At 38.8% G+C, this 144,179-nt stretch overlaps 5 protein-coding genes across 10 annotated transcripts in view; 4 read left to right on the plus strand and 1 right to left on the minus strand.

Annotated features, from left to right (window-relative positions):
- The first annotated feature begins 2,160 nt into the window (after positions 1 to 2,160).
- On the plus strand, positions 2,161 to 9,355 carry LOC139749221 (uncharacterized). Of its 2 annotated transcripts, none has more exons than XM_071662918.1 (4): positions 2,161 to 2,388; positions 4,976 to 5,196; positions 6,251 to 6,367; positions 6,519 to 9,355. In XM_071662918.1, the coding sequence occupies exons 1-4, from the start codon at positions 2,343 to 2,345 to the stop codon at positions 6,837 to 6,839; spliced, it is 705 nt and encodes a 234-aa protein (XP_071519019.1). In that variant the 5' UTR covers positions 2,161 to 2,342; the 3' UTR covers positions 6,840 to 9,355. The 2 variants fall into 2 exon arrangements, with proteins under 2 accessions (XP_071519019.1, XP_071519020.1); XM_071662919.1 differs by having other exon boundaries at positions 2,161 to 2,363.
- A 595-nt stretch (positions 9,356 to 9,950) lies between these two features.
- On the plus strand, positions 9,951 to 62,794 carry LOC139749219 (condensin-2 complex subunit G2-like). Of its 4 annotated transcripts, none has more exons than XM_071662914.1 (25): positions 9,951 to 10,558; positions 15,500 to 15,588; positions 15,814 to 16,089; positions 16,293 to 16,413; positions 18,526 to 18,686; positions 20,255 to 20,551; positions 23,383 to 23,565; positions 24,063 to 24,236; positions 24,754 to 24,885; positions 26,350 to 26,501; positions 30,569 to 30,692; positions 31,572 to 31,752; positions 32,675 to 32,824; positions 36,138 to 36,197; positions 39,940 to 40,148; positions 41,247 to 41,363; positions 42,594 to 42,722; positions 44,695 to 44,871; positions 46,562 to 46,797; positions 49,134 to 49,327; positions 53,513 to 53,697; positions 57,555 to 57,689; positions 59,360 to 59,503; positions 59,904 to 60,088; positions 62,182 to 62,794. In XM_071662914.1, exons 2-25 carry the CDS (start codon positions 15,514 to 15,516, stop codon positions 62,243 to 62,245), a joined length of 3,861 nt encoding a protein of 1,286 aa, XP_071519015.1. In that variant the 5' UTR covers positions 9,951 to 10,558; positions 15,500 to 15,513; the 3' UTR covers positions 62,246 to 62,794. The 4 variants fall into 4 exon arrangements, with proteins under 4 accessions (XP_071519015.1, XP_071519016.1, XP_071519017.1 ...); XM_071662915.1 differs by having other exon boundaries at positions 32,675 to 32,818; XM_071662916.1 differs by lacking the exon at positions 36,138 to 36,197 and having other exon boundaries at positions 9,952 to 10,558.
- Positions 62,795 to 68,201: 5,407 nt separating this feature from the next.
- Positions 68,202 to 83,692, plus strand: FeCH (ferrochelatase, mitochondrial). Its single transcript, XM_071662921.1, has 9 exons — positions 68,202 to 68,310; positions 71,335 to 71,551; positions 72,485 to 72,587; positions 73,385 to 73,503; positions 74,750 to 74,851; positions 76,041 to 76,206; positions 78,726 to 78,882; positions 79,421 to 79,536; positions 79,951 to 83,692. Exons 1-9 carry the CDS (start codon positions 68,280 to 68,282, stop codon positions 80,149 to 80,151), a joined length of 1,212 nt encoding a protein of 403 aa, XP_071519022.1. The 5' UTR covers positions 68,202 to 68,279; the 3' UTR covers positions 80,152 to 83,692.
- Positions 83,693 to 84,445: 753 nt separating this feature from the next.
- Prosalpha3 (proteasome alpha3 subunit) lies at positions 84,446 to 98,024 on the plus strand. Its single transcript, XM_071662922.1, has 5 exons — positions 84,446 to 84,549; positions 87,199 to 87,404; positions 89,240 to 89,406; positions 90,694 to 90,824; positions 97,326 to 98,024. Exons 1-5 carry the CDS (start codon positions 84,547 to 84,549, stop codon positions 97,611 to 97,613), a joined length of 795 nt encoding a protein of 264 aa, XP_071519023.1. The 5' UTR covers positions 84,446 to 84,546; the 3' UTR covers positions 97,614 to 98,024.
- A 24,303-nt stretch (positions 98,025 to 122,327) lies between these two features.
- Fs (Follistatin) overlaps positions 122,328 to 144,179 on the minus strand; it is a 267,994-nt gene continuing 246,142 nt past the window's right edge. The window contains exons 7-8 of one of the 2 annotated variants that reach the window (XM_071662923.1): positions 128,025 to 128,324; positions 122,328 to 125,127 (exon numbers count right to left, since the gene is read on the minus strand). In XM_071662923.1, coding sequence (XP_071519024.1) covers positions 125,045 to 125,127; positions 128,025 to 128,324 — 383 coding nt within the window. In that variant the 3' untranslated portion in view covers positions 122,328 to 125,044. Of the gene's footprint in view, positions 125,128 to 127,943; positions 128,325 to 144,179 lie in introns of both variants that reach the window. The other variant, XM_071662924.1, reaches the window with a different exon arrangement.

Consider the following 144,179-nt stretch of genomic DNA (forward strand, 5'->3'; position numbering starts at 1 on the left):
TTTTTACCAGATTTTACGAACTTGGCTGAAATTTGGTCAGTTAATGAACAAGAAAACAAATTTATGTTTCTTGTGACCTTTGATCCTCCCATAGGATTGTAAAAATCGCTTCATCCTAAAAAAAAATTCCGTATAGTGTATGGGGCTTATGGGAAGGTTGTCTGTATACATACAGCGTTTCGACTCATTTGATTGGGATTGTGAGGCATTACATCCCAGAATTTACGTTTTGGGAGTCATTTGACTTCTGACTACATGGAATAATTCAAAATTCCTAAGTAGATAAAATAAGAGCATCTGGGAATATTGAGCCAGGGTATCTATCAACCTGCCAGATACCAAGTCAGTCGGGCCAAAAATTAAAAGAACTGGCCGAAAATTTTGGTGTCTGGGAAGATTAGTGAACAGCAAAAAATAATAAATTCCCTTCCTTAGGGATGGAGAAATGAATATAACAAAGATATGGAAACAACTTGATTCGCTTTGGTATGTGACTGGCGAAGATTTCCTTAGTTACCCCTTCAATTAGTGAATACATTTTCTTAGATTAAAACACGAATTGAATCAAAGAGAATGTGTCTACTCTCGTAAGGGGTAACATAAGTATTTCTTTTTCCAAATTAGGCCCCATCCTCAGCCGGACTGGGTTGACATACATTACCCATCGCAGAACTATTTTTCTCTTCAACCCCAGCATCCTTATATGAGCCTTGTAGAGTTATTGATAATTACTTACGGCGAGGAAAAAAGTAAGTAAAGAGTTTTCTGAATTTGAAGCTCCTGGGTAAACTCGAGATCTCGTCTAGGACGAGGCATGGAAAATTAGACCAGCCTTGCTGAGATAGATCTTCATACCATCATGAAATCTAGATAGAAAAAATCGATGAAATGGACTGTGAAAATCTGGTTATGATAACATAGACTGCTTAGCGGAGATGATACAGTAAATGTTATTCGCGGTGGCGAGTGCAAACGGAAGTTCAGAGGTGTCAAATCAAAATGGTTCGTCGTGTTCAAGGGTCATACCTTCCAGGTCAATTTATACCGTCATGATTAAGGAGTCGTATCACAAGAACCGTAATTAAGATGTAGGACGATTAGAAAATTGGTTACTTTAGTGACGAATGTGACAACTTTAATTTCTGTGCATTAAATTGTTGTCTGGGTTATGGGTTTGTTATTCTAAGAACATGAATTCTCAGACATTTTCAAGTTACCTCATCTGTTACACATAAAAGAATATCTTAACGTAAGAAAGGCATTGGCTTCTTTACCCAGTAAGTTCCTTAGACTCAAAAGAAAGATGACATTGAAGATTACACTGAAAATATACAGCTGATAAATCAGTGAAAATATCAGTAAGCAAGTAAACTTAATTTATTTGTGATGTGTACATTTGTTTCAAGTTTCATAGTTTTTGTGCAGTGTTTCTCACGAAATATACAAGTAGCAGAGAATCCTGGCACGATGGTATGTTTCCTTGTTTAAAAAAAAAAAAAATTATGTTTCGTAGTTACGTCGTTCAAAGAAAAGCAGGAAAACTAGATTTTTTCCCCGCACCAAATAGAAACACGGGTATCGTACGCCTGGCAGTGCAAACGATGGTGAACTGGAAATATACATATCTTATCTATTCCTCGACTTTACCTTTCCCTTGTCCAGTCCATTTCCATGTTTCCTCCCTTGATAACTCAGTTAAAGAAATACATCAATGTGGTGAAAGACATATTGTTTGAAATATCCACCTGAAGAAGCTATGTCAAAACACGCCAAACAGCAGCATCCAACCGAAAAATTATATTCATGAATAATAATGTATAATGGATTTATTTTTTTAGTTTATATTGCCCATATTTGTCAATGCAGATTGAGCATTCATCTCCCATTAGCACAAATCGTCGCACATGGCGCAGCCTCCCTGACAATCAATATTACATAAAAAAGATACGAACGAAGATGTCTTGTGTATGTTAAAGATATCAGTAGAATTCCCAAAAAAATCACGGATTAGATATATTATTACGCCACTGTTAAGTAAATTTGAAAGTGAATGTTAATATTGATGTCATGCATACGACAAAATTATTAAGTAAAGGAGTAAAATGTGGCTTAGGGGGAAACTACGATGTGTGTGGGGAAGACATCTCCACCGACATTGACCGCGCCTTATCTCGGCTGGCAGGCAGGACTGAACTTGACCCGCCAATGGAAACACCATGAGAGAGCCAGTTTAAGATATCTTTTAGCAAATCTGTTGTCACTCAGTGATTGAGAAATGAGCCAGGAGATGACAAAGAAGATTCCTGAGGGAACGTGACGCACGGGTGGAGGACAAAGATACTATGGACCAAAGACGGCTGACGGTGTGTATGGCGGCTCCGCTAACAGGTAGTAGTACTTTATGTGTTGTGGGTTATGGGGAAGGCACGAACCCTAGGGTTCTGGAAATGTCGAGAAATGATATGAATACATACACGGAGTGCAGTAGATTGATAGATAAGGAAGAGAGAGACTGTTGCTGAAAGAAATATAACGAGCCACCCAGTAGACAATAGGAAACAACCATTACGTCTGTTACCAGGGGACCATGAAGACGTGACAACATATGATTCATGATAAAGGACGAAATAAGAAGTAAATAATCTGCTGTATCTATGGTCTTGAACCATAAGGAAGATGATAGATGTCTGTCTAGATTAGAAGTTCGGAAGTTGACCAACAAGTATGATTTTAAGTCATCCCAGTTAAGGGTGATCAAGAAATCGCCAAGATGGTGAGGAGCGAATGATTTTAAAAGAATATTATTACAGTAGTATGATAACCGTGTCGTGCATTTTATAAGCCCTTAGTTAATATAACTTGATACAAAAAAGAACTTGTTTCCCCCAATATGAACTGCCTCATATCGTATGGGTTGAATTTTTGTTCTATATATCTGAAAGTACATTATATACCCGTATTTCTGATGGCTTATTTTATATTCTGATCCTCAGCATGATTACCCCTTGTGGTAGTTGCAGCTAATCAACTGGATGATCTATCTATCTGGCCATTAATGTGGCCAACTGATGCAGAAAGCTTATGTACTACCCCTGGTCTTAGTACTGGTCGTTTGAACGAACCGTAAATTCTTTCCTCTTCCTAGGATCGTGAGATGTCTTAGAAGGTGCTTGCTTGGTATTTAATTTTGGTTTATCCTTGTGAATATCAAAGAAAGGTCATGGAGTCTGACGAACACAAAACAGCTTTTTTTTTCATTTTTTGCATCAGATGGACTTTAGTTTGGGCAAGTCGATACCCCCATAACACGTTCCAACGGTAATAAATAAAAATTTATCCAGAAGTATTTTCAACTATTGTTGTCCTTACATGACCTTTTGTTATTCGTGAAGAAATAGTATGCTAATGGCGGTTTTATGAAATGCAGAGTATAGCCGTTATGCAATTCATGTTGCACATAGCAGTAATAGTATTCTTGTAACTCTTTCTTATTCTTTGTTTAAGGTAATGCATTTAACTCAATTACCATAGCCTAAACCTCTTTTTTAGGAAAACTGCTAAGCACAGGTGTAGCTTACTTCTAAGAACCATTGAAAGGTTTCTTTAATGTTAGCAGGTTTTTGAAGTTTTGTAACTGCTACAAAAGACTGTAAACTTATTTAGTTTGGATGCTTCTCTTCATTAGTAGAAGCTACTGATAGATCTTGTTAAGTTTGAAAACTATTATTTACTGCTTTTAATTTCATGGATCATCTTTTTTTTTTCTTCCCATACATGATGTAGTTAACGTCCATTGTCGATGTAGCGTGTCGTTAATGTAATTAATTAAACGTGTGATGTATCTTTTGAAGATAGGAATCTCTTTGATTTTAATTGCTTGTGATTTTAACAGTGACCAAGACACATCAGTAACTGTGTAAGCCATCAATGCACAGAGAAACATGGCCAGCTTGGCGCATTGCATTATGATTTATGTTGCAACAGTGTTCTTACGTTGATAGAACGTTGCATAGTTTTGTTCATAAAACGTTGTTTCAACAAAGTTTATGACATGGCCAAACTGCAGCGCAGTAGCAACATTATGGAAACGCTGTGTTTGCTATGATAGCTATATACAGTCATAGATTATGATGCTGACGGTTGTAATGATAGTAGTTGGGAACTGTTGAATAATGCTCTGCTGAAAATATGATATAGGACAATTTAAGCGGCACCACAAAAATAATTTATGGATTTGAATGAAAACTATATCCATGGTCTCTATGATTTGTAAAAAAAAACTAATTCAAACCATCGGAGCATGATTTGTTATATGTATATATTTTTTCTCCTATGTAAAGTGCTATAAGGTGATGGTCAGGTAAAATGTGAGACGAGCATAAACCACCAGAACCTTTGAAAAACCTCGCCTGACCTTACGTACTGGGGCGAGATTTATCTTAATATCGTACTTGAAATATGGCCAAATATATCGTCCTCCTCCTCTGTCATGTTAGTTACCTATAGCTGAATGAAGTACACACACACACACACACACACACAACACTAAAGACAATGCAAATATCATCATAACATTTACTTTTTTTTTTTCAATTTACATGGGAAGTATCGTAAATTTAGGTTACTAAGGGAAGCTAGATGATGTATTCATGAGTTTTATTGATTTGTATAAAGTCTTAATGTCTACCCCACATTGTGCCAGATTATCATAGCCTATTCCCACTATCGTTATCAATTAACATAGCTTAAAATCGAGTGCTCCAAATCACGTACCCTAAGTCTTAATGACCTGCTAAGTATAAGAAGTTCATTAGATTCCATTTCCTACATACCTGTACGTTATTTCAGTGGTGTCCTTAAACTGGTACGTACAAGCGATACATGTGTATAATGTTAGGTAAAATCACACAGATGAATGCTGATTGTTAAGTGAGAAAAGAGATATTAGGTTGACTCTCCCTTTGTCCTGCCGCAGGCGCTGCTGTTGGCGGGAGAGGCTGCGGCTGGAGGATGGTGGGCAGTACGCTTGCGACCGCTGCAGCCCTGATCTTGGTGGTGGCCGGGGCCGACCCGCTCACCTGCTGGAGCTGCTCCTCCAAGAGCCACGGCTCCAGCTGCCGCAACCTCGACCCCGAGAACGTCACCTTCGCTGCCAACGCCACCAGGAACTGCAGCATCGGACAGACTTACTGCACGGTGAGTAGACTAGTCTTATTGCACGGTGAGTAGCCTAGTCTTATTGCACGGTGAGTAGCCTAGTCTTGTTGCACGGTGAGTAGCCTAGTCTTATTACAAGGTGAGTAGCTTAGTCTTATTACACGGTGAGTAGCCTAGTCTTATTGCACGGTGAGTAGACTAGTCTTATTGCACGGTGAGTAGCCTAGTCTTATTACAAGGTGAGTAGACTAGTCTTATTACACGGTGAGTAGCCTAGTCTTATTGCACGGTGAGTAGACTAGTCTTATTGCACGGTGAGTAGACTAGTATTATTGCACGGTGAGTAGACTAGTTTTGAGCTCTTATTTCCTATATTCTTCTTTGGCTGCTGCTAGGTTTTCTCGCTTGTATTGAATAAGGCAAAAGGAACTAGCGAAAGCTGGCTAGGTTTTTAATCTTTGTCTTCTGAACATTTCAAAAGGTACTTGAGTAGCGTAAAGATGTCTTCTGAACATTTCAAAAGGTACTTGAGTAGCGTAAAGAGAGAAAGAGAAGAGTAAAGGCTTTGTAATATTAATCTGCGTGCACCAGATAATTATTCTCTTGTAGCGCTTATTTCTAAATTTAACCCTACTGTAGCAGGCAGTTGAAATTACATTACAGTCGTTTGATAGTTGTCCTAATCATAGGTTGGTACATTGTCTTAGCAATATCTAGTATCTCTGACGTGACGCCCGTTCCATCTGGATACTCGCAACAAGTGGGTGGCCACGCCATGTCTCCACTTGTCCTTACATGCACCTCGCTCGCATACTCCGTTCCACGCATTCTTTCACCATTTCTCCCTCCCCCCAGTACTCTTCCACTCTGTTTCCCACTCACACCAACCCCTTCAATCGTACTATCATACGATCTTACAAAGTCCCCTTTTTGCTTTCTTTCCACATGCCCAGAACATTATATCACAGTATTACTTCATTTGTTGAACACCATTACGGAGGTAGCCACTGTATCATATTTACTAGATTAGATTCTATCATATTTACTCGATTGGATTCAATGAAAGATTGTTAACACTTCCGTTTGTCCCCAGGTCAAGAGAATCTGGCATGTGGTAGAGGAGGGAGGCGAAGAATTGGACCTTAGTTTCAACCGTTCCTGCACCTCCTACTGTGACCCTTACTGCAATGTTATCGGTGACAGGACCAAGGTATGATACTACAAATAAACAAAATTGCATCTCCATAAGGCTAAAAATAAAAAAAAAAAGTACCATGATTAGAATTCAAGAGTAAAGTGTTTGTGCTTCTCACTACCGAAGCATGGTTACGCCAAGTCAGTCACCTTTCTTTTTCTTACAGATTCACTCGTGCACGTCTTGTTGCACCGAGTCCCTTTGCAACACGGGCAATTCCGCTTCTTCCAGGCATTCTGGCAGCACGCTACTCCTCCTGGCTGCCTCACTTGCCGCCATAACAGCCACGCTGACCTCCAACCTCATGCCCACGGTGACCCCCGTCACTGTACCCACGTTAAGCTTTACCCCCACACTGGTCGACGGTGGCTTCGTCTCTCGACCAGGTGGCTTCGTCTCTCGACCAGTCGCCCAAGGGCGCCTCGGTTACCAAGTGGTTGGATCTATCCCCTCCATATTGACAGCCTGTTCGAGGCGTAGTAATTAAAAAACTATATTTTTACATCAAAAATTCATATATACTCTTTTTTTTTTTTTTTACAATTATTGAACAACCCTTTATTGAAAGCTTTCGTATTTATCTTTTTTTTCAGTCGAAAATGCGCTTTACAAATTCCATAATCAATTTCATCCATTGAATTCGATCACTGACGATCCAGTTTATCTATTACTAAATAAGAAAGAATATTGTTCAGGTCTTAAAGATATAGAATTAGAAAATATTCTGAATATTCCCATACTGTTAATGATACATGCCATAATGGTGAGAACAAGCAGAGTCAAGGATGTTCATTCTTGCTTTACCTTGTTCCATTCATTGTTCCACGTAAGTATGATATTGTAATTTATTCCTAAATGGTGCCAAATTACTGCAGTAGTCTCCGTGTCTTCGATTTATAAGAATTATATTTCATCCGTACATCTTTCGGGTGTAGTCATTTCGTAAGTTATTTCGTCATTTCGTAATCTGCTGTGAAGTCTAAATAAAACTCGTACATTCTCATCGAATGGGACTGACAATTATGCAACGCTTCGTATACCTTTGTTGTGGATTGGACCGTAAACTGGGAGTTCCCCATTTGAGTGAAGTATTACTATTTTATTTGAGTAAAGGTTTTAAGTACAGGTCAAAGTATGTCGGCTAAGGCTCGCATTTTGTGATTTGTCGTGGAAGCTCATGGTATTGGAAGCATGGAATTATGTGGTTCAGCAGTTTGCATTGACGGGCCAGCCAAAGTCGAGACCACAGTAGGTTCGAATCCTTTCCCCGGCCGCCAGTTCACAGTCAGCCTAGCTGTTCATCCTTTCTTATGGGCTGGTAAATGAATTACGTGCCATACCTTTTCATCTCGCATATAAAAAGAAAAAGTAATACTCCATTTTGGCAGCACAAGGTTGAGGTCTCAGAATACTTTGTGAGGTGTAACATGTATTTATTTGTTTTAACAAATTCCCCCCAAAAAAAATTATTAAGTAATCTTAAGATTTCAGTGACCTATGAAACAAACATATCATTTTCAACGATCTAAATTATATGAATTATTAAACCCCTTAGCATCCAAGTATTTTTTTTTCCTTAAACATATCGATTTAATGTACCTATACAAATGTTTTTCGCCTAGAATGAAAGATTAACCATTAAAGTATTATAGATTCATATCATCGTAAGTACCACTCTGTGTGCTTTAACAGTTATCATTTGCTGTGATATTCGCACATTAATATGTAGATATTCCATTATAAACTATTACTTTTGATATTTGCATATTCTGTTGTAAACCATATTACAAATATTCTTTATGTGTTGTGTATATATATATATATATATATATATATATATATATATATGTGTGTGTGTGTGTTTTAATCACCGTCTCCCGCGTTAGCGAGGTAGCGCAAGGAAACAGACAAAAGAATGGCCCAACCCACCCACTTGCACATGTATATACACAAGCGCCCACACACGCACATATACGTACCTATACATTTCAACGTATACACACACACACACATATATATATATATATATACGATTGTAGCAGCGTAGACAAATTGGGCACTTCTCTGTTGTATCTGTTTTTTGACGAGGCTTATCGGTTGTCAAGGTCTTTGAGGCTATTAAACCTCTTGTTATAAACACCTGTTGAAAGGTTTTAAACAACTTCATGTATTTAAGACAGTTCAAAGACTTCATACAAAGTGTATATAATCCTACCTGGTAGCAGATTAAGGATTACCTTCCTTAAGTTACAAAAAAAAGTATTACGTATTAACGAATGAAAGTCAGAAAGATTACCGACATATTTGATTGACATTAATGTATAACATATCCATTTTTATGAGTTGTTGGGAGCCAAACATTAAAAAAAAAATGAATGCATTTTACTTCCATTAGTTTTAGAGCCGTTTCCCCTTTGCCCACGCATATTCCCATACGCTGAATTTAAAGGTCAGCTTGAGATTTTTACCGATCTTGCAAGACAAGTCATTTTACTTATAATTCATACGTGATGATAATATTATCTGAAAATAGAGGGAATTGTATGTCGCCATGAAAAACAATATGCTTACCGTAGCCCCTGAACCCCATTAAACTGTACCGAGCGTCTCTTGTTAAACTTATTTGGCAGAGCGACTTGTTTAATTGATCACCCTTGTTTCTACTGAGTCCCTTAGGTTGAGGATTCTTTAGACATAGCAACATGACATTAGGGAAGATAGAATTGAATACTTATAGGCTCCTGTGCACACCATTCCCTGAGGCAAGGTTAAGTTTTGAATCTAGGAATTCAAGGTTCCATTTGGGGTTAGGATGTTAGCTTGGTAAACCAGCTTTTGTTATGTTTGTGGTTAAGGCTACGAAATGGTCGTTTGGATTTCGGCTGCCTCACGCCAGATGTCACCATTTTGTGCCTAGGACGAAGTCCTTCCTTGCTACAAGTGTTTACCCTTTACATGTGATTCCTCTACGTATGTTTCCACTTTACCCCTTTGAACACAATGGTGCAACCCTTGAGCACAATGGTACGACCCTTGAGCACGACTATACAACCTGTGAACATGAACTTAGGAACCTTAAGTAAGGCTGTATAGCCTTACGTTACGATGTAATGTTAGCCTTTGACCTGACGCTTAATGAGCACATCAAAGGCCAGGATATCATACGTAAAAGTCGTGCTTAAGTATTGTACAGTCGTACTCAAGAGGTTAATTTCCTGGATTAGTCTTTGCGGTGCTTTTTCATACACACATTTTCCGTGTGTTTGTCTTTAAGCACAGGGGAAGTAAATATGATAATGGGAAAAAGGATAGAATTCGAGACTCAGTGTCTGGTCAGATAGTACTTTACGAAAGGGTTCTTGCATATCGTTGTTAGCTGATAACAATGTACTATGCTCTCCTATTTATACTTTACGTACATACATAAACATTATGGAGCTAAACATCAAGCTGCTATAGTGTTTTGTACCAGTTCTGCTATATCTCTGAGTTCCACTCTGGTTCATTTCTGCCTCCCCTGGTCTACCTCTTTTTTTCCCCTCAACTTCGGTAATCATTCTACCTCTCTACCTCTAGTCGTTCCTCTGTTTTTGTCATCTCTTAACTTCGTCTTCCCTCTACCTCTTGTGGTCCATCTACCTCAAGTATTCCCATTATCTCTACTTATCCCTTTAACTCTTGTAGTTCTTCTACTTTTTACGATCAAGAATACGTATTTAGGAAATAATGTAGCTGCGGGAGAAACCAGTCTTTTTTTGCTACGAGATAAAGAAGGATTTGAATATACTTTTGTTACCCCCTTTAAACTGTAACGGCCAAGGATAATCGTTTTCTATAATTTGGTCAAAACATTTAACTTTAGCTGGCAGAGTTACTGCATATAGTAAATACAACCGGGCACTGAGCACTCAGTATTTATGAACATTGAGCCAATGATCTTATAACTGAAAAATCCATTATATGATGCAGAGAGTCAAGACTAATCACCCTTACGTAATTAATCACAGACTCGCTGGGTTGACCCTGTCAGCTGTCACCCCGAGTTGAATTCGCGCCACAGTATTGGAACCTTGGGTTTGAACCGAGCCAGACGCGCGAAATATTATTTGACGACTGATTCGCTCTTATATGTGGTGCATGTCTCCCTGGCAAAGGATAATAGATTGCCGACAGACTACAGGCCGTCTGGAGACCCCTTTTGAGGAGGTAAGTCCGCCGTCTTTCACTGTAAATAAAGGTTAATGTCCCGAGAGGTTGGGAGGGACGACCTGTCAGACTTCAGGGGGGTTGAGACGTTTTGGTACTCGGAACCGCATTTATAATCGATATATTTTATCTTACTCAGTATCTTTAACGCCTTGGGTCTCTAATTACCCTACTGATGCAAGCTCTCGGTAATACATGGCTTGATATACCCAAGTCATGTAATTGCTGAACTAAGGATCGGTAAAGTTCGGGCAGGCGTTGTACGGAGTTTTGAATTTCCTTTTGGACTTATTAGTTTTGCATGATTTCCTGAGGGCATGATTGTGGCTGGGGCTGGTCCTAAACAATGGTAAAGATGTAATAGACCAACGGGGCAATGATTCACATCGTCGAAAATGACGTCGAATTCTTCTATTTCACGTGGGACTCGGTCGAATGAATTCAGATATACACATTTAAATTTAAAGAGTTAATTCCCATCTCTTTACCTTTCTTGGTTACGCTAGAAGAAGTTAGAAGGAAATCGTCATTTGAATGAACTTAACCCCGGTTAAAAGAGATGTTCAAATCCGAGACGAGAAATGTTCCCTCAGTCTAAAGGAAATAAATTGATCATGATTATATCATTGTCAGTTAACATACAAGCAAAGATACACATTGATTTAAATTGATTTGTAAGAATCTAGTTTATATCTGCCTTGGTGTTAGCTTTTGGGATTTTGTTGTGCATTTTGACTCCTGGTTTTAATGTAGTCAGGAAAATACAGAATAGTTCTAAGCAGGTTTTGAGGATTGTTTTATTGTATAGTATTTAGATAAGTCAGTGATAGTAAGGAGTTTGTGTATCAGGGAAAAGTATTTCGACTAGGATATTAAACATTAAGATAAATCATGTATGATAAGTAGGTTTTTAAAGGTTCTGTTAATTTTTCAAATGATACATTAATTAACTTATTGCATTTTGCCAGATGTACATAACCCTCACTGCTAACACCTTGTCTGATGATTAATGAAATATAACTTTCTAAGTCATACCAGGCATTTTGTATTGTATTTTTCAAGCACTAAAATAACATTTCAGAACAAAATGAGCAAAATAAGACAATAGTCAAAGCTGCTGGTAATGCAGAGCTAAACTGTTAGATTTCTCATATAACAGTAACCAGTACGCATGTTGCTCTCTGTAAGTGCTTCACAAACATCAAAGAACCCCTTATTTTCTCTAATCTTCATGGCCCTCCCCACTATTGACTTATAAGGTAATATTGTATAAATGGTATTGGCCATCGTTTTGATTCACTAGTCATGGTATATTCTCAAGACAGTATAATATCATTTTGAGACAATTTCAAAGATATTCCAAAATTATTTTCAAGAAGGGACAGAGCTGGTGTTCTACTCTCTAAGCTTTGATTCTCGCACAGTGAAGTTCCAAATTTTTTGTAACAAGTTTATGGGATACCACTTCAATATTATTTTTGTGAAAATTTTGCTCAGATGCTGTTAGTTTGCCTCTTTCATCTGTAGGACATTGATGCTGATGAAAATATATATAGGAGAGCTTCAAATCAAAAGTCTGTGTCTTGCATAAAGCTCATACCTGGTTTGTCTTATACAGTTCATTGACATCCAAAATTAGCATATTCATCGTATCAAAGAAATAAGCATTCCCAGCATGTTGAAGAAATTAGCATACCAACTTGTCAGGGAAATCAGCATACCATATCAGAGAACATATTGCATTATACATGACTTCTGTTGGGAAATGGATGAATGTTTTCAACTTTACTCATCATATATCAGTACAAGGGCAGCATCTGAAGTTTTTTAAATTGATAGTACCTTTTAACCCATTCACTGTGGCTGATTTAAAACCTAGGGTTATCCCCAGTTCAGCACTGTTTTGAAAGAATTTATATTTGTGTTACCTGTAACCATTTCACAATAAATTTAACAGCATTGTAAAACCGAACTTAGAAGCATGATGAGCCATCACACTGAAGGTCTTTGTAGTAGTGCAATTAATTTCAATAGTTTTTGCTAAAACACCAGGAACACACTACCATTTTCACTAGTTCCCACTGAAACACTCAGCTGATGGGAGAAATATATCTTAATGTATGTTTGGAAAATGATATAAAGCATGTTCCCAACTTACTCTGAAATGGTTCCTTTTTGGTATAAAAGACATGGAAAGCTCTAAAGCATTAAAATACTTTTAGAATCAGAAGATGCCAGAACTTCAATAAGAGAAAAAAATTATGTGAACATTAAGGGCATATTTTTACATATTTTTACTTCATGCAGTACATTGATCTCAGTCATTAGAAACAATGTGGCTTGTAGGGTGAAGAAATCTGGAAAAGGCACGGACAAGTATCTACAAAGTAGACATGCTTTCAGGATGTAGTTGTTACATATGCCTAAGGGTTGTGGCTTCCAACAGCCAGACTAAGCTGAGGTGCTCAGAAGAATTTATGGCATCTGAACAGGACTTAAAAGTTTCTTTGAGTCAGACTTGGCAGATTGCATAATGTAGGGTGTCCATGATAGAGATGTTATATTGATACTAGATATGTATGATGTGATGAGCGGTTGAGCTATAGAGCCATCAGAGGGAGGCAATGGGAAATTTCAGAGGGGTTTTAGAATAGAGAATGGAATGGGTTTCATGCATTAGATTTAGCTAGGTTGCAGAAGCAAAATTTGTATTACCATACCTAGAGTACTTAGGAATAGAGAGAGCATCATGTTAAAGCATATTTGTTGTATCCCCATTATTGTTCTGTGAGGCCAAGCAAATTTTGAAACTTTAGTATTGTCACTGCAAAATAAGTTTGTCAGTGTATGAGACAAGTGGTAACAAATAAGTCACAAAAGCCCATATATTTTGATTGTGTTATGCTTTAACACTGAATATTAAAGAAAAAATTTTACATTCCTGAATGATATGGCACAACAAACATTATGGTGTGTGAATTATTTATTTTATTCATTTTACTTTGTCGCTGTCTCCCGAGTTAGCAAGGTAGCGCAAGGAAACAGACGAAAGAATGGCCCAACCCACCCACATACACATGTATATACTTACACGTCCACACACGCAAATATACATACCTATACATCTCAACATATACATTTATATACACACACAGACATATACATATATACACATGTACATAATTCATACTGTCTGCCTTTATTCATTCCCATCGCCACCCCGCCACACATGAAATAACAACCCCCTCATGTGCGCAAGGTAGCACTAGGAAAAGACTTGGGTGTGTGTATATATATATATATATATATATATATATATATATATATATATATATATATATATATATAGCACTAGGAAAAGACAACGAAGGCCACATTCGTTCACACTCAGTCTTTAGCTGTCATGTATAATGCACTGAAACCACAGCTCCCTCTCACATCCACGGCCCACAAAACTTTCCATGGTTTACCCCAGACACTTCACATGCCTTGGTTCAATCCACTGACAGCATGTTGACCCCGATATACCACAGCATCCCAATTCACTCTATTCCTTGCACGCCTTTCACCCTCCTGCATGTTCAGGCCCTGATCACTCAAAATCTTTTTCACTCCATCCTTCCACCTCTAATTTGGTCTTCCACTTCTCCTCGTTCCCTCCACCTCTGACACATATAACCTTTTTGTCAATCTTTCCTCACTCATTCTCTCCATGTGACCAAACCATGTCAATACACCCTCTTCTGCTCTCTCAACCACACTCTTTTTATTACCACACATACCTCTTACCCTTTCATTGCTTACTCGATCAAACCACCTCACACCACAGACTGTCCTCAAACATCTCATTTCCAACACATCCACCCTCCTCCACACAACTCTAACTATAGCCCATGCCTCGCAACCATATAACATTGTTGGAACCCCTATTCCTTCAAACATGCCCATTTTTGCTTTCTGAGATAATGTTCTCAACTTCCACACATTTTTCAACGCTCCCAGAACTTTCGCCCCCTCCCCCATCCTGTGACTCACTTCTGCTTCCATGGTTCCATATATATATGTACATTGGGATTTTGAATTCTGCCTACTTTCAAGGCAAGTCAAATTTTTGGTGACCTTTTCCTTGATGAGTAAAGATCAAGTTTGGAGTTTCACTGGTGAGTGTTTCTTATATCTACAAAAGTGCATGCCAAATTTCATCAAAATTTGTGAGGGTTCTGTAAGATAATGTCTACATTTGATTGGTTTCACATGGAATGACTCAAAGTTATAATATTATGATAAAAATTTTACACCAGAAAACTTGGTGTGGCCAACATATGAAGGTGGTTGGGCAACTGGACATAAACGAAGACTTTGTATGTCACAATAGGTTTACATTTGCACTTATTTTATGGACAGCTAAGAGCATAGTTCTTTAACCCATAAAAGCTAAAAGTTTCCCTTGAACCCTCTCATAGATTGAGTTCATGACAAAAATGATTAAATGAAAGATATTTTAAAAAGAAATCTGAACATTGCCTTTTTTTCACCTGAAATGATACATCAATTGGAAAAAAGGTAAATATAAACATCATCGCATGTGATGTTAAACTCAACAGATCATGGGAATTGTGAGATTCCATGGTGTGATGAGGTTTGCCAGCTATTGCCTTGTGTTTGCTAAGATTCATTTTTTCAACAATAATTTATGATAGATTTCTTTTTGAAGATACATTTTGTGATGTCTGGCAATCATTCATGGTAACTACACAGCTGTTTTCTTCAACAAGAGGTGCTTCACTTGAAATATGAATTTACGTTTATAGCCAGACCCAAATGAATTTAGAGATTTACATGTCTGACCTTTTGAATTATATTTTAGTGCTGTATATTCAGGTTTGGTACTACAGTACTTTATGTTCGTTTGTTTATAGTTGCATCAATATCTGCTCACAGGCTGTGCTTCTGAGATGGCGAAACAAGAATTGATAGCATCAGTTAAGGATGGTCAGCATGCCTCCTTCCTCACACTGCTCCAGAACCATGTAAGTTTCTTAGCATTTTTTGGTCTTTCATTACATATTGTAAGAGTCTCCACTTATCCCTATCCTTAAATTCCTCCCCACTGCAGTATACATGGAGAATATCACTTGGAGATATTGTCCAGAGTACCGTTTGTTTCTAAATGTGTTTATGCTGTGTCTCCCACCCATCCAGCTTATGTTGTAGATATTGGAGATGATATGATGGAATTACCTTGTTCTTTTCAGAGAAGTAAACGTAGCACTCTTAATTTAAAAGAAGTCATCTTAGAATTAAGTCGTGTGCAGAAAGAGGAGCTGTGGATGCATCTTCATTCTTGGGGCAATGAGCAACTTACAAAATTGATTCCTGAAGAGCCATCAGAGGGAGACATACAGAATGACCAGCATTCAGCACAATCTGAGGATAAACCAGGGGGTAAAGTGCAACAAAGTAACCAAAATGAAAAACCAACACAAATTGATGGATCTGGAGGACAAGGTGTGCCAGATCCTTGGAATCAGGTATGATTACTGATGAAAAATTCAACAGTAGTTTTGTTTGTAGTTTCTGAATCATCTTCTTTTAAGGACAATGATTTTTGTGGTAGGTTTGAATATCAGGACTTGAAAATTATAATGCTAAAGGTACTTTTTCTTGTGGAATTCTCAGGTATAAGTTGCAATAACAGTTTGAAAATGATAAGAGTCTTTTATGATCTTGGTAGGAACCATTGGAACCTTACAATGAGAAGCTGATGGAAGGAATAATTGAATTTGCATGCATCTACTTGAATGCTTTTCAAGATGGTGAGATATATATTCCAGACAAGTTACTGGAGTTAACTGGTGAGTGGAACATGGGTTTATTGTAATTAAAGTATTATTTATATTTATTATATTTTGTCACTGTCTCCCATGTTAGCGAGGTAGCGCAGGGAAACAGACAAAAGAATGGCCTAACCCACCCACATACACATGTATATACATACACGTCCACACACGCACATATACATACTTATACATTTCAACGTATACATATATATACATACACAGACATATACATATATACGCATGTACATAATTCATATTTGCTGCCTTTATTCATTCCCGTTGCTACCCCACCACACATGAAATGAAAACCCCCTCCCCCCACATGTGCGCGAGGTAGTGTTAGGAAAAGACAGCAAAGGCCACATTCAAGTCACCCGTCACTAATACCCAGTCTCGTGCACCAAAATTGCTTACACACTCACTCAGCTGCTCCCAAAACATTTGCCTCTCAAGATCTTTGCTCTCATGACCAGGTGCATAAGCACCAATAATCACACTTCCACAACTCCTGCCTCAGGAGTAATATTACTCCTTCCTTAGCTCTTGTCTCACCAACTCCTGACTTTACTCCCAAGACATTTCCAAACCATTCTTCCCCTTTACCCTTGAGCTTTGTTTCAATCAGAGCCAGAACATCCAGACACATTCAGACACCCCAGTCTGAGCATCCTAGGAGGATGAGCACTCCCCACTTGAATCCTTATGTTTCCTGTTTTAGAAATTGAAAAACAAGAAGGGGGGTGGGTTCCAGCAGCCGGCTCCCACCCCCTTTGGTCCCCTTCTATGACACAGGGAATACTTGGGAAGTATTCTTTCTTCCCTATCCCCAGATATAGATATATATATAAAGGTTGATAGAGATGCTTTGTGGAAGGTCATGGTAAAAACTTTTCACTGCTTCTAGCAACTTATCTCCTGCACCATGTACTCTCAAGACCTTCCACAAAGCATCTCTGTCAACCCTATCATATATATATCCATGGGGATAGGGGAGAAAGAATACTGCCCATATATTCCTTGTGTTATCAGTAGGGTATGGATGTGTGCATAAGAAACCATTGTTTGTTCCTGATGTGTTCTTCCTTAAGGTAGGAGGAGCAGCTAAGTGGTAGAAAGATTAACTCCTCTACTATTACACTCATGTTACTTAATCATGCAGAATAGTAAAAAAGAAATATCACTCTTAGCAGTGCATGTCATCCCTGATAGTTCACTTTTTACTGCAGATGGTTAATAATTGCCGGTCTTTCATTGTGATATTTGTTTCTGTTGTTTTTACTGAAAAACTAACATGATATTTAAAGTATATTATTGTCTTCATCTTTTGGCAATTTAACCACATAATGCTTTTAAATTTTTTGTCTTGGCCAAGTTGAAAAACTTGTCTCCTTAGTATGACATTAGCAATATTTGAAATATTTGAAAAAAATTAAGCCATTTAAGCAGTCAAAACACTTTAAACTAAATGCATTGTTTACAATTCAGTCTAGATGCAGTGCTGCCATTGAAAGTCACTGTTTGTTCGTTGACCCTCTGCACCATCCTACACATTTATTTTTCCTTGTACCTAGAGATCCAGTCTTCTTTTATGACTTAGAATCACTCATGGTTTCTTATGTCCTGATATGATGGCTGTGATTTTCATGTGAGCCCTACGAAATATTGCTTACTTAGGCTGTGGCAAGCAGGAGCCTGGTTAGGGTGTTTGCATGCATCCTTCCACCTTGGTTTTCCTTTTCAGATATTTCTGCGTACGAGTTTGAGTTGCATGTTGCATCTGTACATTCTTCCAATCAGTAATGGAACCATTTGTTTCTTAAAATGTGGGTGGGAAAATTCAGAAGAATTAGTTGTAATTTTGATGTGGTTAAGACTGAAAGGTTCATTTTCTTACATGCAGCTACTTTATTATTTTTTTTTTTTTTTTTTTTTTTTTTTTTTTTTTTTTTTTTTTTTACATTGTAAGCTCTCCATTTGCTTGAAATCTGCTAAGGAAAGTAGATAGAGATAGTACAGTATTACCAGCATGTTTAAGTAAATGAAGAAACATTTTATGTATAAGCTTAATGTAGAACTATATATGACAATGAAAATATGATTTGTTGATAACTTTTTACAATTTTCTAGTGTTGTTGCATGGAATAGTGAAAGTGCTCGAGGGTTCAGTACAGAGAGGAGTATTGTCTTTGTGTGAGCTTTGGTGGCTGAAACGGCTTGAGGAGCGGGACCATACTATTGGCAACGCCTTACCCCTCCTCATTGGTGCTGCCACCACCAAGAGTGCACAGGTTAGTTAATTGCACTGAAAGTGAGATTATATTCAAATTGGTTGTCATAGGACTCCTGGCTTTAATTTATTTGTTTCACATGTTTTTGTAATTATTGTTGTGGTTATTAGTTTATAGATTAGTGTGTATTGATTTTTACTCTTACCATATGTTGAAGGCTTATTGGCTTTTTTTTTTTCGTGTCCATCTAATAATGTAAGATATATCTTGGATTGCTACCAGACTTATCATAATCATGCCTCATATGTCTGGCTGTGAAGAAAAAGTCTATTAAAGGTATGTAGCTTTCACTTTTTACCAGTATGGTGTAAAGGAGCTTCCTGCACACATTCATACAATCTCCACTTTTGTTTCCTGTATATGATAGCCAGAGACAATATCATGCTCTGTCTCATCACTATTTCGTAGTTTCATGAAGGGGTTTTCATCGACTTGTATGATGCATGTTTATTAATGATGATAGTTAAAAGTGTATTAGCTTAACTGCAACCAAAAGCTAGTTTACAGTAAACATATGCTATTAAAGGATATGATTCACAAACATTCTTTATAAAAAATAATAATACAGTGGAAAGGAGGAAAACTAGAGGAGGATATGCAGTTGATGATATTCACAGTGGTTGGGATGGTGTTGTTGTTGCAGTGGACTGTACAAGCTTCTATGTGTGTGGTGTGGTTTTGGTGCGAAAAGCAATATGTGGGTAAGGAACCTGTGATGGAAGGAGGTGACATTGGTAAGGATGGTCATTGTGTTGAGTGCCCCTTGAAAAGTGGTGTACAGTGGATCAAGGATGATCTTGCATACCATTCTTTAACTCTGATATTGTTATGTATGGGATAGAGATTTAAACATGATGAAGAGGAGGTTTAGGTAAGTTTAAGGTGAATGTAAGTTTTTTTAGATCTTTTTGAATTTGTGTGCATGGAGTCAGGGTGTAGGATGTTTGAAGAATGTAGAGACGATATCTGAAAGATTTGATGGTCATGTTTTATTCAATCAACCTCCCTTACACAACTTGATATCCTCAGACATTTCATTACCAACACTTTCACCCTATCTATCCTTTACATTTTTGTTTTAGGCCTATGTCTTGCATCCATCCTCACCACTGGGGCTCCTATATTACAAATATTCTTACATTTGCCCTTAAAGGCAGTAACCTCTCTTTCTGTGTATTCTACAGTGTTAGAAAGATGCCCCTGAAAATCCTATCTGACCATTCAACAACACAGTGACTTCCTTCCATATGAGACAGGATAGTAGTACTGTCCACTCCAGCTGCCTTGCCATATTTTCTTGTATGCAAGTCTTTCACCACTTCTTCATTTTTCATACCTCCCTGACACAAATGCCCTACATCTGCCATCTTATTGTCGAATACGTTCAGATATCTCTCTAAGTACTTACTCCATCTGCTCTTCTCATTTCTGTCTGCTACCACTTATCATTTGTCCCTTTACCGATGTTCCAGCGTATTTGTAGAAAAGATAATTTAGATTGTTAAGAATGATATTCACTTTTTCCATTTTTAGCAATGCCTGATTTTTTTTTTTTTTTCCCCAAACAGAAGAAAGATGTCATACGGCTTTGGGCAATACATGATGCCCTACAAGTAGTGAATCTCAGTAATCCAGAAAATAAGCCTTTAGTGGAAAAGTTGGTTGTTTGTGCTGCATCTGCCATCTTCCTTAGCTGTGATGAGGGTATCAAATGGCTTGCATTACTGTTTTCTTGGGATTTTCTTGTACCTCATCTCCACCAAGCAATCAAGTCATTACTGCCAGAGTGCACCAGACTCCAAAGTGAAAAAATTGCAGGAGTCTATTTGCGAGCATGGAAAAATAGTCAGGGAAATGTCAGGCAGGTAAGACAACAGTTTTGCTCAAGTAAATTCTTCTCACCTGCATCTTAAATTCATGTTGCTAAACGTGTGAAAATTACTTTTAAAACAATGGTTAAATTAAGATTGTCCATACAACCTTTATTCCTAAGACTAAAGTTGAAGTGTGAGTTAGTTTTATTCTCACCAGTTGTTGATACTTTTATTTGATAGTCTTGACATGTAGGTACTGTAGTTTTATTGAGCGTGTTTGCTTTGTAGGTGATAGTCAGGCCCAGTGAAGGATGGTACTACTGCCTGGCTGTCAAGAGTGGCGACATTAACATAGTGTGCCAGCACCGCATTGGATGTCACTTTTTCTTATATGCCCCAGGTCGCTTTCTGTCAGTGTCTGCCTTATATATACGTTGATTCCTGGAGCTAACACAGCAAACAGGCTTTCTCCATTTCTTGCCGAACACTTGACTACACAGTATTCAAATGGTTCTTAATCCTAAATCTCAAATGCTCTGTACCTCAGAGATAGGAGTTAAAAAAAAAAATATTTCCTGCTTGTCTTAAAGAAGTGACTGACTGGTATGAGCATAGGGCCAGAAACCTTCCTCTCCTCGTGTTGCCACTGTCCAATAAGAGGAACAAGAAAAAGAAAGGAAAGCATCTCCCTTGAAAGCTCAAAATGGAATATCTGAATGTTTGTGTAACCAGAATGAGAAGATTCTATACTTGATGAGACAATTATAAAAGTCCATGTTTTGAATTAAATTAACTTGAAAGGAAATGGGGTAGATTGGTTTAGGAATGTTTGGGGAGTAAAGTCTGGGGATGATGTGAGAGTAAGAGCAAAGGAGGGATGGTACTTTTGATGGAGGAGCTTTGAGGCTTTGCTAAAGAATGCAAAAAAATGAGTTCAAGATTGAGGTAAGTTAGAATGAAAGTAGGCTACTAGAGGTGAGTGACAGAATGCATGTGCACACACACACACACACCCTTTTTTTTTTTTTTTTTTTTTTTTTTTTTTTTTTTTTTTTTTTAGCTGAGTACATGCTTCTGCAAGTTTGATGGAAGGGATGAAGTCTTAGTGCTAAGGGATCTAGAGAATAGATTGGGTGATGTGTCCTTTGAGGATATTATGTTGAAGCTATCATAGATAAAGATTTGCATCTTTGTATCATTCATAAAATGTTACATTATATCGGTACATCGCTATATATATCCATTTTCTTTAATCCTATTGCTATATTTTATCTTTTTATCCCCAGGGATAGGGGAAAAAAAAATAGAAGGGAACTAAGTGTGGCAGGAGCAGGAGGTTGGAAATCTTCCCATGTATTGTTTCCCAAAAGAAAACAGGAAAGAGCCAAATGAGGATAGTTTTCCTGTAAGGCTCAGTCATCTTTTCTCTATGCAACCTAGCTTGCATACATTCAAGAAAGGGAAAAGAAAGATTTTATTGTTATATAGGCTTGGATTCTTTATAGAAAATATGTATATATACATCTGTATGTATAATATACAAATGTATATTTTTGCCATTGCACTTGTATTCTACCATATATTCATACCCAGATTTCACATGAAGATTTTTGTATTTTTTCAATGTATAGTATACCTTAACTTTCCCATCAGGAAAACTTGATGTAACTATCTATTTATCTATATCTGTGACACCTGTTCCCTTTGGAAACTCTCGGGGGGTTGGCCATGGCAAAAGTCTCATAGCTGGTGACCTCCCATGCTTCTTCTTAACCTTTAGTGCCTCACCCTTAACAGGCCAGTAGCAGAGGGCAACTCTAGCATAGTATTTTCAGAGGATCTTACCTAATGTTCCCACCAATATTAGTACTTAATTTTTTTTTTTTTTCAAACTATTCGCCATTTCCCACGATTAGCGAGGTAGCATTAAGAACAGGGGACTGGGCCTCTGAGGGAATATCCTCAGCTAGCCCCCTTCTCTGTTCCTTCTTTTGGAAAATTAAAAAAAAAAGTAATGAGAGGGGAGGATTTCCAGCCCCCCGCTCCCTCCCCTTTTAGTCGCCTTCTACGACACGCAGGGAATATGTGGGAAGTACTTAATATGTCCACTAATATTCCAGCCTTCTGCTTCTACCTACAACTTTCTCCTTCTACCTAATATCCCAGCTAAAGTTCCTACCTGCTACTTCTACGTTATATTTCTACATAATTTTCCTGTCTGATGTTCCTACGTATTACTTATATCTATTGCTCCTACCATTTTGCCAAAAGGCGGACTACTGCATAGCACTCCCCACAAAAAATTAGAGTTAGGAAGAATAAGTTGTGTGAGTTAAGTGTTATGTGTGAGGAGAGATTGTATGTTTGTGGACAGAATGCCAGCAGTCCATGTGTGGGTATGGTAGGAATAAGAAGCAGCTATCTATGTTAAAGGAGTGCAGCTTGACAACCATTGGGGTGCTGGCTCACTATGCAGCTGTCACTGACTCTCCCAATCCCCAGGTTGGTAGTACCGGTTCTATACCTCCCTGGTCTGGAGGGATGTATAGAACCACAGCAGGCTTTATTGTAAAATATGTTACAGATATTCTACATGAGGAAGTGTCTTAAAGAAACCCATGATATCTTTTTTCATATACTTCCTGTTATTGTAAACCAGTTCCTATTTAAAAGGAATGGGTCAAGCACATACCTGCACCTTTTGTTTAAATCATTTGCAGAAAGCCCCTAGTTTGGCAAAACAGCAAGGTCACCCATTTTTCCTGGATAAGATTGCCGTGCACCTACCATTGTTCTCCTAAAAGGAAAATTTTTATCTTTTAGAGAAAATACTATGATCCTTGCATACAGGTAAAAAAGATTATGAATAATGCAATTTTCAGGCTTTGGAGGAGGATTGTATTCAGGATCTAATGTATGCTGCTATCCATGTGGATCCAATGTCAGGGCGACTTTCAGCCAATCTCCACCACCTTCTCCATCACATTCATCGCCACAAGAGACATCATGTAGTAGCCACCACCATCTTCACCCTTTATGATCCATTTCTTTGGCGATCCCTAAAGGTGAGAAAGTTATTATTTTTTTTAATATGCATTGCATCTAGATTGATGAATTTATTATATTAGGTATTAGATTGTTTTGGTTTAACTCCACATGTATGCACTGTTGGAGGAGATAAAAAGGATTGTTAATTTTTTCTGATGAAGCTCTTCTGGACAGAGTATAGTTTGTAGACTTAAGTCTTGCAGTTCATAGGAATGACAGGATAAACAGCCATGAAACAGAAGACTATACCAAAACAAGCTGATTGCAACCTTTTCAGATGACTGGTAAGTGAATTTATGATCCTTAGAAAGAATCAAGCTGATGGAGAAGCTCCAGTCAGAAGTTACATAGTAAAGCAGCCCTTCTTTCTCTTGGTTGTTGTATGGCTTCCAATTTAGATCTTTGACTTTGTAGTTTCATGTTTTGCCTCAAAAGTCTTCTAGCTTTCCCAGGAAGCATAGGAGGTTAACCGATCATTTCTTCTCGTCTTTATTTTTCTCAATATTTTCTGCAGGCTGCCAATGGTCTGGTACGCATGAATGCCACTGGGCTTCTGTCCGATGCTTTTCCATTGACAGACAGCAGCCTTAATCAGGAGGAGCGAAACAACCTACTTGAAAGACAGTATCAGGAAATTATCACTTTGCTCTTGGATCCTTGCCATCTTGTTCGCATCGCCGCTATTAAAGTAAGTAACACCTTTGATGAAGGAGTTTTACATTAACCCATATCATTCATAACTTTTTGTGAATTTCTCTCTTCTTTGAATGCAATACTGTGTTTGCATATATGTTTTTTTATATATATGATGCCTTGTTTATCTGAGAATTCCCTTAAGATGTGTTAGCATTGGCAGAAAAGTCTTGGAGTTTCCTAATATGTTGCATGCTTCATCTTCCTTACACCTTCTTAGGTCTATGCTTCAGTATCCTTCACTTTCTTTATCAGTCTAATCATCATGCATCCTTTCCAAGTAACCAAATCCACACCATGGTATTTCGTTGAACTCCCTTTGTTGCACCACACCTTACATCTTTTTCTCTCTACAACATGCCACATATGTACACTAAATCTCCTCTTGATGATACCTCACAAATGCAGGAAACTGTGGATAAATTTGAAAAACCAAAATTACTAAGATCACGAGGACTTTCCTGTACATTATTGAAGATCATTAATATCTTGTATTTAAATCTCATTTGCAGGGTGTATTTACGATTCTGTCAGAATTCTGGCTTATGATTCCATCAAGGATCATAAAAATAATTTTTCAAAAACTGCTGTCAGATCTGCTCTATGATGCTTCATCAGCTGAAGTTCGTACCCAAGTCATTAAGGTTAGTGCTTTTCATAGCATTATTTTTATTATTATTATTATTATTATTATTATATATTGTTATTTCTCCTTGAGAGAGCAGAAGAGGGTGTTTTGAAATGGTTTGGTCACATGGAGAGAATGAGTGAGGAAAGATTGACCAAGAGGATATATGTGTCGGAGGTGGAGGGAACGAGGAGAAGAGGGAGACCAAATTGGAGGTGGAAAGATGGAGTGAAAAAGATTTTGTGTGATCGGGGCCTGAACATGCAGGAGGGTGAAAGGAGGGCAAGGAATAGAGTGAATTGGAGTGATGTGGTATACCGGGGTTGACGTGCTGTCAGTGGATTGAATCAAGGCATGTGAAGCGTCTGGGGTAAACCATGGAAAGCTGTGTAGGTATGTATATTTGCGTGTGTGGACGTATGTATATACATGTGTATGGGGGTGGGTTGGGCCATTTCTTTCGTCTGTTTCCTTGCACTACCTCGCAAACGCGGGAGACAGCGACAAAGCAAAAAAAAAAGAAAAAAAAAATTTCTCCTGGGAGTTAGGGGAGAAAGAATTCTTCCTACTTATTTCCTGCATGTTGTAGAAGACGAGTAAAAGTGGTGGGAGCTTTTACTTTTCCAAAAGAAGGAACAGAGATGGGAACCAATTGAGGATTTTTCCTTCTAATGCTCATTCATCTGCTCTTGAAGCTACCTCGCTAATACAGGAAAGGGTGAATATTCATGGAAAATGATTATCATATTTTTTTTTTTTTTTTTTTTTTATACTAATCGCCATTTCCCGCATTAGCGAGGTAGCGTTAAGAACAGAGGATGAGGACTGGGCCTTTGAGGGAATATCCTCACCTGGCCTCCTTCCCTGTTTCTTCTTTTGGAAAAAAAAAGAGAGGGGAGGATTTCCAGCCTCCCGCTCCCTCCCCTTTTAGTCGCCTTCTACGACACGCAGGGAATACGTGGGAAGTATTCTTTCTCCCCTATCCCATATTTGTTATCATTATTATCCCTGAGAATTGGGAAGAAAGAATACTGCCCATGTTCTACTTGTGTTGTAGAAGGTGAATAAGAGGGATGGGAGCAGTGGACTGGAAATGCTCCCCTCCTGTTTCACTTTACCTGAGAAGGAACAGGGATTGGTTACAGTGCTTTATATGATAGCTACAGAGTGGATTTGAGTGAATGAGGCCATTTCTTCATCTGATCTTGGTGCTCCCTTGCAAATGTAGAAAGTGGTGAATATTTATGGAAAAAAGAATTCATAACTGCAACAAAACAGGTTCAGTGGAGTGTAAGAATGAATGAGAACTTGGAGTAAGTGGAGTGTTTTTTACTCCTGACTGTATTACACTTGACAGCTAGAGAATGAATGAAAGCAAATGAGGCCTTTTCTTATCTGTTCCTGGTGCTACCTTGCTCATGCAGGAAATGGAGAACAACTATGAGAGAAAGAAAAAATATAATTTTTCTCTTTCCATCAGGGTTTAACAGTGTTAGTGGACTGCAGAGATGCTATACCATTCCTCACGGAAGTGTTGCCACGTCAAGGAGATGCTTTTGATGACATGAGTGTTAATGTTCGAATTGCTTTTGTGAAATTGTTGTTGAAGGTGAAATCATCAAAAGTTAGCAGGTAGGTTTTGACCTGATTACACACAGCTTTTTATTCTCTCATTTAGACTGTCTTGACTTGAGAACCGTTATTTTACTGTATGTGGAGTTCATTGTAGGTGACTATGAAGTTTGTATGTTTATGATAGCAACATGTGTTGTTGATTTTGATATGCCTATGTCTGATATGCTGGTGAATTTATAGTTTTTAGTGCTGTGCCAGCTTTTTGGCTTAGATAGGCCTTTTTTTTTTTTTTTAAGGCTCCATTGACGGATTAAAGTCCACATCAAGGCCAGCCCTTAATTTAGATATGTAGAGAACCATGAAAAAGAAAAGAGAAAACAAGGGAAAGTACTTACAAATTTTTGAAAAAATGAAAAACCTGTCTTGAAATTTGCTAGATCATAGTTATTGGGAAAGACCTGAGAAAGTAGAGTTCCAGAGCTTCGACGTGTAGGGAAAGAAGCAGGTATCAAAATGGCCCAACCTTTAGTTGCTGATGGTCTCACAACAATCATGATGCAGCAGCTTGCCGAGTATTGCATGGTCTAGCTAGTGGTATGGATACACAAGCAACCAGCTCTCAGGAGCAAAAACCAAAGAAATGCCTACAGAAGAGGGAAAGTGAACCAACATTGCGGGTCAAGTTTGGAGGGTAACTTGGGGCAGTTTATAAGGCAGATTGCTTTCTACTCTGCCAAAGTAAGGATGCAGAGCTACAACCAACTGAAATGTGTGAGCATTACACCGTACAGGGATGAATCAGTCCTTAGTACAAACGGAGCAACTGTTCGGAAGAGTAGTTTTGACATCTAAATAGGATACCCAGTTTCTTAGAGGCAGATTTAGCTATTCCTGTAATGTGGGATATATAAGAAAAAGTGGATGTAACAGTAATGCCAAGTATGTTCATTGAGTTAAGAGGTGGAATTACAGAACTGTCAAAGGAAAGATGGGAGTTGAGGAGTTTTTGTTAGAGATGGGTAGAAACTGGGTCTTCAGGCATTAACTTAACAAGATTTTGCATACCCCACTGAGATATCCTGTCCAAGTTTAAGGTTTATATGAGATGTAGAAAGAACTTGACTGTTGAGCTACTGATTCCTTCATGAAGATTATGTACACATACCATATGTACATTATCCCATGGGATAAGGGAGAAAGAATACTTCCCATGTATTCCCTGCATATTGGAGAAGGTGACTAAAAGGGCCATGAGTGGTGAACTGGAAATCCTCCCCTCCAGTTTTACTTTTCTTAAAGAAAGAGCAAAGTAGGGGGCCAAGTGAGGAGTTTTCCTCTAAGGCTCAGGTATCTGTTTTGGAACACTACCTTGCTAATGCAGGAAGTGCTGAAATGTTTATGGGGGAAAAAATATGTACTTGTCATGCTAATGAAGTATTATCATTTCTAGTGAATAAGGACTGTTTAGAGGAGGAAGCTTCTTAATCAAGTATAAACCAGTAATTTTTTTTCTATACCCAGATGCTTCTGCCCTAACGTGGAAATATCAGGAACAAATGAATAATGCCCTCACATGCATCCACACTCTGGTTTTCATGCATAAGTACTGAAACCAGAACTTACCCTCCACAGCCTAGTCCTGTGGACTATTCATTGGTTTACCTTGACATGTGATATGGTTCAGCTGAGAGAGAGATTTTCATATACCAAATGAGTTTAGGTCATTCTATCTCATGCATGTCTTACCCTCCCAGATGTTTAGGCCTTGATGCCCCAAAGTTCCCTTCATTCTTGATGTCTCCCTCTCCCATCCTCGTACCCCTGATCTATAGATCCTCTTAAGTCTTTCTTTGCTCATCCTCTCAATGAGTCCGAATAATTTTAACATCCTCTGGCTAATTGTCTCTGTCAAACTTTACTTACTATCACACTTTTCTTTAACACTTATTCCTTACACAGCAAGCTCACTTCACTTAAAATTTTCTCTTCTGGTATTTTATTTCCAAAACATCATCTATTTCATTTCTTAAGAGCTTAGGGCCTGAGATTAGCAAAGCCATACAACCCTTTTGGGACTACTTTACCTTTAAACATACTCATTTTTGCCATACCAGATGTTTATCTCATCTTACATACTCCTTAATGCATCCAGAACTGTAACCCCCCTCTTGCAACTTATGACATACTTAAGCCACCATGGTTCCATCTGCTTCTAGGTACCTAAAGCTGTCAACTCCTTCCAGGTCCTCCTTCTCTCATCTTATCTGTGCTATAACTCATTATATTGTATTCATGTTAACTCTCAACTTCCTCGTTTCACACACACATTTGAATTATATCCTCGGCTTCAAGAGTTTTCTCGTGCAAGTATGCAACTAGAATTGTTTCATCTCCAAACATCATCTTATTCACCTTTTATGCCCCCTCCACCTTTAGATTAAGCCTTTTTACTGCACCAGGTTTGTTTTAAGAAAATATGATTTTCATATATTAACTGACAGTAAGTACAGCATGTAATCATGATTATGTAAATGTATAACTTGTCTGAGAAGTTACACATATATCTGCTGTGTAGTTAAGAGGAGGCATGTTGGTAGGGAAGCTCTTGCCATGATTGTCTCACTGCATGCCTCCATCCCCAGAACACCCCATAACTGCCACATTATCATTTAACAAATTCAACACCCCCTCAAAATACTCCATCTTTTCACCTCATCTTTACTTGGTGTCACATCCCCATTTGTTCTCATGTTTTTCTAGTTTACCTCCTTCCATAACATTTTTCCCCTAAAGTTTACTGATGCTCACTTGCCTCAACTCTCATTTACGCAGTATCTCTGCTAGCCTTCTCCTTCCTCTTGATCTGTTGCTGCTTTCTCTTGAACATCTCTCCTCTTGCACTCTTCTGAAAATAATGCCCATGCACCTCTTTTGTTTCTTTGACTAGCAACTTCATCTCACTACCCTTTCTCATGTGCACACCTCCACCATCCACATATCATACACTTCTCTTGCACATGTAAGCAGTGCTTCCTTTGATACCTTCCATTCCAAATCCACTTTCCTAACATCATTTACTCCTACCTTTTGTTCATTTAATCTCTTGTGAAATCTTAACACAATTCTCTTTTCCTAACTCACTCACCTTCACTACCCTCTTCCCACCCATGTCATTTCCTCTTTTTCTAAAGACTCTATATATAGATTCACCCTTGCCACCACCAAGTAATGATTGGTTATCCCACTAGCTTGCCTTCTCAGCACATTCACTTCCTAAGATAATTCTCCTTCATTCATCATCCATTCACCTCTCCATTTCCTTCAACTCTTATTAACCTTCCTCTTCCCCATCTGTAACCCTCAACCTCCCCATTTCCATCACTGGGAAAAACATCAACACATCTTCATCACCTGAGACTCATATTTCACTCACTTCTCTCTTCTCCCCTTTGGTCATCATTCTCATCAGACATCTACTTCTCAGGTAAAATCAGGGCAGAAATCATGTTAGGCAGTTTCAGAACATGGATAATGATTATGTGTTTGAGGTATATGTTTGTATTTTGCTGTTTGTTCCTGTCAAAAAAAAATTATACTCTTGCCATAGGAGACATTCCTTACTCGCACCAAAACTTTGGATTTGATATGCATTGTTTGGCATTAGAATATATTTAAGGAAGTCAGTGGATTGAACTAAGGCAAGTGAAATGCCTGGGCTAAACCATGGAAAGGTCTGTGGGGCCTGGATGTGGATAGGGAGCTGTGGTTTTGATGCATTACACATGACAGCTAGAGACGTGTGATTTTTTTTTTCCACTACTTTTATAACACAGGAGGTGGCAGTGCTGTTTCCTGTGGTAAAGGGATTCGCTGGGAATGGATGAAGGCAAGCAAGTATGAATATGTACATGTGTATAAATGTATATGTATGTAGATATGTATGGGTATGTGCATATATGTATGTATATGAGTGAATGGGTCTTCATCTGTTTCCTGATGCTACCATGCTGACACAGGAAACAGCAATCAAGTATGATGATAATAATATGGAATAATGTGTATTGATATACCAAAAAGAGGTATGCCTAATGGGAAAGCTTACTTAATATCTATTGGTACTACAGATACTGGGAAATAGTACCAGTGCATCATCTCTTGCACCGCCTGGAAGATGACAAACCAGTGGTGTGCAAATTGCTCACTCAGCTCTTGCTTAACTCCTTTCATCCTGTCCACCATGAGGACCAGGTTTGTATACAGACTGATTCTTCTGTTTTGAGATTATGCTTTGGAATAGAACTGGCTTTATCTTGAAATTGACATAGTATTCCTAGTATTTTCTTCCAATTATGCTAGGGTGAAGTGCAGAGATATAAATGCAATGATTTATGATTCATTTCAGTGGTAAACATATATCTAAGAAAAAGCATACAGAAGCAGATCAGTAAAAGGAGAATAGCATAATTTTTCAGGAGATGTATAGTTTGTAGAGCTGTAGATATAGGAAAGATTGGTTGGAGAAAGGAAAAACATTCCATTTCATCTTGTGGAACTTTATCCATTGTGTTTGGCTGATATGAAAGTAATTTGGAAATATATCTTACTGTCAGTAAGCATGCTTCTTATTGGTACTACAATGTATATAGTTTGTAGTTATAGGAAAGATTTGTTAGAGAGAGGAAAAAGACATTTCATTTCATCTTGAGGAACTCTAACCATGCATGAATTTGGCCAGCCTGAGTATTTACTGAATTCTTGTGCTAGATAATCGTGTTTGGCTGATATGAAAGTAATTTAGAAATATATTTTGCTGTCAGTCAGCATATGGCCTTGACTTTGTTCTCTGACAGCCTTTAGTTTCACCCACTCTTATTGATTAAGCTAACTGGACTTATGCCATGGTCATGTGTCTGTTTTTGGGTTTTCAAACTCATTACTTGAACTGACCCAAAACATGAATTTGAAAATCTTATGATGGCATAATGAATAGATAACTGGTATAAGGTATTTCAAAATGATGTGAAAGTGCTGTGTTTATGTATATCAGTTATAATTTTGTAACAAAATTGTGCTTTGTTTAGATGCATCTTCACTTTGTTTAAAGTATGCTTTTACGTGTTATTGCAGGACCTTTTACATCGATCACTGACTTTGTTGGAAGAAAATCGTGCAGCTGCACGTCGGTTTTACCAGTATGCTAGTCGAAAGTTGGATCTCCCAAGCACTGTCCACTTTATGTTACTGATATGGCGTTGTCTTCGGAACTATGCTCTAGCTCAAAAGGCTCAGGAGTCTTCTTTTGATGAAGGTGGGAGAATTTCCATTTTGTCAGTAGTTAGTATACAAAAAGGGAGAATTCAATACTTTGAACTCATGTGAAAAAAAGAATTGATTCTAGGAGTAGACTGAAAACCAGATTGGAAGGGCAAAGTAAGGATGTAGGAATGGTTTTGATTAGATGTGTCATGATTTGTCACTGCATGTCATAAACAAAATGTTGATATAACTTGTCATGACAACTAATGCTACATCTGAAGACTTAAGCTATTTCCTTCCAATGTCTGTTATAAGAAATATTTCCAGTTAAACATGGGCAGCAAAGTAGGAATTAGGCATCACTGTCCCATAAGCTTGTGGGACTGGGTTTAAAGACCATAGCTTTACAAAATTAATTCCCACGAAAGGTTCTTGGTACTTTGTTGGGATGCCTCTAATTTAGAAGGTGATTTTTATTTTTCATGGTAATGCCACATCTGATTAATCACATGTTGATTTGCAGCTGATGGCCTGAATGGATAGTTCCCCCTTCTGCATTATTTATGGTTTTATCATTTTTGACATTCTGGCTAAAAATACATTCATTGCTTTCACTCTTTTCAACTTTAGTTTTACTAGAGTCTTTATGTTTTATTTCTTATTCTGTGTCATTTACTTTTACATAATTGTGCCTAATGAAAGATGATGTTCTCATGAAATGCTTCAGGCTTCTCCATGAATACATTGATCAAACTCTTGAATGTCGTTACTCTAGCCTTCCACCTTTAGCCTTCCTTTGCACATGTTTGTACCCATTGCTTTCACATACTTTATTGTCATTACCTATGTGTTCTCACAGTGCGTTCAGACTACCTTGGTGTTCCATGATTCACTAAGTCACCCATTACATTAGTACAACTTTAGTGCAGCTTTGATGGTAAAGATGTATGTACATTGAGCTGTAATCTTTACAGAGCCTGAGATCAGTGACATTGCCAGCCCAGAAGGTCAACCTGTTATAGATGGCCAAGCTAGCAATAAGGGATCTACCCTGCGCAGGGGCCCATTTAGAGTTGGCCATGGCTCTGGTGTGCCTGTGGATGATAAAGAGAATGCAGGTGTGGGTGAGTTTAGATTCATCGAAAATGTAACCTCAATGGAATGCTGTAGTTTTACTAATGTAGAATTAGATTTTGTTTATACCTTACATTGGATTTAAAGCTTTGCTTTGATAAGGGAAATGCTGTTTTTTACTGGCATGTATTTTCAGTCTGCTTACAAAGGCTTCAGTGCTATTGTAGTGAAAAAATATATAAAGAATCCTATCAGTCATATTCTTTTTACACTCAAGTATCACAAATCCAAAAATTGATTATTAAGAAATTATTGACATTCCAAAACATTTTGTGCATTCAAAACTTCCATCACTCATCAAAGATATACATTTCAAACTGTCGAAGATAGCTGGCCACCAAATGGTACTATTGTTTGTTTTGATCTTGCTGTCACTCATCAATCCAGCACATTGATTGCCTCCAGTCTTGCCTTTGGATTATCTCTGGGGAAATTAGATCACCCCTTTCATAACGACAGTCAAGAAAAATAAATTAGCCACCTATTGCTTTCCCATCAAACACATTCAACAGTCCCTCAAAGTACTCCATCTTCTCCTCACTTCATCATTACCTGTTGCTGCTTCCCCTTTTCCCCCTTTACCAATGTTTCCATTATTTTATTCTCTTGCTCATTATTAATCTCCTTCCAAAACATTGTATTATACCTAAAGTTTACTGATATTCGCTCACCCCGACTCTCTTGTACCCTCTTTTTCAACCCCTGCCCCTGCCTCTTGACCTGTTTTCTCTTGTACATCCACCATGCTTTTGCAGTTCTTCCATGTAAGTACTGCTGAAATGCCTCTCTCCTCTTTCATTAGCAACTCTTCATTCCACCATTCCCTAGTCTTTCTAATCTGCCCACCTTACACCTTTTGCATGCCACAATAATGCTGAAAAATTGATTTGTGAACATAAGTCTTAAGTTTAGGAGAATGTTGAAATAAACTTGATTGCAAACAATTGTGAGTTTATCACATTAAGTTCTGGAATAGATACGTACATATTCTCAAGATAAATTTCTGAAACTATTGATTTTCCAAAGACCTTTTGGTACCAAGCATTTTGGATCAGGGATTCTTGAGTGTGTCTTTGTTGGTGTCCTCATTGGTGGTCTGTTGTAAACCAGATAATTTTAATTGCCTTGGCTGTAAGTTGCTTTCTTGCCCTAATCATTTAGAGAGTATTACAATGATGTGATGAATTCATTTGCCTTCTGCCGCTGATAAACGTAACCCCTTTTAAGTTCATACATACTTTGGCTCCTTTACAATCTTTGCTGGAGGTGAATTCTAGGTGTTTTTATCCCCCACATATTTTTTCTTAATTTGTTGCAATTATTCTACATTTATTCACATAGCATTTCCTGTAATTTCATGTTCCATCAAACACATGCTTTAGTTTCTGAAACTATCTATTTCTGAGCCAGAAGGTAAGGCAGGATCTCAGCCCCGTCAGGGTGTATTAGATATCACATAATGTAGAAATGGAAATATACCACAAGTTAAAGTGGTTCAGTTCCTCCTGTGAATTGATTGTTAGCTCACATTGTTTATTGTGTCACTTGCAGAGCATGGCAAGATACTTCAGAATCACTCGTGTCAGTTGTTGATGTCTGTGTGTCTGTCTTTGGTACTCACAACACTGTAGCCTTCAGCTTAACTTTTGTCAAAAACTTGATGGCTCTAAACCAGATACGCAATATATTTTATAGCATTTGTTTTCTAGCTCATGATGAATTGACCATTGTAAAATAGAGCTATGCCATTTATGAAGAGTTTTAATGTAGAACCTCATTTCCTAGCATTTAAAAAATTTACTGGCATAAGACCTAGCATGGCATGGCAGACACTTAGAGGTCATATTATCTACCATCATTGGTCCTTTGTCGTCAGAAGTTGAACTTCAACCTTCAGCTCAACCTTGGTCACAGAAATGTCCCCCATAAGTGTAGAAATCTCTCTCCGTTATGTACTAGTAGGTAATTAGACAGTTCCATTGCCAATGAATGTAGATAGCAGGTCAAACTCTCAATTACTTTGTTTTATGTTTTCCAGTAATTTTTTTCTTCACTTGTAAATATCCTAATTGGTTGTTTGGTTATCTTTAGTGCTCTGGGTATGGATGATAGTTTTTATTGCTTCATCAGATCATCTACGGTACCTTATTCAATCTTTTGGTTGTACTCCTTGAGCTAAGCTTTTGTAGGTGGTCACATGGGCATTAACCAAACATATGATTTTTTCTGTTGCCCTCAATGAGAGCCCTTTACTGGTGTGTCCAGTGTTCCTTATATTGCAGAAAGCAAAAGCGTAATTTGTTCCTTTACTGTCCACCAAGGCAATCACACTTCAGCATGTGTTGTACTATTGTCTTTGATCATCCATAAGCTCTGTTTTTTGAATAAGTATGTACTAAGTAATTCAAATAGACTGAATATGTAATAAAACCTAAGTATAATGTATTTGTTATTTGCACTGTAAAACATATTAACAAGTGAAACTTTAGTGTATTAAGTGTGAACACCTTAGTAGTTGCTCAATCATTGTTATTGCCCCTGCCCAACGAACACTTTTGTCTTTCTACTAGAGTTTGTTTTTGTAATGTGGTGTGATTTATCATTTCATTGGTAAAATCAAGAATTTTTGACAATTTACTTAGTAATATAATGATATGATGAATCTGTATTTGTCATATAAGTTTTGAGTAATGGAATTTACTTGTATTGTCAGGAATCCCCTTCTCCAAGAAAGATCTTCCCTTTGTGTGATACTGCTTAGCTTTAAATGGATGTACTTTATAAATATAGCATAAAGGTGATTAAGTAATAATTCCTCTTTTTAATTTGATTTGAGGTCAGATTGCTTCACCCACTGATAACAAATCTTTCCCTAACATAGACGAATTTGACTTTGCTTCTTGCACCAACATTTTTCCTTGTCTTGTACTCTACAGTGATAAAAGTTATTAATAATAGGATTGCATGGATTGAAATCATCTTGACTTACAATGCTAAATAATAGGGATTTGAAACGCACATTTTCCACTGGATATTGTCTCATTTTTTTCAGGCATTAGAATTCACAGCCAGCATTCTTTTGAAATAAGCTCTTTACTCTTAACAGTGAAGCTGCTTGATTAGAATTGCCCATCATAGTAAAGTTCTACCATTTTAGCATATACCAGCTGAGAGCACCTTTAACATATTGCCTTCTGGTTGCATTAGATCAGCTCAGGGAAGCAAATGCATTGGCTTGAAAGTTGATATTTTGAAGATGAAGTTGGGTGTACAGTTCTGGTTACTAACATGCATGTGTTGCAGCCCCAGGGACACAGAGGAGCCAGGCAGCCACAAATGTTAAGGACAGTGAGCCAGGGAAAGGTAAGGATGATGTAGGTGAACAGAAGAGAAATGAGCAAAATTTTGACTGGTAAGGTAAGAATTAAATGTACTTTATTGAAGGTAAATTAGATTAGAAGTGAAAAAATTTATTTGCCAAAGGAAAAGTAATATTAATGATGACATCTGGGAGTGGATCTGGCAGCGGATGGAACCATGGAAGCGGAAGTGGATCATAGGGTGGGGGAGGGGGCGAAAATTCTGGGGGCCTTGAAGAATGTGTGGAAGTCGAGAACATTATCTCGGAAAGCAAAAATGGGTATGTTTGAAGGAATAGTGGTTCCAACAATGTTGTATGGTTGCGAGGCGTGGGCTATGGATAGAGTTGTGCGCAGGAGGATGGATGTGCTGGAAATGAGATGTTTGAGGACAATGTGTGGTGTGAGGTGGTTTGATCGAGTGAGTAACATAAGGGTAAGAGAGATGTGTGGAAATAAAAAGAGCGTGGTTGAGAGAGCAGAAGAGGGTGTTTTGAAGTGGTTTGGGCACATGGAGAGGATGAGTGAGGAAAGATTGACCAAGAGGATATATGTGTCAGAGGTGGAGGGAACAAGGAGAAGAGGGAGACCAAATTGGAGGTGGAAAGATGCAGTGAAAAAGATTTTGTGTGATCGGGGCCTGAACATGCAGGAGGGTGAAAGGAGGGCAAAGAATAGAGTGAATTGGAGCGATGTGGTATACCGGGGTTGACGTGCTGTCAGTGGATTGAATCAAGGCATGTGAAGCGTCTGGGGTAAGCCATGGAAAGCTGTGTAGGTATGTATATTTGCGTGTGTGGACGTATGTATATACATGTGTATGGGGGGGTTGGGCCATTTCTTTCGTCTGTTTCCTTGCGCTACCTCGCAAACGCGGGAGACAGTGACAAAGTATAATAAAATAAAATATTGTTTTCTTGAACCATCGGTATGAAATGTATATCTACATATATATCATCAGATTTTAAAGATATTGTGAATGTGAAATAATAATTATGAAGTAACTGAACCACTGTATACCAAACAGTAAAAAGAATTATTTTTAGAGATTTAGTAGTTTGTGATGAAAATTTGTATTACCAAGATTAAGAGCGTAAACATGATACTGTTGTGATAGTTCCCTCCCTCTAATAACAAAGCTTTGGAATTTTGTTTTCCTTTCATCTTTCCCTCTTCCTAAGACATTTGAGAGAAAAGTCTGCTAACACTTGCAGAGACCAGATTAAGTTTTACTTACTTTTCCTTCTCTTTATTCCTGTCATCCAATATGTCTTTTGATGAGGGATGTTTTACCCATGCCTTGTAGGTCACTATTAAAAAGAGATTTGAAAGGCCTTATACTGACAAATCTTACTGTTCCTTAACCAAAAGCAAAGTGAGTAACTTTTATAGTTCATGCTTTACACCTCCCTTCCAACCTGATCAATTGATAGCTTACTTTCCAGATAAAATTTCCCCTTTTGGTACCATATTGTCCTCTGATTCATATCCTGATTATTTTGTATGTAATTCCCCACTCCCATCTCCTTCCAATGAACCTTTGCCATATCCTAGATTTTCCTTATGCAATATCTTTCAAAAATTTCTCTAGCTTCAAGTGGACAAGTTAGGAGACCCAGGAGGCATACCCCTCAAGATCCTGCTCACCTGTTTTTCCTCTGTCTAAAATTCCAGACTTTTCTGCTTTGGAATCATGCCATGATGCTGCCCATCCCTAAGGAGGGAGACTGCTCTAACCCTACCAGCTATTGCTCCGCTGCTAAGACTTTTGCTATCTCCATAGTTTTTGCAAAGCTGCAGAACTCACTTTTCCAAACACTTAGATTTGAAGTAGACTGTGATGTGATAGGTGGGTGATTGCTAGTGCTGATGTGCCAGGTAGTGAGAAAAGTGAATAATAAAGGCATAATTTTGGTGGAGGAGAAGAGTGAGAATTTTGACAGTTTTGATGCAAAGAATTAGATTTTGGTGCCAGAGGATTTGAGTGTAAGAGTGGGTGATTTGGCAAGGTTTAATTAGATCATGGGATACCTGGTGCGTATGAAAATAGAAGCTTGTCAAGTTGTGAGATGAAAAAGAATTGATTCACAATGCTTGGTTTGGAAAAAAATGATATATATTTATACGTGTGTATGTGTGTGGGTTGGGCCATTCCTCATCTGTTTCCTTGACTAAGTATGATAGAAAAATTTATATATATAAACAAGTGTATATAGTTGAGTGGGGATGGGGGTCAAGGGCATTATTAGATTCCATGCTGATTGACAGGTGCACAAAAGAGAGGTTTTTTAATATGAACATGCTGAGGGCATTAGAAGGGTGGATGCCTGATCACCTCTTGATGGAGGTTTGTGAAACTCTGTTGTGGTTAGGAAAATGACATGTGTGAAAGTGAAGGAGCTTAGAAGAGATACCTGTGTGCAAAGATATCAAGAGAGATAGAATGATAAATGGCTGCAGTTGAGGAGTAAATGAAACAAATATAGTTGGAGAGAAGTAAAAGGTATTTAGGGTAGCTCAACATACATATGTGAATGAAGTGTGTCGCAAGTATAGGATGTGACCATATGAGAAGGGAAGTGAGTGGTGGGTTGAGGAAGTTAAATTAGTACTAAGATATGATCCCTTGCAACAAAATTGCTTAAGACTTATTCATCACCTCTCAAAAAACACTCCTTTTTTCTTCACTCCTGTTAATACTTTGTGCATAAACACTAGGCACCCATCATTTATAGTCAACTTTTTCTAATTGGCATCATTCTTGAAATCACTTCCTTTTCTCTTTGATATGGTCCCAAAGCTCCTTCATCATAAGTGCCACTCCTGCTCTTCTCTTGTACCTTGACATTAACCTCAGACTTTTCTCCCTGAGCACTTTTGGAGTAATATACCCTTTCCCATTCAATTTATCTCTCAAACCAGAACATCTAGGTTCTTATTGAGCATCACACCTGTTTCTCCTTACTGTTACATTAATGGTCACCAATGTCTAAGATTTTTAGAAAAAGGTCCTCTTTTGGTTCTTCTGTTCCAGTTTTGGAAGAATACAAGTTTCAGAGTGTTTCAGCCCCTCTGTTCCTGCTCCTCTTAGTGTCCTATTATGACGTGCATGATATACATGGGTTGTAATCTTCTTCCCTTCTTCCTAAGGATATTATTATTATTATTATTGTCATAATCACATATATCTGTATCTCTGACTCCTGTTCCAATTGTAACTCCCTCAGCAGGGTGGCCACAGCAGTAGTTTCCATAATTAGTGAATTCCAGTGCCGCTTCTTAGCCTTTATGCCTCACCCTTAATGGGCCGTTGGCAGAGGGTAACTCGAGCACAGTGTTCCTACTTACTACTATCTAATGCTCCTTCCAGCTACTTCTACCCAATGTTCCTGCCAAAATATTCCTACTTACTATTTCTATCTTACTGCTTCTACCATAAGGCAGGGCTAGCTCATAGTGTTCACCACAGGAAAATCTAGAGTTAAGAAGAATGTGCTGTGATAGTTAAGTATTGTCAGTTGTTATGTGTGACAAGGAGAAATTGTATGTTTGTGGACAGAATGCCAGTAGTCCACATGTCAGTGAGGCAGAAAGAAAAGACAGCTACCTGGGTCATAGGAGTGCAACTTGATAGCCACTGAAGTGCTGGCTCACGAAGCATATACATTATGAAAATTTTCTCCGTTTGCTTATGGTAGTACACTGTTATTTCCTTTTGCATTCTGAGTTATGATTGTTTCATGCAGATAGTGGCACTGATGGGCAAGCTGAAGATGATGATGATGGCAGCTCTCCTTTAGACAACCCAGCTCTTGTTGGTGGACTTTTGGACACCATTGTTATCCTTTGGACTTCCAATGCCCACAGGCTTGCACTACCACAAAACATGAAGTATCTGGAAGCTTTAAGAACAAGAATATCAAAAAGTATGCCTCTCTTCTTCAAAATATTTAAGGTATGAAAATGGAATAAGGCTGCTGATTGTAAGTTTACATTTACGATAAATACCTGAACATGTCAGCAGGATAATGAAAGTTTTCATAATGATTGTTCTAATTTTAGTTGGACAAACTAATGTACATGAGATATTCCACTTTCAGTAATTAGCGGCTGGAGTCTTGATTTAGAAGGGCATCCAGGATGTACAGAAATGGCTTGGGCATATGGAGTGGATGAATGAAGAAAGAGTAACCAAGAGAATCTGTATCAGAAGTTGTGAGAGGAAGGCTGACTAAGAGAGTCTATGTATCAGAAGTTGTTAGAGAAAGGGGCATGATGAGAAAGAGGAGACTGAGTAAAAGAAGATTTTGGGTATTGAGGTCTGAACATTCAGTAAAGAGCAATAGATGTGCACTGGTTAGAATGAATGGGAATTGATCTGGTATATTAATTGTGAGGGGAGGGAACATGCTGACTGTGGGCTGAATCATATATGAAGTACAGGAAACCATGGTGTTGTCTGTGGAGCTTATTTATGTAGGGTAGATTCTGTTTTTATTGAATTATACATAGCATTTAAAGAATGGATATGTGAAATTGAGGGTATTATTATTTTGTTCCCAAATCTGCCCTTCTAAAGTGGAAAAGACAGGTATGAAAAGGGAAAAGTAAGCTTTTACAGTGAGTGATAGACATGCAAGGTAAGCAAAACCCTTACTTAAGGAAGACTGACAGTCAGTGGTAGTACCTCAACCTAAAGTGACTGAAACCATTCAGTTTATACCTTAATTTCATCCTTTTTCAAGTTTTGTCTCAGACCTAAGCTTATCAACTATAGTGTTTGTATCATTTTTTTTTTAGATAAATAAGTAAATCATTGATTATTAAAGTTAAGTGTGGATGGTTGATAGGAGGTTTCCCTGTTGTATTGTTAGTGTGTAACATGTATGCTGGTGCCAAAATTGCCCAGAATTAGCTGAACTGCATGGCATAGGAAGTTATTACCCAGCTGGCAGTTAGCTTGGCTAGAAATTAGGCTGTATGATATTTAGAGAACAGGATTGTAGGTCATGACCTGTCTCATTTTTGCTAATTTTTCTGTTTATGTTCTCAGGATAATAATGAAGTATCACAGACTCTCCTGTACCTCTCTAGTTTTCTGCCACGTACTCTGGTGCCCACACTGGTTGGTCATTGCCTGTCACGACTCAGAGCACTGCATTCAGACCAGGTGTGGAATGTTGAAATTGGTTGATTAATAATTTAATGAAATTAAAAAAAAACTCTAAGCTGCCTTTCATCCAAGGTGCCCTTTCAGGCTCAGTTCAAGTTGACTCATTTTCTCAAATGATTGTAAATTTGGAATCACCTTTGCTAGACCTCCAAGGGACCCAAAATACCTGAAAACATGCCAACCATTCAGTCAAAGCATACTGTAATAAATTTTGAGTTGCTCCTAGAGTTGTACATATGATACTATTGATGAGTGATACGAATTACAGGCAAAGGTTACATGCCCTCTTGCTCTAATATTATGTAAATCAGTGGCATATTTCATCTGAATTTGGTTTAAAGAAGATTCACATGTAATTTTTGGGAATTAGTATCTGGAAATGGATTCCCGAGCCTCACCCCTGTAAGCTGGCAAAGGGCAAGGATTACTAGTTCTCCAGAACATGTTTCCATGCTACAGTACATATCTGGAATCAATGCTGTTGTCCTTGCCAGTGACTCAGCATTCCTAGAAATGTGCTATACACACGTTCACAGGATTTTTTTTTTTTTTTTTACCAATCAGCGAGGAGGCACCAGGAAACAGATGAAGAACAAACATCCACTCATACACTCATATATATACATAAACACCTATACACAACATATACATACACAGACGTATCTTTCTTTCATACTATTTGCCATTTCCCGCATTAGCAAGGTAGTGTTAAGAACAGAGGACTAAGCCTTTGAGGGAATATCCTCACTTGGCCCCCCCTCCCCTGTTCCTTCTTTAGGAAAACTAAAAATGAGAGGGGAAGATTTCCAGCCCCCCGCTCCCTTCCCTTTTAGTCACCTACGACACACAGGGAATACATGGGAAGTATTCTTTCTCCCCTATCCCCAAGGATAACACAGATATATATATATATATACATGTACATATTCAAACTTGCTTGCCTTCAAAAAAAAAAAAAAAAATCCAGGAAACAGCATTGTTGCCCCCAGTTTCAGTAAGGTAGCGCCGGACAAAAAAGGCCACATTCATTCATGCTCAGTCTCTAGATGTCACGTGCAATGCACTGAAATCATAGCTTCCTATCCACGTGATAATTAGATTCTTTAATTTTCTCAGATGTGTTGATGTGATAAGATGTAAATACTAATTTTAAGGCAGGACTTAGGGGGTCATAGTCATTCATTTTTGTGTGCTTTGAGTGATAAGCATATTTCACTTGCATTTCAGGACAGTGAAGACTCACATGCAACATACATCAATGCCCTTTGTAATTGGAATCGTGCAGATGATGTCCTCGAATTAGCTTCTGAGTGGCTTGAGAGAGGATTTAAGTCTGGCTTGGATGCCAGTATCAAGGTATGATTGGAAAAAGCAGAAATTAATGTCACCATTGTTTCATCATTGACTTGGAGTTTATTTTGCACATTATGTTCACTCTTCTTGAAAATGAAAATCATAGTATTTTCTGCTGAGGAAAAACTTATTTTGACCTTGTCATGTGATGGTATACTTAATTTTTCTTGTGCTGCTCATGCCTCCAGAGGTGTTATATTATCACAGAAAATCTTCATTGAATCTTTGATTTTCTAGAGACCCCTTTAGTAAGAGATAACGAATGTTTGTTCCCCTTGATGACTATGGGAAAAAATGTGTGCATATTGTTATACTTTGTTCAGTTGTAATGAATATAATGATAGACTCTAGGGTTGTCCTTAAGAGTTGGTAAGTTTTACAGTTAAGAATTTTGAAGCTCCTGCCCTTCTGAGTTTTTTCCAGTATAAAATAAAAGACACCCTGTTTGATTTCATCCTTGTTGACCTTCATGTAGAGATTGTTTGTGAAAAGGACAGAGAGCGTATGAGACAATACAAAGCCTTGAAGGACATTGCTCTTGATAGGGAAAAGGGAAGAGGTTGATCCCTTAGCAACTACAAAGATGGATCATCCAGAAAGGTGGCTAGATTTGAAGTAACAAAAAGTGAGAAAAGTCAAAAAGAGAAGCTTGGAGATGAGACCTTAATGCCATACCTTGTCATAAGATTGTGATATGTTAAGGGCAACTACATCCAATTTTCCAAGATCTTTCAGATAACTAGACATCAGTCATTGAGGAAGGTGGACATACCTCAGCATGTGTTAATATGTAAGAAACTAGCTTATTTTGTGGAAGAATGCAAACTAGGACATGCATTAGCAAAGAAAAAGACTTCCAGAATTGGAGCTCTCCTGTCAGAAAATTCTATTTTGTTGATTATGCACATTCTCTTCCCAGAAACTATGTTCCTGCTCATTTAGAAAGTGTCTCCTTTTCAGTGTCTCACTGATTGAAGGAATAACAAGCAGTACAACTTGTTGTTCATCAAGCAATAGGAAATGAAATAAGCCCCCAAAATAGACTTTAGAGAACCTCACATCAGCAAAAGCAAGGCTAATTACTATTATTATAATAATTCCTATGGTTGGCTTTTGTGTGCAAATACACATTCCTGTAAAGTATTTGCATATTTTTTTTTTAGGTATGTGGTTAATTAACCATTTGTGCTGTGTGGAAAGGAAGCTTTACTCCTGCGGAGCCCCATTTCTAGAACTTTCTCCTGTCATGAATCCTTTTGAACCTTTGTATGCTGTCTGCATTGATCACACACTCTTTCAGCATTTTCCATTTGTTCACCACTTTTTTTCATGTATATTCACCATTTCCCACATTATCGAGGTAGTGTTGGAGAAATTTCATCTTTTAAAGAACTTTACACTGCGTCATCATTCTGGTATAAAATCTTAAAGATGTGATTAGATCACTTCCCACACTTCTTTCCTGATGGTGACCAGTATGAGAAGCATATTTTAGTTTTGGTCTTATGATGTGAATAGCTTACAAAATATTTCCTTATCCATGTACAGAACGTAATGCTAACCTGATATATACCAAGTGACAGTATGTCTCTTTTACAATTTTCCCAATGTGGGATTCGAGCAACAGGTTATGGGCGATGTCAGCCCCCAAGTTCCTTTCATACACTGATCCCTGCTGCTTATATCCTGCTCAATGATATTCATATTGAAGCCTTTTCTCTTCATTCCATCCATATACTTCACATTTACGCAGGTTGAATTTCATCAACCATGTACCAGGCTAACTTTGGACTTTGTGTAGGTCCCAATGTAAGTTTTGTGTGTGCAAAAGTGAACTTAAAATGCATATCACTGAAAGTTTGACCAAAGGACCTTTGCATTTTAACCAGTGTTATGGCAACTGTCCTTAGATAGTTTTATGTTTTTAGCTGAATGTCTTTTGCTGTTTAGTTGAACTAAAACACTGCCTTTCTAGGAACGTCGTCGTAGTCGTGGTCGTGGTGTGAGATTCTGTGAGACAAATGCACCCCAACCTCTAATTGCCCTTCGTCTGATAAGACAAATCCTGAAGCATCCTCTGAATAAACTTTCAGCATTGGACCGCAACAGGCACCTATTTCTGGAAATAACTGAAAATATGAGCAAAGTGAAAGTGAGTAATCATACATCTTTTTAAGTACAAATATGAATATACTGTCCAGACAATCATCTTGTCAACTTTAAACTTTGCTTCATTTACCTAGTGACCCATTGCTTCAGAAACAGTCATATCCAAGCAACAGACCATGTATAAACAGAGCAGTCACCAATTGTAAACAAATAACACTCAATACTGAGCACTAAAACAAAGATAATTAAGTTACGTCCCACCTTCACATGAATGGCACTCATTTCTTAGCAAAAGATCTAGTCTCATCCCACCCATACTACTGCTGATACATAATCACTCACTAACCCATTCAGAAATTAAAAAACTCACCCTGGCATACACTTCAAAATATATTTCACAGACTCACTCTCTCTCTCTCTCTCTCTCTCTCTCTCTCTCTCTCTCTCTCTCTCTCTCTCTCTCATATTTATATGAAAACCAGTCCCCAATCTACAACCAGGCCCCACAAACCTTTACTTGGTATCCCCTGACTGCTTCATATATTCTGGTTCAGCCCTTTAACAATACATAACCATTATATATATTTTTTTTTTTTTTCATACTATTCGCTATTTCCCGCGATAGCGAGGTAGCGTTAAGAACAGAGGACTGGGCCTTTGAGGGAATATCCTCACCTGGACCTCTTCTCTGTTCCTTCTTTTGGAAAATTAAAAAAAAAAAAAGAAAAAAAACATTATATATACCACATCATAATTTCCTCTATCCCATGTGCACCTCACAACCTCCTGCTTATTCAGGCCTCTTTTACTCAAAACATCAGTCACTCCATCCTTCCACCTCATCATTGGTCGCCCTTTTCTATGTTCCTTCTGCTTCTAACATGTATACCCTTTTGCTTATCCTATCCATTTTTGAAAACCATTTCAGCACACTGTTTTCAGCTGCCTCATATGTACTCTTCTTGTAACCACACTTTTCTCTTACCCTGTCATTTTTTATTCAATCAACCTTCCACACATCACATATTGTCCTCATGCATTTAATTTCCAACACATTGACCCATTTCCGTACCTTTATTTGCAATTCATGCCTTGCATCCACACAACACCATCAGAATCCCACTATACCATCAGATGTAAAAATCTTTGCTTTCAGTTAGTGACCTCTTTCACCACCCAGGACCTTTGTCCTCACACCCAGTGTGGCTTAGATCAGCCACCATGGTTCTATTCACTGCCAGTCCTCTCAAACTTTTCTAAAATACTCCACTTCCTCAAAGTGAGGAAAGGATGAGTAAGATGGTATACATGTCAGAAGTGAAAGGAACAAGTTAAAGGGGGAATTAAGGAGTTGGTGGAAGGATGAAGTGAAATGCTATGAAGGCTTGAGGCCACATTGTTCCTACCCCAGTTAGATGTTCTGTGTATGCTACCAGTCTGTCAGTCATTTCTGTTTGCATTTTACCCCATTCACTAAACATATGTACCTTTGTGATATTGAACCTCCATTATTGTCCCTCTTGCCTTTAAACAAATGGTGTTTTCAGTCTGCCATTGCTCAGAAACTTCATTTTGGATTAATCAAAAACAGCACCATCAACCCCCATTCTTATTGAACTCTTATGCAATTTTGTTTTCAAAATATAAGCAATAGCCAGTTATTTTCTGGGAGTATTATTCCTTGATTCTGGCATTAATTAAGATCTGTTGAACTCGTTCATAATCTTTTTCAGGATATGATTGGTGAACGTTTGAGGCAAACTGAAGAATTGTCACCACTGTGTTCAGATGTCTTCCTGTGTGAGTGTTGGGCCCAGTATCTGAGCTTGATTGCTGTCCTCCACAACCCTTCTCTTGAGGGTCAAGAACCCCATAATCTCCAAGATAAGGATGATGATGGTGAAAACCCAGATGACCTTTTGTTCAATAGTTCAGCAATTTTGTCTCTCTGCCTGGATTGGGCCGACAGGTATATCCAGTTTCCTTGTCTTTAGTATATATTTATTTTTCTTTCAAACATATTTACTGTTTCCTACATGAGTTAGGTAGCATCATGAATAAGTGAATGAGCCATAGAGGAAAGAAATTCATACTTGGCAGCTTCCTCTGTTCCTTCTTTCTTAATGTTATACAGGAGTGGAGGATGTCCAGCCATCCTGGCTTCTGACCCTTTTAGTCACCTACGACATGCAGGAAATATGTAATCAGTATTCGTTTTCCCCAGTCCCCAGGCACCATTTTTTTTTAATCTATCTCTTATATTTTAAATACTGTTCTCATGAACTCTGCATTTGTCCCTGCCCTAAGGTTTAGACCCAAGGCCCACATTTGGGTGATGCTTACCATAGTTTCTTTGGTTGAATTTTCTTATACCTCCTTCCTTTGAATGGCTAACCTGTGGATTCTCTTCCTCCTCCCATCTTTCCCTCTTTGTATAACCTTTGTACCCCTAAGAGTTAGGTCTTCAAATGCCTGCAAAGTCCTAAATAACTTCTAATTTTGTTTCCCACCACCCCTCCACATCTTTCACATGAGGTAGCCTTTTCATTGGACATGTTTTACCTTTGCCAAGTTGATCACTTTAAAAGGAAAACTTTTTGTAGGAAAGTAGTGCTTAACTCTGTACATCAGTGAACAGATGGTTCCATACTAATTTGACTGCTTATTGTTTTCATAATTGTTACTAATTTCTAATTCATCAAGTGGGGCTGATGCCTCCTTTCATGCCTGCACCTTCACAAACAAAAAGATATCTGATGCCTCCTTTCATGCCTGCACCCTCTCAAACAAAAAGATATCATTGCATGTAGTTGAAATAATTCCTCAGGCATCCTCATATGATATATCTGTTCCTTGAGTAAAAGGGTAGGAGGATTGTACATAAGGGTACATTAACAGACTCCAAAGTCGGTTTGATACATGGGTGATGAAATTCACCCTGACCATATTTCAAGGTAATGAGAAGAGAATAGAATGAAAGACCTCATTGTGATTGTTATTTAGCAGGTAATAAGCCTCATGATTGTGTATGGGAGGGACTTCGGAGTTGACATTATCCATAACCAATCACACTCGGAGAATACTGAAGGAGATGAACTGTTTTCTGGCAAATATCAGAATAGCTTTCAAGTATATGGATATATTCATATCCTGCTTAGGCCAAAACTGGAATATACATCTCACGTTTGGTTGCCAAACCTAAAGAAGCAAAAAAAGAGCCTAAAGAGAAAGGCCATAAGTCAACAAAGGTGGTGCCAGAATTAAGAGAGCTAAGTTACAGGGAAAGCTAAAGGCTTTAAATTTGCCCATTTGGAAGGGAAGAGTGAGAGGTGACTTGATTATAACCTTTAAGCTTTTAAAACAGATGTATGACTTGGGCAGTGAACAGTTCTTCAAGAGATGTAGGGATAGAGCAACCACAAAATGCAACATGAAAGTGTAAGAGTGATGTATGAATGGAATAGAGTGACAGAATATGGTTAATGCAGAAAGCATGCATTGGAAGTTATATGATAGCAGAGAACATTCAAGAGATGGGGTCCTATGAATGTAATACTCCCCTCTTTATTGTACGAAAGAGTAGTAATTACACCACTTGTCTTCCTTAGGCATTTCATTTTTAACACATCCATCCTTTCTCTTTCGCTTTCAAGGCCCAAGACACATCCATGCAACACTGGTAGGTACTATGCCATCATGAATCTTTCCACTAAAAGCCCTGAAGTCCTCTTCCACACTCTCCTAAATGGATCCAGGACTGAAGTAGCTTCCCTCTTCCACTGCATGACTCACTTCAGTCCCCATGGTTCCATCAGCTTCCATGTCCATTCTCAGGGACCTAAAGCACTCCACCTCCTCCAGGTCCTCCCATTCTGACACACTCAAAACATCTTGTATCATTCATCTGCTGTGTTTCATTTTCTTACTATTTTTACCCATTTACTCTCCACTTCTTTCTTTCACATAGTCTCAAACTCTGTCACCAACCTATGGAGCTTCTCTCTGAAGTATGCCAGCATAGCCTTGTCATCTGCAAACAGCAGTTGATTTACCTTATGTTCCCCCTAACCCCCAGTTCACCAAAAACCTGCCCATTCCTCTAAGATTCTTGTATTTACCACCCCATACTGACCTGTCCATAGATAGATTAAACAGATATTGTGACATCAGACACCTATTACTTAAACCTTTATTCACTGGGAACCACTCACTCTCCTTTCTTCCTTTCTTTTTACATGCATATCATACTGTTTTCTAAAATCTGCTGGGTTTTTTTTAGATTGACCATTAAATTTGCTCTTTCAGTGTTGTGGTGCCAGCATTGGTAGAAGAAATTCCTGGAAAAAGGAAGCTAAGAGCTGCAGATGATGCCATAGCTATAGTTGTATCAGTGCTCAACAACCTCTTAGTAACCAGTACACATTTGCTAATGATTGGAGCAGCTGATGGTACATTTGCATACAGAATCTGTGGTTTTGTGGATAGCCTCCTTAAAAAAGGTAAGACTATTTTGCTTTTTGTATAGGTTTGCACATTTATGAAATATCTCTGTAGTGAGTTCTAATCATTTAAAAAAAGGTTTGTTTTGTTAGTGTTCTTTTGACCCTTAAAGGACTGAGTCCTTAAAATTTAGGGTGGTTCACTGAGGACAAGGTTTAACAACAAATATGGAAATAAATATTTTTGCCCAATGAGTTAACAGGAAACATCACAGAAAGTTAAAGAAAGAGGAAGATCTGGTAAATCAACTATATTTAATGCTCTACAAACATAATTTTGGTATTAATGCCAAGTTCATATATTCCCCCAACATGGTATACAGGTAATTAACGTGGATTCCTTTGCAGTGCTAAATGTATTTTCTCATGTGACTTGAGGAATATCTTCATACTGATAAAGTTTGGTATTCAGGTTAAGTGATTGTGGGAAAAAGCAACTGGTACGAGTATAGATAGGATTCCCACAGGTTCAGATATATTATCCCATTGAGTTATAAGGGTAACTGAAACCAGGATTTCTTTCCGAGGCTGATTATAGTTTCATGCACCAGTCAGTACTGATAAAGCACACCTGATTTAATGAGGGTGGGAAGAGACAACCTGTACGGCTATCACCCCCACAGGAAACCCATGCCTTGGATGTGGACCTTTAATGGTTACTCTTTTAGGGTAACCATTAAGAATTGGAAAAATATGTATGTAATAATAATGTAATAAAATTATGGTAATAAAGGTAGGGAGTGGTGGGATTAGGGAGTTATATTGTTAGTGAAAAAAAAAAGGTTTACGGACATGGTATGTGTAGGGGAGTCCAAATGATTGGAGGTTAAGAGAAAGATACATGATCAGAAATAGAATGCAAATGAAGAAAAAATTTGGAAGTGAATAGAGTGAGAGCAAGAGAAGAGAGAGTAGTAGTTAGAGATGTGGAAATTGGTAACAAGCAAACATGACAAAAGAGATGGAATGCATATACTGAAGAACTGTTAAATGATAGGGTGGTGGATGTAGTGTGTCTGGGTTGAGCAGGTTGGTATGCAGAGCAAGGATAGGATGGTGAATGTAGTGTCTTAGGGATGAGTAGCCTAGTGTGCAGAACAAGGGAGGGCTGGCAAACGGTTAGGTGGAAAGAGCATGTCAACATACCCATTTGACCAATTTATAAGATTTGCCTTATGTGATACTAATTTATAATCTTTCATTAAACCTTGCATATCATTAAAATCATTATATTGAGCACACATCTGTCACACTTCCTAACACGCAGCAACAAACATTTCCATGCTCTAGATATTGCTGAAAGGTAACAAAGATCACAATTTATATTTTTACACGAGACATTGGACAGGGTGCAATAACATGGTATTTCTTTATCCAAACCAAACCACCAGCACAATATAATGACTGCATTCCCAAAACAGATTGCTTACTCATCACAACATATCATTGTACCTGTGTGGTACTTACCTCATCTCTTCCCCTGACATCACAAAATCCTACTGTGCACACCATACTTTTGTTACAGTTTGCAAATGGGAAACATTACATGAAACAGTTGATGTGCTGCAGAATGATACTCCTTTTTCATATTCTTTATACGTATGAAAGTTTGACAGCTTCCTGGGTAATTATATTAAGAGCAGAATAATTTCATAATTATTCAAATGCATCCTTTATGTACTACACTGGTTGTAATGATAAACCCAGCATGTGTAAAGGTCACCCTCGAGTTGTTGACATTTACTTCTGTGGATGGAAGGAATGACATAGCCTATGAGTGTGTGTGTGTGTGTGCCTGTATGGGTATTTGTGTTAATATGGAGTGATTCAGACCTTTAGCACAGGCTGCAAATAATGTCCTAATTTGCAATTAAAATCACTCAACATTTTTGCTTTGTCCTACTTATTTCTTAATTTGCTTCCTAGAAATTGCGTTGCATGTCCATGTCACCTATCAGCATACTCCACCTGCACCACTCTCCATTTTTCCCTCCTTACCTTGTATCCATTTCTCCCCCCTCACACGCTGGCCCCAGTCATCCCCAGGTCACTAACAACAGCTTCAAATAGCGAGTCAATACCTCCTGGGTTCACACCTCACGAAGAGAGAGGATTGACACTGCTGACTGTCCTTGTTAGAAGTGGAGGCAGCTGTACATGAAGAAAGGGACTTATATGTGGTATATATATGGACCTGGAGAAAGCATATGACAGGGTCAACACCTGGTTGAAGAAGTTAAGAATATATGGTGTGGTGAAGAAAGCTGCTAAATTCACTGAGGAGTACTAGGCAAATAAGACTTTTGCAGGTAGAAAGAGAGGAGAATGACTGGTTACAGATGAAGATGGATCAGCTTTAAGGATGTGAGATGTTGCCATGGTTGTATAATCTATTCTTGGACAAGGTGGGAAGTAGGTAAATGTGAGGGGCATAGGGTGAAAGGTAGGTATACAATGGAGGTTGCTTGGAAGTTGAGTCATTTGCTGTTTTGTTTATGAGTTGCAGTAAGGAGGTGAAACACAATGGTTTAACTGTGGATTTGAAAGGGGGAAAACTTGGAGGGATTGGAGTGCTAGGTACCTTAAAATGAACATGACAGCAGATGGAGCCATAGTGGCAAAGGTTAATCATGGAGCAGGAGAGGGGATTGAGGTCATAGGTACATTCATTCTTAAACAGCAAGAGCAGGTATGGTTCAGAAATTCCACTATTGGGTGAGAAAATAATCTGAAATGCTAGATTTATGTTCTGAAGAACAAGAAACGCAGAAAGTTATATAGTTATCTTAGTGTTGTTCTGATCCAGTGAAAAGTGAGTGGGCAGAGGGGCTTTTGAGTTATGACAGCTTCTGAGCAAAGAGGAAGACTTTCAGATGACTTTTCTTTTCATTGTGCATATTTTCAGACTGTGCTCTTATTCCATACTTTCATACAATTTCTGATGACTTTTCATTACACATATTTTCAGACTGTGCTCTTATGCCATACTTTCATACACAGACATGGCACTTGTGGTAGGTAAATATCATGAAAACTTTTGGGAATGTTGCACCATTCACATGAACATTTAGTGAGGGATATTGGCTAGCAAGTGTAGGGAAGATATTGAAGGATTTGTATCTTTATACTGAAGACTGTAACTTCATAAACACTCTTGTTTCATGCATAATCTTATATAATAAGAAAGGCACAGCATTTGGTGAAAGACATGAATATAGAACTATCTCTTATGTTACATGTAAGTGACAAGATCAAGTGACTGGTTCATGTAGGGATGATGATGATTTTGTTCCTTTGGAAATATTCTAGCTCTTTAACTATCATATGTAATCAAAGTTTTCTTTTTGCCAGATTTTTATTCATTCATACTTGATCACTTTTTTCTGTGTTAGTGATGTAGTTCCAGGAGCAGACAAAGAAAGGCCACATACACTCACATCCATTCTCTGGCTGTCATGTCTAATGCACCATAACTATAGCTCCCTATTCACAACCAGGTCCTGTAGAACTTTCCATGGCTTACTCTGGACACTTCACGTTCTTGGTTCAGTCCATTGACAGTACATCAACCCCAGAATGCCACATCGTTCCAATTCACCCTATTCTGTGCATTCCAGAATTATATAATTAGATGCAGTCATGAAATTTCCATAAGCATGAGTTCAGTTGGATTGCTTCCAATGAAAACATCCCTCCCATTCTCTGTCACTTATTTCTTCACATTTTTCATTTCGTTCTTTTTCCTTACTAACGGATACATATCATGTCACTCTCCTTATAACTTTGGTATTCCAGCAATCTACTAATTTTTCACAGGGTCATTGTGTACACATTACCTTTTGGTCGATCCAGTGCTCTTATGATAGTGGTTATAGAGCTAAGGAGGCCTTATTACAGTATTTGTAATCTTTTCAAGTCACTGATCTTTAGTCAAAATTTCCAAACTTCTTATAACTTTCTGTATCATTTAGTATAATTTACTTCTCAATATGTTCCTTTCAAACTCCTATTTTGTCACACAGAAATCTAGCATATCTGAATTACCCCACTTAAAAGCAATAGCAACTTATAAATTTAATCATTTCCTTCCACATTCATTTCACTTTTACAGACCTTCATCACTTGTAGAAAGACACCCCTCATTTGTTTTCTTTCTTGGATAAAACAAAACTCCAAAATTTTTAGATGTTAGTGGAAGTTTCTGGCAGAAGAGTCTCTTGCTGGCATTGGAGGCACACAGGTTTTTGGAGGCATATGACCTTTATCATGAAGAAAATGAAGCTGCTGAAGATGGAACTCCTGTTGATGTGATGAATTCATGCATGACATCCACCTTAGCGTATTTTAGACTCCATGAAGATTTACCAAAGGTCAGTATTTTAGATTCTAATTAGGATGCATTGCCTATAAATGGAGTCTGCTTGAGATTTAAATATGGACACAGCAAAACCTGTGTACCTTTTCTTGTGATATATAACTACAACTTTAACACTGGGTCTTAATTGCAGCATTATTGTGGGGTCATTACTACAACATTAGTGTGTGGTCATAACTTCACCATCAGTATGGGTTCCTAACTACAGTAGTGTGGGGTCTTGATTACATGTAAAAGGTTTTGTTTTAATGAGATTTGTTGAAACTAATTAATGGGTGAATGAGTGGATTTCTTTTCGAAAACTGAAATTGGCCATTTTTCGTGAGTTCTAAAGGAACACAAAAAAAAAAAATATGCAGCATATAATGTCATTTCCAAGTATTACTTCTATGAAACCATTAAGTTAAATCTCTATATCTTTTCCTGTAAATAGAGTACTCTGATATTCCATAAGTGGTGTTTGTGCCGAAACCTAACCACAATTTGTTTCACCATAATTCCGTTGCATATGCAGTTTTACGAGGACAGTCAATTAGTTCATCATTGGCACACTAATAAAGCCTTGTCACAATACCTGACCGAGAGAATTAATGGATATGTGTCATGTCTGTGTATGTCTTTTTGTGAATGCAATCTCTATATACGAGAGAAGCATAGTTGTGATGTAGTTATTTCATAAATAGATTCCAAAGCTGTACTGCTTTGTGCAACCAGGAATCATTGTGGTGAGTGTTTCTGTGAAATTTAAAATGAAGGGATACCTCTAGCCTCAATTACACATGGAAAATTAGGAAAGAGGTATGAATGGTGTAAAAAGATGCCATAAAGCCAAGGATAGTAGATATAAGCAGTGAAAGTGATGTGATCATGACTCCAGCCAGCCAGCATTTTTGAGGTATGAGAGAGTAGGGAATGAGTTACAACAGGATAAGGAAGTAGGAATAAAAAAAACTTGAAAAGAATAGTCTGCACAAAGCTGGAGAAAATCCGGAATGTTCCATACATTCTTTAGGAATACATTATTTAAAAAGCTTTTAATCAAGTTAAGGCACTTTCGAGTGAAAAACTGTTGGGTGATGTAAGGATTTATGAGGAACTGAATAACAAGTTCAGAATTATCTTCATTGTGGAAGATACATTAACTTCAATAGTTGTGAGGTGGGTTAGGAAGGAAGTTTTAGAAAACACTGAAATATCTAGAAAAGACATCCACAGGATACAATAAGGTTTTAACTCGTACAAGGCTCATGCTCCAGATGAATATCACCATTTAAGCTGAAGGTGTCTCTAGATGCAATAGACAAACCTGTAGAAATACTGTTCAAGATATCACTGGAGAGGCAAAGTGCCATGGGAGTGGAAAAGGGGAAAAATTGTGCCTGTGAAAGAAAGGGGACTAGGAAGAGGCACTGAACTACATGCTGGTATCATTGATGGGTGTGGTCTGTGAGGTTCTGGAAAAGATAATTGGAAAACAAATGGATATCTTTTTTTCTATGGAGAAGAAATTACCTATATGAGGGATAACCTGTTTACAGCCTTGCAGTTTTTAAATGTCAAATGTTAAGAAGCTGATAGAGGAAAGCAAAGAGACTAGAGAAGATTTTGGAATTAAGTGGAAAGTTTCAGGATAATAAGAAACTAAACTGGAAGGGGATGAGAAAGGAAAGAAGTAGATGTAAGAGTGAGAAGTATGGAAGAGGAGTTGCTGAATCAAAGGAGGAAGTAAAAGGAAGATGGAAAGAGTATTTTGAAGAACTGATGAATGTGGGAGAAGGGGAGGCAGCAGTTGTTAAATGCATGGATATGGAGGATGGAAGGAAGAGGATACAAGTGCAAAGGCCTCTAGGAAGGAGCAAGGTAAAATGAGCAATAATGAGGCTGAAGGTAGGAAAGGCACCTGGAGTGAATGAAATTACAGCTGAAATGCTGATGTATGGAGGAGAATGTGTGACAGAAAGGATGCATCTTATATGTAATTTAGCATGGAAACAGAATTTTGTGCCTGAGGATTGTGTGAAAGCTGTTATCATTCCTTTATTCAAAGGAAAAGGTGCTAAGGATGTATGATAACAGTTATGGGGAAATGAGTCTAAATATACCAGGAAAAGTGGGTGCAAGAATATTAATTGACAGAGTGATGTAAGTGATTGAATGCAGAATAAGTGAAGAGCAAGTGGGTTTTAGGAAAGGTAGATGTGTAGATCAAATTTTTGTAGCAAAGATGACCCTGGAAAATTATTTAGTGAAAGGTAATAAGTTGTATGCAGCTTTATGAATTTTGAGAAAGCTTATGACAGAGTCGAGTGGAATGCTTTTTGGGAAGTGTTAAGAATATATGGTATATGGGGGACAACTGTTGGATGGTGTGAAAGCATTCTGTAGAGGAGCATGTGTAAGAGTAGATGGAGAGCTGTGCAAAAGTTTTTGGATACATGTAAGTGTGAGGCAGGGCTGTGTGATGTCACCTTGACTTTTTAATATTTGTATTGATGGAGTGATAAGACAGATGAAAGCAAAACTAGGGAAAAGGGGTGCAAAGATGGAGTGTGGCAGTGAGATATGTTGGCTAGTGGCAAGCCTGTTTGCAGATGATAGTGTGTTGTTTGCTGAGAGTGAAGGCAGAAGGTTGTAAGTGTGTTTTTTGATGTGTGTAAGGGTAGGCAATTGAAGGTAAATGCATGTGAAAGTAAAGTAATGATGCTTGAAAGGAAACAGAGTGAAAGTATAGATTTTGTAAAACAGTATAGAGTGAAAGAAGAAAGTGAACTAAATTGTGGTGTGGATATGGGGGAAAAGTTTGAAATAAGTGAGAGAATTTAAGTATGTAGGAGTTGTCTTGGGTAAGTGTGATAGAAGTGAGAGAATTTAAGTATCTAAAGCTGTCTTGGGTAAGTGTGGTGATATGGAAGAAGAGATAAGAGAGAGATAGCAGTTCAGGGTAGAAGAGTCATTGGGTCCCATAATAGAATAATGAAAGGTAGAAATGTAAAGATGGAAATGAGAGGATTAAGGGACAGCATAGTCCTCCCAACCCTGACCTATGCAGCCTAAACATGGACTTGAAATGAACCACAGAGGTCAAGACTCCAGGCTGTGGAAGTGAGGTATTTGAGAAGAGCATGTGATGTGACAACTTAGAATGAAGAAAGAAATGAAAGGGTGTATGAGAGATGTGGTATGGCAGGGAATGCAAAGGGAGTGAACTTGGAGTGGTAGAACGGGTAAAACTTAATACTTTGAGGAGTTTTGGGCATGTGCAAAGAATGCAAGACTGGGAGTTTACAAGGAGAGTGTATGATAGTACAATTAAAGGGGTTGATGTGAGTGGCAGACCACATCTGACATGGGCAAATAGGGTGGAGGAATACTGGAAGGAGAGAAATAGTGGAAGAATGCATAGAAAGGTGTATGTGAGGGAGGCATATAAGGACAGAGAGAACAGGCTTCAGAGATGTGGATGGATAGATAGATAGATAGAACACTTTTTGAGAGATACTGGGACACAACAACCAGAGTATGTGACATGAAATGAAGCTAGAAAATTGTCAAGAAATATGGGAAGTCTGTTTATAGTATGAAAAGTGGCAGATGAATGGAAGAAAGTGAATTAAGACAAGTTTAATGTAGATGTCATACAGGAATTTAAGAATTTGCATGAAAGTAAGAAATGTAAGACTCCCTTCTTGTACAGTACAAATGGTTTATTACATAGATATACGATATACGTTAGCAAAAAATAGTGAAATAAATGATTACACAGGGGTTCATATGTAAGAATTGGATATTCAGATAATTTGTTGAGAGATTTGTGGACTAAAGAGTATTCATATGGACTTATTTTGCTGACAGAATGCAGTTGACTTAAAGGACACTTTGGTTATGGTGCTATCCAGCCTAGGCCAGAATTTCCGAAGGTACCAAAATGAGGTAATGGTCCATGTGGCAGCTACTGTTGTAGAACATGTCTGTTGGATTGTGGATAAGGTAAGAATACTCTTTTGCTGTCAACAGCTCACTGTTGCAAGAGTCTTGATCATAACAGTCATACTAAATAGTGGCAGCAGGCTTTAAAAATTATGGAATTCTGTCTACTCCTCCCTCTTTTTTATAAAAAGACTTGAAGGATTCCAAAAGTTGAAGCCAAAGATAATTCAATTTACATTTGACATTGTCAATAATGAAATGAATCAAGGTAGGAATTTCAGATAATCCTGGAGATGCCTTAAGCAACTTTTTCTTTTACCAATTTTCCACAACATATGAATGTTCCCTAATTGCTGAAATACATTCAACCATGTTATTTTGAATGACTAGTTATAAACTATATTTACTAACTGTACCATAAAATAGGGAACTTTTTCTTTCATAATTACAGGTTGATTATCCCTTATCCAAAATGCCTGGGATCAGAAGCGTTTTGGATTTTGGGATATTTGCATATATGTAATGAGAATAGGGGATGGGGACAAAATACTTTCCACGTATTCCTTTTTTTTTTTTTTTTTTTTTCCAAAAAAAAAAAAGGAACAGAGAAGGGGGCCAAGTGAGGATATGCCTTCTAAGGTTCAGTACTGTTCTTGGCACAGCCTCACTAATGTGGGAAATGGCGAATGTATGAAAAAAAATGAGATCTTGGGGATGGGACCCAAGTCTAAACGCAAAATCCATTTATGTTTCACATACACATAGCCTGAAGGTAATTTACACAATATTTTTAATACTTTTGCACATGAAACAAAGTTTGTGTAACAGTGAACCATCAGAAAGCTAAGGTGTCACAACCTCAGCCACCAAATGTGGACAATCTGTGGTTGTTTGGCTTCACCTTCATTCCTGACTTTGAATTTATAGGTTCTGATAAGCAATGATTTTCTTACACATATTTACACATAAGTACCTCACAGTAAAACATCGAATACCATTAATACAATTGAAAAAATAATGTGTTTAGGTGTGAAATTTTCCACTTGTAACATCATGTCACCACTCAAAAAGTTTTGGATTTTGGATCATTTTGGATTACATATGCTCAGCTTGTACCAAAAATATTTTGACAAGATTGTGCATAGATTGACACAAACATGATAGTTTGACATGCTGATTTGTATTCCCTATATTGCACTAATGATATAGGTGAACATAGCATACAAGAGAAGCATACCACTTGCTGATCTCAAATGGTTCCCCAGTGAAAAACTGTCACAATAATATCAAATGCATTCATGGCCTTTTAGTTTGTGGGTGATAGTGCTTTCAGGTCCTGATCTGAACTGTAGTGAATAGACATACTTATGCTCAGGTTAAATAGATCTTCATTGATGTATATTTATTATGCTTTGTCGCTGTCTCCTGTCTTACCAAGGTAGCACAAGGAAACAGACGAAATTTTATGTATTTTATGGTCTGGTTTCTTGCAAGAGCTAGTTTTTCCTAAGCTTTAATCATGTTATGCTATAGTTAGCCTTTTCTGTGTCTTATGCAGACATCTGATATTCTCTTTTACCAAGAACAGAAGAATGATGTTCTTTCCAGTTCATATTTTCTCCATATCCATACCATATATAGTTGTGTACCTCCCTGTATTGGTAATTGGTATTAGCAACACTTGAATTCCATGCACCCTTTCTCTAACCTTTGTTTTACTCTTCTGCCAGAGCAAGGGTGTTGACACAGAGGTGACCAAGATTATAGAACTTGGTGGTTGCACATCTCTAATGGTTGGTGCATGTCAAAGTAATGCAAAACTCGCCACAGCACTCATGAATTCTCTTGCCCATTTCGTAACAACTGCAGTCCATGTAAGTACTGTTGAGCTTTTCATTAGTCATGATTGGTTTCCAAGTAGCTTGCTGGATATGGTGAGCTAGCAATATCCAGTTTTCCCCTGAAAAAAAAAAATCTCCATGTCAGAAGTATACTGTATGAACTTTAAGATAAATGTTGCACTGATATGATAGCCAGACCAACACCCAGAAATCTTCAGGTGTAGTTTTATCACTATTGTTAGGTCTTCAGCTTAGGAATATATGCATAAACTGGTAGTAACCAGAATGTTTAGGCAATTTTGTACATGCACCGTTGTTCTTTAGTTGAAAAGAAAAGAATTGCAGGTCTAGGAAAAGATTTAATGTATAATTGTTGGCAGATGCTTATGAATTATCAACTAGCAGTTTTCGGTTAACCATATCTTTTTCACAGGATATCACATCTCTGCTTGCTGTGTCATACTTGCTAACTATCCTTGTAAATGACAGTGAAAAGATTTCGCGATACAGTTTAAAGCAAGTAGTGGTAGCTGCTGACAGCATTTTGTCCTCAATCATCATTCCTGTGAGCTCAGATACAGAAGAGGGTGAAAGCAGTTTTGTCTTTGGATTTTATGAGTAAGTAATTGTATCATTTTGCTAAACTAGATATGTAGTGTAATCAAATCTTCATTTAGATATACAGTATTTAAGTTTTTTGTTTACCAAAAATAAGGGACATTGTGGGGCCTAGTTATGGATAGGGAGCTGTGGTTTTGGTGCATTATACATGAGAACTAGAGTGGATGTGGCCTTTCTTTGTCTGTTCCTGGCATTACTTTGCCAATGCAGGAAACAGTGATCAAGTACGAAAGAGTGAATAATTTGGAATGTATGTGAGAAATACTTAGAAAAGCAAATGGATTTGTATGTAGCATTTATGGATCTGGAGAAGGCATATGATAGAGTTGATAGAGATGCTCTGTGGAAGGTATTAAGAATATATGGTGTGGGAGGAAAGTTGTTAGAAGCAGTGAAAAGTTTTTATCGAGGATGTAAGGCATGTGTACGTGTAGGAAGAGAGGAAAGTGATTGGTTCTCAGTGAATGTAGGTTTGCGGCAGGGGTGTGTGATGTCTCCATTGTTGTTTAATTTGTTTATGGATGGGGTTGTTAGGGAGGTAAATGCAAGAGTTTTGGAAAGAGGGGCAAGTATGAAGTCTGTTGGGGATGAGAGAGCTTGGGAAGTGAGTCAGTTGTTGTTCGCTGATGATACAGCGCTGGTGGCTGATTCATGTGAGAAACTGCAGAAGCTGGTGACTGAGTTTGGTAAAGTGTGTGGAAGAAGAAAGTTAAGAGTAAATGTGAATAAGAGCAAGGTTATTAGGTACAGTAGGGTTGAGGGTCAAGTCAATTGGGAGGTGAGTTTGAATGGAGAAAAACTGGAGGAAGTGAAATGTTTTAGATATCTGGGAGTGGATCTGGCAGCGGATGGAACCATGGAAGCGGAAGTGGATCATAGGGTGGGGGAGGGGGCGAAAATTCTGGGGGCCTTGAAGAATGTGTGGAAGTCGAGAACATTGTCTCGGAAAGCAAAAATGGGTATGTTTGAAGGAATAGTGGTTCCAACAATGTTGTATGGTTGCGAGGCGTGGGCTATGGATAGAGTTGTGTGCAGGAGGATGGATGTGCTGGAAATGAGATGTTTGAGGACAGTGTGTGGTGTGAGGTGGTTTGATCGAGTGAGTAACGTAAGGGTAAGAGAGATGTGTGGAAATAAAAAGAGCGTGGTTGAGAGAGCAGAAGAGGGTGTTTTGAAGTGGTTTGGGCACATGGAGAGGATGAGTGAGGAAAGATTGACCAAGAGGATATATGTGTCGGAGGTGGAGGGAACAAGGAGAAGAGGGAGACCAAATTGGAGGTGGAAAGATGGAGTAAAAAAGATTTTGTGTGATCGGGGCCTGAACATGCAGGAGGGTGAAAGGAAGGCAAGGAATAGAGTGAATTGGAGCGAGGTGGTATACCGGGGTTGACGTGCTGTCAGTGGATTGAATCAAGGCATGTGAGTAATAACTTGTATGGGAGAGTGGTGATTTAGAGGGTGAAGACATGTATAGATCATCAGGTTAGGGAGGAATAGTGTGGTTTCAGGAGTGGTAGAGGATCAGGTGCTTGCTTTAAAGAATGTGTGAGAAATACATAGGGAAACAAGATTTGTATGTGGCATTTACAAAGTTGGGACCTTGCACACACTACATTTTAATCCTCCCTATTCTCTTAAGCTCTCAATGCATCTTTAAGTACTGTTTCTTCCTCGTACAATTTCTGACACTTTCAGCTTTCCTGCAACCATCCATTCTGGTAAATTACATCTGCCTGAATGTAATAATCTGTATTATATCCTCATTTAGTACAAATACAGCATTCTCTCTCTCTCAAAACATGCTGTTTCTAGCATTTATTTTCATCTTCCTCCAACATACACCAAGGTGTCACCTACCATTCTACCAGTCTCATCTAATTCAGTTAACATAAAAATATGATCTACTTAACTAACATGGGAAATGGTGAATAGTATGAAAGAAAAGAAAGATAAGTGGTGTTTCATCATAACTGTCATTATTTTTTCCATCATTTTGATGGCGTAGGAATTTTTCCTACCTCTTATTTGTTTTGCTTCATTCGGAGTATTATTTTTTCAGTGAAATATGACATATTTTTGTGTACTTTCAGAGAGTATGCCAAGACGACAAAGGTTCTCATTGAAGACTTGAAGAGCTCACTAGGTGTATTGTGAGATTTCATTGTTATTTAGGATTCTCTTTTTTCCTATTTTTTAAGGGAAAATACTGTTTATTTATCTTTATCTCTCAGTATCTTTAATACATCATTCCCCTCAGTGAGTAGCAACAGCAGAAAGATAACATTTGTAAATATACATATTAGTCATCCTCTACAATGTGCAAAGAAGACATGGACAGTACAGGGACCTCTCCATTTACGCGATAATTATATTCTTGAGAATGGTCACAAAAAATCGAAAAGCTTGTAAAACAAATAATGTGACAGACAGAGATTATGTATTTTTGTTCCTTGGGGGAAGTACTACTCCTTAGCAGGAAGCGAGGGTGCATACCACTCCACCAACTGAGATTGTGAGATTGATTTGCGAGTTTAACATGTATGTTAACATTGTTTATCCATTTTCTAAGACTTCTTCAGAAGGAATAACAAAAGTTCATTACATGAAGATATACAAAAAAAAAATATAAAAGGAACAGGTTTTCGAGCCTGACCCACTGGTACCTGAGGAACATGGTACTGAACCTGACATGCAAATTATTCAGTCCAGGCTATGGTGAGTTATGACACAGAATGTACCATAATGTATGAACAATGTGGCAAATGAAGTGGTTAAAATGGTGTTGACAAAGCATAGCTTACACTTTTTCTTCAAAAGCTTGCCAATAATTTTACTGCGGTGTTGAAACATTACTTATGTGAATTACTAGCAAGAACTGTACTTGAGGAATATAACAGGCCCATAGCCAGGAAAGAAGTGTTCCTTTAAGGGAAACATTGTTCTACCTAAGTACATCTGTATTATAGCTTCGGCGCAATACCTACATTATCTTTAGACTGTAACTACCTAGATTCAGTAAGTTGAAGGGCATGCTTATTATCAGCTGTTCATTCACCTCTCGTAATATTTGAGCATCTCCATCTCAGTTTTACTGATGATGGCCTTGTGCTTCTTTGTACTACCAGTACCTGGAGTACCTAAAAGGTGCTTTGGTGGCATGATGCAAAGGGCAAAACACATGCATATACTCTATACTGTAGCATGCAGTGTCTATAGAATGTATCCATGTCATGTGTTATTCCAAATATAAATAAATAAATTAAAGAGGTGTAAATGGACCATGCATGTTGTTCCAAAAAATGGTCCATCTATGTATATCTCTGACACCTGTTCCAACTGGAACTCCTCAGAGGGGTGACCACAGCAACTGGGCCTCCATAACTAAAGAACTCTAGTGCCACTTCTTAGCCTTTAGTGCCTCACCCTAAACAGGCCACTGGCAGAGGGCAAGTTTAGCGCCATGATTGCTGAGGCTCCTACCTAATGTTCCAAATGACTACTTCTTTCTAATGCTCTAAAAATTATGTAAATTAGGTATGCATAAATTGAGAGGCACTTGTATTCTTTCTTCCCTATCCCCTGGGTATATATATATATATATATATATATATATATATATATATATATATATATATATATCTTTCTTTTCTTTCATACTATTCGCCATTTCCCGCATTAGCGAGGTAGCATTAAGAACAGAGGACTGGGCCTATGAGGGAATATCCTCACCCCCCCCCCCATACACATGTATATACATACGTCCACACACGCAAATATACATACCTACACAGCTTTCCATGGTTTACCCCAGACGCTCCACATGCCTTGATTCAATCCACTGACAGCACGTCAACCCCGGTATACCACATCGCTCCAATTCACTCTATTCCTTGCCCTCCTTTCACCCTCCTGCATGTTCAGGCCCCGATCACACAAAATCTTTTTCACTCCATCTTTCCACCTCCAATTTGGTCTCCCTCTTCTCCTCGTTCCCTCCACCTCCGACACATATATCCTCTTGGTCAATCTTTCCTCACTCATTCTCTCCATGTGCCCAAACCACTTCAAAACACCCTCTTCTGCTCTCTCAACCACGCTCTTTTTATTTCCACACATCTCTCTTACCCTTACGTTACTCACTCGATCAAACCACCTCACACCACACATTGTCCTCAAACATCTCATTTCCAGCACATCCATCCTCCTGCGCACAACTCTATCCATAGCCCACGCCTCGCAACCATACAACATTGTTGGAACCACTATTCCTTCAAACATACCCATTTTTGCTTTCCGAGATAATGTTCTCGACTTCCACACATTCTTCAAGGCCCCCAGAATTTTCGCCCCCTCCCCCACCCTATGATCCACTTCCGCTTCCATGGTTCCATCCGCTGCCAGATCCACTCCCAGATATCTAAAACACTTCACTTCCTCCAGTTTTTCTCCATTCAAACTCACCTCCCAATTGACTTGACCCTCAACCCTACTGTACCTAATAACCTTGCTCTTATTCACATTTACTCTTAACTTTCTTCTTCCACACACTTTACCAAACTCAGTCACCAGCTTCTGCAGTTTCTCACATGAATCAGCCACCAGCGCTGTATCATCAGCGAACAACAACTGACTCACTTCCCAAGCTCTCTCATCCCCAACAGACTTCATACTTGCCCCTCTTTCCAAAACTCTTGCATTTACCTCCCTAACAACCCCATCCATAAACAAATTAAACAACAATGGAGACATCACACACCCCTGCCGCAAACCTACATTCACTGAGAACCAATCACTTTCCTCTCTTCCGACACGTACACATGCCTTACATCCTCGATAAAAACTTTTCACTGCATATTCACCATTTCCCACATTAGCGAGGTAGCGTTTAGAACAGAGAACTAAGACTAAGAGGGAAAATCCTCACATGGCCCCTTCTCTGTTCCTTCCCTTGGAAAAGTAAAAACTGGAGTTTTGTAATATTTCTTTGGAGATGAATTGTACATGACTGAATTCATCATAAGGATAGATTTTACATTTTTGTTCCTACTTTCCCCCTACCACAGACAATTTCTGTACAGATATGTATAATTTTTAGTAAAGTTTTTCATATAGTGTGTTTTTCAATACCAAACCTTATTAACTTCTGGAAATAAGAAACGAAGAAAGGAACAAAATTATTGGTTAAGGATGAACAAAAAGTTAATAGGCAACAGCTTTAATGAATATATAAAACAATATTACTGCTGATTGAAGTAGGGAAATATATTAATTTCTTATTATACTCTGTCACTGTCTCCTGCGTTAGCAAGATAGTGCAAGGAAACAGACGAAAGAATGGTCCAACCCTCCCACGTACACATGTATATACATACATGTCCACACATGCACATATATATACCTATACATTTCAACGTATATTTTATTTTTTTTTTATTTTGCTTTGTCGCTGTCTCCCGCGTTTGCGAGGTAGCGCAAGAAAACAGACGAAAGAAATGGCCCAACCCACCCCAATACACATGTATATACATACACGTCCACACACGCAAATATACATACCTATACATCTCAATGTACACATATATATACACACACAGACACATACATATATACCCATGCACACAATTCACAGTCTGCCTTTATTCATTCCCATCGCCACCTCGCCACACATGGAATACCATCGCCCTCCCCTCTCATGTGTGCGAGGTAGCGCTAGGAAAAGACAACAAAGGCCCCATTCGTTCACACATGTGTATGTATATATATATATATATATATATATATATATATATATTTTTTTTTTTACGGTCTCCCGCGTTTGCGAGGTAGTGCAAGGAAACAGACGAAAGAAATGGCCCAACCCACCCCCATACACATGCCTTGATTCAATCCACTGACAGCACGTCAACCCCGGTATACCACATCGCTCCAATTCACTCTATTCTTTGCCCTCCTTTCACCCTCCTGCATGTTCAGGCCCCGATCACACAAAATCTTTTTCACTCCATCTCTCCACCTCCAATTTGGTCTCCCTCTTCTCCTCGTTCCCTCCACCTCCGACACATATATCCTCTTGGTCAATCTTTCCTCACTCATTCTCTCCATGTGACCAAACCATTTCAAAACACCTTCTTCTGCTCTCTCAACCACGCTCTTTTTATTTCCACACATCTCTCTTACCCTTTCATTACTTACTCGATCAAACCACCTCACACCACATACTGTCTCAAACATCTCATTTCCAACATATCCACCCTCCTCTGCACAATTCTATCTATCAACACCCACCCATCTAATTTCCCAGAAATACTCAACAAACTCATACCTCTGTAATGTGAACACTCACCTTTATCCCGTTTGCCTTTGTACAATGGCACTATGCATGCATTCTGCCAATTCTCAGGCACTTCACCATGAGCCATACATACATTGAATATCCTCACCATCCAGTCAACAACACATCACCCCCTTTTTTTTTAAATTCCACTGCAATACCATCCAAACCTGCCGCCTTGCCGGCTTTCATCTTCCTCAAAGCTTTCACTACCTTTTCTGTTTACCAAACCATTCTCCCTGACCCTCTCCCTTTGCACATCACCTCAACCAAAACACACACACACATATTTACATGTAAAAGCATATATATAGAAGCATACCTTCCTCAACCTGAACATGGGAGCATCAGGAAATTGAGTCATTAAGGAAAACACTGATTTGTTCATCCTCATGTTCTATTAGTCTCAGAAAATGATAATACAAGAGTAAAGTATTTCTAGTCCTCTGCTGCTCCTCCTTGTAGTCACCTACTACATGAAAAATATGCATGGGAAGTCTTTCTCCCTTATCACCAGGGATGATGACTATATATTCACCTTGTACATGTGTGAATGGGTCTGGGGTCAATTGGTGTTGTAAAATTCTAAAGTAATTGGCAGGTATACAAAGAAAAGGTTGTTGGATAAGAGTGCTGAGATGGGATGTCATCCTTTCTTGGAGGCTAACAAATGTGACATGAGGGGGTGGGGGAAGTAGGTGGAAATGAGTGAGATTGGTAAAGAGGCTTGTCTGCAGATATATCATAAGAGATTTGGTGAGGAGTGGCACAACGTGAAAGTAAATGAAACAAAACAGTTGATGAGGAAGTGAAGATATTTAGGGAAGAAGTGTTTACATGTTTATGTGTAGTGTGTCAATGAAACCATTCGGTAACGCTTGTTAACCAATGATGTCGTAGTCATGTCTATTCCTTGTATTTCAACTGATTGTTCTACGCCTTCTCTCTCGTTCTTGTATCTCCCCTGACAATGTAATCATTACACGAAAATGCACTTGGAAACTTGTTTCATTTTTTTTTTTTTTTGCATATTGGGTTCCGGTGTTGCGTCATGGGAACTTTGGTTGTGTAAACATACGTGGCTATTATATCAAAGCTACGCAGTAGATATTAAAATAATCTAAAATAGCCTACTTATTAAAATAAAGCCATATATGATATTTGTTATTTTTTGTAGATGTTAATTGACTTAGTTTTAATCTATTCTTAACGTAAAGGTTCCCATAAAACGATCAAAATATATACATTGAAACACGGAAACAAAGCAGATGTTTCCTAATGTTGGTGTACGAAGTAAATGTATCTAGCCAGCGTTCCACAACATCAGCAGCCATTATTGTAAGGAACGCATTTACCGGAAAGTAGAGATAAATGTGGCGCACAAGACTATTTGCAAATATAAAACTGCAAGTGGGTATAATTCCTAATTCATGTAGTAAATTGTATACCATTTTTTTGTATTTCACCATTAATGGTGAATCCACACCACAATAATCTTCATATTTCAATATTACACGTTCTTTTACACCATATTATTAAAGCAGTTTCAAGCGGCAAAATATTGGGCAGATCATTCAAAGGGGACTGTGAAACATGCTTACTGAATTCTAACCTGTTTTACATACAAAACCACCATTCATTCATACGTTTACAGCTTATCCATAAAAACTGTCACAAAAATGTATGGCATATGTTTAGTACTCCTTGACTTATTTGCTCGTTACCGCGCATGGTCGCTGGCTTTATTATTCGATAGCGTGATTGCTCGGTAACGGGATTGTTCGCCAGGAGAATGAGGTGGCATAACAATAATAACAGGGTCTTCCTTTAACCACTGTTCCGTCGGGAAATCCAAAAATGAGACGAGCTCTATTTTCCAAGTCTTTAAGTAAGTTTCTACCTTATATTGAAGGGTTTATTGTATGTAATGCATGGTTATTAGAATGTTTATGAACATGGATACGTTTGCATTTTAAAACTGTTATCTTTAGAGACATAATATGTTGGGTGAGGGAAACTTGTGTAATGCTCTACAAGGTGGTTAATGACCCGGATAGCACGATTGGGATTTTATTTTCCCAAAATCGTTGAAGTTGGAGTTTGGAAGGGTATTTTGATGGCAGAAGCCATGTAAAACTCACGAGACATTATCTAATGCGGGTAGTTTACGGTAGCTGATGGAGAGTTTATGCCAAGGAACTACAAAAGTGTTTCAGAATCGATGTATTTTGAGGTGTTTGGTAAGAATTCACGTGGATCTGGAAGGTTTTTGCTGAACTTCCATTCATCCTAAGCCAAACTAGGGAATTCCTCCTCTTGGCTCTTATTTTTCGAGAAATACAATGATCACATCTCTTGTCATTGATCCTCTGACTGTAGGCCTCCTGTGGAGTCCTATTCTGTCATCTCCTTTTCTAAAGGTAGATTTTTTAAGTCATGTCCTGTTGTAAGTCGTATCTCGTTGTAGATATATTTCTGTGCTTGGCTTTCCCAGAAACGATCTAGTCTTGGTTCAGAGGCCAGTATTGATGGTGGGGTTATTACTTTCTCTGGTAGGCTGTTCCATGTTTCTACTGTTCTTGGTGTAAACTAATATTTCTTAATATATAATCTCGATCTTGATTAATACAGTTTAAACCGGTGCCCGCGGGTGGTGTGAGCAAGTATCATAAAGTACTACAAAATTTTTTTTGCTAATATGACCTGTATGGGGACCACAGACCTATCGTATGCATGAGGAAGAAAAGTATATCAATGGACGTCTGGCACTAAGTAAAATTGATACAGAAGGTTGTTGATGAAATATGATAACTTAAGTCCTATAATAATGACTACTTTATTACCATAAAACTAATGTCACAACAGGATTGGACCCAAATGTAATGAAAACTGGAGCACTGGAACATTGGTATACAAGGGTCGACGTGCTGGCTGAATCAGGGCATATGATGTGGTTGAGAAAAACCACGGAAAGGTCTCTGACACCTTGTTGTAGATGGGAGACTCTAGTTTCAGTACATGATATATGACAGCTTGCAAGTGGATGTGGGTGAGAAGCCATTTCTTCACCTGTACTTGGCACTACCTTGCTAGTGAGGGAAATGGGGAATATGTACAAAAAACAGTGCATTCCACAGCTGTTATTGTGTCCTTTTAACACTACATTTGCATCACTGAACAAAATAATGTAATGCTTAGGGACACTCATTTTTTTCTTGGTTTTGAGCACAAGGAAAAATTTGGGGTGAATAAGTGTAAAGTTATGTGAAACTCAAAAAGAAACAAAAGAACTCATAAAAGCCATGTCTAACATTTCTAGCGAGATATATCTTAATTTTCAGTACACTAGTTGAAATACAGCAGTCATACCCATAGATGTTGTCCTGACTTTCATTGAATGTCAACAAAAGATGACAGGCCAATCAGCCAATCATGCTACAGTCATTTCCCAAGAATCAACCATTCCATGCAGTCCTTAGAAATGGACCAGTTTAATGTTGCTTCATTTCTGCTACACATCTCACCTGCTGTGGTGGTGGTGGTGGTGGTGAAGTTGGGGAGTAGGTAAAATTTTCATAGTTTCTGTTGATTTTTCTCAAGAGTACCACCTACCTTACACTGATTAATGCCATATTTTAATTCGAATGTAACCATTATTACTATTGCCTTATTTGATATCATGCAGTTAGATATAATGCTCCAAATTAAGCTCCATGGCTGCTATGATATATACTAAACAGTATGCTAGCAATGTAGATCAATATTACTTGGTATCCAACACCAGTTTTGATGCATGAGTACTCTGACAAATTGACATATTCACTTTTTCCCACCACACACGGTCACTTCCAGCAACTCTTACTATGTAGTGGAAGGAAGAGGATAACAGTGTTACTGGTATATTTCGTAGGTACATAGTTGTGTAGCAGAATTTTGGTAGGAAGCTCTTCTTTTGAATCTTCTTTGGTTATAGATATTGGCTTTTAGGTGAGGTTTGATGTGGGTTTCAATGTGTTTCACCACTTATGTTAAGCCAACATTTTCTTGATCATCTTGGCCTTCCTCATCTTTGAAATATTTAATGTCGTAGGTTTACACAATATTATACTGTACAGAGGTCTCTTACCTACCATGATTTTGCCAACCATGTTTTTGAGTATACATGCGTAGAATAATGTAAGCCATTTTACTAACCGTGACATCAAGTTTTTATTATCCATGATTTTCTTTGGCATTAACAAAATCTTATCCACACATTGGGCAAGTGTCACATGGCTATGGGATGTATGTTGCCCCGTCTGGCAGACCACCAGATCGAGGGATTGACAGGGGTGTCATAATCAGGCAGTTTTGCTAGGGTGAGCATCAAGGATGCCTTTTATGGAACATGCTGGCTGGCTGCATTGTGGGAATATTGAGATGTGGCATCAGTGGTCACATACTGCCATAAATAGTATTATTTTACAGTTTTGTACTGTCTTTCTGCTCTTAGGACAATCTTGTTGTTTTTAAGGTAAAACATGCTTATTTTCAACATGAAGTGTTCATTATAGGTTTAATGGATTCTCTCTACATTTTCTTAAAAGTTGTATTCATGTCAAAATATTTTTTTTGAAAGTTTTAGTGTAGAAGTTTCCATTTGTATTCAGAGTTGATCCTTGGGGTAGTCGGGTCTATTATTGCCATGAAATTTAGATTCTTTTTGCATGAATGCATCAGATGCCGATGCAGACACCACATCGTGAATCACACTGACAGATACTCTTCACATGTTAAGAAAAAGTACTTAATGATTTAGAATTTCATTTGAGTATTAGGACCAGTCCAGTTGACTGAAAACTGTATTCAATAGCCATCTGATGGTTGCTTCCTTGTAGTATAACATTTTGTGTAATCCATTTTTGTTTTTCAGTTCGCCCTTTGCAGGGAAGTGTGTGTCACCTTAACACTTCCTCAAATTCTTTGGGACTGGCAGCTGCACAAGTTTCTGAGAAACCTAGTACTGCAGCCTCACCTAAGACTGGTATACTTATGCTCAACATGGGTGGTCCACGCACTCTAGATGAAGTTCATGATTTCTTACTCCGACTGTTTAAAGATCGTGATATAATTCAGCTGCCATTTCAGGAGTAAGAGTAGAAACATGTTTGTTTTAGATATATGAAACAATAAATAGCAGTAAGTAATATGATTATGAAATTAGTCATTCTTTCACAAGCTGTAGTCTTCTTCCTTATTTATATGATCTGTGTTCATTAGCTTTTATACTGTTGTGATCTGTGTAGTGGTCTGTTGGCTATTTTCAATGCAACTCAGTCTTACATCATCATGTCAGCTGTTTTTTTAGCTTATTTGCCTCCAAGTTATATCATTATTTTTACTGTATACTGGGGACATCTTCATTCTTTCCACCTTTTAAAAACTTCAAATACCTGTACAACAATTAAGGAGTGTTCTTTCATTTGTGGGTTAATTGGATGGAATATGTGGTAGATATTTTAGGCATTATTGTTGAAGAAAATTGCTGTGGGACTAACCTTCCAAATGACCCCTGCCTCAGATGAACAAAACTCATACCTGATAGCTGTAATTAAGGAAATTTTGTTTAATGAAATAAGTTATGTTTTTGCAGACAAAAGATTTCATTATTATATAAATGTCTGATTTAGCAAGGTGGTGAAGTGGACATGTTTGTTTCACTGGGTACTGTGTAAAACTGAAACAGTTGACAGACATATACTCTAGTTTTCCTTTTGATGGACAAAAAGGGTAAGAATAACTGAAGTAACATAGTAAATCATCATTACTATTAGGTTTATTGTATGATTTATAGCTCCAAGGGGGGATAGTTGTCATTGCTTTCATCCCTCTGGGTATGCCCTTGGTGCTATTGATTGTAGGATAAATAGCAGACCACCATGGTATTACATTGCTCTGTTACATTACCTGAAATGTACAGAATACACTCTTTGTGTTTTCTTTATATAGTGGAGATAAAGTCACATACCGTATTTGCAGACTTGAGGAAAGGATGTTTGAGTATTTGATTAATCATCCCACAGTTATATGGGGCCATGGATTGCTAAACGAAGAACACCAAATATCCAACAAAAATATGATGAAATTGGTGGTGGATCTCCAATATTTAAATGGACTGATATTCAGGTGAGTAGAGATGAATGACACTCTAAGAGTTTAAATGTATGGATTGTGCATGATCCACCTAGCAGACCATAAAAGAGTATATAGCAGGGGTTGGCAACCCAGTGTATTCTTACCAAAGGTGGCACATGAAGAAACTTTTTGTGTGGTATGTGAAAAGATTCTTTTATGGCTGTGGCAGTGATAATTATTAGAGTTTGAAAATTATGAATTTATGTTATTTACAATTACAACTTTATTTGCATTCATGCACCAGATTTACATATCATTGTTTAGGGTAGCTATTACAAATATACACACTTTATGATTATGATATTGAATGCTATGTTAAAAGCAAGACGTTTTCAACAACTGGTATACAATATTCTCAGCCTCTGTTAACATTAATATCGTCTGACCCTAAGACCTCTCTCTTGAAGGGGTCCTAGGGCTATAACCCTGGAACCCCTTATCCAGAGTCTCCTGCAGCTTCAAGGCTGCTCAACACTTGGTAGTAGGGACAAGATAGGCTATTTTGAAGCAAAAAGTCATTTAAAGAGACCGCACTGTACTCCCTTTCATCAACTGATGATGATACAGCCTTGCCAAAGGTGACTCTTCCCTTGAAGTGTAACCTCAAGCGGGCAGATTATGACGTATTGTATTTAAGAAAATATGTTATGCAGTCATGTTAACACTTCTCCCAAAATACTTGCTGAGCCTTCACAGTCCATTTTAATCCTCAACTTTACAAATGCCATTCTCTATATCCTGTGAAATATTTAATGCTATACATTTAACAATATGTTCAATATTTTCAGGGAAAAATGCTATGTGAACGCTTAGATGATCTCTGTCCTGACTCCTCTCCACATAAACATTATGTTGGTTTTCGGTATGCCCATCCTCTCACTGAAGACACACTTCAACAGATGGAAGAGTATGTACTTTATGCATTATACTATGATTGAACATATTATCTGTAACTAGTGAAGGGATAGATGGATGCAAAAACATTATTAAATGATTAATAAATTGCAATTTAGGTAAATTACAAAATGAAGTGAATTAACTGATAACTTTATTGTGAGTACCTGTGTGATGGTGATAATCATTAAGAACAGCAGTAGGAAAGCGGATAGTATGAAGAGATTAGTGCAAGAAAGAAGAGTTTATGTCTTTTAGAGTGCTTTTGCATGATGCCCCAAAAATTTCAATAGTAACAGATGCACCACAGGCCAAAAGCTACCATAATCATGGCCATTGTGGATGAAAGAAAAATAGAGTGCGAGAAAAAGAATGAGGTTGATATTACCTCTTAATGTGTTTGTAGATCTTTCTCCTAAAGGTAGAGAGGTTTTAGGAAAAGGGAAAGACAAAAGAAAGAAGATAATTTCACAGCTTTACTGTTTGAGAAAAGAATGAGGTATTATAAAGGACTTTCCTCACAAGTGTGTTTTGATAATTGTTCAATATTGACAAGATTTTGCCAAAATGTGGTCAGGTTAATGATCAGTAATGCTGAATGTAAATCATGCCAGGTAGGAAAATATGATAAAGAAGAAAAATTCATGTTTTTTTTTTTCATAAAAGTAATCTGTAGGAATGCATTGCTATGCACCCTAACTCTTTGTATTGACTAAGTTCTAGACATAGGGTATTTATATCAGGATTCTGGTTAGGTAGGTAGGCTTGAAGTAGTGGTGTTGACATTTGTGACTGGTTTTTGATTTACAGGACTACTTTCATGAATTATTCACATGTAGATGAAAATATACATCACCTTGTCTGGTGATTGCTTGGAAGTCACACTATTTCACAGTTGAGACTTCTCAGTGATGGAAAGCTTATTTGTATGATTGATCGTTCTTTAACATTTAATCTCCAAGTCTCAAATAGTTTCTTGTAACTGAAGTCCTAGTTGTATTGCTTTCAGGAGACTATATTTTGTATAGAAAATGTAAGATAAGAGTTTCATGACTTGGTTTATATGTAAATTGTTAAACAAATTGTCCCATGGTCTTGCATGGTTTTCTACCACTTACCATAATTGCTCTAAACCTAAGTACTGAGGTCTCAGTTGAGGCCTGTGAAATAGTATTGACGCTGTTTGTATATTATTTAGATATATGTATACTTTGTCTAAAAGAATAGTAGATTGAAAACCAAGGGCCTCTATTCCACAGAGATGGTGTTGAAAATTGCATCGCTTTTACACAATATCCACAGTACAGTTGTAGCACCACTGGGTCCAGCATGAATGCCATTCACCAATTCTATGCTCGCAGGTGAGAAATTGCTTTCCCATCCAGTTTCTATTTTTATAATGTAATTATTTTAAGCAAACCAGCACATTTATATAAGTGTAGTTGAATAGATGTAATGTGAGATTAGGGGATTAAGTGTTGGTATGTGAATGAGAAAGAAATTTGTATGTGGTATGAAAGAAACTTTTTAGAGTTATGTTCAGTTTTTACTGTTTGTATTATATCCTGTTCCTCTGTTCATGAATTCAGAATGATTAGTTCATTCAGAATCTCTTGTCACTCTGGCAACTGCCCATCTCTACACCTGTAACAGAAACCCCAAAAGTCATAAATCTATTGCCTGAGTTTTGCCTCTCATTTATGTCAGATTACTGAGACACCCCTCACATATTTGTGCTAACTAAGAAGGATTGTAAAAGAAATTTAGGTTTCTTAACAATTATGTTGACATAGAGTTATGGTGGTAGGTTAGGTACAGTTTCGGCTCCCAAGTCCCTTTCAGATGCAGTCATGAATGTTGTAACTCCGAGATCATAGTCATGTTAAGGCCTTCTCTCCCTGTGTCCCATCTTCATTAATTTTCATCTATTAAAGTTGAATATCATCATCCATGTATCAAACTTGTTCTGGAGATTAAGTTCCTTTGTAAGTTAGTGCGATCCTCATCATTTCTTACTTTTCTCACGACCTTAGCATTATCCACAAACATATATAAGTATGACATTCTGTCATTTGGCTGAACAAGGGCATTTGGTTGATGGTACTATACCCATTAATTCCACTCAGATGCATTTTGAAAGTCATTTTATAGGTAGAATTTATGAAAAAGGTACTTAATTAAACCTGGAACCTTTCTGCCATGCTTTCAGAAAGCATGAATGGTGTCCTAGGTAATGGCTGCATATACAGAACAGAATGGTTAACTTTAGAAACATACTCCAAATTGGCTGTGCCATTAAATGTGTTGGGCCATTGGATTTTGGGTTTTAGAGTTAGGCATTTTTGATATTCTTCCTATATGTGCTTGTAACTGTGATTCTTAATGAAGTCGGTATGAAGCAGTAATTCAGGTTTTCTGGTGAACACTATATATTTTTTGTTTTTATATTACTTAAATAGCAAATACTTTTACTGTAGGTATGCTTTATTTCGTGATTTCATTGATATTTCACCACTACCAGGTTTTTTCATTTGGTGACGTATTTTGCAGGAAGTTGGAGACGAAGATGAACTGGACTGTAATTGATCGTTGGTGCACAAATCCTTTCCTTGCTAAATGCTTTGCAGAAAATATAAAGAAGGAGCTCGACCAGTTTCCTAAAGAGAAAAGGAAAGATGTATATATTCTCTTCTCAGCTCATTCCTTACCATTAAGGGTCAGTTTTTACTTATGTATGTCTTAGATCTCTCTTTTTATATGTCTTCTATTGCAGTTCAGTTTTTTGTTTTAAACCAGTAAGAATAGTATTTTCTTTTAAGAAATTTTTTGATGACAGTTGAATGTTATGATGTGTGTGCAGTTGTGGGTGCAAAGGATAGGGATGGCACCATGGATGACTTAGTTGAGTCCTTAGAAAATGTACACAATCACTCACCATGGTCACTGGTGAGTTAGTAAGTTACTATGGCTGCTAAGCAGCTCTAGTTATTCATACTTCAGCCTACCGAGCCTGCAGCATGCACAAAATTCAACTTGTGGCAGGAAATTACATTTAGGTTGATGGTTAAAGCACCCTGCTGTGTAACAATGGATTGACATCCATAACACAAAAAGGGTTAAGAGCTTTAACAATGGAATGGATAGTGATATTAAAGTAAATAGTACTGTGATTGAATGGTTTCAAGTAAAATATTGTAGTGCATTAAGGCTGTGTAATGTTATTGTTGTATTATGTTTTTTATGTATGGGGCACAAGTTGAGGTGATGGGGAGGTTGGTAATAGTGGTATATTGCTAAACTATGGTGGAACAAAATGCAAGTAACCACCTCAGGTATTTTTACAGATGCTGTTCTGTTAACTGTTTGATAAAATGGTATGTCATTTTGATGTTTGTGTGAGGAAGATGGTGAAAGTGTCACAGTATGAATGGTAAAGAAGGATTTGTAAGTTAATGTTGGTATTTGGGATTACAATATAGGATGTGGAGATGAAAGGAATCTTGCTTGGGAGAAGAACCAGAGGTGCACTTAAGATTTGATCACTTAGAAAAATTTATATGCAGAGTGCAATAGTCACATTTTTCATGCATAGATGTGAAACACTAGTTTCTTGTTCAAAGTAGGTGAAACAGTAAAAGTACTTTATACTGATAACAAGGACAGGCAAAATAGATAATGGCAGAACTAGATAACGTAGTTATTGGAATTAGAAACACTAGTTTTTCTAGCACTTGATATTGATACCAAGTATTGGTAGAATAGATAATTGTAGAGATGAGTAACTTGTATTTACAATTAGGAAAATAGAGTAAAGAATGAAAATTGAAGGAGGATACAGCATATGATGCGGAGAAGGCTTTGGAGAGATGCATGAATATGAGGCTTGAGATGGTCTATTCTTGTAGCTTGCATGATAGTGATTGGTTGGTCAAGGAGATGTGATGGTGAAGGTACCAGGAGTAAATGTAAACTGCAGTTATGATTACCTATATGTAATTACCTATAGCTATTGCATTTGTTACATACTGTACTGCAGTGGAGATGAGTAGATCCAGTGAATAGATTAAGGCTAGAGATATTTAAGATGAAACCAGAAGAATTGTTTTTTATCATGTTTGATTATGTCATTTTATATAAGTGTAGTGTAGAGTGAGACTGTATTCTCATTTGAATTACTGTGCAATGTGTGAAATTAAAGGCTTGCTGGTAGCGTGAAAGTCTATATTTTCAATTAGCCTAGAGGGCATGACTTTGGGATGTGTGCCACTTAACTGAGAGGGAATGTGCTGTTGATGTTGTCCTTATGGATATGAATATAGTTAAAGATCATAAATGGGTAGTGAGTGTAATCCTTCTTTATAGATTGTATCATCATTTAAGCTCATTGGATTTAAACTATCATACTACAGTATATCAAACAGATGTTACATAGTCACAGTAATTTTTGAGATGTTCCTTCCACCTCCTTGGCTTGGACTTGACATCCCATTCTAGGTGTTCATCATTTACTAATTGATGGGCACTTATGACAAGTTTGAAAGCATTAACAACTCAGAGTAGTTATTTGGTGTCATGACAGTGTCTTACAGTTCCTAGTTTATTAGAATCTGGAAGTGGGTAACTGATTACAACGAGTTTTAAAGGATTAACAACTCACAGTAGGTATTTGATAAGTTATAGCGTATTCTGTCTTACAGTTACTACTTTATTAGAAACTGAAAGTGGCTAATTGATGAGGTGCTTTGGCTGACTGTTTCTTATTATACATGCATACTCTGACTAGATGGTTCTTGATCAGTGGTCTACACACACACACACACACACACACACACACACACACACACTCTCTCTCTCTCTCTCTCTCTCTCTCTCTCTCTCTCTCTCTCTCTCTCTCTCTCTCTCTCTCTCTCTCTCTCTCTCTCTCTCTCTCTCTCTCTCTCTCTACTTTGTCAGAGATAGAATTTTGTCCTGTGTGTAGCATATAGGTTTCGCAGGATCTAATTACTTGCTGCCAGACTACTTATTTAAGTTTCTCATCCTTTAAGACTATTTAGCTGTACAGTTTATGTGGTCATTGCATTGCATGAAATTTTACTCAATACTTCATATTTTTTGCAGTATCTTTGTAATATAGCCTGAAAGACCATATTACTTATTACAGAGATATATTACATATTATGGTGATATATTATATAATACAGTGATTGTTTAAAGCCAAGTTATGTATTCCCATAGCAAGTTAATCGTGGGGATCCCTACTCAGCTGAGGTGGGAGCAACAGTACAGATGGTGATGCAGGAATTAGGCTTTTCCAATCCATATCGTTTGGTCTGGCAGAGCAAAGTGGGCCCACTTCCTTGGTTGTCCCCTGCCACAGACGATGCTATCAAGGGTGAGTGTTGGAAACTAAGAAAACGGTTGATAAAGATATATATTTTTCAAAAGAGTTGTAGAGTCAACTTGATTCTTCATATATGTTAAGTGGCTGTGCAAATTTACCAGACATACTCTGATTCAACCAAAAATTTTGGGAATTTTTCTCTGTGTGCTGAAGTAGGAAACTGTTAATTTCATTGGTGCTGTAATGCACCTTTTCTCCTTGCAATTCATTCTTCACTAACCTCTTATCTATTAGATATGGCTTTACGTATTTAAATGTTGTATGTACAGATGTCTTTTTAATTATATCTTTATGTCATGTCTTTATCCTGTGCATTCTTTCAATTTCAGTTGGATAAAATCTTATGGATGCTAGTTACTATTTATTTTCTTTTGTTTTGGGAGGCATTGGAAATGCTGGAGACAAGACCTTTTCTGTTCGTTAAATTCCAGATGATAAAGCTTTTCCTCTTTAAGAATTTTTATTTGATTGATGAAAATAGTGACAGACAGATTTGTAGCCAGCCTTTCATAATGCTTATATTTTGCAGGTTTGGTGCAACGTGGAAGAAAAAACATCATCTTAGTTCCCATAGCCTTCACTAGTGACCACATTGAGACACTTCATGAAATGGATATTGAGTATGCACATGATGTTGGAAAAGAGGTATGGTGTACATTTGAACATTATATCAGTAGATAGCAGTGATTAGTGGTATCTTGTGAATGAAACAGAGAAAGTGAGAGAGAGCAAAGGGAAACTCCTGGGCTGAGTTGATTGGAAGGCTATTGTTTTAATTGAGAGGATAAAGGCTAAATGAAATGAGCAACAAGTGCAGCTGTGGATGGATGTGGGTAGATGAAAGAACAGAAAGTATTAAATTTGTTATGTTGGAAGCCTGTGGTACTAAATGAATTAATTGTTCGTGGAAGCATTCCACAGAAGTTTGTGTGTTCAAAATGAAAAAATTTAATAGCTCAGCAATGACCCAGTTAGTTCTTTTTTTTAAGTACATAGTGAAAGATAATGCTTATATTCACTCAAGCTGGAAGGTAATGTTGTAACTGTATCCCATGACAGGTTGGAGCCGAATGTATACGTCGTTGTGCATCACCAAATGATCACCCGCTGTTTATCGATGCGCTGGTAGATGTGGTCAGTCGCCATTTACAAACTGGTCATCGATGCTCAGAACAGTTTCTCCACAATTGTCCAATGTGTGTCAATCCCTCATGTTATGCTTCAAAGAAGTGGTTTAGATATGCTACCAAAAAATTCTAGATTTTATCAATTTGAAAGTATAAATGCATGGTTAGTTGTTTTTGTTGTTGCTGCACTGGGAGATGGATGCATTGTTCCTTATTAATTTCTTCTGCTGTTATTTTGTGTTTTGCATTTATATGTATATTGTACTTAAATTTTTTGTTTAGACAAGGGGTTAGAAAAATTGTAGATATTTTTCTGGTAGATTTGGTCAGGCTCCATTTACAAACTGGTCATTGGTGCTTAGGGCAGTGTCTCCTCAATTGTCCGATGTGTGTCACTCCCTCATGTTATGCTTCAAAGAAGTGGTTTAGATATGCTACCCAAAAATTCTAGATTTCATCAATTTGACAGTATTACTGCATGTTTAGTTGTTTTTGTTGTTACCCTGGGAGCTGGATAGCACTGTTCCTTATTTGTTTTACTTAATCAGTGTTTTGTATGTATGTTTTGTTCTTGATTTTTTGTATAGACGAGATAAGAAAAAGAATTTCTTGTTTTGTAAAGAAACAGTTATGTAATATTCTGAATCGTTAATGCATATGAATGAAACTGTTCATGCCTTTAATTTTAATTATTTTTCTTGAAAGATGAAAAGTTTTGCTTAACCCCTTCTCTTACCTTAGCTTTTGAGAGTATGTTCCAAAAAATGTATTTTTTTAGTTCAGTCCTGAAATATGTACATATAGACAAAGCAACACGAAAAATATTTCATATAGAATATTATTTTAGAAAGTATTATACAAGAAAATGTACTGTTACTGTGAATCTGAGTTATCTCAGCGAATACAGAAATAATGGTAGAAAACAGAATATATATACTTCTGTGAATTGTAGATTGTAAAGAGATATTAAGGATAATAAAGAAAAGTGACGGATTGTCAAAGAAATGCATAAATTCTGTTTATTTCATTAGATGCAATAGGATGCCATTTAGCACTTAGTCTGTGACCCTGCCCATTAAGTTTTGCTCTGTATACCTGCATTTGTGCAGGGAATGGAAAGTAGATGTTAGTTACCAGCAAGCAATTAAACAAACAGCACATGAGGTATGGGAGAGATTCTATGATACCCAGAAGTCTACATGAACATGATAGAATCAATGCCAAGGAGTGTAATTGCTATGATTGATGCTGTTGGGGCTTACATTGTATTGATATACTGTAAAGAAAGTGTTACCACCTGGATTTTTTCAATGTTTTCTTTGTTTCTTTTGTACTTGATCACCGTTTCTCACATTAGCAAGGTAGTGTAAGGAAAAGACGAAGAAAGGCCACATCTGCTCACCTCCATTCTTTAACTGTTATTTGTAATGTACTGAAAGCACAGCTCCCTATACATATCCAGGCCCTACAGACCTTTCCATCATTTACTCTAAATGCTTCACATGCCATGGTTCATCCTATTGTCAGAATACAAGTTTGACATTTGTCACTCAAGGAAGGAAGCACCAGGAACAGAAAAGAAATGGTCTCAATTGTTCATACCTACACTACGTGTCATGTTTAATGCACTGCAACTGAGCCCTCTTTCAACAACCAGACCTCACAGACTGTTCAAGACAGATAGCTTCTTATGCCCTTGTTAAGCACACTGACAGCACATCATCTGCTGTATACCACATTGCTCCAATTTGCTTTTTTACCCTTGCATGCCTCACACCCTCCTGTATGTCCAGACCCCAAAACTGCAAAGCATCTTTCATTTCATCCTTCCACCACCTCCCTAGTTTCCCCCTTTGCCTTGTTCTCTCCACATCTGACATGTATATCCTCTAAGTTATCCTCTTCATATGTCAATACCATTTCTGGACATCTTCAGCTCTCCCTTATGTACTCCTCTTACTACTACATCTCTTTCTTAGCTAATCATTTCTTATTCAATCCAACCTCCTCACACCCCTACAACACCAGTGTAATTACTCTACCATCATACCTTATATATGAAAAAGAATTTCATACATCTGCCATTTCTTGTGTTGTAAGGTAACACCAGGAACAGACAGACAACTGCCTCATTCACTCACATTCACATCCCTATGGATAGGGAAGAGAATACTTCCCATGTACTTCCTATGTGTTGTAGGAGACTAAGAAGGTCGAGAGCAGAGTGATAGAAGCCCTGCCTTCCATGTACTTCAGTTTTTAAAAGAGTTATGGAGAGACTATTGCCATGGCCACTACCTTGAGGAAGTTCCAGGTAGGAACAGGCATCAGTGATATTGATAGATAAAAAATATATAAGGCTGTGGAGCAGGGATAAACTGCTGTCTCATATAATCTTGCTTTCTTTAAACTCTCATTTTGTGGCCTCAGTGAACAGTTTTGAATCCATGGGGATTGATCCTCTAAGGAATTTAGACCCACAACCTACACCACCTCCCCATTGGTCACCTATTCATACAGCACCCGATTGGGTGTTGCTTGGAGCAAACCCCATACTTTTCCCTGTCTGTGCATTTGGCTCGCATGTCTAACTTCAGACACCAGTAACTCCCTATCAGCTTTGTAACATATATTCGGTGTTTGAAAAATGCCCAGTGTCCTACCTTTACTCTCACCACCACCTGGACCAGCCAGTGCAAGATCACCTCATTGCTTAGGGCTGTTGTCTTTACCCATGGTCCCCATTCTGCCTGCTGTGCCGAGGCAGTTTCTTTAACACAAATGGTAATATCGACAGTGTATCTCAGTAGAATTGTCTTGGTCACCTTCTCATCACAGTCTAGTTTAACTAGGTTAATGTTTTCTCTGTCAACTTCCTTATAACATCTTGAGCTTCTTGGTCATGTGCTATTAAAACTGTGATATCAAAAATTATATCTCAAAAAATTTACTTACTTATAATTCTGTGAAAGAAGCTCCTGTAATTTTATTATTGCTTTCCTGGTAAGTTCATCTGGGAATTAAAACTTAGCCACCTTAGATAACTGCTGCTGTCTTGTGTGAAATGAGTATGAAACTATATAACTATTATCATTATATTTGCCATTTCCCACATTAGCAAGGTATATCTAGGGGCAGAGGAAGAAATGGCTTAATTCACTCACAACTATTCTTTAGTTGTCATGTGTTATACACTGAAACCACAGCACCCTCTCCACAATCACCCCAACCAAACCTATATGTGGTTTTCCTAAGCCAGTTCACATGCTTTGGTTCAATCCATTGACTGCAGCTTTCCCCCATGTATGCTACATCAGTCAAGTTTACTCTATCCCTTTCCTGACTTACACCCTCCAAGCACTCAAAACCCTATTTATCCATAATTCCATCTTTAATTTGATCTCTCCCTTCTCCTTGTACCCCTTACCTCCCTTACTCTGACACATATTTCCTGTCAACCTCATCACTCATTCTCTCCACATGTCCAAAATCAATTCAGGGGACACTGTGCATAGTTAATCTGAAAACCCATATTCAGTGCAGATATTTGATCAAACATTGCTTTGCTTACGACTATATATGAATTGACCCTCCAGCATCAATCAAACTATGTCAAATAAGATTTTCTTAAGGAATAAGTAAAATCGTCTTTATGGAATAAATAAGTTGCTAATGATCTTGTGTTTGTAACCAATTTTTTAATGCTTCAGCACCGTGCTCAGTTCTTTAATGTTATTTATCTTGCTCATTACAAAATGTTCAATTCTGCATTTACTTCAGTTATAATTTTTACATCTGTGTGTACGTACGTTGTAGTTACTGTATATAATATTTGTATGATAGGACCACGATGGAAATGCTTGTTTTCATCGACAATAATTAATCATTTAATTAAATAATTAATATATCATTGTATAAGTTACTTTTACTCCCACCTAAAGCAAATAATTGAGAAAATACTACGTCAAAGAGGTGTTTCTTAAAGTTCCCAGTTATGCAAGGATGATTGCAGAAAGTAGTTAGTAGGTTCCCTGAGAGAAAGAGAAAAAAAAAAACAGGAAGCCAAAAAAACAAATATTGGTATGGAAAAGTACAGAGTTAAATTGACAGGTACAATGAAATGTAAAAGGTAAGAGAAAAAAAATGTAGGAACGATAATTCTTAATAAAACATATGCCATTAACAGTGTTCCTAAAAATATATTTATATTCATTAATAAAGGAAATGTCATCTAATAACTTCGGTATGATGAACGCCTAATGATTTGAGTCCATATACAGGTAATCTCTAACTTTCTGTTACTTCTTTTACTGTGATCAAATATAGAATGATAATATAGATACATTTTCAAGGCTATTAATGTGTTCAAATAAAAGATGAATGTAATAGAAAACTATGTTGTCATTGTAATGCGCAAGTCGAGCTTCACTTGTTTTCAAAATGGTAAGTGTATACAGAACCGCTGAGTAACTGTTGTCAAGATCAGAGACCGGTGTTTAAGTGCTTGCTGTAGTGTCCACCTGTCATAATGGTATGTATATGGTGAGATAGGTGAAGAGTGTGGCTACCGAGGTAGGTAATATGCGGAGAGGTGGGAGGTGGCTTGTAATGGCGAGTCCGTGAATGACTTATGCTGGAGCTCATGATTCGGTCCTTGTGGACAAGTGTTCAGAAGCTTAGGTTTTTCCTGTGGCAGGAGACAGTGTAGGCTTTGTTAAGATTATATACTTCCCTGAGTAGGGAGAACACTATGAACCTAGTTTAAGGGTTGGTATACCTTGGGGTCGGGTCAGGTGAAGTTGGATGGTTAAAGTTTAGGAAAGGTTGGTTTAGGTCACGTTAGATGGTGGAAGTCAAGTTATATGGTTGGGTTAGTTTCGTTGATAGATCAAGTTCACGTCCAGTTAAGTTAAATGGATAAGGTCAAGTTTCATATTTGGGTTAGATCAGGTTGGACAGTTAAGGTCATGTCTGGTTGGGTCAGATCAAGTTAGGGGATTGAAGTTGGATTAGGTCAGTTTGGATGGTTAGTATTGAGTCTAGTTCAGTAAATGTCAGGTTGTGTAGTTTATCTTGGGTGTGTGCATAGATTTGAGTCAAGATGTTTGGTTCACATCATCGTAAGGGTAATTATGAAATGGAGGATTGCTTGAATTTTGAATAATTAATGAAATGACTGTAAGTGTAGCACTGTGTGTCTGTAAGGTTATCGATGTATAAGTTCTTATGTTGATTTTAGGGAATGTAGATTCTGAGATCTGTATTTATGAAAATCATATTGTGGGTTCAATAAAGAGAACCTGTTGGTTAGAGTTTCGAAGAGACATGCCACTTTTATAGGTTTATTATCGTAGTATTTCCTGTATGGGATTTCTGTTGGTACCGTAAGGAATTGAAGAGAAGTGGGATTTTGCTTTACTGCTCTCTAAAACTATCTTTTGATGTTAATTCATTTGTGGAAGGGTTATGAAGAATATGGAAAATGCAGGGTTGAATAACATTGCTATAATATTGTGAAATGCGGAAATCAAAGAATATGCACTCATAATGTTTATAGACCACATTTATGAGGTTCCTGATATTATTTTGTATACTTACGAAGAACAAATACACAGAATGCCACTTATCTCTGTGAAGCTTTTTCATTTGGTTGGGTAGGTAAACAGAGTTCAAGTGTCTGACGAGATATAAGAATCTGACCCTGCGATTAAGAGATCTCATAAGCATTAATTTCAGCCTTATATTTTTGTTAACATCTGAACTCACTCATGTGTGCAAAACTTGGATTAAGATTCAAGTATTTTGAGGCTTGGTGACAGACCTAAATTTCTAATTAATAGAGGATAATAGGCTACACTAAACAGGTAAGTTTTCATGTTTTGATACAGCATCATCTACTTTGCATATTGACATATTAACCAAGTAAAGTTCTTTAGAATCTGAACAGGTGCCAGGTGAAAGTTTTCAGTCAGCTGTTAGCAAGATGGTCATCATTAGAAGATAATACTAGGACACTAAGATATAGTTGAATGTTGAGTAGATTTCAACATGAATGTTATGAAGTGCATCTCTTTAAGTTTCTACATTTGATTTTGAGTGTTTTTACCCCACAAGTCTCCCTTGACTTCAAAGCCCAGCCCACTTTACAAAAGCTTAAAGGTGATGGAGTTGCAGTTCTTACACTTAAGATTGCACATCTGTACTCACTGTTAAGATACCTTGGTAGAAATTTTGTTGATTATCATCTACAAGAGTGGCATTCATTTTCTAGAAAATTTCAAACTTGTACAGGATTCCCCGACCATCAAGTATCTTGGGTAAGGTTAGGTTTTCTTAAGTTGAAACTGATGTTCTTTTTATATTCTTGTGCCAGGTTAGGTTTCTTGGTTGTAGTTAAGGATAAAAAAATTAGTGAAGCAGGTCTAGCAGGGGGTCTGCTTTTCTCGTCTCTGGTATTTGGGGATTGAATATATCCCATTGGACTCCAAAGAAGTGTAAGGCATTCAGTGTAACAGTGATGATCCTGCCATAGGCCTAATATCCATTTTTTTTTAATATTAGTACCAGAATTGTCTGGCCTTTCTCTTTTAGATGACAATGTGCTCATATGACTCAGGCAAAACTTGCCACAATCAAGAACCACTTCAGTTGAAAAGAAAATGGTAAGGAAAAAGAATGAAATTATATTGGCTCCACATTTGTTTTCAGACTTAAGGAAGAAAGGTTATAGAAAGAGGAAATGATGAAAAATAGAAAGAGGAAATGATGAAAAATAAAGGAAAATTTCACAGCTTTGCTAATAATAATTTTTTCTGTTAAGTACTCCTTTCTGAAATGTTTTTGTTTTGTTTTACCCATGCCATGTTGGTCACCTTAAAAGATATTATTTGCAAAAATGATTATTTGTAACTACTTTTTAAGTCTGTGGATTTATTTTTTGTGGGGGAATATCATCCCTCTCTTTCAGACTCTTTTTTTGTCAGAATTGAAACTTATGTGGAGATTGTGATTTTCACCATTTGTACATATGTAATGCATTATTTTTTATAAGGATTAGCCTTATATATGAGCTGTAACTTGAGAATGCTTCCATAACTATGCTGGGTGGTAGTATGTCTAACGTTTTCTTCCTTTTGAAATTCACAGGAGTTTAATTTTTTCATTTCTTATAATTCTGCAGGCTCGTCGCTATGATTCCAAAACAACAATATTCTCTCCTGAGGGGAGACTATACCAGGTGGAATATGCAATGGAAGCCATTGGTCATGCTGGTACCTGTTTGGGTATCCTAGCAAATGATGGCATTGTGTTAGCCGCTGAGCGCCGAAACACAAACAAGCTCCTTGATGATGTGTTCCTTTCAGACAAAATTTACAAAATAAATGAGTAAGTTTTCTGTTTTTGAATAGCATTCATGTTTTGCTTATTGCTCTGTGCAGTAGTAGATTTCCAGCGACAAAGTTTCCCATTGCATTATAAAGAAGAGATTGTTAAAATCTCAAATTTACAGGTCCGTGGGTGATTATATGTCAAAAAGATATCAAACAGCAGGTGTTTTAGAAATTCATGTGTATGTACATCCCAGAAACGTGAGGGAATTGAAGTTAATTATAAAAGGTAGTAAACATGATTGGGTTTTGAACTTAAAAGTGTTAGAACTTGGAACTTGGGTGAAGGGTATGATATCTTTGTCAAATGAGGGCAAGAAGTTTGAGAAAGGATAAGTCATCTCTCTGCTCACTGTTTACCTCGCCCTCTTTGTTACATTCTCTCTCTCTCTCTCTCTCTCTCTCTCTCTCTCTCTCTCTCTCTCTCTCTCTCTCTCTCTCTCTCTCTCTCTCTCTCATGAATAGTAGGCAGTCACTGACTGGGAGGTATCATTAGTACTACCTACTACCTACCTGGGTATTGGTAGGGTTAGTGACAGCTGCACAGTGAGCCAGCACTTCACTGGTTCTGAAGAGTAACATGTTTGGCCCAGGTTGCTGTTTTTTTCTCTATGCCTAACCACTTGATGGGTTGTTTGCATTCATTTCACAAAGATACAGTTTTTTCATCTCGCATATAATAACACTTAACAACTCATAACTTGCACATCATTCTTCTTGACTAGAATTACATGTGCTAGGTGCTGCATGCTACCTCTGCCTTGTGGTAAATTCTCATTGTATTCATAAGTAACTATCTCTCTTTTGGTTGGTGGCCATTTACCAAGGCGGTATTATAATCAGTGACGCCTTCTTGGATATTGGGAGGATTAGTGATGTCCGTAGGGAAGCAGCACTTCTGTGGCTGCCAAGTTTTATACATTTGGTTGAGATTGCTGTCTTTTCTTTCTACTTCAGTCCTATGTGGGCTGCTGGCATTGAGTCTACAAGCATTCAATTCTCATTTTCACATGTAACAAGTAACACACATGACTTGTACTATGTAGCTCCAGATATTCCTGCAGTGAGCACTGTGCATTAGTCCTGCCTTTTTGACAAAATGTTGTACATACATGTAACTAAGTACTTTCTCTCTCTCTCTCTCTCTCTCTCTCTCTCTCTCTCTCTCTCTCTCTCTCTCTCTCTCTCTCTCTCTCTCTTTCTGTCTCTATTTAGTTTATATAAGTGTTGGGAAGAGCATCTTTATAATTAATGAATTGTGATATAAGTAGTACATGGGTTATTGGTTTGGTAAGATATAAGTAGTGGAATGGATATAATGGGGTAGATGATATTACAAAGGAGGAAGTGAGAAGACCAGTAACATTAAAAAAAAGGAAAATTGAATCAGGAGTGTAGGTATTTAGCAATGTTTAGAGGAGGAATTGAGACTTAAATGTCATTCTAAAGACTTTTAAAACTGCAAGCTTACTTCTTCATTGAATAGGAGGGAGAAAAGCATTACCAAAAAACTAGAAACCAGTTGCAGTAATATCACAATCTGAAGGTGTTTGAAAATTTTTTGATAGATATTAGGGTAACTGGAGTATTGCTATGCTTTATTTATCTGTGGTAAAAAAAGCTTATATTTATTTATGACAACTCAGGAATAGGTGTGGGCAGGTGAAGCCTTTTCTACATCTATTCCTGGCGCTACTTTAAGTGGGAAACAGCGAACAAATATGAAAAAAAAAAAAAATATTGAAATTCTCTGTTAGAACTTTTTATGAAAATGTTTCACTATTTACACTCATTTTTGGACTACATTGTTACTGATACAACTTCTCCCTTTAGGGATATGGTTTGTTGTGTAGCTGGTATCACATCTGATGCAAATGTGTTGATAAATGAGCTCCGTGCTATTGGACAGCGACACACGCTTCAGTTCGGTGAGCCCATCCCATGTGAACAGCTTGTTATGAGGTTGTGTGATATCAAGCAAGCTTATACACAATATGGAGGTATGCTTTTTGATTCTTTTGTTATTAAACTATGATACTGTTCATTGTCCATTAATATAATTTCTTGTAGAGATTGCATATTGAAGTTTTTTGAAATTTTTGGCATTGATACCCTTGAAAAGTGATTTATTGTGGTGTGTAGAAAGCTTCTGAAACACTTTTTTCTTGGAATTGGACATATACTTAGAAAAGTGCTTGTCTTTTTAACCCCTTACATATTTAGCTGAGGGAAAGGAAGAAAGTTGCTCGCCATTTGGACAAAAAGACAAGGCCTGCAAATTTTGTTTCCTGTTATAAGATGAAAGAAATACATGTAAGGATAAGGGATATATGCAAAAAATGAGCTGACTTAACTTCCATGGTTATGGTAAGGTACCAAATCTAATGCAAAGAGGACCCCGGCAAGGACTAGTTAGGGTGTGCGGAAGGAATTGAGGAGAGTGAAGGGAAGGATTAGCAAACATCATCACTTTGGCACCATTGCAATTTTTTTGGGGGGGGGCTAACAAAGTGAGTGGGATACTTTAAAGTGTCTCAGTTATGCTACTCAGGGAATATCATGAAAATGAGTTTCACGGTGTGAAATGAATTGTGAAAATGGAAAGATTGAATTATTGGAGAAATTTTAGATATATGAATGTTCTGTATAATTATAAATGTTTTAAAATGGTATAAAGAAAGCAAGGTATGTAATTGTCTATGAATAGCTTTAAGTTTTTAAATACTTTTATGATGCTAAAAACTCTGAATAACTGTTTGGTTTTAGCACTTTACAAATTCTGCCAGATCATTTATTCCAGTTATAGTAAACGCCTAACTCATAGACCTTCCAGAGTTGGATTGTTATTCATGCACCATAAACCATGTCAGTCAAAATATGTAGTTGCATTCATTTTTAGTGTCACAATATGTTATTATTATTTTTTTTTATTAATTTACAAAGATTGATGGCCTTGTTCTCCACAAAATATGTTTACAGTCTGTTGCCCACATCCCCAATTTCTGACATTACACCTATGGGAAAACTTGTTTTAAGATTGTTTTATTTTAGTCATAAATTCTGTTTTATTTTAGTCATATATTCATGCAGTACATTGACAGTGTTGATCAAGGACTGCCTGTATTCTGATTTTCCTTATTAGTTATATGGTTATATAGTTACGTAAAGTTCCCAATTTATTTCAGTTTTGATTGATTAAAATATCAACAAATTGCTCTTAAGTTTGCTCAGTTTAAGATGCAGCTTTGAAAAACAGCATCCACAAAATTTCTTATGTATATTTACAGGAATGCGTCCATTTGGTGTGTCTGTTCTGTATGCGGGTTGGGATGGTCGTTATGGATACCAGCTATACCAAAGTGATCCATCTGGGAATTATTCAGGATGGAAGTCTACTTGCATTGGCAACAGTAGTGCAGTAAGTAACTTGCTATTTTCAAGAATAAGTAATCTCAATGGAATAAGCAACTCCAAAGCTCCAAGATTTTGACTGTATTTTAAGCCATTTTCAAGTTTTGAAAATGGCTTGGAATATAGTCAAAAGCTTGGAGCTTTTATGTTTATTTTTCCAGTGAGTTTACTTACATCAGTTTTTCATGTGTGTACATGATATGTGACTAGAACTATTTTCAGATACTATTCAGTTATGTATCAATTAAGCCTATCATTTTTGTTTGGTGATTTTTATCTTTTTGTTGATTGACTTCTTAAGAGGTTTTAGTCATCACTGGCAGTAGCAAGGGAATTTAGAAGTATTCTGTGTGGAAGAAAAAGAGAGTTGATTGGTTGATTGCAAATCAGTTTAGTGTAATGATGTAGGTAGATATGAATCACTTTCTAAGATTATTATTATTATTATTTTGCTTTGTCACTGTCTCCCGCGTTAGCGAGGTAGCGCAAGGAAACAGACGAAAGAATGGCCCAACCCACCCACATACACATGTATATACATACACGTCCACACACGCAAATATACATACCCATACATCTCAACGTACACATATATATACACACACACAGACATATACATATATACACATGTACATAATTCATACTGTCTGCCTTTATTCATTCCCATCGCTACCTCGCCACACAGGAAATAACAACCCCCTCCCCCCTCATGTGTGCGAGGTCACGCTAGGAAAAGACAACAAAGGCCACATTCGTTCACACTCAGTCTCTAGCTGTCATGTAATAATGCACCGAAACCACAGCTCCCTTTCCACATTCAGGCCCCACAACTTTCCATGGTTTACCCCCATGCACTTCACATGCCCTGGTTCAGTCCACTGACAGCACATCGACCTCGGAATTACACATCGTTCCAATTCACTCTATTCTTGCACGCCTTTCACCCTCCTGCATGTTCAGGCCCCAATCACTCAAAATCTTTTTCACTCCATCCTTCCACCTCCAGTTTGGTCTCCCACTTCTCCTCATTCCCTCCACCTCTGACACATATATCCTCTTTGTCAATCTTTCCTCACTCATTCTCTCCATTTGGCCATACCATTTCAAAACACCCTCTTCTGCTCTCTCAACCACACTCTTTTTATTACCACACATCTCTCTTACCCTATTATCACTTACTCGATCAAACCACCTCACACTACATATTGTCCTCAGACATCTCATTTCCAGCACATCCACCCTCCTGGGCACAACTCTATCCATAGCCCACGCCTCGCAACCATACAACATTGTTGGAACCTCTATTCCTTCAAACATACCCATTTTTGCCCTCCGAGATAATGTTCTCAACTTCCACACATTCTTCAAGGCTCCCAGAATTTTCGCCTCCTCCCCCACCCTATGATTCACTTCTGCTTCCATGGTTCCGTCCGCTGCCAAATCCACTCCCAGATATCTAAAACACTTTACTTCCTCCAGTTTTTCTCCATTCAAACTTACCTCCCAATTGACTTGACCCTCAACCCTACTGTACCTAATAACCTTGCTTTTATTCACATTTACTCTTAACTTTCTTCTTTCACACACTTTACCAATCTCAGTCACCAGCTTCTGCAGTTTCTCACATGAATCAGCCACCAGTGCTGTATCGTCAGCGAACAACAGCTGACTCACTTCCCAAGCTCACATCCACAACAGACCGCATACTTGCCCCTCTTTGCAAAACTCTTGCATTCACCTCCCTAACAACCCCATCCATATACAAATTAAACAACCATGGAGACATCACACACCCCTGCCGCAAACCTACATTCACTGAGAACCAATCACTTTCCTCTCTTCCTACACGTACACATGCCTTACATCCTCGATAAAAACTTTTCACTGCTTCTAATAACTTGCCTCCCACACCATATATTCTTAATACCTTCCACAGAGCATCTCTATCAACTCTATCATATGCCTTCTCCAGATCCATAAATGCTACATACAAATCCATTTGCTTTTTAGTATTTCTCACACACATTCTTCAAAGCAAACACCTGATCCACACATCCTCTACCACTTCTGAAACCACACTTTTCTTCCCCAATCTGATGCTCTGTACATGCCTTCACCCTCTCAATCAATACTCAACAAACTTATACCTCTGTAATTTGAGCACTCACCTTTGTCCTCTTTGCCTTTGTACAGTGGCACTATGCAAGCATTCCGCCAATCCTCAGGCACCTCACCATGAATCATACATACATTAAATAACCTTACCAACTAGTCAGCAATACCATCCAAACCAGCTGCCTTGCCGGCTTTCATCTTCCGCAAAGCTTTTACTACCTCTTCTCTGATTACCAAATCATTTTCCCTAACCCTCTCACTTTGCACACCACCTTGACCAAAACACCCTATATCTGCCTCTCTATCATCAAACACATTCAACAAACCTTCAAAATACTCACTCCATCTCCTCACATTACCACTACTTGATATCACCTCCCCATTAGCCCCCTTCACTGAAGTTCCCATTTGTTCCCTTGTCTTACGCACTTTATTTACCTCCTTCCAGAACATCTTTTTATTCTCCCTTAAATTTAATGATACTCTCTCACCCCAACTCTCATTTGCCCTCTTTTTCACCTCTTGCACCTTTCTCTTGACCTCCTGCCTCTTTCTTTTATACATTTCCCACTCATTTGCATTATTTCCCTGCAAAAATCGTTCAAATGCCTCTCTCTTCTTTCACTAATCATCTTACTTCTTCATCCCACCACTCACTACCCTTTCTAATCAACCCACCTCCCATGCTTCTCATGCCACAAGCATCTTTTGCGCAAGCCATCACTGCTTTCCGAAATGCATCCCATTTCTCCCCCACTCACCTTACCTCCTTTGTTCTCACCTTTTTCCATTCTGTACTCAGTCTCTCCTGGTACTTCCTCACACAAGTCTCCTTCCCAAGCTCACTTACTCTCACCACTCTCTTCACCCCAACATTCTCTCTTCTTTTCTGAAAACCTCTACAAATCTTCACGTTCGCCTCCACAAGATAATGATCAGACATCCCTCCAGTTGCACCTTTCAGCACATTAACATCCAAAAGTCTCTCTTTTGCACGCCTATCAATTAACACGTAATCCAATAACACTCTCTGGCCATCTCTCCTACTTACATACGTATACTTATGTATATCTCTCTTTTTAGACCAGGTATTCCCAATCACCAGTCCTTTTTCAGCACATAAATCTACAAGCTCTTTACCATTTCCATTTACAACACTGAACATCCCACGTATACCAGTTAATCCCTCAACTGCCACATTACTCACCTTTGCATTCAAATCACCCATCACTATAACCTGGTCTCGTGCATCAAAACCAGTAACACACTCATTCAGCTGCTCCCAAAACACTTGCCTCTCATGATCTTTCTTCTCGTGCCCAGGTGCATATGCACCAATAATCACCCATCTCTCTGCATCAACTTTCAGTTTTACCCATATCAATCTAGAGTTTACTTTCTCACACTATCACATACTCCCACCACTCCTGTTTCAGAAGTAGTGCTACTCCTTCCCTTGCTCTCTTCCTCTCACTAACCCCTGACTTTACTCCCAAGACATTCCTAAACCACTCTTCCCCTTTACCCTTGAGCTTTGTTTCACTCAGAGCCAAAACATCCAGGTTCCTTTCCTCAAACATTCTACCTATCCCTCCTTTTTTTTCTCATCTTGGTTACATCCACACACATTTAGACACCTCAGTCTGAGCCTTCAAGGAGGACGAGCACTCCCCGCATGACTCCTTCTTCTCTTTCACCTTTTAGAAAGTTAAAATACAAGGAGGGGAGGGTTTCTAGCCCCCCGCTCCTGTCCCCTTTAGTCGCCTTCTACGACACGTGAGGAATGCGTGGGAAGTATTCTTTCTCCCCTATCCCCAGGGATAGATATGAATGAATATAAGATATAAATGATTAGATTAAACATTGGACTGGAATGTTGAGAGGCTGACCAAAGAAGCTCCTCAGTTTACTAATGCTGACTGAAGAAGATTCTCACATGAATGAGGCTGAAAAAAAGAGAATCTTGTCAAATTACTGAGGCTGACCAAAGAATCACCTTAGATTACTGAGGCTGACCAAAGAAGCTCCTCAAATTACTGAGGCTGACCAAAGAGGCTTATCAAATTACTGAGGCTGACCAAAGAAGCTCCTCAAATTACTGAGGCTAACCAAAGAAGCTCCTCAAATTACTGAAGCTAACCAAAGAAGCTCATCAAATTAATGAGGCTAACTGAAGAAGCTCATCAAATTACTGAGGCTAACCAAAGAAGCTCATCAAATTACTGAGGCTAACCAAAGAAGCTCATCAGATTACTGAGGCTGGCAAACAAGCTTAGATTATTGAGGCTGATCAAAGAGGCCCCTCAAGATATTGGAACATAAAGGATAGTATGAAAAGAAAATATGTGAACCATCAGATCTGGTGCAGTTTCTTGGAGTAGTGCTGTCAGTAGTATTTTATGTCAATGAAATTATGTCCGAGAATAACATTGTCTGGTCACATGTAAGGGGCAATCATTGTGTAACGTCTTGCTCTTCTTAATGGTTTATCTCTTCATTATGTCACTTAATATGACAGTTGCCATATGAAGGGATAAGGTTGTAGAGGATATTACCTCAGTTCTATATGTATATCAAAGTATGCTGTGTGAAACTGACCACAACTGTTAATATATTCAGTATCATTGCCAATGTCTCTCACATCTTTTTCTCCTTTATTTCATACTTGATCAGTTTTTCCTGCTTTAGCATGGTAGTGTTAGGAACAGACATAGCAATGCCATATCTGTTCACATCTTTTCTAGTGTCATGTATAATGTTACTTCTTATTTCTTCTCCTTATAAGTGTGGTGACAGGATAACCAAACTTACATCATAATGCAAAATATGAAACTATTCAGCATGAATGTGGGACCAGGACTGACTGTGATAGTGTTCATCAACCCTTTAGTTACTGCTTAATGCTAGAATGGCCACTTCTCCTTTTTTCAGTCTTCTCAGTAATAGCCAAATGCCCCAGAAGTTTCCAGAACTGACCTGAGACATTTCCCCAAAATGAGTAAACCCTTAGCGTTATGATGATCGAGTGCTTAACTTTGAAACTGTCATAAGGACTCAGTGCAGGTTCTTCAAAGACTCTCTTGGTATCCTTGCTAATAAACACAAAGCTCCGTTTAATACCAAGTTCACATAGAATTTGATCATGTATTAAAGGACTATGTATATACCTTAACTCAGAGAGAAAGTGAGACAGAACCTCTTGTGGTATCCCAAAAACCTAAGTGACAAAAAAACAGAAAGACTTTTGTAAACTCATATATCAGATATCCAGGGCAGAGGATCAGACATTCAGCGAGTTACCAGTAGATTTAGAGAATTGCATCAGAAAATATAGGTGACAACCCACACCAAAGTTGAATATATGTTTCTTGAAAAACTAGGTAAAACTGGCTTTCTATCTGTTGATTCCAGTAATTCACAAGTAGTCTTTGTGTTCATTGGTTTAAGATTCACACATTTTTGAGAGTATGTGGCAATAAATAGGAATACAGGGATATAAAAGCATTATCTCTGTTTATTTTTATTAATTGTTTCTACATATTGTTACTTTTTATATATGGTTAGACACTGATCTCAGGCATTTTGCACGAGGGATTCTCTCTCTCCCTGCTCTCTACCTCCCCCTCTTATTTTTTATGTTTTTGTGTGTGTATATTTTCTGAAACATATAAAGAGAATTGAGAATGAAAACCATTTTGTCTATCAGTTTACTTACATGAAGTGTATCTCTAGTTTTGCATGTCAGGATTGTCAGCACTATTCACTTATTCACTTCAGGATACAAGTAGAAAAATGGTAAACTCTTGTTTAGATGTGCATACCCAACCTCTCAAAGATCAGGATTGGAATTAACTGTATTGCTTCTCTAGAGATGTGCTTTGTGGCTTTGCCCTCCCAAAAACACTAAATTCTTGTAAAGCTTTATTTATTATTGTGGTCTTGTTTTGATTAGAGCTTTATATGAAATTTTCTCTATGACTGATACATCGTCTAGGTTATCATTGGTTAGATGAGCAGCAAATGAGTGCACAGTAGTAACATTTTCAACCACTTTGAACAAGATTTAAACCTTGATATATGTGAGAGCTGACTTCTTTCAATGATGTTCATACTTCTGTTTAAAATAGAACGTTGTCAAAGATTAGATTATCAGGATGCTGAACTAATATGCAATCTGACTGACCAGACAAGAATATTGCACATTTGTTGTGGTAGTAATGAAGGTATGTATTTCTTTGTCCCAGTAAAATATTAAGCTTTCATTAATTTTTATTTTATTAATGTTCGCAGTTATAGGATATGATTTTGGTACCTACCAAATGAAATTTGAAGTAGGTAGTCATGTATTTGAAAGATATAATGATGGGTAATACTGACTTTTTAATTTGTTTAGGCAGCTGTGTCCATCCTGAAGCAAGAATACAAAGTGGGTGAGACTGATGTACACCAGGCCTTACTGCTTGCCCTCAAAGTGATGAGCAAAACTCTAGACATGACTAAACTCAATGCTGAGAAGCTAGAGCTGGCCACACTAGTCCGGAAGGAGAGCAAAAGTGAAATAACTGTTATATCAGTTGAAGAAGTTAAGAAACTAATAGCTGAACATGAGGAGAAGGAGGCCGAGACAGAAGCTGCCAAGCAAGATAAACAATCAGGATCTGGGAAGTCATCGGATAAGTAGCAACATAGTTGAAGGGGTGCCATATCATAGTGGTGGTACTCTGCAATCACAGCTTGTGAACTGGGTTGAAGCTTGTTGCTTAGGCAGGATTGGTGAGGCATTGTTCACTATGGTGTGCACAGGACCAATTCCTCTGTAATGTCAATTCGTCAGACCTGCTTGCGAAGCAGGTGCCATTCTACAGTAAGTGGTTTACATCCTAAACGATGATTTAATTTGGATTTTTTGTTGAGAGAGAGAATGATTGCTAGTTTCCATTTAGTAATTATATTTAAGGATATAGAACTGTAATGAATGGACATTGTTATGCTAACTAGACATCAGCAGGTGTAATATTGTATAAGAACTGTGGGTTTTTTCCTCACATTACTTTCATCTTCTAATAAAACATTGACAATAAAAAAACTTCAATATTCGGTTCTCATCCCAAACATGACTTCATGCTTTATCTTGTGTCTTTATCATATTTACCCCATCTTGTGCCCAGTACTTGGTTGGCAGATGCTGTCTTCAAGAATTTTTTTCTAAACAATAATATTGACACTGTCCTTGGCAGAAACATGTTTTAATCATGTCCATCTCAGATGAGAGAAAGATATATTTCAAGAAAAAGAATGAAGTTAAGTCATTGTTTCTTTAATGTTTGTAGACTTGAATCCTATAGGTGGAAGGGAATTCCACAGCTTTGCTGTTTAAAAAAGGCTTCATGGCTGGTTTCCATATAAAAATCTATGGTAAGCAGCAGTCAGGTGTGTCCTATAGGTCCAAGCCTCAGTGGCATGGACTCAAACAGACTGCTCAAAAGAGCTGTCTGAAATGATACTTGTAGAACAGAGAGAGGGTAGCAGCTTCATGGTGGATGGAAGGGAAGGTGGAAGAGAGAGTGACAGCTAAAGTTGATTATGTAGATGGCTTTTGATTCTACTCTTGACAGAGAAGTGGATGAAGAGCCATCATAGATGTGTAGGAGGTAATAAAAAAAATCTAATGGGTGAGTGAAACCCATGGATGTATAGAATAGCTGCTTTTGAGACAAATAAATAATTCTAGGTTAATATGGGTAAAACTGAAAGTTGATGGAGAGAGATGGGTGATTATAGGTGCATATGCACCTGGGCATGAGAAGAAAGATCATGAGAGGCAAGTGTTTTGGGAGCAGCTGAATGAGTGTGTTAGTGGTTTTGATGCACAAGACCAGGTTATAGTGATGAGTGATTTGAATGCAAAGGTGAGTAATGTGGCAGTTGAGGGAATGATTGGTATACATGGGGTGTTCAGTGTTGTAAATGGAAATGGTGAAGAGCTTGTAGATTTATGTGATTGGGAATACCTGGTTTAAAAAGCGAGATATACATAAGTGTACGTATGTAAGTAGGAGAGATGGACAGAGAGCGTTATTGGATTACGTGTTAATTGACAGGCACGCGAAAGAGAGACTTTTGGATGTTAATGTGCTGAGAGGTGCAACTGGAGGGATGTCTGATCATTATCTTGTGGAGGCGAAGGTGAAGATTTGTATGGGTTTTCAGAAAAGAAGAGAGAATGTTGGGGTGAAGAGGGTGGTGAGAGTAAATGAGCTTGAGAAGGAGACTTGTGTGAGTAAGTACCAGGAGAGACTGAGTACAGAATGGAAAAAGGTGAGAACAAAGGAGGTAAGGGGAGTGGGGGAGGAATGGGACGTATTTAGGGAAGCAGTGATGGCTTGCGCAAAAGATGCTTGTGGCATGAGAAGCATGGGAGGTGGGTTGATTAGAAAGGGTAGTGAGTGGTGGGATGAAGAAGTAAGATTAATAGTGAAAGAGAAGAGAGAGGCATTTAGACGATTTTTGCAGGGAAAAAATGCAAATGAGTGGGAGATGTATAAAAGAAAGAGACAGGAGGTCAAGAGAAAGGTGCAAGAGGTGAAAAAGAGGGCAAATGAGAGTTGGGGTGAGAGAATATCATTAAATTTTAGGGAGAATAAAAAGATGTTCTGGAAGGAGGTAATGTAAGACAAGGCAGCAAATGGGAACTTCAGTGAAGGGGGCTAATGGGGAGGTGATAACAAGTAGTGGTGATGTGAGAAGGAGATGGAGTGAGTATTTTGAAGGTTTGTTGAATGTGTTTGATGATAGAGTGGCAGATATAGGGTGTTTTGGTCAAGGTGGTGTGCAAAGTGAGAGGGTTAGGGAAAATGTTTTGGTAAACAGAGAAGAGGTGGTAAAAGCTTTGCGGAAGATGAAAGCCGGCAAGGCAGCAGGTTTGGGTGGTATTGCAGTGGAATTTATAAAAAAAAAAAAAGGGGGTGACTGTATTGTTGACTTGTTAGTAAGGTTATTTAATGTATGTATGATTCATGGTGAGGTGCCTGAGGATTGGCGGAATGCTTGCATAGTGCCATTGTACAAAGGCAAAGGGGATAAGAGTGAGTGCTCAAATTACAGAGGTATAAGTTTGTTGAGTATACCTGGTAAATTATATGGGAGGGTATTGATTGAGAGGGTGAAGGCATGTACAGAGCATCAGATTGGGGAAGAGCAGTGTGCTTTCAGAAGTGGTAGAGGATGTGTGGATCAGGTGTTGCTTTGAAGAATGTATGTGAGAAATACTTAGAAAAGCAAATGGATTTGTATGTAGCATTTATGGATCTGGAGAAGGCATATGATAGAGTTGATAGAGATGCTCTGTGGAAGGTACTAAGAATATATGGTGTGGGAGGCAAGTTGTTAGAAGCAGTGAAAAGTTTTCATCAAGGATGTAAGGCATGTGTACATGTAGGAAGAGAGGAAAGTGATTGGTTCTCAGTGAATGTAGGTTTGCGGCAGAGGTGTGTGATGTCTCCATGGTTGTTTAATTTGTTTATGGATGGGGTTGTTAGGGAGGTGAATGCAAGAGTTTTGGAAAGAGGGGCAAGTATGAAGTCTGTTGGGGATGAGAGAGCTTGGGAAGTGAGTCAGTTGTTGTTCGCTGATGATACAGCGCTGGTGGCTGATTCATGTGAGAAACTGCAGAAGCTGGTGACTGAGTTTGGTAAAGTGTGTGAAAGAAGAAAGTTAAGAGTAAATGTGAATAAGAGCAAGGTTATTAGGTACATTAGGGTTGAGGGTCAAGTCAATTGGGAGGTAAGTTTGAATGGAGAAAAACTGGAGGAAGTAAAGTGTTTTAGATATCTGGGAGTGGATCTGGCAGCGGATGGAACCATGGAAGCGGAAGTGAATCATAGGATGGGGGAGGGGGCGAAAATCCTGGGAGCCTTGAAGAATGTGTGGAAGTCAAGAACATTATCTCGGAAAGCAAAAATGGGTATGTTTGAAGGAATGGTGGTTCCAACAATGTTGTATGGTGTGAGGCGTGGGCTATGGATAGAGTTGTGCACAGGAGGGTGGATGTGCTGGAAATGAGATGTTTGAGGACGATATGTGGTGTGAGGTGGTTTGATCGAGTAAGTAATGTAAGGGTAAGAGAGATGTGTGGAAATAAAAACAGCATGGTTGAGAGAGCAGAAGAGGGTGTTTTGAAATGGTTTGGTCACATAGAGAGAATTAGTGAGGAAAGATTGACCAAGAGGATATATGTGTCGGAGGTGGAGGGAACGAGAAGTGGGAGACCAAATTGGAGGTGGAAAGATGGAGTGAAAAAGATTTTGAGCGATCGGGGCCTGAACATGCAGGAGGGTGAAAGGCGGGCAAGGAATAGAGTGAATTGGATCGATGTAGTATACCGGGGTCGACGTGCTGTCAATGGATTGAATCAGGGCATGTGAAGCGTCTGGGGTAAACCATGGAAGGTTCTGTGGCGCCTGGATGTGGAAAGGGAGCTGTGGTTTTGGGCATTATTGCATGACAGCTAGAGACTGAGTGTGAACGAATGGGGCCTTTGTTGTCTTTTCCTAGCGCTACCTCGCACACATGAGGGGGGAGGGGGATGTTATTCCATGTGTGGCAAGGTGGCGATTGGAATGAATAAAGGCAGACAGTGTGAATTGTGTGCATGTGTATATATGTCTGTGTGTATATATATGTGTACATATAGGTGTATGGGTATGTATATTTGCGTGTGTGGACGTGTATGTATATATATGTGTATGGGGGTGGGTTGGGCCATTTCTTTCGTCTGTTTCCTTTCGCTACCTCGCAAACGCGGGAGACAGCGACAAAGCAAAAAAAAAATAATAATAATCATGCTTATAGGAAGTAGATTTGGTAATGTTTTTAATGTAGGTCTTTCATGATAGAGAGGAGATATGGGAGAAACAGTGTTTTATCTCATTTTGAGATGCTGCACAGGACAATATCATGTCAAGAGATATGTTCAGCAAAAGAGAAAGAATGAGTATTAGAGTGAGGAGGGAAGGGAATGTGAGTTGAAGTATGATTAAAATAATCAGTGTAAGAGGCTGAAGAAAGAATATGGTTAATGGAGAGAAGAGAGAGTAGGTAACGTGGTGGTATGAGTACTGTTTGTCTACTGGGGGTATCACATGAATGGCTCGACTGTATGCATGATTTGTGTCAGTGAGATTAGGAGCCATGCTAGTGCAAAGGCTTCTGTGCCTATAAGTGCAAAAAATGTTTTAAGTGCCTCATGCAGTTAATTCCTCAGCTTCCAAACATTTCATTAGCACCATAAGTCCATCATGATTCAGTGGTGCATACAATGAAACATGAACTTTATTTTTATTTTATTTTAGTACACCAGAACAATATCTATATGTATTTTACTTAAATATTTCATGTTGCATTACTTGTTAAGTTCATGTATGTATTTATAGGTATTCACTCGCAGCTTTTTATTAAAGGAAATCAGAATATTTTTCCTTGTTGCATTTCATGGCTGCATTCTCCTATTCCCTATATCCCATAGGGTATGAAGTTTGTACAAGTCTTGTTCAATGCACCATTTTCCGGGAACTTAACCCTTGCATTTGATGTACTTTTATGTTTTGCATTTTTTTGTAGCCTTTTTAAATTGCTGAGAGTTTTGTATATTTCCATATTCTTATATTGCATTTTTCATTCTTATATGGTGATTCATCATTTGTCATGCTTTTTGTCTGTCACTGCTTTTTGTGCCTTTTCATACTTCATGGTGCCCCTTTTTCATTTTTGAATGACTAATTCCACAAACCTTTCCAATTGCAAATTGTTGCTGGATGTTAGTGCATCCTAGCATTGGTACTTTCTTTGGCAGTATATATACTTATTATTGTATCTTAGCAATGTTGGACAGTTTCATGATGTCTAGGTTTAAATTTTCTAATTTTTTGTTTTGTCCCTGGGATTCTGAGTCATTATCCTTTTAATGTTTGTAGTGTTAAATGTGGAACATTGTTAGATCTGTGACATAAACGATAACACTTGAGAATGACAGAAATGTTAAATGTTAATCAAAGATAGGTTTTATTTTTGTAGTAATGAAATAATGGAATAATTTCAAAATAATGTAATTATTGTATGAAACAGTTGAAGTGGAAGCGAGTCATAGGGTGGGGAAGGGGAGAAAGAATATTTCCCACATAGTCCTTGCATGTTGTAGAAGGCTCCTAAAAGGGTAGGGAGCAGGGGGCTGGAAATCCTCCCCTCGTTTTTAATTTTCAAAAGAAGGAACTGAGAAGGGGGTGAGGATATTTAATCTAAGGCTCAGTCCTCTGTTCTTAACACTATCCCGCTAATGCGGGAAATGGTGAGTATGTATGAAATTTTTTTTATTATTATTATTATACTTTGTCGCTGTCTCCCGCATTAGCGAGGTAGCACAAGGAAACAGACAGATGAATGGCCCAACCCACCCACATACACATGTATATACATTCACGTCCACACATGCACCTATACATTTCAACGTATACATGTATGTTCATACACAGACATGTACATATATACACATGTACATATTCATACTTGCTGCCTTTATTCATTCCCATCGCTACCCCGCCACACATGAAATAGCATCCCCCCTGCCCCCACAAGGTAGCGCTAGGAAAAGACAAAAGGCCACATTCGTTCACAGTCTTTAGCTGTCATGTGTAATGCACTTGTAATATCCTTAGGGGTAGGGGAGAAAGAAAACTCCCCACGTATTCCCTGTGTGTCATAGAAGGCAACTTTTAAAAGGGGAGGTTGTGGGGACTGGAAATCCTCCCCTCCTGTTTCAATTTTTCCAAAAGAAGGAACAGAGAAGGGGGCCAAGTGAAGATATTTCCTCTAAGGCTCAGTCCTCTGTTCTTAATGCTACCTCACTAACGTGGGAAATGGTCAATATGCATGAAGTGAAAGTAAAACTTGAGAAAGGGGGTGCAGAGATGGAGTGTGGTAGGGGGGTTAGTTACAAGCCCGTTTGCAGATGATAGTGTTGTTTGCTGAAAGTGAAGAATTGCAGAAGGTTGTAAATGTCTTTTATGATGTGTGTAAGATTAGACTAATGAAGGTAAATGTATGGAAAAGTAAAACGATAGATTTTGTAAAACCCTATAGAGTGAAAGAAGAAAGTGTACTAAACTGTGTTATGGGGTGAAAGAAAAACTAAGGGAAGAGAAATTTAGTACTTAAAAGTGATCTTAGATAAATTTGGTGTTAAGGGAGAGAGCAGTACAGAAGCCATATTAGTTAAGTTTGATAATAAGGGAGAGAGTAGTACAGGGTAGAAGAGTCACTGGGTCCCTTAATAGAATAATGAAGGGTAGGGAAGCGAGGAAAGGATTAAGGATAGCATAGTCCTCCCTACCCAGACCTTTGCAGTCAAAACGTGGACTTGGAATGAGTCACACAGTTCAAGAATCCACTGAAGGCTGTGGAAATGAGCTGTTTGAGACAAGCAAATGGTGTAACTAGATGAAAGGGTTTAAGAGAAGTGGTATGGAAGGTAATACAAGGGGAATGAATTGTGGAGTGGTAAAGTGGGTGAATTGTAATACTTTGAAGTGGGTTTGAGCATGTGGAAAGAATGTAAGATGGATGGTTTACAAGATTGTATTGTATAATAATACAATTAAATATCTTGGTGTGAGGAAGACTACCTGTGACATGGGGAAATAGAAGAATACTGGAGGTAGAGAATTTGTGGGAGAATGCGTGGAATAGTGTCTTCAAGGGATACATGTAAGGACGGATAAATGGAGACTTTGGCTGTGGCCTCCCCCATGATGGAAGTTCTCTTAAGGAACTGGCATCAGAGATATAGTTAGATATAAAGAATGCAGAATAGCACAGAACGGAGAAATTAGACTGAATGAAATGAAATTATAAGATTTGAAACTAGTAATTACCAAAAGAAAGAAGTTCTTAATGAAGAATAGCACATGTAAAGTTGCTTTAAGACTAACATCTAGTTTATGCTGTCATAGAAGGAGTTTTTATCGAGGATGTAAGGCATGTGTACGTATAGGAAGAGAGGAAAGTGATTGGTTCTCAGTGAATGTAGGTTTGCGGCAGGGGTGTGTGATGTCTCCATGGTTGTTTAATTTGTTTATGGATGGGGTTGTTAGGGAGGTGAATGCAAGAGTTTTGGAAAGAGGGGCAAGTATGCAGTATGTTGTGGATGAGAGAGCTTGGGAAGTGAGTCAGTTGTTGTTTGCTGATGATACAGCGCTGGTGGCTGATTCATGTGAGAAACTGCAGAAGCTGGTGACTGAGTTTGGTAAAGTGTGTGAGAGAAGAAAGTTAAGAGTAAATGTGAATAAGAGCAAGGTTATTAGGTACAGTAGGGTTGAGGCTCAAGTCAATTGGGAGGTAAGTTTGAATGGAGAAAAACTGGAGGAAGTAGAGTGTTTTAGATATCTGGGAGTGGATCTGGCAGTGGATGGAACCATGGAAGTGGAAGTGAATCATAGGGTGGGGAGGGGGCGAAAATTCTGGGAGCCTTGAAGAATGTTTGGAAGTCGAGAACATTATTTCGGAAAGCAAAAATGGTTATGTTTGAAGGAATAGTGGTTTCAACAATGTTGGATGGTTGTAAGGCGTGGGCTATGGATGAAGTTGTGCGCAGGAGGGTGTATGTGCTGGAAATGAGATGTTTGAGGACAGTATGTGGTGTGAGGTGGTTCGATCGAGTAAGTAATGTAAGGGTAAGAGAGATGTGTGGAAATAAAAAGAGTGTGGTTGAGAGAGCAGAAGAGGGTGTTTTGAAATGGTTTGGTCACATAGAGAGAATGAGTGAGGAAAGATTGACCAAGAGGATATATGTGTCAGGTGGAGGGAACGAGGAGAAGTGGGAGACCAAATTGGAGTTGGAAAGATGGAGTGAAAAAGATTTTGAGTGATCGGGGCCTGAACATGCAGGAGGGTGAAAGGCGTGCAAGGAATAGAGTGAATTGGAACGATGTGGTATACTGGGGTCGACGTGATGTAATGGATTGAACCAGGGCATGTGAAGTGTCTGGGGTAAACCATGGAAAGTTCTGTGGGGCCTGGATGTGGAAAGGGAGCTGTGGTTTCGGTGTACTATTACATGACAGCTAGAGACTGAGTGTGAACGAATGGGGCCTTTGTTGTCTTTTCCTAGCGCTACCTTGCACACATGAGGGGGGAGGGGGTTGTTATTCCATGTGTGGCGATGGGAATAAATAAAGGCAGACATTATGAATTATGTACATGTGTATATATGTATTTGTCTATGTGTGTATATATATGTGTACATTGAGATGTATAGGTATGTATATTTGCGTGTGTGGACGTGTATGTATATACATGTGTATGTGGGTGGGTTGGGCCATTCTTTCGTCTGTTTCCTTGCGGTACCTCGCTAACGTGGGAGACAGCGACAAAGCAAAATAAATAAATAATAAATATAAATAGAAGGAGCATGTAATATTTTGATGATTTTGCTGTTAGTACAATTTCCGCATTTAAACTAAGCCTGACTGTATTTGCTTAATTAAATTTATACACAGTACAACAAAAAATGGGTAAAGGATATGCAGATTAGCGATCTTTCTGTCTGTCTTGCTCAACATAGTGTTTGACTATAGAATTTATCCTCTGAATTGTTTGGAGGTATCTTGTATTTGTCGATGTTACCCACTCCCACAACTGTAATCCCTGTCTATTCACTTTTTTTTTTTTTTTTTTTTTTTTTTTAATCCAAATACTCCCATTCATAGAACCCATCACTGTGTCTTTTAGAGGTTACCAGACTTCTCATGTAGATTATTCTTAGAGTAGTATCCACCAGAGGCACTAGTCTAGAGCCTCTGAATATCAAAAATAACCAGATTATAGCATAATTATCACAATATGCGTAAATGACCCTGAATACCAAAATTATACATGCTAAATGAATTAGTCAACAATGTTACCGATAGGTTAGCAACATAAATGCTGTGTAAACCTTTTAAGATACTTGCATTTGTGACAGTATATTTAGAATTTTCTGCAGCATTTATAAGGCCTTCACTATAGAACTTAACATATACAGTTACCTGCTGGGTAATATTAATCTTTTAGGATTCATAAATTTCTGAAACGATAGGACTCGCAAAAATTTGATTTTTTATTCTCTTAACCATACAGAATATGGAACAAGGTCAGATCTAACAAGATCCTCTATATAATATGTAGAACCTAAACGGGAAATTTTGATATTTTGATGATCATATGTGGAGTAACAGGACTAGCTGTTTTCATGTGTATATGTTAAATGGTTGCCATGATTTAAAACTGAAAATGAAGGAAAATGCTGGTGATACTTAGTGGAGGATGATTTACACAGGAAGTGATGACATGCTTACAACAGTATTCTTGCATGGGAAAATATATTATCATCATCCCAAGACCAATTTCAATGGAAGTCCTGGCATTACCTCAGGACCTTGCTAAATGCTTCTGCAGCCCAAGGCTGCACTGCCTCCAGTATCAGGAAAATAGACTCCTTTGCAGTGAGCCGCTCAATGATATATCCTTGTTGAAGGAGACTTCCCTTGCTGTGCAAGTTCAAGTGAAAAATCACCTTTGGGAGGACAATTTCATCAAAGAAGTTCTTACTCCAAAAGGAGTCTATAATTTCTTACTACCGAGGTATCATACCCCTGGGCTCCAGGAGCCTTTAGAAAGGTCTTGGGTAACAATAGGACTTTCAAAGAAATTAGTCTATATATATATATTGATTGGTTCTCAGTGAATGTAGGTTTGCGGCAGGGGTGTGTGATGTCTCCATGGTTGTTTAATTTGTTTATGGATGGGGTTGTAAGGGAGGTAAATGCAAGAGTCCTGGAAAGAGGGGCAAGTATGAAGTCTGTTGGGGATGAGAGAGCTTGGGAAGTGTCAATTGTTGTTCGCTGATGATACAGCGCTGGTGGCTGATTCATGTGAGAAACTGCAGAAGCTGGTGACTGAGTTTGGTAAAGTGTGTGGAAGAAGAAAGTTGAGAGTAAATGTGAATAAGAGCAAGGTTATTAGGTACAGTAGGGGTGAGGGTCAAGTCAATTGGGAGGTGAGTTTGAATGGAGAAAAACTGGAGGAAGTGAAGTGTTTTAGATATCTGGGAGTGGATCTGTCAGCGGATGGAACCATGGAAGCGGAAGTGGATCATAGGGTGGGGGAGGGGGCGAAAATTTTGGGAGCCTTGAAAAATGTGTGGAAGTCGAGAACATTATCTCGGAAAGCAAAAATGGGTATGTTTGAGGGAATAGTGGTTCCAACAATGCTGTATGGTTGCGAGGCGTGGGCTATGGATAGAGATGTGCGCAGGAGGATGGATGTGCTGGAAATGAGATGTTTGAGGACAATGTGTGGTGTGAGGTGGTTTGATCGAGTAAGTAACGTAAGGGTAAGAGAGATGTGTGGAAATAAAAAGAGCGTGGTTGAGAGAGCAGAAGAGGGTGTTTTGAAATGGTTTGGGCACATGGAGAGAATGAGTGAGGAGAGATTGACCAAGAGGATATATGTGTCGGAGGTGGAGGGAACGAGGAGAAGAGGGAGACCAAATTGGAGGTGGAAAGATGGAGTGAAAAAGATTTTGTGTGATCGGGGCCTGAACATGCAGGAGGGTGAAAGGAGGGCAAGAAATAGAGTGAATTGGAGTCATGTGGTATACAGGGGTTGACGTGCTGTCAGTGGATTGAAGCAAGGCATGTGAAGCGTCTGGGGTAAACCATGGAAAGTTCTGTGGGGCCTGGATGTGGAAAGGGAGCTGTGGTTTCGGTGTACTATTACATGACAGCTAGAGACTGAGTGTGAACGAATGGGGCCTTTGTTGTCTTTTCCTAGCGCTACCTTGCACACATGAGGGGGGAGGGGGTTGTTATTCCATGTGTGGCGATGGGAATAAATAAAGGCAGACATTATGAATTATGTACATGTGTATATATGTATTTGTCTATGTGTGTATATATATGTGTACATTGAGATGTATAGGTATGTATATTTGCGTGTGTGGACGTGTATGTATATACATGTGTATGTGGATGGGTTGGGCCATTCTTTCGTCTGTTTCCTTGCGGTACCTCGCTAACGTGGGAGACAGCGAAAAAGCAAAATAAATAAATAATAAATATAAATAGAAGGAGCATGTAATATTTTGATGATTTTGCTGTTAGTACAATTTCCGCATTTAAACTAAGCCTGACTGTATTTGCTTAATTAAATTTATACACAGTACAACAAAAAATGGGTAAAGGATATGCAGATTAGCGATCTTTCTGTCTGTCTTGCTCAACATAGTCAGATTATATGAGAGGTTTGACTATAGAATGTATCCTCTGAATTGTTTGGAGGTATCTTGTATTTGTCGATGTTACCCACTCCCACAACTGTAATCCCCATCTATTCACTTTTTTTTTTTTTTTTATCCAAATACTCCCATTCATAGAACCCATCACTGTGTCTTTTAGAGGTTACCAGACTTCTCATGTAGATTATTCTTAGAGTAGTATCCACCAGAGGCACTAGTCTAGAGCCTCTGAATATCAAAAAAAAACCAGATTATAGCATAATTATCACAATATGCGTAAATGACCCTGAATACCAAAATTATACTTGCTAAATGAATTGGTCAACATAATGTTACCGATAGGTTAGCAACATAAATGCTGTGTAAACCTTTAAGATACTTGCATTTGTGACAGTATATTTCGAATTTTCTGCAGCATTTATAAGGCCTTCACTATAGAACTTAACATATACAGTTACCTGCTGGGTAATATTAATCTTTTAGGATTCATAAATTTCTGAAACGATAGGACTCGCAAAAATTTGATTTTTTATTCTCTTAACCATACAGAATATGGAACAAGGTCAGATCTAACAAGATCCTCTATATAATATGTAGAACCTAAACGGGAAATTTTGATATTTTGATGATCATTGTGGAGTAACAGGACTAGCTGTTTTCATGTGTATATGTTAAATGGTTGCCATGATTTAAAACTGAAAATGAAGGAAAATGCTGGTGATACTTAGTGGAGGATGATTTACACAGGAAGTGATGACATGCTTACAACAGTATTCTTGCATGGGAAAATATATTATTATCATCCCAAGACCAATTTCAATGGAAGTCCTGGCATTACCTCAGGACCTTGCTAAATGCTTCTGCAGCCCAAGGCTGCACTGCCTCCAGTATCAGGAAAATATAGACTCCTTTGCAGTGAGCCGCTCAATGATATATCCTTGTTGAAGGAGACTTCCCTTGCTGTGCAAGTTCAAGTGAAAAATCACCTTTGGGAGGACAATTTCATCAAAGAAGTTCTTACTCCAAAAGGAGTCTATAATTTCTTACTACCGAGGTATCATACCCCTGGGCTCCAGGAGCCTTTAGAAAGGTCTTGGGTAACAATAGGACTTTCAAAGAAATTAGTCTATATATATATATATATTATATATATATATATATATATTTTTTATTTATATATTTTGCTTTGTCGCTGTCTCCCGCGTTTGCGAGGTAGCGCAAGGAAACAGACGAAAGAATGGCCCAACCCGCCCACACACACATGTATATACATACACGTCCACACATGCAAATATACATACCTATACATCTCAATGTACACATATATATACACACACAGACATATACATATATACACATGTACATAATTCATAGTCTGCCTTTATTTGTTCCCATCGCCACCTCGCCACACATGGAATAACAACCCCCTCATGTGTGCGAGGTAGCGCTAGGAAAAGACACCAAAGGCCCCATTTGTTCACACTCAGTCTCTAGCTGTCATGTAATAATGCACCGAAACCACAGCTCCCTTTCCACATCCATGCCCCACACAACTTTCCATGGTTTACCCCAGACGCTTCACATGCCCTGGTTCAATCCATTGACAGCACGTTGCCCCGGTATATATATATATATTATATATTTTGCTTTGTCGCTGTCTCCCGCGTTTGCGAGGTAGCGCAAGGAAACAGACGAAAGAATGGCCCAACCCGCCCACACACACATGTATATACATACACGTCCACACATGCAAATATACATACCTATACATCTCAATGTACACATATATATACACACACAGACATATACATATATACACATGTACATAATTCATAGTCTGCCTTTATTTGTTCCCATCGCCACCTCGCCACACATGGAATAACAACCCCCTCATGTGTGCGAGGTAGCGCTAGGAAAAGACACCAAAGGCCCCATTTGTTCACACTCAGTCTCTAGCTGTCATGTAATAATGCACCGAAACCACAGCTCCCTTTCCACATCCATGCCCCACACAACTTTCCATGGTTTACCCCAGACGCTTCACATGCCCTGGTTCAATCCATTGACAGCACGTTGCCCCGGTATATATATATATATAGACACCTCTCGATTTATGTAATAATTATGTTCTTGAAAATGGTTGGGTAAATCAAGTGTGCTCAAGTCAAACTGTAGAGATTATGGGGATTTGTTATTAAGAGCATACTGAATATTATACCAGTGAAAAACTACAGTATACACATACCAAGAAATGTAAAATACTATAATGCATGCTTTCAATGAATTTTATTAAGGAAAAGAAAGGTCTCCTAGAAGGACTTGTGTAACCCTGAATATATGAGTGGAAAGGTCTCCTAGAAGGACTTGTGTAACCCTGAATATATGAGTGGAAAGGTCTCCTAGAAGGACTTGTGTAACCCTGAATATATGAGTGGAAATGGCTCATAAAGCAAACTGTGTAACCTTGTGCATATGAGCGGAAAGGTCTCCTGGAAGGTATTGTGTAACCTAGTGCATATGAGCAGATGTGTCACCTAGAAGGAATTGTGTAATCAAATACACAAGAGTGGAAAGGGTCCAAGGGGGGAATTATGTAACCTTGTCTACATGAAAAGAAAGGTCTCCTAGAAGGACTTGTGTAACCCTGAATATATGAGTGGAAAGGTCTCCTAGAAGGACTTGTGTAACCCTGAATATATGAGTGGAAAGGTCTCCTAGAAGGACTTGTGTAACCCTGAATATATGAGTGGAAAGGTCTCCTAGAAGGACTTGTGTAACCCTGAATATATGAGTGGAAAGGTCTCCTAGAAGGACTTGTGTAACCCTGAATATATGAGTGGAAAGGTCTCCTAGAAGGACTTGTGTAACCCTGAATATATGAGTGGAAAGGTCTCCTAGAAGGACTTGTGTAACCCTGAATATATGAGTGGAAAGGTCTCCTAGAAGGACTTGTGTAACCCTGAATATATGAGTGGAAAGGTCTCCTAGAAGGACTTGTGTAACCCTGAATATATGAGTGGAAAGGTCTCCTAGAAGGACTTGTGTAACCCTGAATATATGAGTGGAAAGGTCTCCTAGAAGGACTTGTGTAACCCTGAATATATGAGTGGAAAGGTCTCCTAGAAGGACTTGTGTAACCCTGAATATATGAGTGGAAAGGTCTCCTAGAAGGACTTGTGTAACCCTGAATATATGAGTGGAAAGGTCTCCTAGAAGGACTTGTGTAACCCTGAATATATGAGTGGAAAGGTCTCCTAGAAGGACTTGTGTAACCCTGAATATATGAGTGGAAAGGTCTCCTAGAAGGACTTGTGTAACCCTGAATATATGAGTGGAAAGGTCTCCTAGAAGGACTTGTGTAACCCTGAATATATGAGTGGAAAGGTCTCCTAGAAGGACTTGTGTAACCCTGAATATATGAGTGGAAAGGTCTCCTAGAAGGACTTGTGTAACCCTGAATATATGAGTGGAAAGGTCTCCTAGAAGGACTTGTGTAACCCTGAATATATGAGTGGAAAGGTCTCCTAGAAGGACTTGTGTAACCCTGAATATATGAGTGGAAAGGTCTCCTAGAAGGACTTGTGTAACCCTGAATATATGAGTGGAAAGGTCTCCTAGAAGGACTTGTGTAACCCTGAATATATGAGTGGAAAGGTCTCCTAGAAGGACTTGTGTAACCCTGAATATATGAGTGGAAAGGTCTCCTAGAAGGACTTGTGTAACCCTGAATATATGAGTGGAAAGGTCTCCTAGAAGGACTTGTGTAACCCTGAATATATGAGTGGAAAGGTCTCCTAGAAGGACTTGTGTAACCCTGAATATATGAGTGGAAAAGTTTCCTAGAAGGAATGGTGTAACTTTGTATATATGTGTGGAAAGGTCTCTTAGAAGAAATTGTGAAACCATCTATAAGAAATTGTGTAACCATGTATATATGAGTGGAAAGGTCTCCTAGAAGGACTTGTGTAACCCTGAATATATGAGTGGAAAGGTCTCCTAGAAGGACTTGTGTAACCCTGAATATATGAGTGGAAAGGTCTCCTAGAAGGACTTGTGTAACCCTGAATATATGAGTGGAAAGGTCTCCTAGAAGGACTTGTGTAACCCTGAATATATGAGTGGAAAGGTCTCCTAGAAGGACTTGTGTAACCCTGAATATATGAGTGGAAAGGTCTCCTAGAAGGACTTGTGTAACCCTGAATATATGAGTGGAAAGGTCTCCTAGAAGGACTTGTGTAACCCTGAATATATGAGTGGAAAGGTCTCCTAGAAGGACTTGTGTAACCCTGAATATATGAGTGGAAAGGTCTCCTAGAAGGACTTGTGTAACCCTGAATATATGAGTGGAAAGGTCTCCTAGAAGGACTTGTGTAACCCTGAATATATGAGTGGAAAGGTCTCCTAGAAGGACTTGTGTAACCCTGAATATATGAGTGGAAAGGTCTCCTAGAAGGACTTGTGTAACCCTGAATATATGAGTGGAAAAGTTTCCTAGAAGGAATGGTGTAACTTTGTATATATGTGTGGAAAGGTCTCTTAGAAGAAATTGTGAAACCATCTATAAGAAATTGTGTAACCATGTATATATGAGTGGAAAGGTCTCCTAGAAGGACTTGTGTAACCCTGAATATATGAGTGGAAAGGTCTCCTAGAAGGACTTGTGTAACCCTGAATATATGAGTGGAAAGGTCTCCTAGAAGGACTTGTGTAACCCTGAATATATGAGTGGAAAGGTCTCCTAGAAGGACTTGTGTAACCCTGAATATATGAGTGGAAAAGTTTCCTAGAAGGAATGGTGTAACTTTGTATATATGTGTGGAAAGGTCTCTTAGAAGAAATTGTGAAACCATCTATAAGAAATTGTGTAACCATGTATATATGAGTGGAAAGGTCTCCTAGAAGGACTTGTGTAACCCTGAATATATGAGTGGAAAGGTCTCCTAGAAGGACTTGTGTAACCCTGAATATATGAGTGGAAAGGTCTCCTAGAAGGACTTGTGTAACCCTGAATATATGAGTGGAAAGGTCTCCTAGAAGGACTTGTGTAACCCTGAATATATGAGTGGAAAGGTCTCCTAGAAGGACTTGTGTAACCCTGAATATATGAGTGGAAAGGTCTCCTAGAAGGACTTGTGTAACCCTGAATATATGAGTGGAAAGGTCTCCTAGAAGGACTTGTGTAACCCTGAATATATGAGTGGAAAGGTCTCCTAGAAGGACTTGTGTAACCCTGAATATATGAGTGGAAAGGTCTCCTAGAAGGACTTGTGTAACCCTGAATATATGAGTGGAAAGGTCTCCTAGAAGGACTTGTGTAACCCTGAATATATGAGTGGAAAGGATTCCTAGATGGAAGTCAGTAATCTAGGATAAGAGTGGAAAGACCTCCTAGAAGAAACTGTGTAACCCTGAATATATGAGTGGAAAGGTCTCCTAGAAGGACTTGTGTAACCCTGAATATATGAGTGGAAAGGTCTCCTAGAAGGACTTGTGTAACCCTGAATATATGAGTGGAAAGGTCTCCTAGAAGGACTTGTGTAACCCTGAATATATGAGTGGAAAGGTCTCCTAGAAGGACTTGTGTAACCCTGAATATATGAGTGGAAAGGTCTCCTAGAAGGACTTGTGTAACCCTGAATATATGAGTGGAAAGGTCTCCTAGAAGGACTTGTGTAACCCTGAATATATGAGTGGAAAGGTCTCCTAGAAGGACTTGTGTAACCCTGAATATATGAGTGGAAAGGATTCCTAGATGGAAGTCAGTAATCTAGGATAAGAGTGGAAAGACCTCCTAGAAGAAACTGTGTAACCATGTATATATGAGTGGAAAGGTCTCCTAGAAGGACTTGTGTAACCCTGAATATATGAGTGGAAAGGTCTCCTAGAAGGACTTGTGTAACCCTGAATATATGAGTGGAAAGGTCTCCTAGAAGGACTTGTGTAACCCTGAATATATGAGTGGAAAGGTCTCCTAGAAGGACTTGTGTAACCCTGAATATATGAGTGGAAAGGTCTCCTAGAAGGACTTGTGTAACCCTGAATATATGAGTGGAAAGGTCTCCTAGAAGGACTTGTGTAACCCTGAATATATGAGTGGAAAAGTTTCCTAGAAGGAATGGTGTAACTTTGTATATATGTGTGGAAAGGTCTCTTAGAAGAAATTGTGAAACCATCTATAAGAAATTGTGTAACCATGTATATATGAGTGGAAAGGTCTCCTAGAAGGACTTGTGTAACCCTGAATATATGAGTGGAAAGGTCTCCTAGAAGGACTTGTGTAACCCTGAATATATGAGTGGAAAGGTCTCCTAGAAGGACTTGTGTAACCCTGAATATATGAGTGGAAAGGTCTCCTAGAAGGACTTGTGTAACCCTGAATATATGAGTGGAAAGGTCTCCTAGAAGGACTTGTGTAACCCTGAATATATGAGTGGAAAGGTCTCCTAGAAGGACTTGTGTAACCCTGAATATATGAGTGGAAAGGTCTCCTAGAAGGACTTGTGTAACCCTGAATATATGAGTGGAAAGGTCTCCTAGAAGGACTTGTGTAACCCTGAATATATGAGTGGAAAGGTCTCCTAGAAGGACTTGTGTAACCCTGAATATATGAGTGGAAAGGTCTCCTAGAAGGACTTGTGTAACCCTGAATATATGAGTGGAAAGGTCTCCTAGAAGGACTTGTGTAACCCTGAATATATGAGTGGAAAGGTCTCCTAGAAGGACTTGTGTAACCCTGAATATATGAGTGGAAAAGTTTCCTAGAAGGAATGGTGTAACTTTGTATATATGTGTGGAAAGGTCTCTTAGAAGAAATTGTGAAACCATCTATAAGAAATTGTGTAACCATGTATATATGAGTGGAGGGTCTCCTAGAGAGAACTGTGTAACCATGTATATATGAGTGGAAAGGTCTCCTAGAAGGACTTGTGTAACCCTGAATATATGAGTGGAAAGGTCTCCTAGAAGGACTTGTGTAACCCTGAATATATGAGTGGAAAGGTCTCCTAGAAGGACTTGTGTAACCCTGAATATATGAGTGGAAAGGTCTCCTAGAAGGACTTGTGTAACCCTGAATATATGAGTGGAAAGGTCTCCTAGAAGGACTTGTGTAACCCTGAATATATGAGTGGAAAGGTCTCCTAGAAGGACTTGTGTAACCCTGAATATATGAGTGGAAAAGTTTCCTAGAAGGAATGGTGTAACTTTGTATATATGTGTGGAAAGGTCTCTTAGAAGAAATTGTGAAACCATCTATAAGAAATTGTGTAACCATGTATATATGAGTGGAGGGTCTCCTAGAGAGAACTGTGTAACCATGTATATATGAGTGGAGGGTCTCCTAGAGAGAACTGTGTAACCATGTATATATGAGTGGAGGGTCTCCTAGAGAGAACTGTGTAACCATGTATATATGAGTGGAGGGTCTCCTAGAGAGAACTGTGTAACCCTGAATATATGAGTGGAAAGGTCTCCTAGAAGGACTTGTGTAACCCTGAATATATGAGTGGAAAGGTCTCCTAGAAGGACTTGTGTAACCCTGAATATATGAGTGGAAAGGTCTCCTAGAAGGACTTGTGTAACCCTGAATATATGAGTGGAAAGGTCTCCTAGAAGGACTTGTGTAACCCTGAATATATGAGTGGAAAGGTCTCCTAGAAGGACTTGTGTAACCCTGAATATATGAGTGGAAAGGTCTCCTAGAAGGACTTGTGTAACCCTGAATATATGAGTGGAAAGGTCTCCTAGAAGGACTTGTGTAACCCTGAATATATGAGTGGAAAGGTCTCCTAGAAGGACTTGTGTAACCCTGAATATATGAGTGGAAAGGTCTCCTAGAAGGACTTGTGTAACCCTGAATATATGAGTGGAAAGGTCTCCTAGAAGGACTTGTGTAACCCTGAATATATGAGTGGAAAGGTCTCCTAGAAGGACTTGTGTAACCCTGAATATATGAGTGGAAAGGTCTCCTAGAAGGACTTGTGTAACCCTGAATATATGAGTGGAAAGGTCTCCTAGAAGGACTTGTGTAACCCTGAATATATGAGTGGAAAGGTCTCCTAGAAGGACTTGTGTAACCCTGAATATATGAGTGGAAAGGTCTCCTAGAAGGACTTGTGTAACCCTGAATATATGAGTGGAAAGGTCTCCTAGAAGGACTTGTGTAACCCTGAATATATGAGTGGAAAGGTCTCCTAGAAGGACTTGTGTAACCCTGAATATATGAGTGGAAAGGTCTCCTAGAAGGACTTGTGTAACCCTGAATATATGAGTGGAAAGGTCTCCTAGAAGGATTTGTGTAACATAGTATATATGAATAGAAAGGTTGCCTAGAAGGAGCTGTGTTACTTTTCATATGAATGGAAAGAATTCTTTTAACATAGTTACATAGAGTGGAAAGGAATGGTATAACCCAGTACATACATATAAATGAAAATGCCTCCTAGAGAAAAGTGTGACCCGGTATGGTGTATATGAGTGGAAAGGTCTCCTAGAAGGACTTGTGTAACCCTGAATATATGAGTGGAAAGGTCTCCTAGAAGGACTTGTGTAACCCTGAATATATGAGTGGAAAGGTCTCCTAGAAGGACTTGTGTAACCCTGAATATATGAGTGGAAAGGTCTCCTAGAAGGACTTGTGTAACCCTGAATATATGAGTGGAAAGGTCTCCTAGAAGGACTTGTGTAACCCTGAATATATGAGTGGAAAGGTCTCCTAGAAGGACTTGTGTAACCCTGAATATATGAGTGGAAAGGTCTCCTAGAAGGACTTGTGTAACCCTGAATATATGAGTGGAAAGGTCTCCTAGAAGGACTTGTGTAACCCTGAATATATGAGTGGAAAGGTCTCCTAGAAGGACTTGTGTAACCCTGAATATATGAGTGGAAAGGTCTCCTAGAAGGACTTGTGTAACCCTGAATATATGAGTGGAAAGGTCTCCTAGAAGGACTTGTGTAACCCTGAATATATGAGTGGAAAGGTCTCCTAGAAGGACTTGTGTAACCCTGAATATATGAGTGGAAAGGTCTCCTAGAAGGACTTGTGTAACCCTGAATATATGAGTGGAAAGGTCTCCTAGAAGGACTTGTGTAACCCTGAATATATGAGTGGAAAGGTCTCCTAGAAGGACTTGTGTAACCCTGAATATATGAGTGGAAAGGTCTCCTAGAAGGACTTGTGTAACCCTGAATATATGAGTGGAAAGGTCTCCTAGAAGGACTTGTGTAACCCTGAATATATGAGTGGAAAGGTCTCCTAGAAGGACTTGTGTAACCCTGAATATATGAGTGGAAAGGTCTCCTAGAAGGACTTGTGTAACCCTGAATATATGAGTGGAAAGGTCTCCTAGAAGGACTTGTGTAACCCTGAATATATGAGTGGAAAGGTCTCCTAGAAGGACTTGTGTAACCCTGAATATATGAGTGGAAAGGTCTCCTAGAAGGACTTGTGTAACCCTGAATATATGAGTGGAAAGGTCTCCTAGAAGGACTTGTGTAACCCTGAATATATGAGTGGAAAGGTCTCCTAGAAGGACTTGTGTAACCCTGAATATATGAGTGGAAAGGTCTCCTAGAAGGACTTGTGTAACCCTGAATATATGAGTGGAAAGGTCTCCTAGAAGGACTTGTGTAACCCTGAATATATGAGTGGAAAGGTCTCCTAGAAGGACTTGTGTAACCCTGAATATATGAGTGGAAAGGTCTCCTAGAAGGACTTGTGTAACCCTGAATATATGAGTGGAAAGGTCTCCTAGAAGGACTTGTGTAACCCTGAATATATGAGTGGAAAGGTCTCCTAGAAGGACTTGTGTAACCCTGAATATATGAGTGGAAAGGTCTCCTAGAAGGACTTGTGTAACCCTGAATATATGAGTGGAAAGGTCTCCTAGAAGGACTTGTGTAACCCTGAATATATGAGTGGAAAGGTCTCCTAGAAGGACTTGTGTAACCCTGAATATATGAGTGGAAAGGTCTCCTAGAAGGACTTGTGTAACCCTGAATATATGAGTGGAAAGGTCTCCTAGAAGGACTTGTGTAACCCTGAATATATGAGTGGAAAGGTCTCCTAGAAGGACTTGTGTAACCCTGAATATATGAGTGGAAAGGTCTCCTAGAAGGACTTGTGTAACCCTGAATATATGAGTGGAAAGGTCTCCTAGAAGGACTTGTGTAACCCTGAATATATGAGTGGAAAGGTCTCCTAGAAGGACTTGTGTAACCCTGAATATATGAGTGGAAAGGTCTCCTAGAAGGACTTGTGTAACCCTGAATATATGAGTGGAAAGGTCTCCTAGAAGGACTTGTGTAACCCTGAATATATGAGTGGAAAGGTCTCCTAGAAGGACTTGTGTAACCCTGAATATATGAGTGGAAAGGTCTCCTAGAAGGACTTGTGTAACCCTGAATATATGAGTGGAAAGGTCTCCTAGAAGGACTTGTGTAACCCTGAATATATGAGTGGAAAGGTCTCCTAGAAGGACTTGTGTAACCCTGAATATATGAGTGGAAAGGTCTCCTAGAAGGACTTGTGTAACCCTGAATATATGAGTGGAAAGGTCTCCTAGAAGGACTTGTGTAACCCTGAATATATGAGTGGAAAGGTCTCCTAGAAGGACTTGTGTAACCCTGAATATATGAGTGGAAAGGTCTCCTAGAAGGACTTGTGTAACCCTGAATATATGAGTGGAAAGGTCTCCTAGAAGGACTTGTGTAACCCTGAATATATGAGTGGAAAGGTCTCCTAGAAGGACTTGTGTAACCCTGAATATATGAGTGGAAAGGTCTCCTAGAAGGACTTGTGTAACCCTGAATATATGAGTGGAAAGGTCTCCTAGAAGGACTTGTGTAACCCTGAATATATGAGTGGAAAGGTCTCCTAGAAGGACTTGTGTAACCCTGAATATATGAGTGGAAAGGTCTCCTAGAAGGACTTGTGTAACCCTGAATATATGAGTGGAAAGGTCTCCTAGAAGGACTTGTGTAACCCTGAATATATGAGTGGAAAAGTTTCCTAGAAGGAATGGTGTAACTTTGTATATATGTGTGGAAAGGTCTCTTAGAAGAAATTGTGAAACCATCTATAAGAAATTGTGTAACCCTGAATATATGAGTGGAAAGGTCTCCTAGAAGGACTTGTGTAACCCTGAATATATGAGTGGAAAGGTCTCCTAGAAGGACTTGTGTAACCCTGAATATATGAGTGGAAAGGTCTCCTAGAAGGACTTGTGTAACCCTGAATATATGAGTGGAAAGGTCTCCTAGAAGGACTTGTGTAACCCTGAATATATGAGTGGAAAGGTCTCCTAGAAGGACTTGTGTAACCCTGAATATATGAGTGGAAAGGTCTCCTAGAAGGACTTGTGTAACCCTGAATATATGAGTGGAAAGGTCTCCTAGAAGGACTTGTGTAACCCTGAATATATGAGTGGAAAGGTCTCCTAGAAGGACTTGTGTAACCCTGAATATATGAGTGGAAAGGTCTCCTAGAAGGACTTGTGTAACCCTGAATATATGAGTGGAAAGGTCTCCTAGAAGGACTTGTGTAACCCTGAATATATGAGTGGAAAGGTCTCCTAGAAGGACTTGTGTAACCCTGAATATATGAGTGGAAAGGTCTCCTAGAAGGACTTGTGTAACCCTGAATATATGAGTGGAAAGGTCTCCTAGAAGGACTTGTGTAACCCTGAATATATGAGTGGAAAGGTCTCCTAGAAGGACTTGTGTAACCCTGAATATATGAGTGGAAAGGTCTCCTAGAAGGACTTGTGTAACCCTGAATATATGAGTGGAAAGGTCTCCTAGAAGGACTTGTGTAACCCTGAATATATGAGTGGAAAGGTCTCCTAGAAGGACTTGTGTAACCCTGAATATATGAGTGGAAAGGTCTCCTAGAAGGACTTGTGTAACCCTGAATATATGAGTGGAAAGGTCTCCTAGAAGGACTTGTGTAACCCTGAATATATGAGTGGAAAGGTCTCCTAGAAGGACTTGTGTAACCCTGAATATATGAGTGGAAAGGTCTCCTAGAAGGACTTGTGTAACCCTGAATATATGAGTGGAAAGGTCTCCTAGAAGGACTTGTGTAACCCTGAATATATGAGTGGAAAGGTCTCCTAGAAGGACTTGTGTAACCCTGAATATATGAGTGGAAAGGTCTCCTAGAAGGACTTGTGTAACCCTGAATATATGAGTGGAAAGGTCTCCTAGAAGGACTTGTGTAACCCTGAATATATGAGTGGAAAGGTCTCCTAGAAGGACTTGTGTAACCCTGAATATATGAGTGGAAAGGTCTCCTAGAAGGACTTGTGTAACCCTGAATATATGAGTGGAAAGGTCTCCTAGAAGGACTTGTGTAACCCTGAATATATGAGTGGAAAGGTCTCCTAGAAGGACTTGTGTAACCCTGAATATATGAGTGGAAAGGTCTCCTAGAAGGACTTGTGTAACCCTGAATATATGAGTGGAAAGGTCTCCTAGAAGGACTTGTGTAACCCTGAATATATGAGTGGAAAGGTCTCCTAGAAGGACTTGTGTAACCCTGAATATATGAGTGGAAAGGTCTCCTAGAAGGACTTGTGTAACCCTGAATATATGAGTGGAAAGGTCTCCTAGAAGGACTTGTGTAACCCTGAATATATGAGTGGAAAGGTCTCCTAGAAGGACTTGTGTAACCCTGAATATATGAGTGGAAAGGTCTCCTAGAAGGACTTGTGTAACCCTGAATATATGAGTGGAAAGGTCTCCTAGAAGGACTTGTGTAACCCTGAATATATGAGTGGAAAAGTTTCCTAGAAGGAATGGTGTAACTTTGTATATATGTGTGGAAAGGTCTCTTAGAAGAAATTGTGAAACCATCTATAAGAAATTGTGTAACCATGTATATATGAGTGGAAAGGTCTCCTAGAAGGACTTGTGTAACCCTGAATATATGAGTGGAAAGGTCTCCTAGAAGGACTTGTGTAACCCTGAATATATGAGTGGAAAGGATTCCTAGATGGAAGTCAGTAATCTAGGATAAGAGTGGAAAGACCTCCTAGAAGAAACTGTGTAACCATGTATATATGAGTGGAGGGTCTCCTAGAAGGAACTGTGTGACCTAGTATATGAGTGGAAAGGTCTCCTAGAAGGACTTGTGTAACCCTGAATATATGAGTGGAAAGGTCTCCCAGCAGGAGCTGAATAACCTTGTATATATGAGTGGAAAAGTTTCCTAGAAGGAATGGTGTAACTTTGTATATGTGTGTGGAAAGGTCTCTTAGAAGAAATTGTGAAACCATCTATAAGAAATTGTGTAACCATGTATATATGAGTAACCATGTATATATGAGTGGAGGGTCTCCTAGAGAGAACTGTGTAACCATGTATATATGAGTGGAAATGGCTCATAAAGCAAACTGTGTAACCTTGTGCATATGAGCGGAAAGGTCTCCTGGAAGGTATTGTGTAACCTAGTGCATATGAGCAGATGTGTCACCTAGAAGGAATTGTGTAATCAAATACACAAGAGTGGAAAGGGTCCAAGGGGGAATTATGTAACCTTGTCTACATGAAAAGAAAGGTCTCCTAGAAGGATTTGTGTAACATAGTATATATGAATAGAAAGGTTGCCTAGAAGGAGCTGTGTTACTTTTCATATGAATGGAAAGAATTCTTTTAACATAGTTACATAGAGTGGAAAGGAATGGTATAACCCAGTACATACATATAAATGAAAATGCCTCCTAGAGAAAAGTGTGACCCGGTATGGTGTATATGAGTGGAAAGGATTCCTAGATGGAAGTCAGTAATCTAGGATAAGAGTGGAAAGACCTCCTAGAAGAAACTGTGTAACCTAGTACAGTATATATATGAGTGAAAGATCTCCTAGGAGGAACAGTCACAGTGTCACCTAGTTTATACGAGTGGCAAAGTCTTCTAGAAGAAATTGTAACATATTTTAACACGAAAATTAATAGTCTGGAAAAGGTTGGATATCAGAAAGCAAGATTCTTTTTACTGTTGAAAGTAAAATAAAAATGATAAAGTTCAAGAACTACAGGTAATCAAGAAAGAAGTTGCTGATATGAAAGAGTAGTGCACTGAAGTGGTGTGATCATGTGGAGAAAAATGTTGATTGGAAAACTGACCAAAAAATCTTTTGCATTAGGTGAATGAGTAGGTGCTCAATGGGAACAATGCTGAGGAGAAAGAAACAATAGATTATTGTGTGTGGTATGGATGTAGTTGACTCTTAAATGCTTGTCAATAACTTAAATAATTAAATGTTACTACAGTACAACAGGATTAATGATAAGTGTCATTAGTGTTCAATAGCATTAAAATTGGGAAGTTTTATATAACTCTGAGGAGCTGAGGTGAAGTTTACCTTCAAGAGTCAATGTATTAGAGATAGACATCAATATGAAAGCAAACAATTAGAGTACTAGTTATGGGTGACTATAAAGATGTAAGAAGGATAATGATAAAAAAAAAAGAGGAATATACGGTTTGGAGAAGCTGATGCAAGGACAGATGACCTAAATTGTTAAGAATGAAAAATTAGAAAGTATTACAAATTAAATGAAATCAAAAAGTTATAGAAAGAAAATTCAAGCAATGTATTCTGCTAAAATTAGTCCAAAAAGTTCTTTGATGGAAATGCATTTTTAGGCTTGACGATATTCTGATTTTCCCTTGATGCTACAATTCATTCTTTAGACAGAAAAAGAAAAAGACATGTAGGCTAATGTAACTTAGAAAATCTTAATATAATACTGAGTAACTTATTCCAATCACTGAATGAAGCAGTTATATTACAAACATTCAGAGGTAATCTACCTTAGAATCTATCATTCCTCTATACTGCAAGTTCTACGTTGCTCTTACTACCTTGAACTGCTAAGGTTCAGTTAATTTCACGTGCCGTTCAAACCACAAAAATAACATGTAACTATGCTTTTTCTATCAAGCTCTGATATGTATTGGTATAATGTACACAGTCAGATTTATAGATAATATGCAATATTCTATTCAGTCCTTGGAAATGAGAATCCATTGATCATCGATAAGTGCAGACCAATCCTTTGTCACACCCTAAGTTTACTTGACAGAAGCTATTTTCTATTGCAGTGAAGATTTCACTTGCTTAACTCCTGATTCCAAATACTAAATTCAGCAATATTATACAATTAATATGCTTGTAATATATGTATGTTACACACTGTAAATTGTCATTACCTAACTCTAAATCTCCAATTTCTCTTCTGCTTCTTGTTTAAAATTCTTTACACACCAGTCTTCTTTGCAAAGTCTTTTCCCCTAAACGTACTCTCCTCTGATCATCACTTACACATCTATTTGAACACTGTCTCAATTTTTTGTTTATTACAATAGAAGTTCTGTCCACTTGCAAAAGAATTTATATCTCTGCTATTGTACTTATATTAAACCTTTCTACCACTTATGATATCTACTTGAACTATTTTTTCCAGTATTTTTTTCATCTTTTAATACCCTATTTGTTTATTAACTTTTAGTCCAAATGTACAGCCTCCTTATTTTGCTTTAAATCCCTTTCACAAAAATCATTAAAAATCTACATAAACGTAGTCTTTTTCCTTCTCATATTTCCTTTCCACCATCATGTGGAATCTACTACTTTGTCTCTTCTCTCATTTTGCATATCTTCTCATGACACCTCCAGTCTACTTTTACCTTCCCTCTCAATCTTCTGATATACATCATGTTTCCACCACCACTGATGGCTCTGCTTTAGACTCAACTCACTGTACCTACTGATGAAAGTATGGTCATCAGTCCCCATCCACTCTGGTTCTTTGTTCTTGTCTTTTTCTCTGCCTTTCCTTTATTGTTCTCTTTCTGTTCTTTTTGCAGTCTGTAAAAAGAGTAACATTATAATTATTAAAATTTCTGTTGAAGGTTAAGGAGAATCAAGATATTAATACAATGGAAATTTTCAAGACAGAAAATTTGGAATAAGTTCATTTATGGTGATGTCATTGTGTGTGTGTGTGTGTGTGTGTGTGGGTGATTACTATTTGCACATTATATGGAGAGTTTTACACTCTTGTTGCCTTATCTTTTAACCTTGTACAAATGTATCACTTTAAACCTCTATAGTATGTACATGCACAAATCCCAGCCTAAGCCAAGTATCTATTTACTGACCAGTCCTGTAGGAAGGAAGAAAACTTGGGTTGGACAGGGGCCAAATGCCATGCCCAGGATTCAAACTCGTGCAAGCTTGATCCAGGTGGGCCTGCTACCTACACTACGGAGAAACGTGTGTGTGAGATAACCTATTTGTGTATACCTTAGTCTTCAACTTCTTAAAGCTATTTGCATTTACTACCTCCTTACCTAACTACTTTCATGCATCCATGCTCCTTTGAATAAAGCAGTTTCTGTTTTAGCTCTCTCTTAAACCATGTTCAAATTGTACATAAATTCCTGAGAGGTGTCCTTTAGTTCTCTATGTTCTCCACGTTTCAATAAACTGCTCAACTGACAACATAAGGTCAATTTAGCAAACAGAACACCATCGTGCCTGTTTAACAGTTTTCCTGTGGTGTTATGGTGATAGGGTGGGTTATTTATCCACCCAACCCAACATTAGATCCATCTTTATGGATGGTCTGATGGCTTTCAAGATGAATAATACAAATTCTGTTGTGTCAGTAGGGTTGGTAAACATGAATGCAAGATGCATTTCTTAATAATTGGGGTAGCTGCACTCTACGGAAATTTTTTTCTTTTTTACATAATTGCTGTTTCCCATGTCAACAAGGTTGTGCCAGGAAACAGACGAAGAATGGCCCATCCACTCAAATACATGTACATAAATGCCCATACATGTATATATACATATCAACATTATTATTATTATTATTATACTTCGTCGCTGTCTCCCGCGTTAGCGAGGTAGTGCAAGGAAACAGACGAAAGAATGGCCCAACCCACCCACACACACATGTATATACATAAACGCCCACACACGCACATATGGATACCTATACAATTCAACAGATATATACAAAGACATATACATATATACAAATGTTCATATTCATACATGCTGCCTTCATCCATTCCCGCTGCCATCCCGCCACACATGAAATGGCGCCCCCTCCCCCGCGTGCGTGCAAAGTAGCGCTAAGAAAAGACAACAAAGGCCACTTTCGTTCACACTCAGTCTCTAGCTGTTATGTGTTATGAACCACAACCACAGCTCCCTTTCCACATCCAGGCTCCACAAAACTTTCTATGGTTTACCCGACGCTTCCATTGACAGCACATCGACCCTGGTATACCACATCATTCCAATTCACTCTATTCCCTGCACGCCTTTCATCCTCCTGTATGTTCACACTCTAATCGCTCAAAATCTTTTTCACTCTGTCCTTCCACCTCCAATTTGGTCTCCCACTTCTCATTCCCTCCACCTCTGCCACATAAATCCTCTTTGTCAATCTTTCATTATTCATTCCCTCCATGTGACCAAACCATTTCAATACACCCTCTTCTGCTCTCTCAACCGCACTCTTTTTATTACCACACATCTCTCTTTACCCTTTCATTACTTAATCAAACCACCTCACACCACATATTGTCCTCAAACATCTCATTTCCAACACATCCACACTCCTCCCCACAACCCTATCTATAGCCCATGCCTTACAACCATATAACATTGTTGGAACCACTATTCCTTCAAACATACCCATTTTTGCTCTCCAAGATAACGTTCTCCCTTTCCACACATTCTTCAATGCTCCCAGAACCTTTGCCCCCTCCCCCACCCTGGGACTCGCTTCTGCTTCCATGGTTCCATCAACATATACATACACATGTACATATTTATACTTGCTTGCCTTCATCCATTCCTGTCACTACCCTGCCCCACAGGAAATAGCATTGCTACCCCCTGCTTCAGCAAGGTAGGGCTAGGAAAACAAACAAAAAGGCCACATTTGTTCACACTCAATCTCTAGCTGTCATGTGTAATGCACCGAAACTCTTGAAATAAAAAAAAAAAAAAAGATGCATTATATAAAAAATACATAAGATGCATTATAACGATTTAAGATCAGTATTCTCTACATCGTATACTTTTTTATTACACACATTGGGAAATATATACTGTGCAAGGAAAGCAGGGCTATCAATGTGAAGCATCAGAGAATTTGTTGTGTCATACAGTCTGACACAAAAATGTAAGAGATGACAATCGTAACTCATCTAATTTCACCATGTACTATCAGTATCATCGTGCATTTGTTGAGGTGAATTTCATTAACTATATATCTGACCAGTATTGGAGCCTGTTCCAAGTATCTAAAACACTCCTCTTTTCCATGTGTAGCAATGCAACAACCAACAAAACAAATAACCTAGTTTTTAGCAGATAACCTCATCATAGACAACCACGTCTCTGTTTTCTGTCCTCCCCATATGTACTTCTGTTTAAAAACTTGCCAAGTGATGTACGTTATTTCTGTTACTGCATTTAATAAAAAGACAACTTATTGCACTTAACAAAAAAGTTGTTGCATATGTAGAACAGCTTAAAGCCAGCCTAAGGTTGTGTCATTCCTTAAATCCTGCCCAAGGCTGTGTTACTCCTTAAAACTTGCCCAAGGCTGTGTATACTCTTAAAACTTGTCCAAGACTATGATAACCCTTAAAACTTACCCAAGGCTGTGTCTGTGTTAATCTTTTAAACCTACTAAGGGCTACGTGAACTCTTGATATACTTCCAAAGGTTATTCTTACTTCTCCTTCTCCTCCTCCTCCTCCGCTTTCGTTTCTTCCTCTTGTCACTGACAGAGTCACTGCCACTTCTTGAGTCCAAGGTTGTTCCCCGACTTTTGATGCTGTTCGGGTTTTCCCCAACATTGAATTCTGGTAGGACTGAGGTCCCTGCAGCCTCGGCTACTTCGTGTAGCACCGTCTGTGTCCGCATCTTCTGCCGCAGCTCATTCTGTTCTTCCCGCATCCGCTCACGATGGCGTTGGTACTTGTTCTTTTTGGTCCTGTAGTGCTGCTTGTTGCAGTCGTCGGGCTGAGTGTGATCTGCAGGGTAAATAAGAGTGGTGATCAAATCAGTACCTTCTAAATAGCAATGCCATCATTACCAACCTTCTGTGTGGTATGTGTGTGCGTGTGTGGTTCACCAGTGCAACGCAGCATAATAGGCCATGACCTTACTTAAGATAGGCCTTGAGAGTATAAGGTTCTGTGTAATATACTGAAAATCCCGATGTCTTGTGAAAAACATGAATGTGAGGGAATCACTCATGATAAATTGGGAAAATTGCCCATCACAATAGGCTGTTAGGAAGCTTACCCATCATGATAGGCTGTGGGCTTGCTGGTGGTGGGATGCTGGCTTCCTTAGTTCACACAGAAGTGAGTTAAGGCAAAAGGCACAGTCTTGGGCTTATTAATATACTACAGAAAGAGTTTACTTGTGGTGGTGAGGCATTTCACTGTTATAACAATGCTACAGCCTGACAGGATAGGATACCATTAACATATAACATAGCTGTTCATACAGGAGAGGAGCCATATGAAGGTTGACAATGCCAAAAAATCTTTTCCAATAAGAATTATTTGAAGAACACGAATAATCATACAGAAGAAAAGTCAAATGAATGTTTACAATGCCAAAATACCTTTATCCTGAAGGCTTATTTAATGCAGCACATGAATATGCATCCTGGAGAAAAGCTGCATTAATGTTCATGTTATCACAATTCCTTCTCCCCGGGAGGTACTTTAGAGAATTACATCACCATTCATATGTGAAACCAAAGGAACATCCAGTGCCAAAAGCCCTTTTCCCAGGGGTATCATCTTGTGCAGCACAGGAGAAAAGCCATATGAATTCACAGTGCCTAAAGACCTACTCCTTCAGGGGTGAGATATGAATATTTATTAAAGAGAGAAGACACTAATGTTCACATTACCAAAGACCTTTTGGGAAATGGTTTAGTAGAGCATCCAATCATTCACAGTGGAGTGAAGCCATTTTATTTTTCAGTGTTAAGTGACAATTCATTTCAGCACAAGACTGTTCATGATTTTCCCCTCAAAGGCTCAGTCATCTGTTCTTGACACTACCTTGCTAATGTGGAAAATGATGAATGTGTATGAAAAAAAGACTCCGTACAGGTAAGGAGCCATATGAATGTTCCTAGTACTAAATGACCTTTGACTCTAGAAGAATGTCTTTAAGCACATTGTTATTTAGATAGAGAAACCATTCACATGGCTACTAATCATTTTGGCCAAGGCTTCTACCACAAAGCTGATCAGGAATGCCACAGTTTCTCCCAAAGTGAGCATCACTGGTGAGAAGCTGCCATGCAAAAAGTTACCTGAGGATCATTTGATCTCACTTGCTGGTAAAAAAAATTTGGTGTTCTTGAAGAAAATGTAAATTGGTAATGGTGCAGAATCTCTTTTTCTGTAAAATGAACCATTATTCAAAACTGGCCAGAACTGCCTCTCAGCAACTTCATATTGTTGAGTTGAAGTTTAAATATGAAGAATCTTTCCTACAGATATATATAGGTAGTCCCAGGAAAATAAAGGAAAAAAAAAGGCTCCCTATCCACATCCAGGCCCCAAAAACCTTTCCATGGTTTACCTCAGACATTTCACATGTCCTGATTCAGTCCACTGACAGCACGTCGACCGTGGTATACCACTCTACCCTTGCACGCCTCTCACCCTTCTGTAGGTTCAGGCCCCGATTGCTCAAAATCTTTTTCACTCCATCCTTCCACCTCCAGTTTTGTCTGTTTTTCCTGGCGCTACCTCACTGAAGCAGAGGGTAGCGATGCTGTCTCCTGTAGGGTTGGGTAGTGCCAGGAATGGATGAAGGCAAACAAGTATGAATATGTACATGTGTATTTATGTCTTTGTATGTTATGTATATGTGTATATGTATATATATGGGCATTTATTTATATATGTGTAAATGAGTGGATAGGCCATTCTTCGTCTGTTTCCTAGTGCTACCTTGCTGATGTGGGAAACAGCGATTTTAATATATTTATTCAATAATATATTAATTTTTTTAGTGTACTTAGTCGCTGTCTCCCGCATTAGTGAGGTAGTGCAAGGAAACAGATGAAAGAATCGCCCAACCCACCCACATACACATGTATATACATAAGCGCCCACACATGCACATATACATACCAATACATTTCAAAATATATATGCAAAGACATATACACATGTACATATTTATACTTGCTGTCTTCATCCATTCCTATCACCACCCCACCATACATGAAATGGCACCCCCTCCCCCCCACAAATGCACGTGAGGTAGAGCTAGGAAAAAACAACAAAGGCTACATTTGTCCCACTCAGTCTAGCTGTCATGTGTAATGCACAGAAACCATAGCTCCCTTTCCACATCCAGGCCCCACAAAATTTTCCATAGTTTACCCCTGACGCTTCACATGCCCTGGTTCAATCTACTGACAGCACGTCGACCCTGGTATACCACATCGTTCCAATTCACTCTATTCCTTGCATGCCTTTCACCCTCCTGTATGTTCAGGCCCTGATCACTCAAAATATTTTTCACTCCATCCTTACACATCCAATTTTGTCTCTCACTTCTCCTCGTTCCTTCCACCTCTGACACATATATCCTCTTTGTCAATCTTTCCTCACTCATTCTCTCCATGCAACCAAACCATTTCAATACACCCTCTTCTACTCTCTCAACCACTCTTTTTTTTATTGCCACACATCTCTCTTACCCTTTCACTACTTACTCTATCAAACCACCTCACACCACATATTGTCCTCAAACACTTCATTTTGAACACATCCACCCTCTTCTGCACAACCCTATCTATAGCCCATGCCTTGCAACTATAAAATAGTGTTGGAACCACTATTCCTTCAAACATACCCATTTTTGCTCTCCGAGTTAACATTCCCCCTTTCCATTCTTCAACGCTCCTAGAAACTTCGCCCCCTCCCCCACCATGTGACTCACTTCCGCTTCCACTGTTCCATCCGCTGCTAAATCCACTCTCAGATATCTAAAACACTTCACTTCCTCCAGTTTTTTTCCATTCAAACTTACCTCCCAGTTTACTTGTCCCTCAATCCTACTAAACCTAATAACCTTGCTCTTATTCACATTTATTCTCAGCTTTCCTCTTTCACACACTTTACCAAACTCACTTACCAACTTCTGCAGTTTCTCACCCGAATCAGCCACCAGCGCAGTATCATCAGTGAACAACAACTGACTCACTTCCCAAGCCCCCTCATCGACAACAGACTGCATACTTACCCCTCTCTCCAAAACTCTTGCATTCACCTTGCATTCACCTCCCTATCAACCCCATCTATAAACAAATTAAACAGCCATGGAAACATTACGCACCCCTGCCGCAAACTGACATTCACTGGGAACCAATCACTTTCCTCTCTTCCTACTTGTACACATGCCTTACATCCTTGATAAAAAACTTTACTCTGCTTCTAGCAACTTACCTCCCACACCATATACTCTTAATACCTTCCACAGAGCATTTCTGTTAACTCTATCATATGCCTTCTCCAGATCCATAAATGCCACATATAAATCCATTTGTTTTTCTAAGTATTTCTCATATACATTCTTCAAAGGAAACACCTGATCCACACATCCTCTACCACTTCTGAAACCACACTCCTCTTCCCCAGTCTGATGCTCTGTGCATGCCTTCACCCTCTCAATCAATACCCTCTCATATAATTTCCCAGGAATACTCAATAAACTTATACCCCTGTAATTTGAGCACTCACCTTTATCCCCTTTACCTTTGTACAATGGCACTATGCATGCATTACGCCAATCCTCAGGCACTTCACTATGAACCATACATACAATGAATATTCTCACCAACCAGTCAACTACACAGTCATCCCCTTTTTTAAAAAATTTCACTGCAAAACCATCCAAACCTGCCGCCTTGCCAGCTTTCATCTTCCGTAGAGCTTTCAATACCTCTTCTCTGTTTACCAAACCATTCTCCATGACCCTCTCACTTTGCACACCACCTCGACCAAAACACCCTATATCTGCCACTCTATCATCAAATACATTCAACAAACCTTCAAAATACTCACTCCACCTCCTTCTCACCTCACCACTACTTGTTATTACCTCCCCATTAGCCCCCTTCACCGATGATTCCATTTGTTCTCTTGTCTTACACACTTTATTTACCTCTTTTCAAAACATCATCTTATTCTCCCTAAAATTTAACAATACTCTCTCATCCCAACTCCCATTTGCCCTCTTTTTCACCTCTTACACCCTTTCTCTTGACCTCCTGCCTCTTTCTTTTATACCTCTCCCAGTCATTTGCACTATTTCCCAGCAAAAGTTGTCCAAATGCCTCTCTCTTCTCTTTCACATACAATCTTACTTCTTCATCCCACCACTCACTACCCTTTCTAATCTGCCCACCTCCCACCTTTCTCATGCCAGAGGCATCTTTTGCGCAAGTCATCACTGCTTCCCTAAATACATCCCATTCCTCTTCCACTCCCCTTACGTCATTTGCTCTCACCTTTTTCCATTCTACACTCAATCTTTCCTGGTACTTCTTCACACAAGTTTCCTTTCCAAGCTCACTCACTCTCTTCACCTCAACATTCTCTCTTTTCTGAAAACCTCTACAAATCTTCACCTTCACCTCCAGAAGATAATGATTAGACATCCCTCCCGTTGCCCCTCTCAGCACATTAAAATCCAAAAGTCTCTTTCACGCACCTATCAATCAACACGTAATTCAATAAAGCTCTCTGGCCATCTCTCCTACTTACATACGTGTACTTATGTATTTTTATCTTTTTTATTTATTTTGCTTTGTCGCTGTCTCCCGCATTAGCGAGGTAGCGCAAGGAAACAGACGAAAGAATGGCCCAACCCACCCACATACACATGTATAAACATACACGTCCACACACGCAAATATATATACCTATACATCTCAAATGTACACATATATATACACACAGACATATACATATATACACATGTACATAATTCATACTGTCTGCCTTTATTTATTCCCATCGCCACCTCGCCACACATGGAATAACAACCCCCTGCCCCCTCATGTGTGCGAGGTAGTGCTAGGAAAAGACAACAAATGCCCTATTCGTTCACACTCAGTCTCTAGCTGTCATGTAATAATGCACCGAAACCACAGCTCCCTTTCCACATCCAGGCCCCACAGAACTTTCCATGGTTTACCTCAGACGCTTCACATGCCCTGGTTCAATCCATTGACAGCACGTCGACCCCGGTATACCACATCATTCCAATTCACTCTATTCCTTGCACGCCTTTCACCCTCCTGCATGTTCAGGCCCCAATCACTCAAAATCTTTTTCACTCCATCTTTCCACCTCCAATTTGGTCTCCCACTTCTCCTCGTTCCCTCAACCTCTGACACATATATCCTCTTGGTCAATCTTTCCTCACTCATTCTCTCCAAGTGACCAACCCATTTCAAAATGCCCTCTTCTGCTCTCTCAACCACACTCTTTTCAACCACACTCTTTTTATTTCCACACATCTCTCTTACCCTATTATTACTTACTCGATCAAACCACCTCACACCACATATTGTCCTCAAACATCTCATTTCCAGCACATCCACCCTCCTGCACACAACTCTATCCATAGCCCAAGCTCGCAACCATACAACATTGTTGGAACCACCATTCCTTCAAACATACCCATTTTTGCTTTCCGAGATAATGTTCTCGACTTCCAAACATTCTTCAAGGCTCCCAGAATTTTCGCCCCCTCACCCACCTTATGATTCACTTCCGCTTCCATGGTTCCACCCGCTGCCAGATCCACTCCCAGATATCTAAAACACTTTACTTCCTCCAGTTTTTCTCCATTCAAACTTACCTCCCAATTGACTTGACCCTCAACCCTACTTACTGTACCTAATCCTTGCTCTTATTCACAATTACTCTTAACTTTCTTCTTTCACACACTTTACCAAACTCAGTCACCAGCTTCTGCAGTTTCTCACATGAATCAGCCACCAGCGCTGTATCATCAATGAACAACAACTGACTCACTTCCCAAGCTCTCTCATCCACAACAGACTGCATACTTACCCCTCTTTCCAAAACTCTTGCATTCACCTCCCTAACAACCCCATCCATAAACAAATTAAACAACCATGGAGACATCACACACCCCTGCCGCAAACCTACATTCACAGAGAACCAATCACTTTCCTCTCTTCCTACACGTACACATACCTTACATCCTCGATAAAAACTTTTCACTGCTTCTAACAACTTGCCTCCCACACCATATATTCTTAATGCCTTCCACAGAGCATCTCTATCAACTCTATCATATGCCTTCTCCAGATCCATATGAGCTACTACAAATCCATTTGCTTTTCTAAGTATTTCTCACATACATTCTTCAAAGCAAACACCTGATCCACACATCCTCTACCGCTTCTGAAACCACACTGCTCTTCCCCAATCTGACGCTCTGTGCATGCCTTCACCCTCTCAATCAATACCCTCCCATATAATTTACCAGGAATACTCAACAAACTTATACCTCTGTAATCTGAGCACTCACTCTTATCCCCTTTGCCTTTGTATAATGGCACTATGCAAGCATTCCGCCAATCCTCAGGCACCTCAACATGAATCATACATACATTAAATAACCTTACCAACCAGTCAACAATACAATCACCCCCTTTTTTAAAAAATTCCACTGCAATACCATCCAAACCTGCTGCTTTGGCTTTCATCTTCCGCAAAGCTTTTACTACCTCTCCTCTGTTTACCAAATCATTTTCCTTAACCCTCTCATTTTGCACACCACCTCGACCAAAACACCCTATATCTGCCACTCTATCATCAAACACATTCAACAAACCTTCAAAATACTCACTCCATCTTCTCACATCACCACTACTTGTTATCACCTCCCCATTACGCCCCTTCACTGAAGTTCCCATTTGCTCCCTTGTCTTACACACCTTATTTACCTCCTTCCAGAACATCTTTTTATTCTCCCTAAAATTTACTGATAGTCTCTCACCCCAACTCTCATTTGCCCTCTTTTTCACCTCTTGCAGCCTTTCTCTTGACCTCCTGTCTCTTTCTTTTATACTTCTCCCACTCAATTGCATTTTTTCCCTACAAAAATCGTCCAAATGCCTCTCTCTTCTCTTTCACTAATACTCTTACTTCTTCATCCCACCACTCACTACCCTTTCTAAACAGCCCACCTCCCACTCTTCTCATGCCACAAGCATCTTTTGCGCAAGCCATCACTGCTTCCCTAAATACATCCCATTCCTCCCCCACTCCCCTTACTTCCATTGTTCTCACCTTTTTCCATTCTGTACACAGTCTCTCCTGGTACTTCCCCACACAGGTCTCCTTCCCAAGCTCACTTACTCTCACCACCTTCTTCACCCCAACATTCACTCCTCTTTTCTGAAAACCCATACTAATCTTCACCTTAGCCTCCACAAGATAATGATCAGACATCCCTCCAGTTGCACCTCTCAGCACATTAACATCCAAAAGTCTCTCTTTCGCACGCCTGTCAATTAACACGTAATCCAATAACGCTCTCTGGCCATCTCTCCTACTTACATAAGTATATATATATACTATTATTATTATACTTTGTTGCTGTCTCCCGCATTAGCAATGTAGCGCAAGGAAACAGACAAAAGAATGGTCCAACCCACCCACATACACATGTATATACATACATGTCTACACACACACATATATACATACCTATACATTTCTTAACGTATACATACATATATATATATATATATATATATATATATATATATATATATATATATATATATATTTTTTTTTTTTTTTTTTTTTTTTATACTTTGTCGCTGTCTCCCGCGTTTGCGAGGTAGCGCAAGGAAACAGACGAAAGAAATGGCCCAACCCCCCCCCCCATACACATGTACATACACACGTCCACACACGCAAATATACATACCTACACAGCTTTCCATGGTTTACCCCAGACGCTTCACATGCCTTGATTCAATCCACTGACAGCACGTCAACCCCTGTATACCACATGACTCCAATTCACTCTATTCCTTGCCCTCCTTTCACCCTCCTGCATGTTCAGGCCCCGATCACACAAAATCTTTTTCACTCCATCTTTCCACCTCCAATTTGGTCTCCCTCTTCTCCTCGTTCCCTCCACCTCCGACACATATATCCTCTTGGTCAATCTCTCCTCACTCATTCTCTCCATGTGCCCAAACCATTTCAAAACACCCTCTTCTGCTCTCTCAACCACGCTCTTTTTATTTCCACACATCTCTCTTACCCTTACGTTACTTACTCGGTCAAACCACCTCACACCACACATTGTCCTCAAACATCTCATTTCCAGCACATCCATCCTCCTGCGCACATCTCTATCCATAGCCCACGCCTCGCAACCATACAACATTGTTGGAACCACTATTCCCTCAAACATACCCATTTTCGCTTTCCGAGATAATGTTCTCGACTTCCACACATTTTTCAAGGCTCCCAAAATTTTCGCCCCCTCCCCCACCCTATGATCCACTTCCGCTTCCATGGTTCCATCCGCTGACAGATCCACTCCCAGATATCTAAAACACTTCACTTCCTCCAGTTTTTCTCCATTCAAACTCACCTCCCAATTGACTTGACCCTCACCCCTACTGTACCTAATAACCTTGCTCTTATTCACATTTACTCTCAACTTTCTTCTTCCACACACTTTACCAAACTCAGTCACCAGCTTCTGCAGTTTCTCACATGAATCAGCCACCAGCGCTGTATCATCAGCGAACAACAACTGACTCACTTCCCAAGCTCTCTCATCCCCAACAGACTTCATACTTGCCCCTCTTTCCAGGACTCTTGCAAAAAGCAAATGGATTTGTATGTAGCATTTATGGATCTGGAGAAGGCATATGATAGAGTTGATAGAGATGCTCTGTGGAAGGTATTAAGAATATATGGTGTGGGAGGCAAGTTGTTAGAAGCAGTGAAAAGTTTTTATCGAGGATGTAAGGCATGTGTACGTGTAGGAAGAGAGGAAAGTGATTGGTTCTCAGTGAATGTAGGTTTGCGGCAGGGGTGTGTGATGTCTCCATGGTTGTTTAATTTGTTTATGGATGGGGTTGTAAGGGAGGTAAATGCAAGAGTCCTGGATATATATATATATATATATATATATATAATACACAGACATATACATATATACACATGTACATAATTCATACTTGCTGCCTTTATTCATTCCCATCACCACCCTGCCTCACAAGAAATGACAACCCCCTCCCCGCCTATGCGCACGAGGTAGCATTAGGAAAAAACAAAGGCCACATTTGTTCACACTCACTCTCTAGCTGTCATGGATAATGCACCGTAACCACAGCTCCCTTTCCACATCCAGGCCACACAAAACATTCCATGGTTTACCCCAGACACTTCAAATGCCCTGGTTCAATCCACTGCCGGCACATCGACCCTGGTATACCACATCATTCCAATTCACTATTCCTTGCAAACCTTTCATCCTCCTGCAAGTTCAGGCCCCGATCGCTCAAAATCTTTTTCACTCCATCTTTCCACCTCCAATTTGGTCTCCCACTTCTCGTTACCTCCACCTCTGACACATATATCCTCTTGGTCAATCTTTCCTTACTCATTCTCTCCAAGTGACCAAACCATTTCAAAACACCCTCTTCTGCTCTCTCAACCACACTCTTTTTATTACCACACATCTCTCTTACCCTTTCATTACTTACTTGATCAAACCACTCACACCACATATTGTCCTCAAACATCTCATTTCCAACACATCCACCCTCCTCCGCACAACTCTATCTATATCCCACGCCTCGCAACCATATAACATTGTTGGAACCACTATTCCTTCAAACATACCCCTTTTTGCTTTCCGAGATAATGCTCTCTCCTTCCACACATTTTTCAATGTTCCCAGGACTTTCGCCCTCTCCCCAACCCTGTGACTCACTTCTGCTTCCATGGTTCCATCCGCTGCCAAATCCACTCCCAGATACCTAAAAAACACTTCACTTCCTCCAGTTTTTCTCCATTCAAACTTACCTCCTAATTGACTTGTCCCTCGTCCCTCAACCCTACTGTACCTAATAACCTTGCTCTTATTCACATTTACTCTCAACTTTCTTCTTTCGCACACTTTACCAAACTCAGTCACCAGCTTCTGCAGTTTCTCACCCAAATCAGCCACCAGCGTTGTATCATCAGCAAACAACAACTGACTCACTCCCCAAGCTCTCTCATCCACAACAGACTGCATACTTGCCCCTCTCTCCAAAACTCTTGCATTCACCTCCCTAACAACCCCATCCACAAACAAATAATGATCCTCCCACTGAGTCATTCTATGATTCATCAGCAAGTAAAGCAGCAACTTAAACAGCCAATAAACTTAGTCATGGATCCCCAAAATAAACATGACACATATGGTGAGTTTAGGGAAAACACTGCATTATCTTCATTTTCCTATGTAATGTGTTGATCATTTGTTTTTCATAATTTGTAAGTATGTACTGAGACACCTACTCCATTTCAAGTTATACGTTACTGCACCTACGGTGAGTATGATGGTATTTATTTCTGATTCTTTTACAACTTTTTTCATTGTAAGAATAATATTAACAAACAGTGTGCAAGAAGTCTCCACTTGCTTCATTGCTGGTGTATGGATGTAATATCCAAGTGTATATAGTTCAGAAAAAACAGCAAGTGATGATGAACTTATTTAGTTAAAATTAGGAGGATAGACAGATGAAGACATGAGATTGTGTGCTATGAAAAAAGTGATTGTTAAAGAGCATTAATGATAGTCTTGGAATAGTAGGGTCATGTACAGTATGTGGTAGATGATGGTTTGATCAAATGGATATATAGCAGTACAACAGAAGGTACAGGGATGGGAATTAAAATGCAGAAGAGTCATATGAACAGAAGTGGAAAGATTGACTAAGGGCCATGGATATTTCATGCATAGATGCAATAGATTTTCCCTGGGGATTGGGGAGAAAGAATACTTCCCACGTATTCCCTGCGTGTCGTAGAAGGCGACTAAAAGGGAAGGGAGTGGGGGGCTGGAAATCCTCCCCTCTCGTTTTTTTTTTTCTTTTTCCAAAAGAGGGAACAGAGAAGAGGGCCAGGTGAGGATATTCCCTCAAAGGCCCAGTCCTCTGTTCTTAACGCTACCTCGCTATCGCGGGAAATGGCGAATAGTATGAAAAAAAAAAAAAAAAAAGATGCAATAGAAGCATTTTGTGTACAGAGGTTCAAGTAAATGGAGATGCTGGTTTCATGGGTTCACATGATGTGTGTCAACTTGGTGTCTGGAGGAAAAAGTGCAAGTCCCTGTTCCATACATGACGAAATTCTGGTTGAAGAAAATAATTTGTGAACCAAGGCTACTCCATCATTGAAGACCATCAAAGAAACCAGGCGTAGCTCCTGAGACCAAATGGTATATATCGCCCACTGACTATTACCGGACTTTTTTCTAGGACCACTAAGGAATGCTTAAGTGACACTCCTCTAATGCCAAATCACAAAGAATCAGTTCAGCTTGGATCAACTAACGGGGAAGAAACAAGTAAACCAATCAAACTTCTTAATATATATGAGGGCAAGATCAACATAAGATTAGAGTACCACCTGAAAATGCTACCTGACAAAGATTCTAGTTGGATCAGCTGGAGAGAACCAACAAAGTGAAGGTGGTTGTTTGGTTCATCAGAAAGCACCTGTTATATTTAGTCACATATGCACCCTGATCTTGGTGAAGTTTTATCAGAAACACATCATTCCTAAACCACATGACAAAGGTCAAGCCATCCTACCCAATGATTATGGGCATTGTGTTTATTGATTTAAGTCTATAAATTTCTTTCCCTCTGCACTGGAGACTTGCATCATAGGCCTAGACTGCTTGCCCTTTTCCCTTCAATTTTTTTTTTAATTTTAACTCTTCTGCTGCACAAAAAAAATCCATTTAGAGACCATATATTTATGATGTTCCTTATTGAATGGTTCTTGAGATGAGATTTTTTTTTGTGTTAACTCTTCTGGAACAGTGAGATCTACAGTTTTCTATGATGCTGTGGACACCATTGGCTCGCAAGATTTAAAACCGAGATATGATACGAATGAAGATTTAACAGGTTAAGCTGATTTCAAAAGCCAACCCATAGAATAGTCCAAGAATGGTAAACAATGGAACATGCAAATATGGTGTGCCGTGTAACCCTCCATCATTTTGCAGACTGACACACTCATGGTTTTACAAATGAAATACAACTGGATACCTGGCTTGCTTGCAAAGCAGCCAAAATATAACGTCAAGCATTTCATGAAAGTGTGTCTGTGCACGGAAGTGCATGTTAGGCACAGCTGCTGGCCATGAGGGCACACTCTCCTTCACTGTCCTCTTCAGTTACAGAGCCCTATAAAAACAAATGTGGCAAGGCATGTGTGCACACACTACCTGCTGTACCACCAAGGGTTCTCTGAACACCCTCCATGTTTCAACTAGACCATAGTAATACCAGGACTTTCTTAGAAAGAGATACTAGGTGATTATAACTGAAATACAAATCCTTAAAGGCCAAGAAGCAAATGTGGCTTCTGCTGTCTATAATGCGAACAACCTCACCATTTTCAACAAGACAACCTTTGCAACTGGTCCACCTCCACCCACTGTAAACTCTATAGTATTCTCATGACATTTACGATACACTGTTCAACGCCCAGCTCAAGCTGCAATCCGTCTGTCTCTACATCAGCTCTTGCAACGCTTGCAGGAGGGAATGCCCTACAAGCAACTAATATTCACAGCCCTCCATATTGAAGCCTCTATTGCTCCAATACCCAAGACATCCAATTTCTATGGACACCCTTACATGTTGGACATTTAAGTGTTAAGAACATGTTGGTAACAGAATTGGTCTGACTACAGCCTTAGTCCTCAAGGACTTGATAATTCGAGGACTAAGAAACATCTGTAAGGAAACCGTTGAAACTTTGCGAGGTTGTGCGATGCTATAACTGCCCAAATACGTCAAGGTTACAAGAGTCTGGCAAGTTACAGAAAAAGATGACTCAGAGCATTTTAAGTGACGACGGCTCTACTCTGTACTATGACATGTACCTCGCCTGGTCAAGTCTCGAGTTGTATGTTAAGTCAATTAAACATGGCTGAGCTAACATTAGCTGCGTACCCTGGGTCTGGCCCAAGAGTGCAGAGCCAGTTAGGAAGTCACGAAGACAATGCTGGAAAGACCCAAAAAAAATGTGGCATATAATAACACACTGAATCTTAAAGGACTTAGCCCTTTTTGAGTTATCTAAATGCTAAGTTCAATTAGAGAAAAAAATTCTCAATGTATAAATCTCTATACAGAACTTTAATTTGTGACGACCAATTTTGCAGGAAAATAGATCACTGAAATGAAAAAAAAATGGTGAAACGATATGGTCATAGTCTTAATTTTTTTTTTCTATTTTAAACTTGTCACCGTTTTGAGAGATGGTGAAGCCTGCAAAAGTAGATTTAGTTGTCACATGAATCATATGAAAAAGCTCAACATGAACAATCATTTTTCCTTTCGAGTAAACGGGATATAATATTTTGTAATGCTATCAAATTTATTGTACAGCGCTTAGTTACGCCCCTGAGTCCTTATTGCTCATCATCCCATGGGTAGACCCTCGGCCAATCACAAACAATCATCACTCAGCAACATTCAAACATAACGCTATTACACCATAACAAGTGGCTGCTAGATCGTCTTATCTAACCACATCATCACACTGATGTGGTTCTTTGTGCTAGGGATCGTGGGAAAGGAAGGATGAAAGGTGTCACTTAGGTACCCAACCTACTCCATATTTTATATCCCAGTTGACGAGGCCTTCCATGGTCGTCTGCCGTGGTACCTGTCAACAAGATGATACGATTTCTACCTTCCTGGCCGTACAAGTGCATCAGAACCATCTCGCCCAGTGTCATCAGGCATCTCTCCGTCTTATCGACACAACGGAAGACATTAACTAATTTGCAAAAGTTCTCAGTTGCCAGAAGTCTGCGGCGAAGACACTTTTAAACAACAACAGTTCGTCAGCCATTAGACCAACCACATAGCCCAGAGGTACCAACCTCAAACAGCCCAGGGCTGCCAACCCTCATGTGGCCTAAGAATGGCAAACCTCATAAGGCTCGAGGATTTCAACACTCCCATGGCCCAGGACTGCCACTCCTCACATGGCCCAGAACTGTCACCCCTCACATAGCCTAAGGATACCATCCCCTACAAGGATTAATCACCACAGGGATGCCATTCCTCAATCCGCCCCGACCTACCAACCTCAAATCTACCAGTCATTCAGTGTCCTTTTTCTCCTCTCCAGCCATATTTTCTTAGCGCATCCTTTTTACAGCAACCGAAATTCATTCTTCCTTGTTCCTAGAAAACTTATGGCACGTATCAATAATTTCACGTCATTTACAATAAAAGCCATCTGAATTTTTTGGTTTAGATGCAACATCTAATACGTGTGGATAACTACCTCAACAACACAGATAAGGAGGTTAATCCAGATAGGGAAGCAGCATTAAGAGTCATAAGGACGAAATTCAAAATCCCACACTTGAGAGAATATTTCTCTGAGTCGACCAATGAAAATGAGTCGCTTAAGCAAGATGTGAGCAACAAAGAGGGGCAGTGCGAGCCGTTGCAAGTAGGCTTGTCATCTGCCTTAATTTTTTGCTTTAGTTACCGCCTTCCTCACGCAATGTCTTCGTCTATGGTGTCTTCTAGGCCTCTGGTTTATCTCTTCTTTACTTCTCCTCCGTGTCAACCTACGCAGCCGCTAGTTGACTGTGCGCTGACCTGACTGATTCTCGTAAGTGAGGTGAGACCAAAGTGTCGTGGTACCGGTGTAGCAGCAAGAGAAGGAGGAGGAGGGAGAAAAAAAGGAGGGTCGTTTTGTCTTGGTCACTGGATCGCTCCGTCTCGCTCGAGAGTCGTTCCCATCTTGCGTTCAAGATTCGTTAACTTCTCGCGTTCTCTGTGGGTCTCAGCTTGAACCTAGCGTTCTAACATTCTTGCTTTCAATTCCTTAACTTTTTTTTTTTCTACGACCATCTGCCTAACCTGATGTTAGAAGACTACTTCCATTCTCTCACGAACGTTTTTTTTTTTTTTGAGGTTTTCGTAAAGATGTAAAGTTGTTGATTGGCTATTATTATTCAGGCTTTTTTTTTTTTTTATTAATGTAGCAATTGTAACCCATGTATTCATGTAAGGGGCTGGGAGGTCATAGGTAGGTCTAAAGTGAAGGTAGATCTTTCTTTTTCTACGTTTTACTTCCAAAATAACGTGTTCCTTTGTCGTAGCCATGCCCGATCATGAGACTCACATGACGCTGAAGGTGTCCCACCATGGCCAACCATGTGACCCACATGGTGCTGAAAGTGTCCTACCATGGCCGGCCATGTGACCCACATGGTCCTGAAGGTGTCCTACCATGGCCAACCATGTGACCCACATGGTCCTGAAGGTGTACCACCATGGCAACCATGTGACCCACATGGTCCTGAAGGTGTCCTACCATGGCCAACCATGTGACCCACATGGTCCTGAAGGTGTCCTACCATGGCCAACCATGTGACCAATATGGTGCTGAAAGTGTCCTACCATGGCCAGCCATGTGACCCACATGGTGCTGAAGGTGTACCACCATGGCCAACCATGAGACGCCTCTCGTAGGTTTTCAGGCCATAGAGGAAACGCTAAAACTCCT

This window comes from Panulirus ornatus, chromosome 6 (assembly GCF_036320965.1).
Source record: "Panulirus ornatus isolate Po-2019 chromosome 6, ASM3632096v1, whole genome shotgun sequence".
Taxonomy (NCBI): domain Eukaryota; kingdom Metazoa; phylum Arthropoda; class Malacostraca; order Decapoda; family Palinuridae; genus Panulirus; species Panulirus ornatus.

Excerpts from the sequence above, each read along its gene's own strand:
- LOC139749221 (XM_071662918.1), top strand. The coding sequence starts at position 2,343 with ATGGACCAAAGACGGCTGACGGTGTGTATGGCGGCTCCGCTAACAG. Across the intron at positions 5,197-6,250 it reads TCGGACAGACTTACTGCACG|GTCAAGAGAATCTGGCATGT; the intron begins GTGAGTAGACTA and ends GTTTGTCCCCAG. Across the intron at positions 6,368-6,518 it reads TTATCGGTGACAGGACCAAG|ATTCACTCGTGCACGTCTTG; the intron begins GTATGATACTAC and ends TTTTTCTTACAG.
- LOC139749219 (XM_071662914.1), top strand. The coding sequence starts at position 15,514 with ATGGCGAAACAAGAATTGATAGCATCAGTTAAGGATGGTCAGCATGCC. Across the intron at positions 31,753-32,674 it reads GGAGTCTTCTTTTGATGAAG|AGCCTGAGATCAGTGACATT; the intron begins GTGGGAGAATTT and ends TAATCTTTACAG. Across the intron at positions 46,798-49,133 it reads TGCCTGGATTGGGCCGACAG|TGTTGTGGTGCCAGCATTGG; the intron begins GTATATCCAGTT and ends TTGCTCTTTCAG.
- FeCH (XM_071662921.1), top strand. The coding sequence starts at position 68,280 with ATGAGACGAGCTCTATTTTCCAAGTCTTTAA. Across the intron at positions 72,588-73,384 it reads TTAAATGGACTGATATTCAG|GGAAAAATGCTATGTGAACG; the intron begins GTGAGTAGAGAT and ends CAATATTTTCAG. Across the intron at positions 79,537-79,950 it reads CACATGATGTTGGAAAAGAG|GTTGGAGCCGAATGTATACG; the intron begins GTATGGTGTACA and ends ATCCCATGACAG.
- Prosalpha3 (XM_071662922.1), top strand. Across the intron at positions 89,407-90,693 it reads AGCTTATACACAATATGGAG|GAATGCGTCCATTTGGTGTG; the intron begins GTATGCTTTTTG and ends GTATATTTACAG. Across the intron at positions 90,825-97,325 it reads GCATTGGCAACAGTAGTGCA|GCAGCTGTGTCCATCCTGAA; the intron begins GTAAGTAACTTG and ends TAATTTGTTTAG.